The 121,896-nt window shown below is 43.5% G+C and overlaps 3 protein-coding genes across 3 annotated transcripts; 2 read left to right on the top strand and 1 right to left on the bottom strand.

Moving 5' to 3' along the window:
• Positions 1-661: 661 nt before the first annotated feature.
• Positions 662-23,564, top strand: LOC141127017 (transmembrane protein 17B-like). The gene is made up of 4 exons (XM_073613179.1): positions 662-808; positions 4,070-4,173; positions 14,630-14,743; positions 22,346-23,564. The coding sequence occupies exons 1-4, from the start codon at positions 691-693 to the stop codon at positions 22,667-22,669; spliced, it is 660 nt and encodes a 219-aa protein (XP_073469280.1). The 5' UTR covers positions 662-690; the 3' UTR covers positions 22,670-23,564.
• Positions 23,565-32,575: 9,011 nt separating this feature from the next.
• Positions 32,576-60,281, bottom strand: LYRM7 (LYR motif containing 7). The gene is made up of 5 exons (XM_073625146.1): positions 60,111-60,281; positions 42,864-42,936; positions 42,692-42,762; positions 34,496-34,577; positions 32,576-32,833 (listed from the first exon to the last, which is right to left on the bottom strand). The coding sequence occupies exons 1-5, from the start codon at positions 60,114-60,116 to the stop codon at positions 32,769-32,771; spliced, it is 297 nt and encodes a 98-aa protein (XP_073481247.1). The 5' UTR covers positions 60,117-60,281; the 3' UTR covers positions 32,576-32,768.
• Positions 60,282-60,477: 196 nt separating this feature from the next.
• Positions 60,478-87,309, top strand: HINT1 (histidine triad nucleotide binding protein 1). Its single transcript, XM_073625135.1, has 3 exons — positions 60,478-60,694; positions 71,317-71,421; positions 86,978-87,309. Exons 1-3 carry the CDS (start codon positions 60,584-60,586, stop codon positions 87,140-87,142), a joined length of 381 nt encoding a protein of 126 aa, XP_073481236.1. The 5' UTR covers positions 60,478-60,583; the 3' UTR covers positions 87,143-87,309.
• Positions 87,310-121,896: the final 34,587 nt, after the last annotated feature.

The following is a 121,896-nucleotide window of genomic DNA, read 5'->3' as shown; positions in this document are numbered from 1 at the left end:
TTCCTTCATCTGACTACACATGCAAGTCTAAATGTTCTGAGCACCTCTTTGAGAAAGACACTATAGAGACACCTGTCTATTTTTCTTCCTATGTAATTGTAGCTTTACTGGCCTTAGGAAGCAGTGCTTAGACTGCAGGAACCCACTGGAGAATCCCCCAATCATCCAGTTGGTCCATAGCAACTATCCCATTAGCCCTTATTGTTCACAGCTCTGTTCATTGTCTGGTAACTCTATCCACTACTAATCCTAACTTTAAAAATGCATTGAAAATCCACGTCAGCATGCATCAATAACACATATCAAAGAAAAAAAAAGGCACCTCTACTCACATGAATAGATGTAAATGTGCCCTAAAAGATTTTTATTTTTTAAGTCTTTAGAATCTGTGTTTATTCAAACACTCAACAGGGACGTTTCTATTCCATCGGGCTTACAAGAGTGCTTGTAGTGAACGCATTCCTTAAGAATATGGAAATTATACTTTCTTAGTGAATCACCTTTGATATATTTTTATAAACAGCCTTTTTGTTTTACCAGGATTATTTTGACATGGAAGTAGCAGTTGGCTAATCCCTCTAGTGCAGCATGCCCCTGGAAATCCCATTAAGACTTTACAATTAGGAGAGCCTGGTATTAAACCTGCTGTGTGATCAGAACAGAATGACAAGCATGGTGTGAGCAGTGACTATGTCTCTACATACCCCTCTGCCGGGCAATGTTCGCCAGGGCCTTGCCAGTATCAGTGGATCTTTATTTATTCAAAACAAAACCACGGATTGTGGGGAACACAGACCATATCACACAGGTACCAAGTTTATTCTTATGTTTTATTAACTACATATAGGACTGTTATAGTTTACAGCTCTACAAGCTCTCTGCTCACGTTACAATCTGAGGCTAGATTCACACATATGTGGCTGCCGTTTCAGTGCAGTGTGGTTCTGTTCACTGGCTCAGGTGCAAATTTTTACCTGAAATCGCACTTGAACGGGACCCAAATGCACACAGGACCCTTTTTAAAACCGCACCGCAGCTGCCCCCCCACATGTGTGAACTGGCTCCATTGAAAGCCGATCCAATTCACATGTTATGCGAATTGGATGCATTTAAAAACGCATCCAATTCACATATATGTAAACTAAGCTCAATTTTACAATCTCCTTTAAATCTACCAACAAGTATGTAATGCAAGGGCCTGCCTGATTGAATAGTTTCAGTAGGTCCATATATTAGGTTTGGTAGATCTAAGGTTGATTGTACAGAGATTGCATGGTCAGTTTATAATGTTTAAGTTGAGCCTTGCATACAAGAATGAACTAAAAGAATTCTAGTTACCTGGTTGTCATAATGATCCTCTTGTTTCCAAATTCTGAACCATGGAGTGAGAACTAGTATATAGATAAGGAAACCTGACATTTTTTCTGGCTTTCCTGATTTTCATGCTAAGTGACCCAACACACTGAAGCTGATGAGTCAGCACAGCAATTAGGCTTTTTCACAAGGAAGTTAGCAATTGCAGCTCTTTTATTGTCTAATGATAGGTTTACTTTAAAGGACCACTAGAGGGAAAAATATTGTGTTCTTTTAACTGTATTGGGATCATACTTGTAATAATATGAACATGGATATGGAAAGAGTTGCACAGTTGTCAAAATGCCAAAATTACTGAAAGGACTAACATTAACCACTTACAGAATGGAAGATTTTCCTGCTTAATGACCAGGCCATTCTTTGCGATACGGCACTGTGTTGTTTTAACTGACAATTGCACGGTCGTGCAACGCTGTACCCAAACAAAATGGACATCCTTTTTTCCCCACAAATAGAGCTTTCTTTTGGTGGTATTTGATCACCTCTGCGGTTTTTATTTTTTTCGCTATAAACAAAAATTTTTGAATGTTTTTTAAAAAAAAAAAATCTTCATCAGTTTAGGCCAATATATATTCTTCTACATATTTTTGGTTAAAAAAAAAAAAAAAATGCAATAAGCGTATATTGACTGGTTTGTGCAAAAGTTATAGCATCTACAAACTATGGGAAAGATTTATGGCATTTTTATGGCATTTTTATTATTCTTACTAGTAATGGCGGTGATCTGCGACATTGTGGCGTCCAAATTGGACACTTTTGACACATTTTTGGGACCACTGACATTTATACAGTGATCAGTGCTATAAAAATGCACTGATTACTGTGTAAATGTCATTGGTAGGGAAAAGGTTAACACTAGGGGGCAATCAAGGGGTTCCCTCGTGAGTGTTTCTTACTGTGGGGGGATGGGACTGACTGGGGGAGGAGACAGATCACTGTTCCTACTTACTAGGAACAAACAATCTGTCTACTCTTCCCTGACAGAACAGGGATTTCACACACAAATCCCTGTTCTGGATTTCACACACAAATCCCTGTTCTGGCTCTCCTGCCCAGGATCGCAGGTGGCTGGTGTCAATCGCGCCCGCCGACCACACGCATCGGGTCCCCCGTCATGCAGCGGGCGTGCGCCTCCGGCAGCTCTTAAAGGGGACAATGTACCCATATGTTACTTTGCCAACTTATATCAGCGTGAGCCGGTCGGCAAGTGGTTAAATGAAAGCTACAGGGCAGGGACACTGAGAAGGAGATTTACTAAAACTGGTGCACATTGAATCTGGTGCAGCTGTGCATAGAAATCAATCAGTTTGTAATTTCAGCTTGTTCCTGGCCATATGCATATATGGAGGTGGGTCTTTCTTTGTGCTGGGAGCGTGTCACACAGTGCGCTCCCAGCACAGAGACCATACTAAAGATCGAGACCCAGGACTCCTATTTCTGGGTCACCTGATCTCTGTGTATAGCCTCTGATTGGCTATTACAGTGACCAGTCACTGTGAACCTGCCCCTGTGTTTACTTCCTTTTCTGAACGAAGAGTAAGATACATTGTATCTTCCTCTTCTTGCAGGAGTGTGCAATAAAAAAAAAAAAAAAGAAAGAATACAAATTAAGAAAAAAATAACAAGATCAAGGTTTGCCAGTGTTATGGTCAAGGTCAAAGGTTATGGTCAGCATATTTTGGGTAGAATTAAAAAATAAACATTTTTAAAAATTAGTATCAGTGTGTTTTAGGCAGGATAAACAAAATGCAAAGCACTCACCATTTAGCACCAAAAGGAAGTCCAATTTGGCCTAAAAAAAAAAAACAATTCATATTCCACCTGGATACACAAAATAGTTATGATGATATGTACAGATTGACTAACACAAGTCAAAGTAGTCAAAGTTGCAAAATTGTGCTTAGGCATTAACATTTGTTTTACCCTTAGGCGAGAAGGGGTTAAGCTTTGACAGTGAACCTAGAAGCTGATTGGTTACTATGCACAGCTCCTTCCGATTCTGCGCACACAAGTTTTAGTAAATCTCCCCCTAATGCTGTGTACACACGACCGAACTGGTTCGACGGAACAAATCCGTCGGACAATTTAATCATGTGTGGGCTTCATCGGACCTTTTCTGTCGAAAAACCTGTTGGACTTTAGAAATAGAACATGTTTAGAACATGGCTACTGGCTATGAAATTCCTTATTCTAGTCCGGTTGTACGTCATCACGTTCAAAACGATCGGACTTTGGTGTGATCATGTGTAGGCAAGTCCGTTTCGCTGGAACTCCGTCGAAAAGTCCTTCGGAGTTCAGTCCCACGAAAAGTCCGGTGGTGTGTACACAGCATAAGGCTGGGGAGGAAAGCCTTACCAGCACACAGTAAGTATAGGCCTGGCCTGGAATTGTTTACAAGCTGTTGAATGTTGGTGGCCCAAGGAAACTCAAACATGTAATAGGCCTGTGGATACTGTTTGTCTCCATCCAAAAATCCAAAAAGTGCATGCACCTGGCAGACCACTATTCTACAGTATATAGGAATGCCTAGAGCGCACACAGGTCCATGAGAACATAAACATGGTATTTTTTTTTTGGTTTAAATTTTTTTTATAAAAGCAGACTTACCTTTTAAATGAAAAGGGTCATAGGGAAATACAATATCTGACAACAAACTCTTTTTATTACATTTCTTAAATTTTGTGTATTCCTATAGGCCATGAAGTAATGTCAAGTGTTCCCCTCCAGATGGCTTTATATTTCAATGTATTCTTCTTTCCCTTCTGGTTCATATCTGAGATTATCATGTTGGAACTTAAGGTCAGTAGGAAGTGGACATTTGCTTTTTTCCTTGTACACTGTAATAAGCGTACCCCTCTTTTCTTGGGGTGGGGGGTGGAGAAATAGCCTTCCCCAAACAGGATATTGCAGTAGGTAAATAAGAGAACCAGAACCTTTCCTATATGGAAGAGTGGGTTTGATAATAAAGTTGGCATTGCCTCCACTTAGCACAGAGATTCTGTGAACAGAGGGGGTTCCCTTCCTGGGAAATTAATAGGTAATGTAATCAAAGTATCGCTAAAGCAATAAAAAGGTTCACCTACTAATATACAGCAAGTGACCATGTTAGGGAAATAATTCACCGTCTCAGACCGTCCTCGGGCATCAAGGTAATATTTATTGCATATGCAAGAGAAATGAATAGCATTACATGTTCATGCTGTTATCGTCATTTCTAAGGAAAATACTGTGGTACATGTCTTTTTTATAAGCCCTGGACACCCCCCTTTCCTGTCTTAAAACATGCCCAGTCTCATGTATTTTCAACTTTATTCTGGACGTAACAGGAAAGGTGGAAGTGTCTGTTACAGACTTTATCTTCATCTAACAATGGTTACAGGATACTGACTTGAAAACTCCCCAAGTCAACACAAAAATACAGGATATATGCAAAACTGCAGATCTAAGCATTTTATATTACTGAGTCTATATATTGCTGACTCCATATTATCTATAGTTTATTTCTAGGCCATGATAAACAAAATGGCGTCTTTCATAACTGACATTTAAAGTATAATTTTTCTAACATCTCCCCCCTTTTATACTCATAATGTCAATACTTCAAATATCCAGGTTATTTTATTTTACCAGGTATTATCATTTAGACAGATGAGTCCTTAGCGAGAGTTGTAAATTCATCATCAGGTTCCGAGTATAGTTCCGTGTCGCTCTGGAGGAGCATAGTTTTTGTTAAAGATGTGTCAATCAGTCTTTGAAGAATTCCCCTAATACAGGGAATGCAGCAACATCCACACAATGTAAGAACTGTGGCTGCCATGACAATAGAGATAAGCAAACTTTTTGCAAGATCACCCCATTTACCAAACCATTTTTCGAAAAGTCCTGTCAGGGGGTTCTCTACACCAGAGTTCTCAGCTAATTCTTCGGATAGCATTTGTAGGCCTTGTAAGGCTTTGGTGATACTTCCATCAGGTGCCGTATTGTTTGGAATAAAAGTGCAGCAGAAGGTGCCGAACATTTTGCATACCCCGCCCCTTTCTGCCAGCAACATATCCAACGCTATACGGTTCTGCCACGCTATCAAAGAGGTGGCGTCCAATTGTGCTGCTATGCCTTTGATAGCATCTCTGGTGTAATTCACAAACCTCTGCTGGTTGTAGTAGATGTAGTTTATCCAGTCGACGTTCTTGTTGGGCTGGACCCATATGAAGAGTGAGGTGAGTCCTGCTGTTATTTGATTCTGCGCTTTAAATGCATCTGGAACTCCTCGTGGAACACCTATTTTGTCTATATACACTCAGTTGTCAAATGATCCTTGTGGTGTTTCTCGCTTAATTCCTTTAAAAAAGTATTTACCTGGTAGTTTCATTGATTTATCACTCATAGGAACTATATAAAAGGGAAGCAGCAATCGGGTAAGGGCGCAACTACCCTCCCATCTAGGTGGTAGTCTGGGCTTAGTCTCTTATCTCCACACAAACACCAAACATCAGCCAATTGCTGTTTTTGTTCCTGAAACCATTTTAGTTGGTACTTAATGTCTGTAGTAAGGGTTGTAGTTGCACAGTATTCAGGGGATAGGGTGCCAACATTTGTACCATTACTGTCATTGTTAGAGAAACAAGTAAAATTTCCTGGTAATGCTTGTACTGATGGGGGTATACTTTGCATTTTAGTCTTAGGGTAGCTCTTTTTCTTATTTACACATTCTGACCCAGTAATATTTTATGAAAACATTCTTATTATACAAGTCAAGTCTATTTCCTCTTCAGGGAGAGGAACGGTGGCTAGTTGTGGAATATAATAAGGTTTACCATACAGCATTTCATACGGTGTTAGTCCTTTAGCAGTAGGCGTAATTCTTATACTCAACAATGCCATTGGCAAACACTAAACCCATTTATTTTTCCCTGTTTCCTTCAACAATTTTCTTAGTTTACCTTTTAAGGTACCATTGTGTCTCTCCACTGTGCCCACAGATTGTGGGTGGTAGACACAGTGGTTTTTTTAGGTCAATATTGTACCATTTACCAATTTGTTGTATTGTTCGGTTTACAAAATGGGAGCTGTTGTCACTGTAAATCACAGAGGGGATCCCATGAAATGGAATCACCTCTTTAATAAGTACTTTGGCTACTGACTGCCCATTTGGGTGTGTCAGGAAAAGCTTCCGCCCACTTTATAAATAACAATAATCATAAAATCCATGCATATCATGTGAAAGGGATAAGAGGGTTGTGGGAAATGACCTCTTAAGGGTCTTAGGGCCGGTTCACACGGGGGCGACTTGTCAGGCGACCTAGCCGCCTGACAAGTCGCCTCCCGTTCTGTACAATGGAACCGTTCTAATCGGAGCGACGCAAGTCGCTCCGACTTAGAAGAAAGGTTCCTGTACTATTTGGGGGCGACTTGCATAGACTTCTATACAGAAGTCGTCTTGCAAGTCGCCCCGGCAGTCGTGTGCAGGTCGCCTCGGTGAGGCGACCTGCAAGTCGTGCCGCGTCTAGTGTGAACCGGCACTTAGGGCACCTTGAGCATGGTATCTGGTACAAAGCGGACATGTGAGGCAAAAATTTCTAGAGTCGTTCGTAAACCCATATGTTGTGAACACCTTGTTGATCACCTGTACCATCCCTCCTTTTGAGATATGGGCTTGCCCATGGCTCAATAACGCAGCATATCTAAACAGTGATGTAGGTAAGATGAGTTTACCTTCTGTACTTGTATATATACCATTGACCAGCATTGTCCCTTTAGATAACCACTTTTGTTTTTCACCTGCCGGTGATGTTTTCTGCATTTCTGATAACCATGTTTTATCAAAAGCTTTCCGTACCTCACCATTTTCTTGGGGACCTGTATAGTATATGTGTGTTTTTTGCTGTCCTGTAGCAGCTTCCCTTGCATCCTCTGCTTGCACAATCCACTGAATGGAATCTTTTGCAGCCATTAGTGAACCATAGATGAGATCAGAAAGAGGCGCCACCTCCGTAGCATAATTTGCTATCCATGCTCTACAGACATTTGCCATGCCAAGAAATGACATCATTTCTTTTTTGGTATGTGATTTGGGGACTTGAAGGATGGCCTCTTTTCGGATCTCATGCAAAAGTCTACCTTCTTGAGATAAAATGTAACCCAGGTATTTCACCTTTTCTTTCCACAGTTGTAATTTGTCTTTGCTGACCTTTTGACCTTGGTCTGCGAGGAAATGCATTAGAACCATGGTAATTTTACATACATTACTACCAGAATGTCATCCACATACAAGAGAATTTAACTCACACTGGGAGGTACAAACCGAGACAAATTATTGGACATTCTTTGTGAGAAGGTAGTTGGACTTTCGCAATATCCCTGGGATAACCTAGTGTATGTGTACCTCTTTTTTTTTTTTTTTTTCCCGTGTACATAAATGCAACCCAGAACTGACTGTCTTTGTGCAAGGGAATGGAAAAGAAGGATTACTGTTATCGATAACATAAAATACCTTGTTCTCTGGGTAGAGCTCGTTCAGTAGGACATGCATGTCTGGGACCACCGGGGCCCTCGGTAATACGGCCCTATTGACTACCTGTAAATCCTGCACGAGTCTCCACCCATCTTTCTCTCCCTTATGCCTCCTATACCTCTGAATCCCTCTGGATTTTAGTTTCTCATCTGTCAGTTGGACCCAGTTTGTGATAAATTCTCCTAGCTCATGCCATGATACCTTGGGATTCTGGGTGACCGAAAGACAAGGACAGTATCCTGCCTGTATATTTGCAGAATAGGCTATGGTAGGAGACAAGTAGCCACGCTATTTCCTTCCTTATCACAGTACAGACATTTTAAGAGCACTTCAGTGTTAGTGAGACTCATTAACTGTTTCTCATAGGACTTATCGGGCCCAGAGGTCTTTCTGTAGTACATGGTGCAATAGAGGTTTGTCTGGACCTTTATACCTTTTCCTCACAGACTCTTTGTCAATTATTTCTGCCAGGGTTTTGGGTATATTTAATCCCTCAGTTTGCAACTTCCAGGCTGTACCAGTATCAGGGCTCATTATCCACGGCTGTGATTTGTTTTTCACACAGTTGATGGGCTCTGAGACCTCCTTCCACTGGTACGACAGAAATATCAAGAGCGTGCAACATGTCTCTACCCAACAAATTAACAGGACATTTAGTCAAAATGACAATTTTACACTGATCCTTTTTACCTGTCTGTGGATCTTCCACAGTAAGGCCTTCAGACATGACCTCCTGGTGCATCAACCCATTTTGCAGATTTTACATATACTACACCTTTTTCTTTACCTTTTTCATATCCAGCGGGTGTATTAGGGTCCTACAAGCCCCAGTATCACAGAGAAATGTTAGCCATCTACCCTTCACAACCAAGATTATTTCTGACTTGACTTTAGCATGCAAACAAGTTTGAACAGTGCACACATCCAAAATTTCAGATTCTTTCTCATCATTTTCTTCTGTATCTCTCTCTCTGCAGACATACCAACATGTTCTAGTCATGCTTCTTCCTCTCTGTTTGACCTACATTCTTTTGCCAAGTGACCTCTTTTACCTCACAGGAAACACTCCCCTCTCTTTTTTTTTTTTTTTTCATAGTCCTGAATGCGGGGCCTTGTTCAGGTGTTTGCCATCCTTCTGTTCTCCTTCTCAATGACATACACATCATTACCTTCACCTACCATAAACACTTTCCCTTTCTTTAATCTCTTTTTTGATTGGAAGTGCCGCTCAGCATGCCTCGCATACTCAATCAGCTCCTGAAGTCTGCAGATCCTATGGTTGATCATGTGTTTGGTAACAAACTTGATATAGGGGCAAACAGCCCCTTCAAGATTGCATCCTTTAGCTGTTGCTCATATGGGCTATCATTTACTTGATTTACTGGGACTTCTATTCCTGAGTGATTATTGAAAATCTCCCTCATCCTAACAATGAAATTGTCCACTGTTTCCTCTTCTCCCTGCACACACTGATTTATAATGGACCAGTCGGCTCGACATATCCATCTATTCTCTATCCTTGTTATAAGAGCATTTCTCCTGTTTTCAAGTGCTGCATCATCATGAGGCAACACAACTCCCTGATTGTTTAATCCACTCCAATCTTCCACTACATGATGCCAGTCTGGACCCAGGATCTGTCTGATGACCTGCTCTATTTCCCTCCCAATAAGATGATAGTTAGCAATCATTCCTATGATACCATCCCTGATTTGAGCTATGTTGACCTTGGGATGTGGTACCCCTTCAGTAGTTTTTTTAACATCCTCAGGGGTCCAGGGGCGATATACCATCAAAGTGTTGGGGACTACTATACCTCCTACATTTTGTCCTGCCCTAAGTTTGGGAACTTCAGTTAGTGGAAACTCTTCCTCTCCACATTCTGTTTGTTCCCCTGCTGAGGGGGATATCAATTGGTTCACCAGGTCCCCGAAAAATGTTGTAACAGTTGCTGTAAAGGGGGTCCCTTGTGGACTCCTCTGGACAGCAAGTGTCATCTTGAGAGGGGGTTTAGCTGCAGCCATAGGAGAATCGGTTGCATCTGCGGGTGACCCAGGTGACCACGGGGGAACAACAAACAGTGGAGAGTCAGGTTGCATTTGGTTTGTTACGTTTTGTTCAGTCAATACTTGCCGAACTAAACTTCAGAGGATGGTCATATTATTGTCCTCCTCTTTGTTCAAAAACATAGTCTTTTTATGGTTTTCTGAATTTAACCTATGGTTAGCCTCCTCAAGCCATTTCTTTGCCTGGGGAAGGCCTAATTTCTTCTGTTTTCTTATTTTTGTGCTGGCATCATTTTTAAGCTTTCTACACAGTATTACATAACAATCCTTATTTAAAAATGCATCAAAATCATACTTTGTTTTCAAACATTTTAGGAAATGTCACATTCTCTTTGTCTAGACTACACATATACTTAACATCTTCATTCATACCAACAGATTTTCCATGGATCATACCTACTTTGTTTATCGTGCACACGGAGCTCTTTTTTTGTTAATGTCTTCTCACAATGACACAACACATGCACACAGTATCTTATCACTTGCAATCACTCACAGACTTTCTAGTAGTGATATATCACTTCTAGATTACTGATCTTGTGTATTGCTAAAACACTGGTGTCTTAGAGAATTACAGAATTACGAGGAGACAGTTCTCCTGACTGTTCTTTCATCGTTACTTCACTAACTTGTAGAGAGCATTTACAGAATTTCGAGGAGACTGAATTCTCCCGACTGTTCTTTCATCCTATCAAAACATTTAATATTTCAGTCCTTGATCCAAGGGTATTTATGTGCCTGCTCAGGATTAATACAACATATGAGGCTGGCATGAACACTACGGTCCGCCAAATGTCCTCTGTTTGTTACCTGGAAATCTATCAGGCCACACCCTTGTATCAACGGGGGGTTCTTTATCTGGAAGTATTTTTGATCCAAGGGTATTTATATGCCTGGAAAGCTATCAGGCCACACCCTTGTATCAACGGGGGGGGGGTTCTTTATCTGGAAGTATTTTTGATCCAAGGGTATTTATATGCCTGGAAAGCTATCAGGCCACACCCTTGTATCAATGGGAGGTTCTTTAGGTTTTGATCTAGGAGTATTTATGTGTCCCCAAGGGATTTTCTGCAGTTTACAAGGCTGTCTGGATCTAAGATCCAATCGACAAATTTCCTTTATCTGCACCCGGATATTAGTATGGGACCATACCCCTATATCAAATGACAATTAACCAGAAGAAACAAACAAGAACACACAAGAGAGAACACCCGCAGTGCTCGACTGCCGCCAGGTCGCCCTGAGCGCGTCTTCCCAAAACGCGGGCTAGTCACTAGGTCTGCCCATCCAGGATGGCCACAGACGGATCTATACGGGGAATACGTGACCACTTATTTCCCCTCAACAAGAGTAAAGCAGATAGGACAGAAACAGATAAACATTCGATCAATCTCTATATTGTATGTATATATTCAAACCCCTTATTCATCAAATTCCTAATCAAGTCTAACACAAAAGGTTAATAATAAAATAAAAATAAAAATCTTACCTTGTCCCGAGAGCGGTCTCTTGTGCTGATCCGGTAAGTCGCTGCCCGGGAGGCACTAGTTTAGCGGACCGGCCTCTTTTTAACGTCTAATTTAAGACGGAGGACTTACAGTTTTGCCGTACGGTCATCGGTCACTGAGTTGGCCAGTGCTTCTCGGGGGACTCTCGGCTCCTCGAAGGACCAAATTGTTAGGGAAATAATTCACCGTCTCAGCCCGTCCTCGGGCATCAAGGTAATATTTATTGCATATGCAAGAGAAATGAATAGCATTACATGTTCATGCTGTCATCGTCATTTCTAAGGAAAATACTGTGGTACATGTCTTTTTTATAAGCCCTGGACACCCCCCTTTCCTGTCTTAAAACATGCCCAGTCTCATGTATTTTCAACTTTATTCTGGATGTAACAGGAAAGGTGGAAGTGTCTGTTACAGACTTTATCTTCATCTAACAATGGTTACAGGATACTGACTTGAAAACTCCCCAAGTCAACACAAAAATACAGGATATATGCAAAACTGCAGATCTAAGCATTTTATATTACTGAGTCCATATATTGCTGACTCCATATTATCTATAGTTTATTTCTAGGCCATGATAAACAAAATGGCGTCTTTCATAACTGACATTTAAAGTATAATTTCTCTAACAGACCACTACATACATACAGTAGCACAGACCTGGTTATGTGACACTATAGATGTGAAATTATGACAATAGGACAGAGATACTCTGTCTGTCACAAGGATAGTCACACACCCAGCAGCTGCAGTTAAACTAATTGAACATAGGAATACTTGCAAAATAGTCGCTTCTGGCTTGGATAGGACATGTGGCTGAGACTTTCTCTCTCCTTCTACTTCCTCCTCCTTGGATTTTAAAGCCAACAACCCAGGGGCAGGAGGTGCATACATAATATATTTATCGGCCTTTACAAATTCAAACAGTAGAGGGCAGCAGATCCCTACAGAAGTATAGTATAATAAAAAGAACTCTTGTAGTGGAGTAATTGCTGCTTTTTTTATTAAAGCTATAATAAGGCTTACCTATAGGTACAGTACATATCTCCTAAATGTGCCGGCCAGTCAAGTTCCTCCACCCCAAACTCGCTCATCCATGTCTTTTTGGACCATGCTTTGTGCAATGGTGTGCAGTCATAGGCCACAAAGTTGGGAGCAAGAAATTGTCCAAAATGTCTTGGTATGTTGACACCTTAAGAGTTCCCTTCACTGGAACTAAGGGGCCAAGCCCAACCCCTGAAAGTAACCCCATACCATAATCCCCCCCTCCACCAAATGGTTTGGCCTAGTGCACAAAGCACGGTCTATAAAGACATGGATGAGCGAGTTTGGGGTGGAGGAACTTGACTGGCCTGCACAGAATCCTCACCTCAACCCGATAGAACCTTTGGGATGAATTAGAGCAGAGACTGTGAGCCAAGCCTTCTCGTCCAATATCAGTGTCTAACCTCACATATGTTCTTCTGTAAGAATGGTCAAACATTCCCATAGACACACTCCTAAACTTTGTGAACAGCCTTCCCAGAAGAGTTGAAGCTGCAAAGGGTGGGCCAACTCAATATTGAACCCTACGGACTAAGACGGGGATGCCATTAAAGTTCATGTGTGTGTAAAGGCAGGTGTCCCAATATATTTGGTAATATAGCATATATGCCCATTACTAAAGTGGACCTGAACTCAAAAAGTAAAGATTTGCTATACTATAGAGAATGTCTAGCAACAGTAATTGTGCCTAAGCAGTACACTAACATAGTGATGTGACTGAAGCTATAGGAGAAAATAATATGTTTGACAAAATGTCATGTTTAAACTAAGCAAATAGGTATTTCTGCACTCTTTTGAAACAAGAACTATTGTCAGGGCCTAAAAACAGGTCTCATAACCTCTGCTTAATGATTTACAGTAAAGAAAATATAATACAGATAAAGTAAGACTTCATGGTTATGAAAGTTAAAGTGGAGTTGCACCCAAAAGTTCCACTCATTTGTCTCCTCGCCCCCTCTGGTGCTACATTTGGCACTTTTCGAGGGGGGGGGGGGAGCGGATACCTGTGTTTGACAGCGCAGCGGTGCCTCGCTCATGCTCAGTAGGGACCCGACGCAAAGCTGTAATGCTACACTGCAGGGTTCTCTTACCCGCAATGCCGGCGGCAGGACCGGACAGCTGATAGAAACATCAGCTACAGTGCCGACATCACTGGACTCCAGGACAGGTAAGTGTCCTATTATTAAAAGTCAGCAGCTGCAGTATGTGTAGCTGCTGGCTTTTAATTTTTGCAGGGGTGGGCAGACCTTCTCTTTAAGTAGACTTTGGAAATCAGATGTGGTAGTCTTACCACTGGAATCTCAAAATGGTAACAGTTTTGGGTGGACCAACCTTTTAATTTTAAACTCCTATATAACTAGGAATGATCAGGTTTATATTTAGTATATGAATTGTAATTCCACACCCCAGATAAAATCCTGTACTTGACCAAGCAAATGCAGTTGCTATAGACTATGAACATGATGATAACTCCACTGGCTATCAATTAAAAGAGCCTCTTCTTTAAAAATAATAAGTGTTGCAAACTCTAATCCTGCCCTTTCATAGTCCATCACTTGGTGAATTCAGCGCCATCTTAAATCCTTGAGTAACTGTGGCATTAAATTATATGGCCCTGTTCACACAGGGGAATTAGCTGTGTACCACATGCAGGGCTGTCTATTACCATCACGGGATGCACAGGTGTTGCTTGCATCCCTGTGCTGGAATCCCATTGTTGTATGTTTGGACATGCGGCTGCATTGACACAGCCACGGTGTCCCAATATGCCATGCAGGTACGGGTCCGTGAACACACACTGGGTGCGTTCCGGGACCCACACGTCATATTGGGACACAGCAACTGTGTCTGTGCAGCTACATGTCCCAATAGACAACAATGGGATGCTGGCACAGGGATGCACACAACACCTGTGCATCCCCGTGTCAGTAAAAAATGGTCTTGCACATGATGCACAGATAATTGCCCTATGTGAATGGGGCCCATATATGTAAGTCTTCCACCTGAGATGGAACATAGTCTATGTTTTTCCATAAAGTGTTTTTTGTTGTCTAGGTACTCCACTTATTTTTGCAGCAATTTTAAAAAAGAAACAGGTATCTTCTGTCTTCTCTTTCTTTCTGCAGTACTTCTTGCTTCCAGGCTACTATCAATTTCTCTTAGTCACAGCTGTCACAATTATCACAGTAATTGAAATCCTGAGACTTTACTTGGGCTACATTGGAAATTTACATGAGAAGGTAAGCTGAAATCAATTGTATTGCTGTTACTTTAAAGCAGTATTAAACTTAAAAACAAAAATGTAATTTCTTTTTCATACATCATGGGGCACAGAGTTAGGCTAATATTCATTACCTGCTGGGTTATACTTCATCTCCAGGTGAATGGACACTAGTAGACCAAAGGTCTTTAGACAGGAAGTGATCCTTATATAACCCCTCCCATACAGGAAGTACTTCTGTTTTTTACCAGTGCCTGCAAGGTGGATGGCACGGTTGTTTGAGCTCTCTGAGCTCCAGGTTTCTAGTCCCACAAACAGATCCTGCAAAGTGGAATCCTGGACACTACAGGGCTAAGGCATTCCTTCAGGGTGCTGTGCAGGTCCAAGGGAGTGGCCCCTGAACATGAAAAGGGTATCCAGTCCTTGAAGGTCCTCAGGTGACAGGAACTCGCCATGAAGGGTGAAGATTGGGCTCTTAGTTTCTAAGCTGCCCTGCGCTTGGACAGGTAAGTGAAACCCCTTTATTATTATTGTGGGGTGTCCCAGTGATTGTAACAATCAGTCAAGCTAACTAGAGGCTGGACACCTGTGTGTGGTGACTATACAGGGGGGAGTTTTTGGGCTAGCTGTGGGTGTTTGCACCTTTTTTGCTTGTATCTGGCTGTTTACCTGTATGATGGCGCATGACGATGCGCCATTTCGACTCGGTTCGCCATGGTGCATGTGCGCTTGCAAAAGCGCTGCTGGGCTCAGCAGTTTGTTTGGCGACCATAGTGCACGTGGCTTCGCCGCACATTGGCGCACGAAGATTTGCGTCACACGCAAATACGGCCACACCCGTTCGCCGGGGTGTGCACACATGCGCAGAACGTTCCGGCGCACAGCCAGCTTATTTAAGCTGTGTATGCCAAGCATGCAGTGCTTCCAGAAGGTAGTTGTGGGACACAGAGCAGGCTCTGAACCAGGCACTTGCAGTTCATTTCTTCTTACTTGGGTCACATGAGTCACCAGATGTTGCTTGGCAGGCTAAAGGTGCTTAGCAGGATTGTTGCATAGGGGCTTGGTGAGCCCTATTAAAGGGTCTCCCTTCTGAGGTGTTTTAATACTACACCCAGGTACTCCCTTTTTGTGGCTAGTAAATGTCTTCAAAAAAGAGGAGCGGGACTAACACTACAGGGAAGGACACACCTATGTCATCAGTAGTTCCTGATGAACGTAGTCATATCCCTAGTGTTGTATCCCCTGAAGGACCAGAGGCTTCCGGGCAATCTGAGCCGCTGCGCCTATCTGGGATTGTGCCTACAGTCAATGCTGCTGCTTCACCCTTTATCACTAAGGATGAACTGTCCTCAGCCCTAACCCGGTTTAGAGCACAGGATTGCTGGCATGATTGCCTCCATCCCGCAGGGTGGCAAGAAGCATGACAAGGGTGGCAAGAAGCGGGGAGCGTGACCCCCTCCCTGGAGCCTCCTAGTCTGGAGCAGGAATGGGTTGAGGATGGGGAAGAGCTTAAAGCCGGGGATTCTCTGGATGGCCTGGCGGATGAGTCTGCTTCCGAGAAATCTGGACAAGAATATATCCAGTTGGTGTCTGCCTCTCAATCACAGAGGCTTTTGATCCTGACTCTTACCAAAATGGTTTGTTCTGCATTTAGGTTGCCTCTTGCAGAGGTTACTGAGCCTCACTGGTCCCCTTTTGGGATCTCTGAGGCCTCTTCAGGCCACACAGGCTTTCCCCTTACACCCTCTGTTGGAACAGGCCGTGTATGCTGATTAGAAACATCGTGACAGGATTTTTGTTCCTCATAAGAGGTTTTCCCTTTTATATCCCATGGATGAAAAGTTCGCTAAGAAGTAGAGCATGCCAGCCGTAGATGCAGCAGTCTCTTCCTTAAACAAGAACTTGACTTGTCCAGTAGATAGCGCACAGGGCTTGAAAGGCCCTGTTGACAAGAAATTGGAGTCCTTATGAAAGGCTTCCTTTTCTTTGGCCAGTTCAGCTATTCAGCCAGCTGTTGCAGCAATTGGTATCTGCCAGTCCGTAAAGGATCAGTTCAAACGGCCTGATAGGCCTAACCAGGAGGATGATCTGCCTGAAATAAGGCAGATATTCCTCGAGTGCTGTGTTTTGCTGTTGACGCCTTAAAGGATTCAATACAGCAGATTTCTCATTTGGCTCTCTTGTCTGTACAAATGCGCAGACTTTTGTGGTTTAAGAACTGGTCAGCCGAGCTTCCTTATAAGAAGTTATTGGTAGGCGTCCCGCGTTTAAAACCTCAGGGACTGCTTCCTCAAATGTCTCAGCGCCAAGGCAGTTCCACCGCCAACAGGGAGCTAGGGCCAGGGGCTAGAAAAAGCCCTGGGTCCAAAATTCTTCTAAACCCAGCACCAAGCCTTTCTTTTGGTCCGCTCCTACTTCATCGGGTGGGGGAAAGGCTGCTGCACTTTGCGGACATTTGGAGAACAATAGTTCAGGACGAGTGGGTCACCTCAGCTATATCCCACGGTTACAAGCTGGAGTTGCGGGGGGTTCCCCTCAGAGGTTTTTAAGATCCAACGTTCCCTCGGATCCTCCAAGAAGCAGACTTATTGCTTCAGGCACTACATCATTTAGTGCATCAAGGAGTGATTGTAGAGGTTCCTGTACCTGAAAAGGGCATGGGGTTTTACTCATACCTATTTACGGTTCAAAAACCAAATGGGGACACAAGGCCCATTTTGGACCTAAGATCCCTTAACCAGTATCTACTGATCCTTTCGGATGGAGTCTGTCCGCTCAGTAGTAGCCTCACTCCAGATGGGAGACTTTCTAGCCTCCATTGATATAGAGGACGCGTATTTACACGTACCTATCTTTCAGCCTCATCAAGAGGTTCCTGCGATTTGCAGTAGAGGAACGTCATTTTCAGTTTGTGGCTTTACCCTTCGGACTTGCTACAGCTCCCCGGGTGTTCACAAAGGTCCTAGCACCAGTACTGGGTCTTTTAAGGACCCAAGGGATCCTGGTGCTTGGGTATCTGGATGACTTCCTGCTCAGAGATCACTCACTACAGGCTCTAGAACAGAGCATAACAAACACAGTGCGGTATTTTGAAAGCTTAGGCTGTATCATAAATACCGAAAAGTCAACCTTGAGACCAGCACAAAGTCTAAAGTATTTAGGTCTGATCCTAAATACGGTCCAAGCAAGAGTATTCTTGCCACCTGCAAGGATCTGTGCCCTGAAGGATCAGGTGCATCAGATAAGGGGCACCAGACAACCCTTCATTCGGCTCTGTATGAGTCTTCTAGGGAGGATGGTATCCTGCTTCGAGGCGATGCCCTATGCCCAGTTCCATTCCAGGCCTCTACAACAAGACATCTTGTTGGCTTGGAACAGGAGAGGACAAGCCCTGGATTATCCAATGCTCTTATCTCCTCGGGCACACTTAAGCCTAAACTGGTGGTTGCAGGATAAGATAACAACAAAGCCTGGGGAATGACCAGGAAAAAACCAAAGCCTACTTACCACCAGCTCGCAGACAACCAAATAAAGCTGTCTAACAGTATGCATTAAAAACAGGGGTTTAGTCCGCACGCATTTGCAAACGCATGCGTGAGCCACAGAGCCACGTCACAGCACCCTGGTATCTGTGGTCCTAACACTAAAATATGAGTGTCCCCACAGTGGAGGCACATGCATTCTGATAAATAAATGAGGGCAGGTGGACTGAAGGGGAGCCCACCCCTTCTTAAAGGTACAGGAGCACACCAAACACCCAGCAAATAGCACAATGGCCACAAAGATGCTGGTGCATTGCTGGACCAATGCAAACACAAATGTGATAACAAAAAACTTGCCACCACTCTCATCTATAGCTGGCTATCACAGTAAGCGGCATTGGAAGGCTAAAACAGGAAACAAAGCCTGGGGAATGCCCAGGAAAAAACAAAGCCTACTTGCCACCAGCTCGCAGACAACCAAATAAACCTGTCTAACAGTATGCGTTAAAAACAGAGGTTTAGTTTGCACGCATTTGAAAACGCATGCTTGAGCCACGTCACGGCACCCTGGTATCTGTGTCCTAACAATAAAATATGAGTTGGTGGTAAGTAGGCTTTGCTTTTTCCTGGGAATTCCCCAGGCTATGTTGTTACCTGTTTTAGCCTTCCAATGCCGCTTACTGCGATAGCCAGATATAGGTGAGGTTGGTGGCAAGTTTTTTTGTTATCACGTTGCCGGATCAGAACCTGCAAAAGGGAAGATCCTTCCTCCCGGTAACTTTGAGAGTACTGACTAGAGATGCCAGTCTCTCAGGCTAGGGAGCTACCCTAGAAGGGCTCACAGCTCAGGGGAAATGGTGTCAAGGACAGAACAGATCCTGCCCATCAACGTCCTGGAATTAGGGGCAGTACGTCAAGCCCTATGGTCCAGGACGGCGGAGCTTCAGGACTGCCCTATCAGGGTTCAGTCCGACAATACCACTGCAGTGGCCTATATATAAACCACCAAGGCAGTACAAGGAGTCGTTCAGCTCTGAAGGAGGTGAAACACATACTAGCCTGGGCGGAAGGACTTGTGCCAATTCTATCGGCAGTCCATATCCCGGGAGTAGAGAACTGGAAGGCAGATTATCTCAGCCGCCAGCAGATCTGCCCAGGGGTATGGTCTCTACACCCCGGGGTGTTCCAGGAAATTTGCCAATGTTGGGGATGGCCAGGGGCCGGCCTACTGCCATCCAGTTTCAACAACAAGCTTCAACAGTTTGTGTCCCGAACAAGAGATCCTCTGGAAATCGGAGCAGATGCTTTGGTAGTTCCATGGAGCCAGTACCCCCTGATTTATACTTTCCCTCCGATCCCTCTCCTTCCACATTTGTTGCTCAAGATTCGGAGAGAGGGAGTTCCAGTCATTCTGGTGGCACCAGCCTGGCCCAGAAGACCCTAGTTCCTGGAGATTATGAGACTGACAATAGACGGGCCATGGACGCTTCCACGTCGCTCCGATCTACTGTCTCAAGGTCCTATATTCCACCCCAATTTACAATCTCTAAATTTGATGGCATGGTTATTGAAACCAGGGACCAGTGGTGTCTACCCTAGTGAATGCTAGAAAAGCTGTCACTAGGAAGATCTATCATAAGGTCTGGAAGACTTATATTGCTTGGTGTGAAACCAAAAAATGGCATCCTCGGAAATACGTGATTGGGAGAATTCTCTCTTTTCTACAGTCAGATGTGGAAATCAAATTGGCTTTGAGTACAATCAGAGGTCAGTATTCTTCCAAAGACCTTTAGCCTCCCATTCACTGATCCAAACCTTTATGCAGGGGGCAACTCGCTTGTTTCCCTCCATTAGGTCACCTATGTGTCCTTGGGACTTGAACTTGGTACTGTCTGTGTTACAGAAACAACCATTTGAGCCTATCAAGGAAATTCCAGTAAACTTGCTGTCACACAAGCTAGCCTTCCTGATGGCCATCACCTCAGCTAGAAGGGTGTCGGAGTTGGCGGCCCTTTCGTGCAGGGAACCATACTTGATCCTTCACCACGACAGGGTCGTGTTATGACCTGTTCCATCCTTTTTGCCAAAAGTGGTGTCGGCCTTTTATTTAAATCAGGACAATAATTTGCCTTCTATTCTTTTCTCTCAGCCTCGTTTGGCGGAAGAGAGACAACTGCATTCTTTGGACGTTGTCCGGGCAGTCAAGGTTTTTTTGTCTAGATCTGTGGAGATCGGAGGATCAGACTCCTTTTTTGTTTTACCAAAAGGACCCAAGAAGAGGCAGGCAGCTTCCAAAGCTTCCATTGCCAATTGGGTTCATCAATTGGTCATTTAGGCCTAGGTCTGAAACGCAAAGCTCCTCCCTTTAGGGTGAGAGCTCATTCTAATAGGGGTGTAGGAACCTCCTGGACTATTCGCCATCAGGTATCTGTGGCTCAGATTTGTAAGGCTGCTACCTGCCTGTGGGCTGCAGAATAAGGTATGATGGCTATTGTTTGGCATGGTGTCTCCCTCCCCTCAAGGCTACTGCTCTGGGATGTCCCAGCAGGTAATGAATATTAGCCTAACTCTGTGTCCCACGATGTATGAAAAAGAAAATAGGATTTTTTTGTCATACTTACCTGTAAAATCATTTTCTTTGAGTACATCATGGGACACAGTGGTTCTTCCCCTCTTTTTGAGGATTCAGTGCTTGCTACAAAACTGAAGTACTTCCTGTATGGGAGGGGTTATATAGGGGATCACTTCCTGTCTAAAGACCTTTGGTCTACCAGTAAGCAAGAAAAAGTAACCCCCTTAATGGGACTTTGACAGACCACCAACTCAATGATAAAAATATCTTTTAATAATATATAATATAAAAATTCTCCAGTGGAATCAATATTTTTGTAAACACATCCAACTCTCAAACCCTGATGAAGGTATCTGAATATTGACTACTGGAAACGCGTCAGACTTCAGGGACAGCAACCCCTTTGGCGAGTACTGAGGATGATTTGTATTTGTGTATATTTTTTCTTATCTTCCATGTGATGCATTGTATGTATTCATGTTATATGTTAATGGCACATGTTTTTTATATTATATATTATTAAAAGATATTTTTTATCATTGAGTTGGTGGTCTGTCAAAGTCCCATTTAGGGGGTTACTTTTTATTGCTCAATAGTAGGGATGGGACCACCATACTCCACACTTGAAATGGTGGAAGTCTCTCTTTTTTCTTTGGTCTACCAGTGTCCATTCACCTGGAGATGAAGTATAACCCAGCAGGCAATGAATGTTAGCCTAACTCTGTGTCCCATGATGTACTCAAAGAAAAGGATTTTACAGGCAAGTATGATGAAAAAATCCTATTATATTGCAGCTTACCAATCCTTAACTACTTACTACCCACCAACAGTAGTTTGACTGCAGGAGAATGGCACAGGCAGGTTGGACAACATACCTGTATGCTGCCAAATTGCTTCTAGGTTTGGGGCGTGTATGTGTGTGCCCCCTGCTGTCCTGTGCTGTGATTGGACACACTACGAGTTTGGCAGCTGATTGCAGCCAATGATTTTGGCTGAAGGCAGCTGATCAGCTGTGTTCAATCACACAGAGTTCTGTGTTCACAAAAACATAGAACTCTGTGTACTGTGAACAGTGTTCTGGCTGTTTCTTTTCCCAGCAAAGCAGGGATACACAATGCACAATACATCGACTAGGTATCAGCCTCTTGTATTTCCTGTACAGTAGAGCTGGAAAATGAGAGGAAGAAGCAGTACAAGGAGCCAATCAGTTCATGTGCTGACAAGAAGCATGCTGATAGGAAGAGAATGCAGAGAGGCAGGGAAATTAGCTTGTCGGTGTGTTACTTCTCCTTTCACTGCCCAGTCACAGGTTGGGGCAGGTCCAGGATGACCTTGGCTCTGATGCAGTGGGTTGATGCAGGTTATTAAACTAAGGACATCTAGTTGCAGAAAAAAGTATTATGGGGAAAATCTGTAGGTTGAAGATTGCAGCAAAAGCTGGTTTTGTTATTTTATCTTCTAACAAGCTATTCATTTTTATCTTGTTATTTCTGTCTGGATATTTGCTCTAATGACCAATTTTCATATTGTGCATACTACGTAAGACTGTATTCTCTCTTTAAACCAGGTGCCGGAACTGGCTGGATTTTTGCTTCTTACCTTCCTCATTCAGATGCCTCTTTTTTTATTCCTTTTGACTGATGAAAAAATCCTGATACTGCCTCTGGAAGTTGCAGTGCATGCAATCTATGTGTTTTTGCTTAACATGGAGCTACTTGTCTCATTCTTTGTTCTGAAGATCATGACAAGACAGCTGGCCACACAGTTTTACTTGCACCAGACTGATGAGTTAGAGAACAAAAATGTACCTGCCAAGTGTTCCCAAGTGACATTACAGCGCTGCAAAAGGAGCACGATTGAACTGCAAGAGAGAGATGCCCTTCTGTATTAATTATTATTGAACCTTGGTGATGAAAACAAAAACACCCTGATGATATAATGCCAGCAGTCCTCATCATTCCCCTTTTTTTTTTTTTAAATCTGTTTAATTCAATTTTTTCTACAAACATACACAAAAACGAAACATATTTAGTATGCTAAAATCAGAAACAATCATATAAAACTATATAGCTGAATGTGTGGAAGGGGACTGAGGATGACCCCAAATTTGGCGGTGCCAATCATTTTAATTACACAAGGTATCCTCCAACAGACACGATAGTAAAGATGACAACTAGGAAGGGTAGTTAGAATCATCCGAGACAACAGATCTATACAGAGGGATAGTAACTTATTGCATTAGTCAAGCTGTTGAGGGTTCAGTCAACCATGTACGCCATACCTTGTCATATTTCTTGGGACAACCCCTGTTCATGTATGTATCTTTGTATAGGGGAAGACTGTCATACACTAAAGGTTTCCATTGAGACAGAGATGGGGAGAAGGGTTTCTTCCATTGCATAGCTATATTTTTATGGCATAGAAAAGGAGTATCCCGATCAACGTTCTTTTAGCAACAGTCAGCACAATAGTTTCAACCAGTCCCAATAGACATACTTCCATCGAGGGCTGGATTGAAATAGAGGCAACCAGATCAATCAGAGCCAGAACCTCTTGCCAATATGTCTTGATCTTGGGACAATGCCAAAAAAATATGTGCAAAGTCTCTGGGTGAGCTACTACACCGCCAGCACTCCGGCGAGATATCCACATTCATTATGTGAAGCCTGTGGGGTGTAAAATATGCACTGTGAACTATTTTAAATTGCACAAGGCGGTCACATATGGAGACCAAAAATTTAAAAGGGAAATCCCAAACGTCATCCCAGTCATCATTGTCCAGAGCAAGAATGTCACGTTGCCACAGAGATTGGAGCCCATCCAAGCATGATAGTGATGCAAAAATCAGATGAGCATACAGGTGTGAAGCGGGATTCTCACTACACTCTGTTCAGAGCACCCGTTCTAATCCTGACTGAACAACCATGCAGGAGGACCATGGAAATTGAGCTGCAAAGGCATGGGAGAGTTGCAGATACCTAAAGTGATAGTAATTGGGGATATTATATACAGTGGAAAGTTGAGAAAGGAAAATTAATGACTGGTGTGATACTATTTGTGAGATTATTTTAAGGCCATGTTTGGTCCAGGCATAAGGATCCAAGATCCTATGGATCTGAGCCAGGTTGGGGTTCAGCCAAATTGGTGCATTAGGAGAAACAGCTGTTTTTTTATAACTGTCACATTGGAGTCCCGCCCTCCATGCCTGCAGTGTGGTTAGCATGGAAGGGGTCAGAATATAGGGGGCTCGTGGCCCTCTATAGACCAAGAATTGAAGTCCCTCCAAAGATCCAACTACTGCAGCCTCCAACGAGGTGAATGTGTTAAACAAATCAGGGTGTAGCCACCAGGCCGCAGTTACCAATTGACTACCTAGGAAATACTTGTAACAATCAGGGAAAAAAGAAGGGGATATATGCGCTAACTAATCAATATATACAAAAAATATGTGCACAAGTGCTATAACTAAATAAAGCGTAATTAAATGCTGCACCTCTATAGGTCAAATACCAAAACCTAAAACCAATATTAAAAAAGAAAAAGATGCGCAAAGAAACAGCTACAAATAACAATAAATATTGCTGTGAACAAATCTAAAACATGATAATATGAAAAATTGAGTGGTGTATCAAAAAATAAATAGTCCATGTGATATAAACAATAAATGAATAAAACCAAAAGTGAATTTATCAAAAACAGAATATCCCAAAATGATCCTTCAAAATTTAGGAGATGCAAAAGTTCTTCACTTAATCTTGAAAAGCAGGACACATATTCATTCGAATCATCTGGAATACGGAGCATAAAATGCAAATACAAACTGCTTACCAGATCCGTTGGATCTCAAATGATAGAGATCAGAAGCGCTTGTGCAATAGCCTGCCGGCAGGTGAACTTACAGTGATTGAAAGCAGAGAGGAATCCACCTGTTTATCCAGGAATCAGCAAGGACAAAACATCACTCTCCGGGACACTCTCACATGAGAGTGTCCCGGAGAGTGAAGTTTTGTCCTTGCTTCTGATCTCTATCATTTGAGATCCAACGGATCTGGTAAGCAGTTTGTATTTGCATTTTATGCTCCGTATTCCAGATGATTCGAATGGATATGTGTCCTGCTTTTCGAGATTAAGTGAAGAACTTTTGCATCTCCTAAATTTTGAAGGATCATTTTGGGATATTCTGTTTTTTGATAAATTCACTTTTGGTTTTATTCATTTATTTTTTATATCACATGAACTACCGTATTTATCGGCGTATAACACGCACTTTTCCCCCTTAAAATCAGGGGAAAATCGGGGGTGCGTGTTATACGCCGATCCCCTGCGATCCTGAGCTGTCAGATGTAAAAAATCGCCGACCGCGATTTGAAAATGGCGTCGCCGGTGTCTTGCCGAGAAAGTTCCCTCAGCGGATAAGTTCCCCCCCTGTACTACGCAGGCGCAGTACCAACTACTGTCAGCCGCCGGAGATAGCCGAAGCTCAAACGCTTCAATCAGCTGTACACGGCGCCTGCGTCCTGGGTCCAGATTCCTTCCCCACCATCCAAGTGGACCTAGAGGGGGAATCATAAGAGCCGAGCGAAGCGAGGCCGTGCCCGAAGCGTGGCGAGCGAAGCGAGGGGCCCTCTTACAGGCGCCGTGTACAGCTGATTTTCAGCTGTTCCGCTTCGGCTATTTCCGCCGGGGGGGACTTATCCACCGAGCGGAACTTTCTCGGCAGAACACTGGCGGCGAAATACACAGTGCCGGTCCTCGGCTCTTCTCGGTCACTTTCGGCTTCACTCGAGCGCCGCCCGAACCTAGCCGAGTGTACTCGGCTAGGTTCGGATAGCTCCACTCACCGTCACGCCCATCCCGAGTGGAGCCGAAAGTGAACAAGAGTCGCCGAGAAGAGCCGAGGATCGGCTCTGTGTATTTCGGTGCCGGTGGCGCCATTTTCAAATCGCGGTCGGCGATTTTGAAGCTCAGCGAGCTGCAAGGCTGAACTGGGGCAAGGCTGCACTGGACACTGGGGAAGGCTGCACTTACAAGGCTGCACTGACATGGCTGCACTGACATGGCTGCACTGGGGCAAGGCTGCACTGAGAAGGCTGCAATGATGGGCATTTAAATGTAAGTTTTTTTCCCTTCAACTTCCCTCCTAAAAGTTTTTTCTCCTTAAAATTCCCTCCTAAATTGGGGTGCGTGTTATATGCCGGTGTGTCTTATACGCCGATAAATACGGTATTTGTTTTTTGATACACCACTCAATTTTTCATATTATCATGTTTTAGAAAATTTGTTCATAGTAATATTTATTGTTATTTGTATCGCTTTCTTTGCGCTTCTTTTTCTTTTTTTAACAATTAGGGAAGGCCATACCACCCTGTGTAAACGGTCTCATCAATGTGCTCAGCTTCTATCTGGGTGGTCTAGGACCCCAGAGAAAAGATGAGAATATTTGGTTTAGTTTTGTAAAGAAAGACTTAGGTAACCACTGTGAAGAATGTCTAAATATATAGGTGAGTTTGGGGATAACTTTCATTTTTATTAAATTAATGCGTCCCAACAGGGACAATGGTAAGCTCTCCCATGTCTTCAGCTTGGCCCCCACCTCCAATATAACTAGGGATAAATTTAGGGAAAGGAAGTATGATGCCTGGGCAGAAACCTGAACTCCTAGGTATTTAAAGGTCTCAACCCACTATATCGTAAAATCCGGGGGGAGCTGTTGATTTAGCTGCCTAGTCAATCGGAAATAAGAGACTTGGACCAGTTGAGCCTAAGGCCTGTAAATGTGGAAAAGGAGTTCAAAGTCTGTAGGGCCCCCTTCAACGATGGACCTGCGTCATTCAGAAAGAGCAGCATGTCATCAGCATATAGGGCTATCCTCTCCTCCAGCAAGCCAATACGTAGACCTCTGATCAATGGGGAGGTGCGAAGAGCCTCAGCCACTGGTTCAATAGCTAAGGCAAATAATGCTGGAGAGAGGGTATCCCTGTCTAGTTCCCCTGTAGTGTCAGAAAGGGAGAGACAGACCACTGCCTAAGCGCACAGATGAAGTAGGGCAGCTATAAATCACCTGCAGCCATTTAATAAAGACCATAGGGAACCCCATTCTGCGTAATGTTTCCCAAAGAAAGGGCCATTTAATAGTGTCAAAGGCCTTCTCTATATCTAGAGAAGCCACCATACACAAACCAGTGTTGAGATGTTGAGCATGTATGTTGGTGAATAATCTACGGAGATTGACATCTGTGGCTCTGTGGGGCATGAAGCCTGTTTGATCTGAATCTATCCCTGAAGATAACATTGGATATAACCGAAGGGCAAGTAGCATCGTAAGGATTTTAAAATCTTTATTCAACAGGGCAATGGGTCTGCATGATGCACAGGACTTGGGATCTTTAGGGGATTTATATACAAGGTTCAGGTAAGCATGGTACATAGATGCGGGCAACCTCCCCTCCCCAGGCACTGAGTGTATAGAGAGGCCAGCAGTGGTGCCAATAATGGACCCGGAGGGGAAGGACTGAATTGCACTAAGGACCTCTAAAGCCGTAAAGGGCTGCACCAATGCCCCTCGCTCCCCATCCGAGAGCCAACCTAGTGCCAAGCGATCTAGAAGACCATTCAAGGCACCAGGCAGAAAATCCAAGGGTAGAGCGGAGTCATACAGTGCCTCATAAAACTGCTGAAAGGTATCTAGAATATCTGAGGGGGAAGTCACCATCCCGCCATCAGGGGTAGTGAGTTCAGATACAAGCGTGAGTGGGCGGTCGTGCTGGGCCATCGTGGCCAGCAACCGGCCATCCCCACCTCTCTGTTGAAGGCACGATGTTTGTTTTTGTAAATATCAAGTATAGTGACCTCCGTCAGGTGAAGCTGCAGTTGTCTCTGGGCAGCCATGAAAAGGTTGAAACTGCCAGAGGTAGTGACAGAATTATAGTCTGTGGAATGATCTATTAGGAATTGTTGCAAAGCAAGGGTAGTGGCCATCTGTACCTTTTTTTTTTTTTAGCAGCAATGGAAGAAATATATTGCCCTCTAGTGTAGGCCTTAAAGGCATCCCAAGTAGTTTCTGGATAGGATGACCCCGAATTATGCTCCCAAAATTCAGCCAACAATGGGGGGATCTTATCTGCAAGGTCTGGATGGGAGACCCAGTGGGGGCCCAGCCGCCACAGTGCTGCCTTGCGGGAGGCAGGAGAACGGAGAACTACTGCTAGAGGACAGTGGTCCGAGAGGCCACTAGGTATATAGGACGCCTCAACTACATCCGCAAGAAGTGTAGAATGGGAAAATGCTAAATTTATGTGGGAGGCGGTTTTGTATGAGGCTGAAAAGCAGGAGTAGGATCCTGTGTCAGGATGTTTCCACCTCCAAATTTTGGTGATACCCGCTGCCTGAGCCCAGGAAGAAAGGACTGTAGAGAATTTTCTGGAAGGGGTGGGTCTATCTAGCTCAGAGGACAGTGTGGCATTGAAATCTCCCATAAACAGTATTCTTGCAGGGCAGAAGGGGGTAATCCTCTCCAGAACAGTATATAACAATACAGGGGAGAAAGGTGGAGGAACATATATGCTAATCATTACATATCTCTGTAACCATAAAGTAAAGACCAATAATACAAATTTACCCTGGGGGTCAGTACGTATCTCTTTAATCAAACATGGAAAGATTTTGTGTATGAGAATTGAAACCCCCCTGGCAAACGTGGAGTAGGTGGCATGAAATGCCTTTTGTATCCACGTCATGATTTTACTACCCATGAGGTGAGTCTCCTGCAAGAGGACTAGTTGAGGCGAGTGGGATCTTAGATATCGAAACAAAAGGGCTCTTTTTTAAATTTTGAATTTGGGCCCCTGACGTTCCATGAAAGAACAGTAAAGAAGCCATTATCAGCCATGGTAATGATAGATCTGAGGTAATTCAGGATGAAGGGATAAGAATATCGGAGGACAACTCATGAGCAGCACAGCGAAGTAGCACACTATAAAATTTTAGCATGCAAACTGATAGAAAACAAAACCCCTAACTGTACATGAGTGCATACCCTGCTCATATCTATCAACCCTCCAAAAACTAGGAAGGATGTAGATAGGAGCCTCATACCCAAAACAATTAGAACAAAAACTGGTAAAGCAATTAGACTAAGTCCAGTGTGGCACCAGGCAAGGCGCGTGCGACCAAATAACCGGTCGAAACTGACAGTGCCAGGTGGTGTAAAAAAAAAAAAAAAAAAAAAAAGGGGGGGGGGTTCAGGGACTAGGGTAGTCTTGTGAGAACCCAAAAGACCCTGAAAGTCTTGTGTCTAGTGTAGCAAACTTGTGAGGTGTAAGGCAGTCAGAGCTCCACTAGCTGAATACATGGCAGCAAAAGGTGAAAACGTAAAGGAGGAAACTGGAGCAGGCATGATGACACACCATGAGGAATGGAGGAACCCCAGCAATAAGAAAACAGAAAAATGTTCAAAAATAAGTGTTCAAAAATAAGAGGGGGGGGGGGGGTGCAGTAGGGGTCTTCGCATAAAGAACCAGGGAATAAACAGGATATCCACTGGTTCAGGCACCTCAAATGAAAGTTGGTGTACCAGGTTCAACGGGCGTCAAGCCAATCTGCAGCTGCTTCAGGGGTGTCAAAGAAACAGACCTGATCTCCATCCACGACCCATATTCTGCTAGGATACAGTAGACTGAAGCGGATATTCTTGTCAGGGAGCCTCTTACGAGCATCAGCGAAGGATCTGCAACACTGCTGTATTTCTTGTGAGTAGTCGGAAAAGAAGAGGAGATTGGTGTTTTCAAACTTCAGTTCATGGGTTGCTCTTGCAGCAGCCAGTATGCGATCACGGTCCCTGTAATTCAAGAGACGCAGCAGGAAAGGTCTTGGTGAGTTGCCTGGAGCAGGAGGTGTCGGTGGGACCCTGTGTGCCTGTTCGACCACATACGTGGATGGCATATTTCCAGGATTAAACAGGGAAATCATCACTTGCTCGGTGAACTCCGCAGGCTTGTTCCCCTCTGCCCTTTCTGGCAAGCCCAGGATTGGTATTCCCTCCACAGGAGATTCTCAGTATCAATCGCCCGCTTCTTGCAAAGCCTTAACTTGAATCTTAAGAGCCCGCAGCGCCCTGGAATCAGAATGTACCACATCCTCAACTGCCGAGATACGGTTCTCCATCTCAACAACCCGGGAACGAAAATTATCCATGTCATTTCTGATAAGGCTAATTTCAGTAGCCATGCCATCAAACTTAACTCTGAGTCTCTCCGAGCTGGGGGTGATGGCTGCTAGGATCTCTGCTCCAAATGGAGAGTCAGCTGCCTCCTGGCCCGGAGAGGTCTGCCTGCTGACAGACATGATGAAGGGTGAAGGCCGCGTGTGCAAGATGGCAGCTGTGGAGGAGAGAGGGGGAACAGAGGGGTTTGAGCGGGTGTTGTGCTGCTTACTTTGTGCCATCCGGAGTGGGCTTAAAAGGTAGCAGGATAGTCCAGGGAGAAAGCAGAGTATCGCAGGTGGGTGAGTCCTCCAATAGAGCAGGATATTTCGTATGGAAATGTCAGGATCAGGAGCTCGAGTGCCTCACGTCTGTTCGCTTTCACATCCGGCCACACCCACCCTCATCATCCCTTTAGTCCACATTTTCATTGCAGTGTTTGAAATCAAACAATTAGAAATGTGAAAGGTAAGGTAAGGTAGGGTGGACAAAGGCCTGCATTTTTTAAAAGAATGCTTACACAGAATCATTTTAGATATGCATATTTCTTGGTTGTCCTTGCAGGAAAAACATGAACTAGCCTAAGAACAGTGAAAGGAATGCCAGAAATGGAGAAGTGATGGAGGTTGCAGTAATTCCAGTTGAAACTAGGCCCTGATCCAAGAGTGTTCTTAGGCATCCCTTCTATAATAATTACAGCAGGGGAATGAAGCTTTGGTTTTAGCTGACTGCAGCGGGCAGGTGTTACCTGGGTGTGTGGAACAGGACAGGTAGACTTTTCCTGAACGGCCACTGAATGGCTTGGGTTCAGTGGTAGGACTGAAGAACACATAGATATATCATACTGCCTCCCTGAACTGTCGTTTTCCTTGATGGGACCTCACCGTAGTCCTAGAGCAGTGGTTCTCAAATCCTGTCCTCAGGAACCACTAACAAGCCAGATTTTAAGTATTACCTTGGGGAGATGCAGACTAAAATACTGCAATCACTGAGCAGCTAATTATATCATCTGTAATGTATTTCAGTTATTTTGCAAACCTGGCCTGTTAGTGGGCCCTGAGGACAGGGGTTGAGAACCACTGCCCTAGAGGTTTTAGCAGGACAAACTTTTGCTCTTTAGTCTTTATTGTGGAAAACAACACTCAAAATAGAGGGGGCGTTGCTTGGCGCACAGCATGGATGGCTGCTAGATATAAAAGATCCAGCAAACAGAGCCTTGGGACCGAAAAAGGACAGTTTTTTGGCAGTAATTATGTCAAAACTGAACAAGAGGGGGACGCAGAATCTATCCCTCTGCTCTTCGGTCACTCCAGCCAGCAAGGAAATCCCTGCTATCTTCAAAAAATACAGATACAGAGGCAGCGGTGGGGGAGGCAAGATGGCGCTGACACACAGAACAACAGGTGAGGTGGAGGCAGATGACGATGAGATCTCTCTATCGAAATCCTGCTATCGAAACAGTTTGTAGGACAGATAGCTGGTTGTCCCAGCACGCCTTCCTGAGGTACTACTGAGTGGATTCAGTTGCCTAAACAACAGTAGAGCTCGGGAGAAAGAATATCCACTCAGTACTTAACTTCTCTGATTAAAAAGTTAAAGGGGTTGTAAACCCTTGTGTTTTTTCACCTTAATGCATCCTATGCATAAACCCCCCCCGGGATCGTGCTTCTCCTAGGGGGTTATCTGATGCAAGAAAGAGCCGCAAGAGCTGCCGAGGAATACCAGAATAGGACGATCGGTTCTACTCTGTGCAAAACGAGCAGCACAGTGGAGGTAAGTATGACATGTTTGTTATTTTAAATAAAGAAAACGAAGGCTTACAATCACTTTACTTTTCAGTATTATCCCACCTGTGTCAGCTAGTTATTTATCATGGGTATGCTGTCAAGGAGGCATGGAGGAAAACATAAAATCGAATCAAATACTTACCTTAATATTCTTTTTCTGGTGCCTTTTATGCTATTCACTGGTCCTGAGGGAGGGGTCAGAGGTGGAGGGCTATCACTGGTATTTTGTCATGGATAGGCACCAGGAAAGGAACAATTTTGAAAATGGAGTATTTTTGATACAATTTTTAGTTTTTAGTAAGATCGTTCACAGGAGTACATGGGCCTTTAGTAATATAGTGAGCATTCTTGCCAGTCCTCAAAGGACTCTCCAAAATGTAGATGAATATGGCCTCATGTATACAGGCATATGAATTTATGCTCCAAACTTTGCAGAAAAAATGCCTCTAATGTTACGTGTGTGCATGTGTTTATGCGCATTAGGCGTTGAGTATAAATGCATTCTACTGGCCAGAATATTTATTCTGGCCATTGGAATAAATTTACGCTAATACACGTGTATGTGAGAAAATTATGCTTGTAAACTCCTCTTCAAATGCAGTTTTGGTGCGTTTTTATTTTTTAACGTCTCTAAACGATGCTCTTAAAATACTTATCTAAAAGCCTAAAGGGCGTGGCCACACAGGCTAACTTAGGGCTGTGTTTAGAGGCATACAAAAATATGCTGTATGTCTGTAAAAGCACCATTTCTCTGCCAGTGTGCAAGAGGCCTTATAACATACTAAAAATAAAAAAAAAAACAAGGCAAAAACACATGAAGAAAAATAATTTAATCACAAAATAGCATAATTTTACAGGCAAATGGTGACCATAACAATAACTGTCTAAACAAACTGAAATAAAAGGCTGAGGAGCTTAATCAAGATTTGTTTAAACCTCTGTGCAAAAAAAAAAAAAAAAAAAAGAAAAGAAATCAAATTCAAAATGACAAAACAGCAGGACAATTATTTCTTTGGTGTGTCACAAAATGGTGCGTTGTCTAAAAGGACATCAGATCGTGGCCGCAGAACTAAAAATGCAAAGAAAAGTTACCAGCAATATAATTAATAATTAACAAAAAAAAGGCAATTTAGGATAATTTACTATGTAGAATTTTTATAAAGAATGAGCAAAAAAATGTTAAATAGCCTTTGAAATCCCACAGCTAGACAAGCAGCTCAGATCAGTGACTAGCCCTTCTGTGTGCTACATTAATTTTAGCTTATTGCCTGCAGAAACTAATCTAAAAACTACAAATTACAACTAAGGAAGAGTGTAATTGTCTTAAACAGAAACTATAATGGTTTTCGGTTTATTTTTCGTGGAAGTTTAAAAACCGATATCTTCCACCATATTGTTTAAATTCTCATTTTTAAAAACAAACATCTTGTTATCCCCAATGGTCATAGGTTTACTTTTTCTAGCTCGAAAATGAATAGCTCAGAAATGGTTGTCTCCTATCCCATCAACATTTCTTCAATGGCATAATATGGTTCAAAAAACTCTTGAAAGAGAAAAATTAACATAGGGGTTGTGTACAAAAATTCTATAAAATATGGGCCCCTGGCTTGCTTTTTTTCCCATTGCTGGTTTATTCCGTTACATAATTTTATGACATTATATTTGTGTTACTTCTCATGCAGATGTGTTTCTTGAGCTCTTTTTTTCTGTTTATTTTTATGTAATGCTATGATATGCGGCTTGAATTTACGTACTGGCACATTTGGCTGAACTGGCTGAACTGACATACTTTGTTAATTATCTTAGATGCATTGAGATATGTTTATGCAATGTGCTGTTTTTTGAGGTTTATTTTTCTCCTTTTCTTTATTTTCTTTGTTATTTTGTATATTAAACGCTAAAAAAATGAAATAAAAATTGATTGATTAAAAAAACAAAAAGCAAAAAAACAAAAAAAACAAACAAACATCTATTATTGTTGTTTTCAAAAACCTTTCAATAGTTAATCCATTAGTAAAAGAAGACCTAGCATCAGATATTTTATATGCTAACTGTATGGAAGAATGTTAATGTGCAAGTTAACACTTACAGGTATTTATTACCTCTCACAGAGATCACAGTACTTTCCCTGAAAATGTCTTTGCTTACATTTATCTCACTAAGTATAGAGCCATCCCCAAGGGTCAGCATCTAACTCTTGGCCTTGTATGCTGGCTCCGAGATGACACAATCCTGTTAACCCTGACGCCTGTGCAATCCACAGCTGTGTTCACAAATGCCATACATATTAATGGTAACGATGTATTATGCATTTTGCCTGGAGTCCAGCTTTAACATGTCTTTAGACGTAAAAGGATTGCTTGCTTACCTGATCTGAGTTCATAGGCACAGTTGGCTAGGAGAGATTTTATTGAAACTGACTGCAAATGACTCCCACCCCCACAGCTTTTTAGATAAAAAACATTGGTGCTTCCCTTCCCAAGGTTAAAATATTCAAATGCAAATACGTATTTGTACTAAAATCTTTCAGTGACCAGACTGTTCATGCATTGCCAGCTTCCATCTAGTGCCTCTAGGCACCCTTAACAACTGTGCCACATCTTCCTGATCATTGTGCCTCTTTCCACTTTCTGGCCCCTTGCCTCATCCTCATCCGCTGAATATTAATAGTTTAAGCCCACAATCTCCTGTTTGTAATAGGGAAAAAGTGTGACTGGTTTTCTGTTCTTACCTATTCGATCCGAATCTGAGTGAACACCTTGAATAACAGTTGTTCGGAGTAGAAATTCAACATCTTGTCCTATTTTCATTAGCTGTAAAATAAAACAGAAGACAATATTCTAGTCAACATCTCTATACCAGAAAATATAGTTCTGCAATACCAGAAACACCCCCCTGTTCGGTTCGCAGCAGAACTCCTAAACAGGGGAAAAGTTCTGACCTGAACGGCAAACCCCATTAAAGTCTAGGGGAGCTGAACAGGAAAAATCAAAAGTGCCCATATGGAAGGCTTATATGCAGGTAATTGGCCATAAAAGGGGTATGAGGGTCTGTATACTGCCCTGGGGGACATGCATCAATGCAATTTTTTTTTTTCAAAAAAGCAGTGATTTTAATGATGCTTAATTGACTTGCAGTTGCAATTGCCAGCACCTGGCTATTGAAAAAAAAAAACTGTGAGGTCCACCCCAGTCCATACTAGACCTGAAGGGGAACCCCACGCCAAAAAAAAAAAAAGCGTGGTTCAATAAAAATGAGCGAGCGCCCCCCCCCCCCCCCCTTTCTTGACCTGCTAGGCTGCATGCTCAGATAAGAGTCTGGTAGAGATTTTAGGGGGGGGGCCCACGCCGTTTTATTTTTTTAGGCCAATTTTTGATTCAGCTGTGTCAGCGTAGAAGCCTATTGACAGCTGATGACTCATCGGTTGTTAAGGACACTGAGGCCGGCTTCCCGGTCCTTCTTCTTAACCACCAGCTTTTACTGCGCCCTGATTTGCCCAATCATGACGCAGAATGTACTGTGTAGCGCGCAGTGCATTGCAGGGTGTTCGGTGGGGCAAACACCCTGCAAATTTAAGTGTTCCCCGAACGGGCAAACAGCCAGTGCTTGGGCCGAACCGTTCGCCAAACACTACTCATATAGTGATTGAAAAAAGTATTTGATCCCCTTCTGATTTTGTACATTTGCCCATTGACAAAGAAATTATCAGTCTATAACTTTAATGGTAGGTGTATTTTAACAGTGAGAAACTGAATAAAAACAAAAAAAATCCAGAAAAACGCATTTAAAAAAAAGTTATAAATTGATTTGCATTTTAATGAGTGAAATAAGTATTTGATCCCCTACCAATCAGCAAAATTTCTGGTTTCCAGGTAACAAGCTGAGATTAGGAGCACTCTCTTAAATAAAAGACACTTGTCCACAGAAGCAATCAATCAGATTGCAATCTCTCCACCATGGCCAAGACCCAAAGAGCTGTCCAAGGATGTCAGGGACAAGATTATAGACCTACACAAGGCTGGAATGGGACACAAGACCATCGCCAAGCAGCTTGGTGAGAGGGTGACAACAGTTGGTGCGATTATTCGCAAATGGAAAAAACACAAAATAGCTATCAATCTCACTCGGTCTGGGGCTCCATGCAAGATTTCACCTCGTGGAGTTTCAATGATCATGTGAACGGTGAGGAATCAGCCCACGGGAGAATACATGGGAGAATCTTGTCGATGATCTCAAGGCAGCTGAGACCATAGTCACCAAGAAAACAATTGCTAACACACTATGTCGTGAAGGATTGAAATTCAGCAGCGCCCGCACGGTCACCCTGCTCAGGAAAGTGCATGTACAGGCCCGTCTAAAGTTTGCTAATGAAAATCTGAATGATTCAGAGGAGAACTGTGTGAAAGTGTTGTGGTCAGATGTAACCAAAACCGAGCTCTTTGGCATCAACTCAACTCGCCGTGTTTGGAGGAGGAGGAGGAGGAATTCTTTATGACCCCAAGAACACCATTCCCACTGTCAAACATGGAGGCGGTAACATTATGCTTTGGGGTTGTTTTTCTGCTAAGGGGACAGGGCAACCTCACCGCTTCAAAAGGAACAATGGACGGGGCCATGTACCGTCATATCTTGGATGAGAACCTCCTTCCCTCAGCCAGAGCATTGAAAATGGGTCATGGATGGGTATTCCAGCATGATAATGACCCAAAACACATGGCCAAGGCAACAAAGGAGTGGTTTAAGAAGAAGCACATTAAGGTCCTGGTGTGGCCTACCCAGTCTCCAGATCTTAATCCCATAGAAAATATGCGAGGGAGCAGAAGGTTCGAGTTACCAAACGTCAGCCTCGAAACCTTAAAGCAGAGTTCCACCCAAATTTTGAACAATATCTGTATGTATTCTCTTCCTTGCCTAGATGCTGACATGCCGTTTAAAAAAATTTAAATCGCCGTAATTACCTTTTATTTTTCTATTCTTCTTTGCACTTCCTGGTTCTCCTCCCGTGGGAGTAGGCGTGTTTCTAGCCTCTCCCAGACTCCTGGGAGCTAGTTCAGGCTTCCCAGGATGCCACTGAGCATGTGCGGGAACGAGCGGTGAATGCTGGGAGCACAGCATTCACCACATCCAGGAAATAAATGCTTGTGGGCTTCAAATGTCCACAATGAAGATGGAAACCGCCTGCAGTGAATAATATAAGTTATTCTTTCCGACGAAATCTGACACAGGCGGACATATTACACACAATATGTGAGTATGTAATGCTGAGAAGAAAAGTTTGTGAATGAACTAAAAAGAAAAAAACGATAGATAGGTGGACCCCCGCTTTAATCACTTGGAGAGGATCTGCAAAAAGGAGTGGGACCAAATTTCTTCTGAGATGTGTGCAAACCTGATGGTTAACTACAAGAAACGTCTGACCTCTGTGATTGCCAATAAGGGTTTTGCCACCAAGTACTAAGTCATGTTTTGCAAAGGGGTCAAATACTTTTTTCACTCATTAAAATGCAAATCAATTTATAACTTTTTTGAAATGCGTGTTTCTGGATTTTTTTTGTTATTATTCTGTCTCTCAATGTTAAAATAAACCTACCATTACAATTATAGGCTGATCATTTATGTTGTCAGTGGGCAAACATACAAAATCAGCAGGCGATCAAATACTTTTTTTTTCCTCACTGTATTTTCTTTATGCTTGTAAGGTCTCATTCAAACAAGTGTACTGTTTCGTACACCTGTGCAAAGGGCAGTCTTTACCTGCATGGGAGGCACAGGTGTTCAAAATAAAAAGACAGGCCGACAGCTGCACAGCTCTCCAAGCACACCCCCGAGTGTACATTTATGCGGGGCCGATGCATGGATCAGAACATGGCCTGCTGTGTTCTGATCCATGCATTGACACCTCAAGCATTACACCACTTGTTATTGATTGGAACAGGCTGCCTGCAAGCGGCTGCATGGAACACCTGTGCCTCCCATGCAGGTAAAGACGGCCATTTGCAAGGGTGCATAGAACAGTATGCCCATGTGAATGAAGCCATGCAATGTTCCTATATCCAGGAGAAATAAAAAGGCCTAACATTGTTTATCCAAGTGGTTATCTGTACCTGTAAACTACTAATGGACCAAAGCAATCTTTGCATAATGGCTATGGGCCTATTCATTCGATAATGACTGCCACTGAAAATTCATACATAGAACAATTTTTTTTGGAACAAACAATGGCTTCATTAAGCAGTACTGATGTACAATACAATACCAAATTAATTAATTTCTATTTATTCTATAAACAAATTAAAAAATATATTTTCTCAAATCGCCTTTCAGGACAACCTTGAGAGCGCAGCGCCGCCCATTTTCCAGGAAACATATGCAGCTTTTAAATCCCTCCTCTTCCACGATGGCTTTGGTTATTGTGTTTCCTCCGCCATGGTGGAAGCGCATGCTGGAACCAGGGAGCTGCGCTCTCTCCAAGGTGGAAGAGAAGGCTTACCCTTAAGTGTGTCTGCCTGAAAAGCAGTGACCCAGCACCCCCCCCCCAGTATGGGCAGGGGATGTTTCTGAGTCCCCAGCCTCTTCAGTTTAGGGGAAGCAATGGCCTGCAGGAGGTGTCAGCATCTGAGTGCCCAGGGTCCGCAGGTATGGCTCAGGTGGCTGGGCTGGTCAGCGGCGTGCCCTGCATGGCAGTTCCGGGTCCTGGCTGCCAGGTGACGTCACATCCGGTAGCGCGGCTTCCTGTGGGGGCGTGGTGGCTAGTGGTTCCCGTCGCCTGGAATGCAGAGGCCAAAGAGGGCGGGTCTATCAACCGGCGCTTCCGGCCCTCGTTCAGGCTCAGATAGGAGGGGTACCTTAATTCTTCTTCATATGGGCTTATGTTTTGGTTTATTGTGTGATCCTCCCTGCAGGGAGCATGTGACTGCGCGGTCAGAGGTAACTTCGCTCGGACCATGCAGTTTGGACATGGTGGTTGCTGCTATCTGGGGCTTGCACTGCTTGGGGCACCTTTTCCTTTTGTCTGGTGGTGGTCTATTTTTGCACTAAGGACAGGAAAGTGTTCAGGGACCCTTAGGTGAGTTTCATTTTTTCTCATTGCAGGAAAGTGTTAGGAAAAACCAAGCATTCAAACCCACCAAGTCAGAGGAAATGCCCTTCCTGCAAAAACCCCCTCAGAGATTCGTGGCAGAAAGCAATGTGCAGGTCCTGTATTAGGGAGTTGGTTGAAAGGAAACATCCCGGCAATACAAGAACTTGTTCTCTTCAGTACGAGAACTTACGAGCTCATTGAGTTCGATCAAAAATATGCTGGTACAGAGCCTGGCAGGTCAGGTTGAGCCCCAGCATCCACCGTCCAGCCCTAGGGCATCCACCTCTAGAACAGCAGAGGTCATTGACTCAGGGGATGAGGGGACAAGTACTCTTCTCTCCCTCAGGGATTCAGACGAGGAAGAAGATGAAGACGATAGTCGAGCCTCTCAGTAAAAACTATCACTGGAGGAAGTGGATGACCTTATGAGAGCGATCTACACTACCCTTGAGATCCAGGAGCAAAAGGTACAACTGTTGGTTCATGATAAAATGTACCAAGGACTAGATGACACTAAACATAGAGTGTTAACAGTCCATAGAATCCTCTCGGATGCAGTGAAGAAAGAATGGAAGGACCCAGAGAGACGCCCCTTCTTTTCAAAAGACCCTTAGGAGAAGGTTTGCTTTTGAAGATAAGGAGTCAGAGGTATGGAATAAGAAACCTTGTGTAGATGCCACATTCTCACAGGTTTCCCATCGCACAGAACTAGCATTCAAAGACATGGGGGATGCTGAAGGATGCGATGGATAAAACAGCGGACTCCCTTTTGAAAAAGTGTGGGATTCCACATCGGCTAGCCTCAAACCCGCTATGGCTTCCACGGTTGTCGCAAGGAACCTAGAATGCTGGGTAGAGAAGCTGAAGAGCCATGTAGAGACGGGTACGTCTCGGAAAGAACTTCTGGAGTCCTTTCCATTCATACTGAGGGCGGTAAAATACATGGCTGATGCATCAGCAGAATCAGTAAAGATGTGAGCAAGGTCGTCAGTGCTGGTGAACTCAGTAAGACGTGCTGTCTGGCTAAAAACTTGGTCTGGTGACACAGCTTCCAAGATAAAATTATGTGGCCTACCTTTTTCAGGTGATCTTCTTTTTGGTCCAGACCTTGAAACGGTCTTGGACAGGACAGCTGAATTTTTTTGCTGTTCAACAGCCCCACAAAAATAGAGATCAAGACCAGAAGAACCGCTGGGTCTCCCAAAGGGGTAGAGAAGGAGTTCTCTTCAGATCCCCCCCAGACCAGCCCCCTAAGAACAAATGACAATGTTACCCCATTGGGGGGAAGACTGTCTGCTTTTCACCTATAGTGGAACAAAACATCTACAAGCCTGTACGTGAAAAACGTCATCTCCCAGGGATACAGTCTGGAGTTTTCAGAGACCCCCCTGAGCAGATTTTATATCACAGCTCTTCCAAAGGACCAAGAAAAAGCTTCTGCAATGATGAACCTGCTGCAGGATCTGATTCAACAGGAAGTGATTATTAGGGTCCCAAAGCATCAGGAAGGCCGGGGGTTTCTATTCTCACATCTTTTTGGTGAAAAAACCTTCGGGAAAGTAGAGGCTGATTCTGATTAAAAATCTGATTAAAAACCCTGAACAGATCGATCCGTTACAAACATTTCCGGATGGATACGATCTATTCGATAACAAAATTATTGACTCCAGGTTTGCTGTTTGGTTTATACGTGTGTCTTTATTTTAAATAAGCTTACTTTTTCACTTAAATATTTGTTTCTGATTCCTTGGTGCAGCCCAACGATCCGATCACCTGTATTGGATGTCTGTGTATGACATCCCATGACAGAATTCTGAAGCCATATAATCAGATCGGTTGCACCTGGGAATTGGGTCTGAGCACTTGCTAATTACTGAAAGATGAATCTGGAGGATATTCTGTATTTTTCTCTCCTGGCAACAGATGACAGAGACTTTTGTTGTCAGACATTAAGCTAACACACCATCCGTCTAGCTCATTTTTTTATTGATCAAGGCAGTTTTCTGTTTGAAGACGTGCAACCACTGATTCAGATCTGTACAGAGTTGGCCCTGTCAGATGCCTCTAATGGAGGGCAGCTCAATTAGAGTCTTTGGTTTGGCTATTGGAAGATGACTCAGCCTTTTTCTTTGAGCAATACTCAGCTTGTCCTCAACAGCTACTTGCAGAATGTATTGATTCAGTGCAGTCTCTGGGCAGTCGAGCAGTGTGCAAACCTGATTTTGTACAGTCATTATTACAGGCCTGGTCAAGTTTGTTGTAATCAGCCTCTGTCAGCTCCCAACCACCCATTTCTGTGGCTAGATACTAGCCTGCTGGGATGTCTTCCTCTCCTTTACCCCCAACAACCACAGTTGCCGCCCAACCCTGCTACCAATGAAGTACCATTACCCTGTTTCCTCCTGCTGCACCTACCCTGTCTTTAACCCCTCTGCTTCTACTCGGCTGCCTCCATCAGCTCCACCAAATCTCCCTTCAAAAACTGTTCCCTCTGTTTTACCATCCTTCCGCTCTTCGCTTCTACCAGCCGCATCCACTACCTACAGCCCTGTATCCACATGTGTCACTATGCGTTTTACACCAGGGAGGTAGCACACACAGCTCATTCACTGAATACACACACAACACTATATTTGCAATCATCCCCACACATGTGGAAAGTGTTGTGGCGATCGAGTATGCTATGTGGATGTTTTCTTGGCTAGGGCGGGGTTCCTTGCCTCAGCTTCAGAACAGACAACCATTTTGGGGTCCCATCTTCCACGATGCTAGCCAAGCACAGTGCTTTAGATGACCTTTTATCTCTGCACCCAACTCCTGATAAATGGCATATAGCCATGAAACGCGTCGAGTTTCCATGGAGTGCTCAGTCAAGTCTGGCTCATGACCTATTTACTGGCCCATATATACCTTTTATACATTCAAAATTCATTGAGTACTATGTAACTATTAATGTGTATGTGTATCTTTTTTTGTTTTTACAGCACCTCTGTTGCATATGAGAGAGGGGTAGAGAAGGAAGCGCCAACTGAGTGTAGTATTAAAAAATGATGTTTAATGACACCAGGTAAAAACACACTTACAGGATAAAAACATATAAAAGGCTCATCTGTATAGGTATGTGGTCCTTGGTGTTCCCTCTGATCCTGTGGTGGTGACGCCGCAGGGATGCTGGGCTGCAGAAGGTGGATTACCAGCCCGGGGGCTCCTTCTGTGGCCATCAGGAAGAGACTAGGGGACGGCGTGGAGCGCACATGGAGCCACTGCTCCTACAATAGAGGCCTAGAGGCAAGGTTGTCTTGAAAGACAATTTGAGAAAGATTTAGTTTGACTTACCGGTGACTGTATTTCTAAGAGCCTTTCAGGACAACCGTTATGCCCCTCCCTTTTATCTTAGCAGTGGTTTTAAGTATCTGTCATGGTTGTTTGGTGGTTTTCTGTGCTTTGTTTTCCAGTATGTCAGAGACCACAATAACTGAAGTCATGGTGGAAGAGGAGGAATTTAAATGCTGCATGTGTTTCCTGGAAAATGGGCGGAGCTGCGCTCTCTCCAAGGCTGTCCTGAAAGGCTCTTAGAAATACTGTCACCGGTAAGTCTAAGTATTTTCAAGTTTGACCAGTTTTGGCCCTAAAACAGCTGATGTTACAGCAGATAGAAGTAGAAATATGATTCTGTAATTTGTCCCATATAGAACGTACACTATATAGCATGGCAAAAATATTTACAAATTACATGAAAATGGCCTTTAAGAACCTACTGCTTTGCACTACATGAACAAAGCACAGGTTCTCTTTAAGAATTTATTGACTCCATATGCATCCTAGTTTACCAACATTTTTCCCTACCTCCGATATCTTTTCAGGAGAAGTCTCATTTTTGTTTTTCAGAAACTCTGCGTTGATCCTTTGCCTTGCGCCTGAAGTAAAGACAAATTATACTACTTATATATATGCTAAAAACAGTCATATACCAATTATTGTACAACACTGTAGCTGAACCATTCATATATTCACTTACCTTCTAATGCTCTGGTGTCATTCTGGAAAACTTGTTGTCTTGTCCTATGCAATGCTTTGAAAAGCCTCAGAGCCTACAGGTGCACAGAAAAGTAAAAGCACAACATATTGCAGTAGATATCGAACCAAACTGGCATTTCAGACAGAATCATCCAATGACTTAAAATATCTCCAGTGAATCAATAATGTTGGCAAAGAGAGTGAAAGCCCGGCACCGATCCAACTCGAGATAAAATCGCATAGCCTTTATTAGTGATCCATCAAGACAAAAAAAATCTATCAAACAGCATGATTGACACATTACAGCTCTAACCTTTGGGCCTTAGTCATGTCATAATGGGGTTGATTTACTAAAACTGGAGAGTGCAAAATCTGGTGAATAAAGCCCAAACATTAGGGCTAAAATGCATCAATCTTGCTGTTTAATGGATTCTTTTGTGTCTTGATGGATCATTATTAAAAGCTATGTGATTTTTTTTTTCTCAAGTTGAATCAATGCCAAACTTTCTTTCGTGATACTGAAACAGTATGTACAGCGCTCCTATAGGCATACTAGGGATGGGTATGACAAGACTGTATAGGGGTACAGGGGATGGGGATGACGGGACTGTATAGGAGTACAGGGGATGGGGATGACAGGACTGTATAGGGAATGATGGGACTGTATAGGGGATGGGGATGACGGGACTGTGTAGGAGTACAGGGGATGGGGATGATGGGACTGTATAGGAGCACAGGGGATGGGGATGACGGGACTGTATAGGTGTGCAGGAGATGGGGATGATGGGATTGTATGAGTACAGGGGATGGGGATGATGGGATTGTATAAGAGTACAGGGAATGGGGATGACGGGACTGTATAGGAGTGCAGGGGTATGGGATGACAGGACTGTATAGGAGTGCAGGGGATGGGGATGATGGGACTCTATAGGCGTACTGGGGATGACGTGACTGTATAGGAGTACTGGGGATGATGGGACTGTATAGGAGTACTAGGGATGGGGATGATGGGACTGTATAGGAGTACTAGGGATGACGGGACTGTATAGGAGTACAGGGGATGGGGATGACGGGACTGTATAGGAGTACAGGGGATGGGGATGACGGGACTGTACAGGGGATGATGGAACTGTATAGGAGTACTGGGGATGGGGATGATGGAACTGTATAGGTGTACAGGGGATGGGATGAGGGGACTGTATAGGAGTACTGGGGATGGGGGGATAGAGATGACATCAGTGGCAGAGGGATGGTGGGGGGATGAGATCAGTGACAGAGGGATGATTTGTATGTACAATAAAGGAGACTCTGGGGACATATCGGGGGTCACTTTAGATGTGGGGAGTGGTCAGTCTCCCTCTCCTATGTACTGTACACAGGTATGCTCTCTACACATAGCACTGTGAACATTTCAGAGAATATACACGTTGCACAGGTCATTATGCTCCTTACCATGTCTCCTCTTCTGATATAACACAGTGCTATGTGTAGAGAACTCACCAGTGTTCATTTCATGTACATGAGAAGTTTTCAGTGCCTCCCCCCTCCCCTGCATGAGATGCTGACAAGAACTTTGAATGAGTGGGGGGGGGGGGGGGATTCGGAGGACACAGGAAGGAACATGAAAGCCCAGGGGAGAGGTGTTGGAGTCTCGCAGAGAAGAGCTTGCAGATAACAGCCAGCCAAAGGTGAGGACTTCACTGCTTGTATCACACAGTCTCTTTGCTTCCAGGTTTTAGCTGGGGACATGCCATGGAAACAGAGGCACGTGAAGAACGTGCTCGTTATAGATAGCAGCCTGGGTGTCCACTTCTCCAAACACACACACACACGTCCTCCAGAGGGAGGGAGTGAAGGAGTGTCTGGATTGTGGAGCTGTGTCCACCCCCTGGAAACGTTTGAACTGAAAAAGAACCGTTATGACGCGTACACACGATCGGATTTTCCGTCTGAAAAATCTTGGATGGTTTTTCCGACGGAATTCCGCTCAGGCTTGGCTTGCATACACACGGTCACACAAAAGTTCGCTGAACTTTTGACCGACAAGAACGCGGTGACGTACAACACTACGACGAGCCGAGAAAATGAAGTTCAGTGCTTCCGAGCATGCGTCGAATTGTTTCCGAGCATGCGTAGGAGTTTTGCGCGTCGCAATTGCTATAGACGATCGTAATTTCCGAGCGAAACTTTTTCTGACCGAAAAATAGAGAACCGGCTCTCAATCTTTTGCTGGCTGGAATTCCGCCAGCAAAAGTCCGATGGAGCATACACACGGTGGCATTTTCCGGCCAAAAGCTCTCATCGGACTTTTGCTGGCGGAATTTCCGATCGTGTGTACGCGGCATGGGAGGCTGATTCTGGACACTTCAAAAGCCTATTCTGCAAAAACTAAAGGGCTGGGGAAAGAAAGGAATGCATGTATCAAGGTAGCAGGTACTACTTATTTTTGCATTCCTATACTTCTTCTTTAACCACTTCTAGACCAAGTCTATTTGACACTTACAAGAGAACATCAGTATTTTTTGCTAGAAAATTATCTAGAACCCCCAAACATTATCTTACAAAAATTACTAAAGCGCTGATACCGCTGAAAACTCAAAAACTATGTGAATATATAAATATAATGAGAAGCAGCTGCAACTATTCAATTTTGAGATTTAGTGCACTAGTATTTGTTTTTTATGTAACATTATCTTTCACAATATAGAAAAAAATTGGGTTAACTTTACTGTTGTCTTATTTTTTAATTCCAAAAAGTGTATTTTTCACAAGAAAATGCGCTTGTAAGACCGCTACGCAAATACGGTGTGACAGAAAGTATTGCAACAACCGCCATTTTATTCTCTAGGGTGTTAGGAAAAAAAATGTATGTTTGGGAGTTCTAAGTAATTTTCTAGCAAAAAAAAATGTTTTTAGCTTGTAAACAACAAATCTCAAAAAGAGGCCTGGTCCTTAAGTGGTTAAGGTAGAAGAAACTGAGGAAAGCTATAGATTCTGCAATTTTCGGTCCTTAAGTGGTAAAAGACTAAACCTTTTTCTGACACTTGTTGGTTTCAAGTTAAAATAATTATTTTTTGCTAGAAAATTACTTAGAACCCCCAAACATTTTATATATATATATATATATATATATATATATATATATATATATATATATATATATATATATATATATATATATATATATATTTTTTTTTTAGCAGAGACCCTAGAGCAGTGATGGCGAACCTTGGCACCCCAGATGTTTTGGAACTACATTTCCCATGATGCTCATCTACATTGCAGAGTGCATGAGCATCATGGGAAATGTAGTTCCAAAACATCTGGGGTGCCAAGGTTCGCCATCACTGCCCTAGAGAATAAAATGGCGGTTGTTGCCATTGCACTGTATTTGCGCAGCGGTCTTTCAAATGCAATTTTTTTGGAAAAAAAACACATTTCAAAGTGGATGTAAACCCAATTTTTTTTTTTTTTAATGTCATAATGTAGAGTATAAGATTTCCTATCATTTGAGCCCAGTCTTGCCACAAAGAGTTAATCCAGCTCTGAGCAATCCTCTTTTATTGGTCAGTGAGATAAATCTTGACAAACAGAGAAAAACTATGTCAAATCCTCCCCTTGCTGTGAGTGACAGGTGATTTACATATCTCGTGCACTAGCCTAAGACATGCATTATTTTTTAATTCCCTCCCACTCCTTTCTTCAGCAGCTCTGCAAGGATTGGCTGTTCCACACCTCAGCATGATTTGGCATGCTGAAGTCATGTGGTTACTTTCCTGTCTTTTCACTGGATGTTAGAGATCATAGCAGAAGTTCAGTGTTAGAAATACACAGGAGAACATGCATATTGACAAGGAGTGTAGAGGTGGGCGGGGATTCTACTGACATCACGACTCCACCCACCGAGCTCCAGACAACAGACCCACCCACAGAATATACAGTTTTTTGGGTCTCATAACAGACAGAGGGGAGACATTTGACAGGTAAAGATACATGCAGGAGGCATGTATATCCTTATAGATAACCCCTATGGCAGTAGTTTAGAAAGGATGACATTGGGTTTACATCCACTTTAATGAATTAAAAAAAAAAACGAAACGGTTAAGTTAGCCCAATTTTTTTGTATAATGTGAAAGACTTACCTAAAAAAGTGATCCTCTCCATTGACCCTCTCCAGCATTGTGATGCCAGTGCTTCCATTTCCTCCAACCACTTGATTGCCCGGGTAATTTAACTTCTGAGCATGAGCATAAGACATATCTTGGCACACAATCATGCAATACTGTATACTGGGCAGCACATGCTCAGCTCAGTGCACTTTAAAAAAAAAAACAAAAAAAAAGGCTAAGGGTCCTTTCACACTGGGGCGGTTTGCAGGCGCTATTGCACTAATAACAGCGTCTGCAAATCAACCCGAAAGTGCCGCTGCCTTAATTCCAGTGTCAAAGCCCCGAGGGCTTTGACACTGGAGCGGTGCGCTAGCAGGGCGGGAAAAAAAGTCCTGCTAGCAGCATCTTCAGAGCGGTGAAGGAGCGGAGTGTATACTGCTCCTTCACCGCTCCTGCCCATTGAAATCAATGGGACGGCGCGGCTATACCGCCGGCAAAGCGCCTCTGCAGAGGCGCTTTGCGGAGGTTTTAACCCTTTCTCGGCCGCTAGCGGGGGCGGTTTTACAATAGCGGCGCTTTACCGCCGACGCCGCCCCCGCCCCAGTGTGAAAGGGCCCTAACAGACACGGAAAGCCTTTTTAACCACTTACGGACCTCCGCACACCGGTATATGTCCTAACTTTGAAGACGAATATCGTTGTTATGGCAGCAACTAGCTGCCATAACCCCGGTATCCTCTCCTTCGGCCGGCGGTCTGCTTTCCGATAAGAGTGGTCTCTGTGGTGGATCACTTTTATCGGCGGCGGAAGAGGGGGGTCCCCCTCCCGCCACGCTCTGGTGCCCTCCGCAGTAGTTTACCGGAGCCGTTGGTAGCGGCGGAGGCGATCGGATGTTACCCCTTGCTGGGTATGGAGATGAGTGAAGGGAAGATGACCCCACTCGTCTCCATAACATTGCAGGGCGGAAGCAACGTCATAATGTCACTTCTACCCATTGGTCTTAAAGGGGCCATTTTTTTTTTTTTAATGACAAGTTTTTTTTATTGCATTTTAGTGTAAATATGAGATCTGAGGTCTTTTTGACCCCAGATCTTATATTTAAGAGGTCCTGTCATGCTTTTTTTTCTATTACAAGGGATGTTTACATTCCTTTATATTCCACCGCATATGAAAACGGTGGTCAAACCACACATGTGAGGTAATGCCGCGATCGCTAGAGCGAGAGCAATAATTCTAGTCCTAGACCTCCTCTGTAACTCAAAACATGCAACCTGTAGAATTTTTTTAAACGTCGCCTATGAAGATATTTAAGGGTAAAAGTTTGTCCCCATTCCACGAGTGGGCGCAATTTTGAAGCGTGACATGTTGGGTATCAATTTACTCAGCATAACATTATCTTTCACAATATAAAAAAAAAAAAAAAAAAACGGGCTAACTTTAGTATTGTCTTTTTTTTTAATTAAAAAAGTCTACTTTTCCAAAAAAAGTACGCTTGTAAGACCACTGCGCAAATACGGTGTGACAGAAAGTATTGCATCGAACGCCATTTATTCTCTAGGGTGTTAGAAAAAAAAATGTTTGGGGTTATAAGTAATTTTCTAACAAAAAAAACAGTTATTAACATATATAAACAACAAATCTCAAAAAGAGGCTCGGTCCTTAAGTGGTTAAGGTAGAAAAAACTGAGGCAGGCCATAGATTCTGCAAGTTTCTTTCGTGGAAGGAAAGAAAATTGATAGATTACCCCACCAACACTGTTGTGAACTATTATGTTCTGCTGGGAGGGAGCCTTCCCTCCCAGCAGAACACAATGATTAGTGTTCCTGGCTATAGCCGGTGTCACTAATCATTCAAGAAAAACCAGACAAGCTGGTTAACACTAGTCAATTGATAGAGGTTGCCCACATGGTTCAAAATTCAGCCGTTTTTTTTTATAAAACAAAGACTTACTTCAACTTTTACAGTCACCTCTCCGGCAGGCAAATCTTCAGTTCATTCTTAAAGCACTATGGCCTAAAGCAGAATCTTCAGCATGCACTCTTTCTGGGTGTGCTGAATACCTGGCCCTCTGCTGTGGTTCTTCACCTCGGCCATAACATGCAGTGGGAGGTACCCCAATGCACAGCAGAGGGCCGGGCATTGAACACACCCAGGTCTCATCTGCCTCCACAGAGGTATTAAGGCCTGGTTCACAGCTATGCATTTTTTAGTGCGTTTTCAGTTTTGCAGAAACACACTACAGTCCATTTAACATGGTTTCCTATGGGTCACATTTACATCTGTGCATTTTATCTAAAGGGCCATGGACTGTTGTCTGTTTTTGGCTCCATAGACTTCAATGGATCAAAAACGTGTATTGAAAAAAACGCAAAATGTACCTGGAACATGCAAACTGCAACCTGCATAGGTGTGAACTAGGCCTAAAGTGGAACTAAAATCTAAAAAGAAAAAACTACAAGCAGACAAGCTATTTTTTTGCAGAAATCCAGCACCGACCAAACAAGAGGACCGAACACCAGTACCCAGAAGAAGCCAGGGAGAAGAGAATGACCAGGGAACTTACAGACATCAGACTGCTGAGACAGAGGTAAGTATTTTGGAGTTTAGTTATGCTTAAACAATCTTTAATTTGTTTTTTCAAGCAACAGAGTGTCTTTCACCACTTACATACCATAGTACTTATATTAACCACTTCCATACAGGGCATTTTCACCCCCTTCCTGCCCAGGCCAATTATCAGCTTTCAGCACTGTCGCACTTTGAATAACAATTGCGCGGTCATACTACACTGTAACCAAATTAAATTTTTATCATTTTTTCCCCACTAATAGAGCTTTCTTTTGGTGGTATTTGATCACCTCTGCGGTTTTTATTCCTTGTGCTATAAACAAAACAAGAGTGACAAGTTTGAAAAAAACAATATTTTTTACTTTTCGCTATAATAAGTATCCAATTTTTTTTTTTTTTAAACAAATTTTTTTCTCAGTTTAGGCCGATACGTATTCTTCTACATATTTTTGGTAAAAAATATCGCAATAAGCGTATATTTATTGCTTTGCACAAAAGTTATAGTGTCTACAAAATAAGGGGATAGATTTATAGCATTTTTATTATTATTTTTTTTTTTACTAGTAATGGCAGCGATCTGCGATTTTTAACGTGACTGTGATATTGCGGCGGACACATCGGACAATTTTGACACATTTTTGGGACCATTCACATTTATACAGCGATCCGTGCTATAAAAATGCATTAACTACTGTATAAATGTGACTGGCAATGAAGGGGTTAACCAGGAGTGGGCGCTGTAGGGGTTAATGTGTTGCTAGGGAGTGATTCTAACTGTGGGGGGGAGGGGATTCACAAGGGGAGGAGATCGATCGGTGTTCCTCTGTACAAGGAACATACCATCGGTCTCCTCCCATCTGACAGGACGTGGATCTGTGTGTTTACACACACAGATCCACGGTCCTGCTCGGTTACCGGGCAATCGTGGGTGCCCGGCGGACATCGCGGCCGCGGGGCACGCGCACCGGGACCCGAGCGATGCGGCGGGCGCGCGCGTGCCCCCTGGGCTGCCTGGAAGGCTGCGCCGTCATATGACAGCGGCCCAGGATAACAGCTGCACCGTCCCGCCGTCATATGACGGCGGGCGGGCAGCAAGTGGTTAATGGCAGACTGGTGGCCCATTATTTACCTAGTGACGTGTATGAATGACAATGGATAAAACCCAGATAGCTGTGACTGTGACTGAATTTTCATCATTGCTCCCTGCTGTGTGTAAGATTTTTCCTTAACCACCTCCCGTCCGCGCTATAGTCGAAAGTCAATGGACGTCCTCCCGTGCTCGAGCGGCCCTCAATGAGATTCGCTGGATCACAGATCGGAGTAAGGGGTCGATCCCGACCCCTTACCATTTGAACAGCTGTCAGCCAATGACAGCTGATCATGTGATGTAAACAGAGCCAGTAATCTGGTAGCGTGAGGAGAAAAAAAAAAAAGCCGTTCACCGGCGGCTGTGAGAGGGACATCGGTCCCGATCGTGGGGAGCCTCTGCAGAGGCTTCTGTGCCCACCAGCGCCACCTACCAGTGCCCACAGTACCACCCAAAATTGCCCCCACAGTGTCATCTATCAGTGCCCACAGTGCCACCTATAAATGTCACCAATCAGTGCCTCATCACCAGTGCTGCCTATCAATACTACCTACCAGTGCCCATCAGTGACATCTATCAATGTCACCCATCAGGGCCGCCTTATCTGTGCCTATCAGTGTCGCCTTATCTGTGCCCACCAGTGCAGCCCATCAGTGCAGCCCATGAGTGAATATCAATGAGGGAGAAAAATGACCTGTTTGCAAAATTTTATAACAAACTATGAAAAATCTTTTTTTTTTTTTTTTTAAATCTCTGTATTTTTTTGTTTGTCTAGCAAAAAATAAAAACCTAAGTGGTGATTAAATACCACAAAAAGTAAGCTCCATTTGTGTGAAAAAAATGATAAAAATTTCATTTGAGTACAGTGTAGCATGACCGCGCAATTGTCATTCAAAGTGTGACAGCGCTGAAAGCTGAAAATTGGTCTGAGCAAAAGGTTGTAATTAAACTCACTTAGTGCCTTACCTGCATTCAATTAGCCAGAGAACCTGTGTAATTCATATGTGTTCGGGTTTAAAGGGATGAGGTGGCAACTCTAGCTGGGGCACGGTGTGCAATAGAGGTGAGTGGGGTCCATGAGATCTGATATGGAGTTCAGAGAGGTAGAAATCAAGGAGTGACTAACCCTAATATCCCACTGGTGGAACATAATTTGGAATGTTTTATTTTTCCTTGTTTATATGCTAGCAGCTCACCTTAAACAAAGACCACAACAGGTCTAATGGCGCTTTTAGGAGAGGAGAGTGGAGTGGAATGTGATTTTCCATAAAGGATCCATATATTAAAGCCTTGTCAGACCATCTGTGGATTTCAATGTAGGCGAGGAGAGGAGAGTGGAACGTGAACTGCCATTAAGGATTTGCATACCAAAGCACCACTAGACGTGTTGTGGTCTTTGTTTAACCACTTCAGCCCCGGAAAGATTTGCCCGCTGCCTGACCAGGCCATTTTTTGTGATACGGCACTGCATCGCTTTAACTGACAATTGCACGGTCATGCGACGTTGTACCCAAACAAAATTTATGTCCTTTTTTCCCCACAAATAGAGCTTTTTTTTGGTGGTATTTGATCCCCTCTGCGTTTTTTTTTTTTTTTGTGCTATAAACAAAAAAAGAGTGACAATTTAAAAAAAAAAAAAAAAAAAAACAATATTTTGTAGTTTTTGCTATAATAAATATACCAAATTTTAAAAAAAATAAATAAATACATTTTTTCCCCCTCAGTTTAGGCCAATATGTATTCTTCTACATATTTTCGGTAAAAAAAAAAAAAAAAAAAGAAAATCGCAATAAGCGAATATTGATTGGTTTGCGCAAAAGTTATAGCGTCTACAAAATAGGGGATAGCTTTAGGTGATGTTTTTAATTATTATTTTTTTACTAGTAATGGCGCTGATCTGCGATTTTTATCAGGACTGCAATATTGCAGCGGTTAGATCGGGCACTTTTGACACTATTTTGGGACCAGTGACATTTATACATCAGAGCTAAAAATAGCCACTAATTACTGTATAAATGACATTGGCAGGGAAGGGGTTAACACTAGGGAGCGATCAAGGGGTTAACTGTGTTCCCTGGGTGTGTTCTAACTGTGGGTGGGATGGGACTGACTAGGGGAGGAGAGAGATCGGTGTTCATACTTAGTATGTTTACACACACAGATCCCGGTTCTCGCTCTGTCACGAGCGATCGCGAGTGCCCGGCGGTCATCGCGCCCACGCATCATCTCTGGGGGCACGCCCCGGGCGCCTGCTGTCACGTCTTAAAAGGAGTGACGTACAGCTACGGCGATTTGCCCAGCCGAGCCAACCTGCCGCAGCATAACTCCGGCAGCTGGTGGTTAAGGTGAGCTGCTAGGGCACACCCCTGGTGGATGCCTGGATGGTCAGAACAATTCAACTTTCAAGAACAGTTTTTTGAGCACGTGATATTCACATCTCTTCACTTTTTGATGCACATGCACTTTATAATTTGGGACTTATTTTATTGTTTTTTTATGTAAAAATCTGATGAATTCAAGCACTTTTGATTCAAGCACTTTTATCACTGTTCCACGCGTTATTGCATATTATAGTATTTTCTTTCTTTTTTTTTTTTTTTTTTAAATAGGGATAGTCATTTATGCATATTTGTCTATTTTTGCTGCTTAGCTTCTTGAATTAGTGCACTTCATCACTGTTTCACATAGTATCGCATATTACTGCAATTTTTTTTATTTTTATTTTTTTATTGTATCATTTTTATTACAATTAAAATGCAAATTATAAATGTTCTTATTTATGTTTTAGTAAATGTTTACCCTAATAAAAAAAATAACTAAGATTTAATCCAGTGTTATGTATTGATTTTATTAAAATATTTTAATAAATGTTTTTTATAAAGATCAGTTTTGTCTTAATGTACTATTCAGTGAACCGAGGTACATTTTTTAGGGCAATAGTAAAATATGGGCCAAAAAAGCTGAACTAAAAATATTTCAGCATTTTTTTTTTTTTCTTTCCACTTCAGCCACTTTGGTTTAGATTTTTCTGACCATTCACCTCTCTTCACTTATTAGTGAATAGACCCAATTAAAATAGAAACTTGGACAAACAAGAAAAACTAGTGCCAAAGATATTAATGGAAGATTGAGGGATTAAATAAGATTGCTGCCACTTAAGTACCGGTGAATCACCAGCATAGGTGTATGTAGATCAAACACACACGTGTGTGTGATATATATCTATATAACATATACCTACAGACACACACACTCTTATGGTAGAGCTGGTACAGTGAAAGAGAAGTACAGTAGCACTTCATGAATGGCAGAACTGGTCAGAGGGAGATATTTCCCATCTCCATGCCGACACACAGAGTGAAAATGCTAATGCGCTTGGGGTGATTAGGGTGTGCCCAGGCACACCTGGCACACCCCCTGCTCATGCCTATGATCACCAGTTAATTGTCAAGAAAAAAAGAAGCAAGCAAATCTATAATCCCAGAATCTGGTGATAGTGAACCCACTGCTATTACTCTAATCCCTTACTGTACACATGTGAAATACATTCAATCCAACAATCATGTATAATGATAACCATTCAATCCATTGCATAAAATAATTCATCTATCATAATACAAAAATATTTGTTTCTATGAAAACAATTAAAATGCAAATGCTGTTAAAAAAAAGTGCAAAAGAAAAAATGATGTGCTGACACAGTGAACAAAAAGTGCTTTGTGCAAGAAAATATTATTCATTAGTAACGTGCATGCATCAAAAATTCATATGTGTTCAAAATATTTGCAGTCCATTTTGCAATCCCAGTAAAAATCCAAGATTATTATTATCAATTTCTTGGATTTTTCCTGGGATTGCAAAATGGACTTCAAATATTTTGAACACATATGAATTTTTGATGCATGCACTAAACTAATGAATAATATTTTCTTGCACTAAGCACTTTTTGTTCACCGTGTCAGCACACAGTTTTTTCTTTTGCACTTTCTTTTTAACAGCATTTGCACTTGGTTTGTTTCATAGAAACAAATAATTTCTGTATGATAGGTGAATTATTTTATGCAATGACACAGAGTTTATCATTATATACGATTGTTGGATTGAATGTATTTCACATGTGTACAGTAAGGGATTAGGTTAATTGCAGCGGGTTCACTATCACCAGATTGTGGGGTTATAGATTCTTTTTTCTTGACAAAAATGGAGACTTGAATAACTCTGGCTATAGACTTCCGGGGCTTTTGCTATAAACTTGCGGGGCTCTTGCTATAGACTTGCGGGGCTCGTGCTGAGACTTGCGGGGCTCTTGCTATAGACTTGCGGGGCTCGTGCTGAGACTTGCAGGGCTCTTTCTATAGACTTGCGGGGCTCTTGCTATAGACTTGCGGGGCTCGTGCTGAGACTTGCGGGGCTTTTGCTATAAACTTGCGGGGCTCTTGCTATAAACTTGCGGGGCTCTTGCTATAAACTTGCGGGGCTCTTGCTATAAACTTGCGGGGCTCTTGCTATAAACTTGCGGGGCTCTTGCTATGGACTTGCGGGCCTCTTGCTATAGACTTGCGGGCCTCTTGCTATAGACTTGCGGGGCTCGTGCTGAGACTTGCGGGGCTCGTGCTGAGACTTGCGGGGCTCGTGCTGAGACTTGCGGGGCTCTTGCTATAGACTTGCGGGGCTCTTGCTATAGACTTGCGGGGCTCTTGCTATAAACTTGCGGGGCTCTTGCTATAGACTTGCAGGGCTCGTGCTGAGACTTGCGGGGCTCTTGCTATAGACTTGCGGGGCTCGTGCTGAGACTTGCGGGGCTCTTGCTATAGACTTGCGGGGCTCGTGCTGAGACTTGCGGGGCTTTTGCTATAAACTTGCGGGGCTCTTGCTATAAACTTGCGGGGCTCTTGCTATGGACTTGCGGGCCTCTTGCTATAGACTTGTGGGGCTCGTGCGGAGACTTGCGGGGCTCTTGCTATAGACTTGCGGGGCTCTTGCTATAGACTTGCGGGGCTCTTGCTATAGACTTGCGGGGCTCTTGCTATAGACTTGCGGGGCTCTTGCTATAGACTTGCGGGGCTCTTGCTATAGACCTGCGGGGCTCTTGCTATAGACTTGCGGGGCTCGTGCTGGGACTTGCGGGGCTCGTGCTGGGACTTGCGGGGCTCTTGCTATAGACTTGCGGGGCTCTTGCTATAGACTTGCGGGGCTCGTGCTGGGACTTGCGGGGCTCTTGCTATAGACTTGCGGGGCTCTTGCTATAGACTTGCGGGGCTCTTGCTATAGACTTGCGGGGCTCTTGCTATAGACTTGCGGGGCTCGTGCTGAGACTTGCGGGGCTCGTGCTATAGAGTTGCGGGGCTCTGGCTAAGACTTGCAGGGCTCTTGCTGTAGACTTACCACTGCAAAATTTGCTCTTGCTAGAGACTTGCCACGCAAATTTGCTACAAATGGGAAAAGTGTCAACTAGAACTTGTGCTTCAAGTGCTCTGCAAGTGTACAACTTGCCAGTGAAAATGTGCAGGAAGTTCACAAGACTTACAATTCAATACTGCCACAAATGTGTGTCAAGTTATCCTTGCTATTTGGGAAGCGGCCAGGCGATCGCTGTGTAGCTGTCAGGGCTGGGCCCAGCCCTTCCTTCTCTGAGCTGGCCACTTAGCTGTCGGCTAATTGCCAGCTCCCATCTCTCCACAGTTACTCAGCTGTTGTTGATATCCTGCTTGTCAGTCCTGCTTACTTAAGCCATCCAGTCCAGAGAAGCTCTGCCTTCGCCTTGGTCCACATCACAAGAAACATCTCCTGCGTTCCTATTTAAAGATTGGCTTTGCTGACATCCCTTATGGCTCCAGATCCTGCTTCCTGTTCCACTACTTTGATCCCTAACTTCTGGCTTGGCTGACTATCTGTTCTGGTTGGAAGTGAAATGCAGCGCTAATGATGATAACAGATGGTGAAAAACACATCAGTAATAGTAACCATTACAAATATACACATAACTGGAACCCATGAGACATAAAACAAAATGATCAGTGTTGGGTGAGATGTAGTAATGTCCCAATATATAGCTGTAAATAAAACACAAGAAAGTCCCAAACATAGGCTGGGTGTAGATGTTAAACTGGTGTGGGAACCTTCTCCTGTATATCGTGGGTTATACGGTCATGGAATACGCTTACCAGCTGGAGTGGATTCGGATGCCAGTGGCACCGAATCAAGCGGGCTCTGAGATCCTTAATGGACGATGGTTGGTCCTGGAAACCCCGGATCTCAAGGGGGATCTATCTTCTACGGTCCATGTCACGACTGTCGGTTCGAAAGCCCAAGGGGGGAATCTCTGCCACAAGAAAGTCTTACAGTCCTGCTTGTGTTTGTTTCCCTTCCCTTCAAATATTATATCACATGTCGCTTTCTTGGTGCTACACAGTGTCCCCTAGGGCATAGACTTCTATGGAGGCTTTGAAGACACTTTGTAGCACCAAGAAAGCGACATGGGATATAATATTTGAAGGGAAGGGAAACAAACACAAGCAGGACTGTAAGACTTTCCTGTGGCAGAGATTCCCCCCTTGGGCTTTCGGACCGACAGTCGTGACGTGGACCGTAGAAGATAGATCCCCCTTGAGATCCAGGGTTTCCAGGACCAACCATCGTCCATTAAGGATCTCAGAGCCAGCTTGATTCGGTGTCACTGGCATCCGAATCCACTCCTGCTGGTAAGCGTATTCCATCCATTTATATTCCATGACCGTATAACCCACGATATACAGGAGAAGATTCCCACACCAGTTTAACATCTACACCCAGCCTATGTTTGGGACTTTCTTGTGTTTTATTTACAGCTATATATTGGGACATTACTACATCTCACCCAACACTGATCATTTTGTTTTATGTCTCATGGGTTCCAGTTATGTGTATACTTGTAATGGTTACTATTACTGATGTGTTTTTCACCATCTGTTATCATCATTAGCGCTGCATTTCACTTCCATTTCTGTTTACAATATTGGTCATATTTTATGTAGCTGCTTCTTTCATTGGGTTAGCGCAGTGTTATTTACATTTTCGTTGATCTGTTCTGGTTACTGAACTTTGGCTATGTTTTGACTACATTTTTACTTTTATATTTAAGTGTGATTTAACTGTACTTCTGTTCCGGTCTGATTTCATGGTTTCTGTCAGTACCGATTGGTCATCACAGCAATCACATGATACTATTTACAGTGCTGGTCCCTCGCTTTCTCCTTGGAAGGGGAAGGAGAGAGATCCCGTAATTGTGAATGGCCAACAGTTCTGTTGTTGTGACAGGAATGTTTTTAACGCTTTTCTGTCCCCCCCTCCATTCCAACACTTTCTGCAATACTGCCCCTAGTGATCTGTATATTAACTCCTCACCTCCCTTATCCTGCCCATCTGAACATTAACCCCTTCACCTCCATCCTGCTACTGTATGTAACCAGTCAATGAACTCCTTTTCTGCCTCCTCCCTCTGTGTATGACCTGGTCATTATCAAATCTACTGCACCTTTACCAAGCAACATGTTTAACCCCCTCAGTACTAGCATGTTCCTTTATTTCCAAAAAATTGTAATAAAAAATTAGATCACTTTCCAATAAAGGAGTAATTTGGGGGTTTTCATACTATTGTGGCATTTTTTTTAATGTGGTTCTAAAACCTAAATGCATTCCCTGCATTAGGGTACAACATTTTTAGCCAACGGTGATGACACCTCACCCACTCAGTCCAGTGCTGTGCCTGTCTTTAGCGGCTCTCCCTGCTCCTACAGACTTTGTTAAGGCAACAGGAGATTTTGCTTTCTGCTGCTGTCAGTCAAATCCTGTGACAAGGGAGCAGGGGGGAGGAGCTGAGCTATGACATACGGGTCTATGGATGCAGGCAGCGCAACTCGGGATTGAGCCTATTGGCATGGCACACCAAGAAGAGGAAGAACCTGTTTTTTTATTTCTTCTAAATTTTTGCTCTTTAAGAGCCCTTTCACACCGAGCCGCCCATAGCGTCGGTGGTAAAACGCTGCTATTTTTAGCGGCGTTTTACCGTCGGATTAGCGGCGCATTTTGGCCGCTAGCGGGGCGCTTTTACCCCCCGCTAGCGGCCGAGAAAGGGTTAAAACCGCCTGCAATGCGCCGCAATAGCATTGTATCCCAGCGCTGCCCCAATGAGGAGCAGCGGCGAAGGAGCGGTAAACACACCGCTCCTTCACCGCTCCAAAGAAGCTGCTGGACTTTTCCTGACGTCCTGCCAGCGCAGCGCTCCGGTGTGAAAGCCCTCGGGCTTTCACACAGGAGACAATGCTGCAGCTGTTTGAGGGCGGATTGCAGGCGCTATTTTTAACGCTATAGCGCCTGCAAAACACCCTCGGTGTGAAAAGGGTCTTAATATAAAGAAACAGCGGTTATTAAATACCACAAAAAGAAAGCTTTATCTATCTCAAATCAATTATATAAAACTCATTTGGTTACAGTGTAGCATGACTGAGTAATTGTCAGTCAAACTATCATAGCGCTGAAAAATGGCCTGGTAATTAACAGCTTTACCCAAATAGAAGGATAACTTGCCACAGACTTGTGGCAGTGTTGAATTATAAGTCTGTAAACTTCCTGCACATTTTCACTGGCAAGTTGTACACTTGCAGAGCACTTGAAGCACAAGTTCTAGTTGACGCTTTTCCAATTTGTAGCAAATTTGCAAGGCAGGTCTCTAGCAAGAGCAAAGTTGAAGTGGTGAGTCTACAGCAAGAACTCTGCAAGTTTACAGCATGAAAATTCAGCCACAGCGACCGCTATGGTGGGATGACTATAACATAACATAATATAACTGTAACCAGATCTTGCAGCAGACTTGCAGAATGTTGGCAAAGAAAGTTGATCTGGAGTCATGCAATGCAGACTTGCTGCAATTGTGCAACAAACTTATACAGCCTGGCAAGTCTAGCAATAGTTTAGCAAGTCATTTTCAACCTTGCAGCTCAATTGCTTGCTATCTGGGTAATGCCTCCAATGGGTATACCAGTCCTGTTGACAACTAAGAATTAGCTCTGGCATGTTCGCACAGCCCACATGCAGAGCTCGCCAGGAAGTCGGCACTGCGCTACGCTAATCACAGGCAGCACGCAGTAAGACATTTCCTGATCTCTGCAGCCGCGCATCGGGAAATGTCTCACTGCCTGTGATTAGCGCAGCGCAGTGCCAACTTCCTGGCGGGCTCTGCACGTGATCTGTGCAAACACGCCAGAGCACATCCTTATTGACAACCATCTAAAATGGGAACGCCATTTCACTTCCTGTTGTGTCTCTGGGACAGGAAGTGAAATGAAAGCTCCACACCGGGATGCACAAGGCAAAGCATAAACCGAAAGGTGTTTTCTCTCTGCATGACCCATCTAAAACTAAAATACAGATTCAAGCTGTATATATACTTTAAATCACCACGATTCCTCCTCCACAATTGACTTGTCCAGTACAGACAACACACTCACCTTCATAATGCCTTCCAATGCTTGTTTATTCCCAGCAAGGGTCACGTATCATCAGCATGGGGCGTGTCCGGCCAATCACAAAATCAGCTCGCAGCCACACCTCTGCTATTCGCGGACACGCCCACTCAGTAGAAGCCTTTTAGGCCATGATTGGATTGGGCAGACGCCTACCATTGAATTTGTCCAGCGTGGGCGCCGTCAAGGACTTCTTGATACAATATGCAGAAAGCACATTGTTTAATGATTACAACATGACAGATATTTGTACTATTTTTGAAGCTGGTCTTGGAACAAGTTTTGTAGCCAAGAGAAATTGGAAAATCTGCCCATATGCAAAATGGCTGCGGGCGAGCTCTTTGTCCTGACGTCACTAGAAAGCGACTCTCCGTGGATGGTTTGGAGTTTGGTTAGCCTGTGTATGTGCCCCGCCCCCTCCGGTGTGCTTGTCAGTTGTCAGCCGGTGTGCTGCAGCTATGGCGGAAGAGATCAGCAAAGCTCAGAGCGCCCAGCCCGGGGGAGACACTATCTTCGGGAAGATTATCCGTAAAGAGATTCCAGCCAAAGTCTTCTATGAGGATGAGCAAGTAGGTGGATGGAGAACGGGACACGTGGCTCTGGGTGACAGTCATCTGATTGATGGCACTGGGGGAGGGGGGGGGGATTCTGACAGCTGATCAGGTTGCAGGAGCCTACTGATGAATGCTACTGGCAGCCATAGACCCGCACGGTGTCAGGAGCTCAGCTCTGCGATGGCCCACGTGTTTAAATCCGATCATCATCCTCCTACATGGGGGGCTGTGCAATCCGATCATCTTCATCCTCCTCCTACATGGGGAGGGGGAGCTGTACAATCCGATCATCATCCTACATGGGGGGGGGGGGGGGGACTGTACAATCCGATGATCATCATCCTACATGGGGGGGGGGACTGTACAATCCGATGATCATCATCCTACATGGGGGGGGGGGACTGTACAATCCGATGATCATCATCCTACATGGGGGGGGACTGGACAATCCGATGTTCATCATCATCCTACATGGGGGGGGACTGGACAATCCGATGATCATCATCATCCTACATGGGGGGGGGGGGCTGTACAATCTCATCATCATCCTCCTCCTCCTACATGGGGGGGGGGGGGACTGTACACTCCGATCATCGTCGTCATCCTCCTACATGGGGGGGGGACTGTACAATCCGATCATCATCATCCTCCTCCTACATGGGGGAGGGGGGGGGCTGTACAATCCGATCATCATCATCATCCTCCTCCTACATGTGGGGGACTGTACAATCCGATCATCATCCTCCTCCTCCTACATGTGGGGGACTGTACAATCCGATCATCATCCTCCTCCTCCTACATGGGGAGGACTGTACAATCCGATCATCATCCTCCTCCTACTGGGGGGGGGGGGGGCTGTACAATCCGATCATCATCCTACATGGGGGGACTGTACAATCCGATCATCATCATCCTCCTCCTACATGGGGGGTACTGTACAATCCGATCATCATCCTCCTCCTACATGTGGGGGACTGTACAATCTGATCATCATCCTCCTCCTCCTACATGGGGAGGACTGTACAATCCGATCATCATCATCCTCCTCCTACATGGGGGTACTGTACAATCCGATCATCATCATCCTCCTCCTACATGGGGGGTACTGTACAATCCGATCATCATCATCCTCCTCCTACATGGGGGGGGGACTGTACAATCCGATGATCATCATCCTCCTACATGGGGGGGACTGGACAATCCGATCATCATCATCATCATCATCATCATCATCCTACATGGGGGGGGGACTGTACAATCCGATCATCATCATCCTACATGGGGGGGGAACTGTACAATCCGATGATCATCATCCTCCTACATGGGGGGGCTGTACAATCTCATCATCATCCTCCTCCTACATGGGGGGGGGGACTGTACAATCCGATCATCATTATCCTCTTACATGGGGGGGGGGAATTGTACAATCGGATCATCATCCTCCTCCTCCTACATGGGGGGGACTGTACAATCTCATCATCATCATCATCATCCTCCTCCTACATGTGGGGGACTGTACAATCTGATCATCATCATCATCATCCTCCTACATGGGGAGGACTGTACAATCCGATCATCATCCTCCTCCTACATGGGGGGGGGGGGGGGGGCCTGTGCAATCCGATCATCATCCTACATGGGGGGACTATACAATCCGATCATCATCATCATCCTCCTACATGGGGGGTACTGTACAATCCGATCATCATCATCATCCTCCTACATGGGGGGGGGGGCTGTACAATCCGATGATCATCATCCTCCTACATGGGGGGGACTGGACAATCCGATCATCATCATCCTACATGGGGGGGGACTGTACAATCCGATCATCATCATCCTACATGGGGGGGACTGTACAATCCGATCATCATCATCCTACATGGGGGGGGACTGTACAATCCGATCATCATCATCCTACATGGGGGGGGACTGTACAATCCGATCATCATCATCCTACATGGGGGGGGGGCTGTACAATCTCATCATCATCATCATCATCATCATCATCCTCCTCCTACATGGGGGGGGGGGGACTGTACAATCTCATCATCATCATCATCCTCCTCCTACATGGGGGGGGGGGGGACTGTACAATCTGATCATCGTTATCTTCTTACATGGGGGGGACTGTACAATCCGATCATCATCATCCTCCTCCTACATGGGGAGGACTGTACAATCCGATCATCATCCTCCTCCTACATGGGGGGGGGGGGGGGGGGCTGTGCAATCCGATCATCATCCTACATGGGGGGACTGTACAATCCGATCATCATCATCATCATCGTCCTACATGGGGTGTACTGTACAATCCGATCATCATCCTCCTCCTACATGGGGGGGACTACAATCCGATCATCGTCCTACATGGGGGGGGGACTGTACAGTCCGATCATCGTTATCCTCTTACATGGGGGGGGGGGGGAACTGTACAATCCCATCATCATCATCCTCCTCCTCCTACATGGGGGGGACTGTACAATCCGATCATCATCATCATCCTCCTCCTCCTCCTCCTCCTCCTCCTCCTCCTCCTCCTACATGTGGGGGACTGTACAATCTGATCATCATCCTCCTCCTCCTACATGGGGAGGACTGTACAATCCGATCATCATCCTCCTCCTACATGGGGGGGGGCCTGTGCAATCCGATCATCCTCCTACATGGGGGGGACTGTACAATCCGATCATCATCATCCTACATGGGGGGGACTGTACAATCCGATCATCATCATCCTCCTCCTACATGGGGGGGGGGGGGGACTGTACAATCCGATCATCCTCCTCCTCCTCCTACATGGGGGGGACTGTACAATCTGATCATCATCATCCTCCTCCTACATGGGGAGGACTGTACAATCCGATCATCATCCTCCTCCTCCTCCTCCTACATGGGGGGGACTGTACAATCTGATCATCATCATCCTCCTCCTACATGGGGAGGACTGTACAATCCGATCATCATCCTCCTCCTACATGGGGGGGGGGGGCGGCTGTGCAATCCGATCATCATCCTACATGGGGGGACTGTACAATCCGATCATCATCATCGTCCTACATGGGGGGTACTGTACAATCCGATCATCATCCTCCTCCTACATGGGGGGGACTGTACAATCCGATCATCATCCTCCTCCTACATGGGGGGGGGGGGGGGGCTGTACAATCCGATCATCATCCTACATGGGGGGGACTGTACAATCCGATCATCGTCCTACATGGGGGGGTACTGTACAATCCGATCATCATCCTCCTCCTACATGGAGGGGACTGTACAATCCGATCATCATCCTCCTCCTACATGGGGGGGGGGGGGCTGTACAATCCGATCATCATCCTCCTACATGGGGGGGACTGTACAATCCGATCATCATCCTCCTCCTACAAGGGTGGGGACTGTACAATCCGATCATCATCATCATCCTCCTCCTACATGGGGGGGACTGTACAATCCGATCATCATCATCATCCTCCTCCTACATGGGGGGGGAGGGGGGGCTGTACAAGCCGATCTTCATCATCCTCCTCCTACATGGGGGGGGCTTACAATCCGATCATCATCCAATGACTAATCCAGTCCTAGATAGAGTAGTGTAGTAGCTGGCTTGTATTGCTGAGGCTTGTGTTATTTTGAATGATGGTGCTCGTCTCCAGCAATTTATAGTTATATTTAAATTCTGAAAACAATCTGATCAGCAGGGACCCAGTCAGCATTGATAATCTTACAAAAATAAACTAAACTTTAAAACTTGAGGTTCTTACCATTCCAAAACCTAAAAATAAAAATATTTGCCTGGCATTGGGCATTAATTGGTGCATTGCAACTGTAGGGACAAAAGTGGTGTGTGTGTGTGTGTGTGTGTGCAGTAAGTGTAATGTTCACAGAAAATTTGTACTGAGGCTGTCATTGCTGAAATTGCTTCAGTATTCCTTATGTTTACATGGATAAATTACAACAGAAGGAGATGATTTGGACTTGTTGCAGTGCATAGAGTGAGGTGGCTGGAGGAGGAGCCCTGCTTAAAAGTCCTCAATGCTTTCTACTCTGGAACAGAGATCTGTAAACAGAAATACTACAAGTTCCAACTTCTACTGCAGCAAAGGGACTTGTAGATGTCAATGGAGCACAAGTATGTGATGTTATCGCACTTGTAGTCCATTGATGATGTCCCCCAGCCCTGTAACCCAAGGTCCATACCTCAAGTTAATAGTCTGCAGGAGCCTTTGCATTGCATCACGTTTGCTATGCCTTGCAGGCTCAGTGCAAAAAAAAAAATTAATACATGCACGTTTTAATCAATGTAGGTGCATTTATAATTTTTTTTTTTTTTTTGCAAAAGGTGGAATTAGTGTTTAAAGCCAAACTATGCTGGGAGTGGCTGCGGGAGTTCCTGTCATAGTGCGCAACAGGATATGTGAGAAGTGTAGGCTGAGTCACGACCACGAAAAGCCATACCTTGCCCAAAAGAGACACAGAGACTGATTAGGTTGGAAAAGGGTAAGATCACAGCTTTTTTTGAAATTTCAAACTTAACCAATTCCTGACCATGCTATAGCCAAATGAAAGCTATGGCATAGTTGCACATTGCTGGGAGGGTGTCATATGACGTTCTCCCGTGATCGGGCATTCTCTGCGATCGCTGTGTCCTCGGGACAGATTGGGGTAAAAAGCCATTCACAGCAGCTTTTTACCACGTGATCAGCTGTGTCCAGTTACAGCTGATCACAATGTAAACACAAGCCGGTTATCAACATTCCTTTCCTCATGCTGACAGCATGAGGAGAGGAGAGTTGGTAATCGGCTTGTGTGAAAGGGACATATACACTGATAATCAGGACACTGATTATCAGTGCCCGTCAGAGGAAAATGACCGGTTTACAAAATGTCATAGCAAACTATGAAAACGTTTTTTTTTTTTAAAACTTTTCAGTCTTTTTTTTTTTTTTTTTTTTTGTTTATTTAGCAAAAAAATAACCCTAGTAGTGACTAAATACCACTAAAAGAAAGCTCTATTTGTGTGAAATAATACAAATTTCATATGCACAGGGCTGCATGACCACACAATTGTCAGTCAAAGTCTGACCATGTTGAAAGCTGAAAATTAGCCTGGGCAGGAAGGGGGGTAAAAGTGCCCAGTAGGCCAGTGGTTAACTAACCAGTGCTAGTCACTTATACTGTGAGCACACTTAAACCATAACCTGGCATTGAGGCCTGTCCTTATCAGTGCCACACGGGCATTAAATTGACCCAAAATTCAACTTGAGGACACAACCCATTAAAGCAATGTTAATTGCCAACAAGGTCCAACCGCCAAAAAAGCTGTGAGAAATTATCATAGAGCAGGAGGGTGGACAAGCAACTCTTCTGAAAGCTGAATTTCCTGAATTTAGTAGGACGCCTCACCGTAGCCTTTTTCAGGAGTTCAAGCTCTTCCCCTTCACCTCACGTCCTTGGAGCTAACTAACCTCCCTGTGTTAGGTCAACACCCACTGTATAGCTTTCCACCATATGCTTCCATCAGTCAAGCCTCCTTCTCCCTAAAAGATTTCAAGGGGCCTTCATTATGGTGACCTTCCCTCGTGTGTTGGGGATGACAAGGCTGCGCTTTCCACCACCATTTTTCCCAGTTCTTCCAGACTAGCAGCTTCTTGTTTTAGCCATTGGAAGAGCTGGTGATAGTGTAGTTCCTGCACGGGGACGATGGCTATATATTTTTCCAGGTTCACGTTTGGCATTGAGGGTGTATGCTGCACTGTGCAGGCAGTTTGAAAAACAACTTAAAATTGACACAAGGAAGGAGGAGGTTTTGGCAGAAGAGAGATTCAGTATCTTCGACTTAAAAACTTTACCCCCTAAACTTTTTTCACTTTTGATGGCACTCGTGGTTGCAGTATACCCAGATGCCTCTCGTGTTTGAGCACTTTTATGATTGGTTGCTTTGAACTCTCTTTTTTTTTTTTTCTTTGCTCTAAATAATCTTTCATCATGGCATAACATTCTGTTATGTGAGAATCCTCAGAGAAGGTCTGCTCTGCTGAGTTGAAGTCGGAGGCTCCTCTGGGAGACTATATTTAGTTCATGAGAAGCCAGATGGTTGATTCTGAAATAAATAAAACGAGGGATGTGTTGCCCATTGCAACCTGTTAAATTCTAGCGATCGTTTTCTGACCTGCACAGGAAGGATAGCATCTGGCATCTAGATACTGCTGGCAACGAAGACGCCAAACAGCATGAGAAGTCTGCATGTTCATGAGATGAAGTGTTTGTGGATGAAGGTTACACTTGTATCATGAAATCCATCACGGGACATACAGAGGTTTTGCTGGAAAGATGATTATCTCTTGAAATTGTGAATACATGTTTTAGTAACAATGGTTTCACATTTCTGCCAAAAAAAAAAATAGGTGACTTTATGCCAAATTATACTTTTAAAGAATAAATTTGTTTTGAGGCAAAATGGAGCCTTTAAAGAATGGCTGAGCTCTAACGCTTTACATCCAGTTATTGTGAAGAAATGGTCTTGTGCGCTCCCAGCTTGCAGACAAAGCCGCTGCTACTCCTGTCATAAGACAGTAGAGATCATCGGCTAACGCACGCATGCAACACATCACACTTTTCTGATAAGTTGTCATGGCTGCGACAGATTTAAAAAGATGCCCTGTAGGAATTAAGTAAACTTTAAGTAGTGCGAAATTGGTGGAATTTTGGATTCAAGCATGTGTCAGTACCATATATGAATCTGTAGCAAGCACCTCTCCTGCAAAGTGGTGAGTTTTACAGGCAGGGAAGCTATTTGAAAGAGTTGAGAGTAATTTGTCATTTGAGCTCTGAAAGTGCTTAAAGTGTTACTAAACCCACAACAGTAAAATCAGTCTGTATATACAGTAAAGCATGCTTGTTATACTCACTGTGAAACCTAAGGGGTTAATCCTCTGTCTATAAAACGGCTGTTTGATCCTGTCTTCTCTGATTCTCCCCTTCTACTGTCCCCAATCCATCTACTGATAGTACAGAGCCTTGGGGGCACTCTGCACATGCTCAGTTTGGTGTGTAATGCTAGAGGTTTTTTTTTTTTTTTTTTTTTTTTTTTTTTTCTTCTTGGGAGGGTGCATGTGATCAGCACAGGGCCAGTCAGCACTGTCCAGATAGAGGGTCAGGGGTCATGCAGCCTCATAGGACAGACAGAGGAGAATGAAAAAAAGCTTTAACCAGTGTTCTGCTGGACACATAGAATTCACAAGACTTCTCTAACTACTGATGAGAAAAGGTATTTAGCAGTTTATATTTCCTAAAGTAATTGCATTTCCATGTACTGTGGGAGACCAGATATAGTGAATACAGGGTCCTGGGTTTAGTAACACTTCTATTCTTATTTACACTAGTGTTTGAGGTGGGGGTAAAACCATGTGGTTCAGCTGCAATTTTACTGCCCCCCCCCCCCCCCCCCCAGCACTCCACCCTATGCTACAAAGGCAGCGGCCAGGAGTGTATGCATGCCGCAGTCCTAAAATATTCCTTTCATTGAGCAGCACCACCCATTGAAGGCTACCCATTCTACTAAATATGAGCACCCCCCCAATCGTATGCAATGCACCCTGTTAGTGCTAGGTTCAAGGGGTTAAAGCAGGAGCCTGTCAAATTAGAAGAGTGACCCAAACACAGATTGCTCTTCGGTCAGCACAACTAGTGTAAACAAGGCCTAAAGGATCGCAAGCATTCCATAACCCTTCCTTGAACACTGGCAGACAGCACAATTAATAGCTGACAAGATTTTTGACAGGATCAACAGGTTTTTTTTTTTTTTGTTTTTTTTTTTTTTTTTTTGCACAAACATCGGATAAAGCACTTTCAGAAATATATTTAGCAGACTAAGAGTGAGCAAATAAGAGAGATTAATTGTTAGGGTTTACATAGTATAACCCCTTCCTGTCCAACCCCATGGGACAGTAAGGTCTATTCATTCCTGTGACCACTGTGATTGCCTGTCACGGTGGTCACATGATCAGAGCTGGTCCTGCCGTGTTACCCATAATTACTAGAGACCTGGAGCCATTTTGACAGCTTCAGCGTGTGAGCATGCTTTTAGCACAAACGTCTTCTGCCCATGGCAGCATATGTACGACGTGTGGGCATTTAAAGCCCACCCTCTTTGCCACTGCACATACACTATATTGAGTGAAAGAAGCCTTTGCGCTACTACAAATAGTGTCAAAAAACAAAAATAAACACAAATGAACAGTGGTGATCCAGGTGAATAACTAGTGAATAAAAAGTGCTAGTAGTGACCTAAAAAACCTGCTGCAAAACCTAATCGTGTTCACAATACACAAAACAAGCATAAATAAAGCAAATAGTGATCTTGCGCAATGGTATGTTAGCACTCAGCCTTTAACTGCAGCTGACAATAAATCATAAAGTCCCAAAAACTGGTAGAAAACTGGAAAAAAATCATTTCAAAAAGATAAATGGTAAAAGTTGGTGACTTCTCCAATATATATTATCATTAAGTCCCATCCAATAGACAATGTGTATCCGGCAAGAAATGAGCTCACAGAACTCTCACCTCAAATCTGTATATAAACAGCATCCAAATAGCGTAGATAGCCTTTCATATTCCCCAAATTCTATTCCACAATCCCCCACTAGGGCTTCTCCGTGGACGATTGTGGAATAGAATTTGGGGAATATGAAAGGCTATCTACGCTATTTGGATGCTGTTTATATACAGATTTGAGGTGAGAGTTCTGTGAGCTCATTTCTTGCCGGATACACATTGTCTATTTGATGGGATTTAATGATAATATATATTGGAGAAGTCGCCAACTTGTGTCAACATTTGGACTTTTACCATTTATCTTATTGAAATTATTTTTTTCCAGTTTTTGGGATTTTATGATTTATTGTCAGCTGCAGTTAAAGGCTGAGTGCCAACACACCATTGCACAAGATCACTATTTACATACACTATATTAACAAAAGTATTGGGACACCTGCCTTTACACGCACATAAACTTTAATGGCATCCCAGTCTTATGCCCCGTACACGCGTTCGGATTTTCCGACGGAAAATGTGTGATAGGACCTTGTCAGAAATTCCGACCGTGTGTAGGCTCCATCACACATTTTTCATCGGATTTTCCGACGCACAAAATTTTAGAGCAGGATATAAAATTTTCCGACAACAAAATCCGTTGTCGGAAATTCCGATCGTGTGTACACAAATCCGACGGACAAAGTGCCATGCATGCTCAGAATAAAGAGATGAAAGCTATTGGCCACTGCCCCGTTTATAGTCCCGACGTAATTGTTTTACGTCACCGCGTTTAGAACGATTGGATTTTCCGACAGCTTTGTGTGACCGTGTGTATGCAAGACAAGTTTGAGCCAACATCCGTCGGAAAAAATCCTAGGATTTTGTTGTCGGAATGTCCGAACAAAGTCCGACTGTGTGTACAGGGCATTAGTCCGTAGGGTTCAATATTGAGTTGGCCCACCCTTTGGAGCTATAACAGCTTCAACTCTCCTGGGAAGGCTGTCCACAAGGTTTAGGAGTGTGTCTATGGAAATGTTTGACCATTCTTCCAGAAGCGCATTTGTGAGGTCAGGCACTGATGTGGATGAGAAGGCCTGTCTCGCGGTCTCTACTCCTCATTCATCCCAAAAGTGTTTTATCGGGTTGAGTTCAGGACAATATGGACCTTGCTTTGTGCACAGGTCCAAATCATTTGGTGGAGGGGGGATTATAGTGTGGGGTGGTTTTTCAGGGCTTGGCCCCCTAGTTCCAGTGAAGGAAACTCTGAAGACACCAGCATACCAAGACAATTTCCTGCTCCCAACTTTGTGAGAACAGTTTGGGGAACAGTTTGGGGATGGCCCCTTCCTGTTCCAACATGACTGCACACCAGTGCACAAAGCAAGGTCCATAAAGACATGGATGATCAAGTTTGAGGTGGAAAAACTGGTCCGCAGAGTCCTGACCTCAATCCGATAGAACACTTTTGGGATGAGAGATAGCGGAGACTATGAGCCAGGCCTTCTCATCCACATCAGTGCCTGACCTCACAAATTCGTTTCTTGAAGAATGATGAAACATTCCCATAGACACACTCCTAAACCTTGTGGACAGCCTTCCAAGAGGAGTTGAAGCTGTTATAGCTGCAAAGGGTGGGCCAACTCAATATTGAACCCTACGGACTAAGATTGGGATGGCATTAAAGTTAATGTGCGTGTAAAGGCAGGCGTCACAATACCTTTGGTAATCTAGTGTATGCTACATGGGCGGTTGCAGGTTAAGACTACTTTCACACATTTGTATTTTGTGCGGTTATAGTGCAGTACATTTTATACACATATTGTACAAGTTTTGCAGTGTGTTCAATGCATTACTGTTCATTCCCATTGAAGGGGTGTTTTGCTAATAACTAATTTTTTTTTTAAACCTTAATGAAATTAAATGGTTTGCAATAACGCAGGATAACATGTTGCGCATTCCTATACAGTCTATCCCCTCTTTCCTCCTGTTCCTGTACTGTGTAAAGTTTGCTGTTTGTGGCTAAGCCTGACATATCGCTGAGTGCCCTGGGTGAGTTTTCCTATTTTATAATCTTTTTTTTTTTTTTTTTTTTCTTCTGTAGTGTATCGCCTTCCATGATATCTCTCCGCAAGCTCCAGTACATTTCCTAGTGGTGCCTAAGAAGGCTATTAGCCGTTTATCTGAAGCGGATCCTGCTGATGAAGCTGTAAGTGAAAGCTCATTTTTATATTGATGAATAACCAGTCTCTTTCAATCCATTGAGAATACATTGCTTTAGGCCTTGCAGACAGCAGAGGGACTGATTTACTTTGATGTATTCTGTTCAATCCACGGGCATAACAGAAACCAACAGCTAGGAAAACAGTTTGGCTTCTCCTTGAAATAGACACAGATATAAATCATGCTAGTAGTCTGGTGGATACAAATTGGAAAAATGGTCTTATAGGATTACTTCACTTATGCTTTTGTGGCCACCCTCCCCCAGAAGTTCTTTAATGACATATATTTACCTGAAATGCAGATCTTCACTGTTTGTCCTGCCCAGAGACATCTAGCCTGTCTTCCATATTCCTGTCCATCATGTCCTGCACCCCACTGACTTTGTGGGAGGACATGGTGCAGATGGGTTTTTGATTGATTTTGATTTAATTTTGGGACAGGCATGCATGGGTGTTATGATGCAGGACTCAGATCTTCCCAGACCTTAATTTTCAGATAGGCCAAATTCAGAGAGGGGAGGAAGAACTGAAAAGATCATGTGTTAATGTTTAACACCTTGCCCACTGGCGGTAAAATCATGGGTCATGTTGTTACCGCTGGCCGACTGCTTATCAAACTCTAAATTAAAGAGGTAGAGGATGGTGGTGTACACATTGCAGCAATAGCCTAAAACAATACTAGAAAACGCAATGGCAGGTAAATAGAGAAAAAAAAGGTGCTGGCAAAAAAAAAAGTCTGAAAATGTAACAGTGGCGATTGTGTAAATTCCCACGCTAAAATGTGATAATGTACAAGATGACTCAATTAATTAAAATGAAAAATAACATATAAGATATAGAAAAAACACGTGTGTGTGTGTGTGTGTGTGTGTGTGTGTGTGTGTGTATGTATATGTATATATATATATATATATATATATATATATATATATATATATATATATATATATATATATATATATATATATATATATATATATATAATATTTCTTTCTCGGATATCACGGGACACAGAGCCACAGTAATAACTGATGGGTTATGTAGGTACCTTTAGTTATTACTGTGGCTCTGTGTCCCGTGATGTCCATCGAAAGAAAAGGATTTTACAGGTAAGCTGTTATAAATATATATATACTGTATGTATATGTATATATACTGCAGTGACCCTTTGCAGAAAGGGAGCGTTCAATCCACTTTGACAACCACCACGTGAACCTTCACCATCCACAAGCAATGGACTCTTACCGGAACATGAGGACTCCACTACAGAGTCAAATCAGCATAAATATGACAATCTCATCAAGTAGAGCTCCGGTTCATGTTGTTTGGCTGGAGTTCAGCAATATATCTCGCAAATCCAATCGATGGTAACATCAGTGGCGACCATAAATGCACAAAATTTCACATAAAATCAAAATGAAAGAGTCCACATAGTGTAAAACTGTCTAAAGGGTTCAATTGCACTTCAAAGTAATAAATACTACTCACATTAATAAAAACAATATGTGCTTTGTATGCATTACAATCCCAAGATGCATGATCGAGGTTCCAAACGATGCTTCACAAAAATTACGGGTCCAAGTAGGTGTAGCGACATCCCGTGCGTTAGCTCGGCCCAATGTGTTTCATGTGTTTCGTCATATGTGATCTCATTGGGGGCATAAAGCTTCTGCATTAATGCACATTTTTGCGTGGCAATTCACACACCTGTCGCATGGCAGCAATAGCATTGCCTGCTGCCTCAGGGCCAATTCACACTATACCCTACTTGACATCGCAGAGCAGCTGTGTTGCTGCTGCGCTAAGAGGCAGTGTGATGCACAATTATTCACATCGCACCGCTCCTTTTTATTTTGTTTTTTGTACCAGCATTATTTGAAGTGTACAAAGCATGCACTTTATTAACTGCAATGTTGGGCAGGGTGAAGCGCTGCCTGATATTGCAATGCAAAGCATTTTATCTCGGCACACTGCTGCGCAGCTCTAGGCTGCCTTGCAGTGTGCATGGTACACCTAGGAAACAATTGTTTTCTGTGTGTTCCTGTTGCTGTAAAACGTCTGTCACCGCATATAGTGTGAATTGGGCCTCAGAGTTCGGCAGGCACTGACGCTTTGCAACTTCATCCATTCATTTCTATCAATATGCGCCACAAACACTCTGTAAATGTGCTCCAAACACTATTGGCATGCTAAGTGCACTGTTGTGAAGCATCAAAAGTGAACATTAACCACTTCAGCCCCGGAAGGATTTACCCACTTCCTGACCAGGCCCTTTATTGCGATACGGCACTGCGTCACTTTAGCTGACAATTGCGCGGAAATGCAACGTTGTACACAAACAAAATTTATGTCCCTTTTTTTTTTTTCCCCCACAAATAGAGATTTCTTTTGGTGGTATTTGATCACCTCCTGCGGGCTTTATTTGTTGTGCTATAAACAAAAAAAGAGCAACAATTTTGAAAAAGAAACAATATTTCTCAAGTCGTCTTCCAGGAGGGCACCCTGAGAGATGACTGGTCCTCCTGACAGGAAACACAATCAAGATAGTGGTTAAAAACCCCGCCCCTCCCTGTACTCCTCAGTTTTTGATTGTGTTTCCCCACAGCAAAACAGTTTGTTTTTTTCTAATAGACCTAAGGCCGTGGGCTGGAAGTCTCCCCCTGGGCACCAGACTGCAGGTTTTTGGAAAGCCTCTGGGTCTGGTAGGGCTTGCCCTTCCCGGGGGGTTCGTTTCCCCTATTTCTTAGGGGGGCAGTGAAGAGCTCCCCATGAGAACTGGAGGACCCTGGGCACTGTGAGTCTCCAGAACTCCAGGGACCATGTTCCTGCTCCCCCCTCTCCTTACCTGACTGTGTCAGGAGGTGATGTTGCCGCAGATCTGTCTTTCCCCTGCACTGTATGCTGGGGTGTGCTGGGTCTCCTGGCCGCCTCAGCGCCGGCGGCTGTGTGTATTTCTGCTCCATTTTGTGGTGGGTAATTCCTGGGAGGAAATGACGTCACGGCGCCCCGGACGCTAGAGCGCGCTGGGCCCGCAGACCTCGGCAAGATGGCGGCGGCGTTCTGAACGCCATGAGGAGACAGCAGCCTGCACACGGACTACAGGTACCAGCTTTTAAAAGGGGGTAGTGCCGGGTAGCAGAGGCAGCATCGCTGGCAAGGAGCAGGCGTCCACTACTTGCTTGCTGCAATGGAGCAGGAGGAGTCTACAGCCGTTTTGGAGGCCACTGTGGGTGAGTCTACCAGGCTGGAGGAGATAAGGGAGGGGGTGGCCCCTAGCCTTACCCTCACAAGGGATCTCTGGGTCAGTTAATTTTTATTACTAGCTAAACGGGCTTCTTGTTTTTGTAGACACAGAAACCCAGTGTTGCCAGTAGACCAAGACCCAAAAATCCTTCCCGATCCAAAAGGTGTGAGTACTGCAATGACAAATTAGCAGCAGAACACACCAAGCCGTTTTGTTATAAGTGCATTCACAAATTGTCAGGGAAGGAGACTTCAGAAGTTGTGAGAGATTTTCTCTCAGTGCAATCTGAAATGCTGTCCAAACTTAAAGCCTTTCAGGCTAGCCTCAATGCTAGGCAGGATAGCAGAGAAGGCTCATCCTCCCAGGAAAGTGCTTTTTCTAATGTTAGATGGGTGAGCACCACTCCGCAGAAACCGCCATCTTCTCAGGATTCGGAGGAGGCGGAGGAAGTGGAAGACCCCTGTCAGTCTCCTTGAAGAAGGGGAAGACGCAGAGGATAGCCAGAAGGAAGAGGGACACTCCAGACCAGGCCGACATATCTTCTCTACAGATGATATGGAGGGCCTCCTAGGGGCTATTTATGCTTCTGAGGAGATCCAGGAGCCAGAGGCACAGATTTCTGTACAGGATAGGTTGTATCAGGGGTTGTCTAAAGCTCAGTCCAGGGTGTTGCCTATCCACCAGTCTCTGAAAGACATTGTTTTAAGAGAATGGAAGGAGCCAGAAAATAAACTTCAGAAGTTGAAGACCTGGAAGCGCAGGTGTCCGTTTAAGGAAGAGGAGCAGGAGAAGTTTTTTAAACTTCCCAAACTGGACGCATCTCTGGCTCAGGTGTCTAAACAATCTGACCTGTCTTTTGAAGACGCAGGTAACATTCGGGACCAAATGGACCACAGGTCCGAAACCCTTTTACGCAGAGCCTGGGAGGCCAATGCGGCGACATTAAGTCCAGCTTTAGCTTCAGCATGTATAGCTAGAAATACTAATATGTGGCTTAATAAACTGACAGATCATGTAACAAGTACTTCCAAGTCCAAAGATCTTTTGGATTCCCTGGAGGTAATTGGTAAGGCGGTAGCCTTTCTTGCGGATGCTGCAGTGGAGTCCGTGCGGACTTCGGCAAAAATGGCAGCTCTTCTTAATTCAGCCAGAAGAGCCATATGGGTTAAGACCTGGGATGGGAACCACACCTCTAAAACTAGGTTATGCGGCCTACCCTTTGAGGAGCCTCTCCTGTTTGGTACAGGGTTGGACCAAACCCTCTCCAGATCTACGGAGAAAGGAAAGAAATTTCCAGTAAAGCCTAAAAAGGTCAAAAGATTTTTTTCGAGGTCCCCAGGTCAACAACCGGTTTAAGGATCGTAAGGAAGGAAAGAAATGGGGTGTTGGAAAAGCCAAACAGAAAGGAGCTCTCCTTTTCTTCGGCCCAAAGGTCGCAGACAAGGATCCCAAGTGACGCCAGCACCAAGGTGGGAGGGAGGCTGGCACAATTTATCCCACAGTGGGAGCGGGTAGCCTGGAGCTGGTCCTTCGGTGGATAAGAGAGGGCTACAGGCTGGAGTTTGCTTCCAGGCCTCCGCAGTCGTTTCTACTGACCTTTCTACCCAGAGAAAAGCCAAAGGCCATAGGCCTCATGGAAAATATCGGGCAGTTGGCGAATCAGAGAGTCATTCTCCCAGTTCCGGCGGATCAGCAAGGAAGGGGTTTTTATTCCCACGTCTTTGTAGTTCCCAAACCGTCCGGGAAATTCCGGTTAGTCCTGAATTTAAAGAGATTAAACACCTTCCTGCGATACAAGAGATTTCGCATGGAATCGGTGTACACGGTCAGAAAACTTTTGTTAAGGGAAATTTTCATGGCCACCATAGACCTGAAGGATGCATATCTGCATATTCCCATCCTACCGGAACACCAGGCATTCCTTTGTTTTGCTATTCGCACAGATCAGGGTACCCAGCACTGGCAGTTCCAGGCCCTACCCTTCGGGCTGGGGGCCAGCCCAAGGGTATTTACAAAGATCCTTGCAGAGGTCATCTCCTGCCTGCACCTTCAGGGGATCTCTCTGATACCATATTTAGACGACCTGTTGGTCTACAACCTTTCCAGGGAGTCCCTTCTCCTGGATCTGGACAAGGTAATATCCACCTTGGAGTGTCTGGGATGGTTGATAAGTCAAGAGAAATCCTCCCTGACTCCTTCTCAGACTAAGCTCTACCTGGGCCTGTGGGTGGACTCAGTAGGGCAGAAGCTGATCCTCCCGCAGGAGAAAACAGAAGCACTGATTTCTTTAGTGTCTTCAATCTGGCGTCAGGAGGTAGTGCCCAGAAGAGTGATCATGAGGATTCTAGGTCTCATGACTTCATGTATTCCGGCAGTACCTTGGGCCCAGCTCCACTCCAGACCCCTGCAGAACTTCCTGCTATCCTCATGGGATGGAAAGAAGGAATCCCTGGATATTCCGGTTACCATCCCTCAAGAGGTAAGAAAGTCCTTACTTTGGTGGCTCAACCCTCAAAGATTGGGGGCAGGTCATCTTTGGTCCCAGCTCCAGCCTGCCAGATTAAAGACCGATGCGAGCTCATGGGGATGGGGGGCCCATCTAGAGGAACTCCAAGCTCAGGGGGTGTGGGACAGACGACAGAGAACTGTGTCATCCAATTTCAGGGAATTGCTAGCTGTCAGGGAGGCTCTAATAGCCTTCGAGAGCAGGATCAGGGGGAGAGAGTTTGAGATCCTCTCCGACAATTCTACGACAGTGGTTTTCCTGAACCGTCAGGGGGGTACACAGTCGCTTTCTCTAATGAGATTGGCGCAGGAGATTCTGGAATGGGTGGAACAAAGGATACCCTCCATTTCTGCGGTGCACATAAGGGGAGTTTTCAACGTAAAGCGGATTTCCTCAGTCGTCAGACAGTACAACAGGGGGAATGGGAACTGAATCCTGAGTTTTCTCCCTGGTCTGTCAACAGCTAGGCACACTGGAGATAGATCTCTTTGCCCCCAGGGAAAACAGGAGAGTCAAAAGATACTTTTCCCTCTGCAGGGAACAGGGGTCCGAGGGGGTGGACGCATTAGGTCAGGAATGGGATTTCAGTCTAGCTTATGCCTTTCCTCCCTTAGCCCTGATTCCGAGAATCCTTCAAAGACTAAGTCGGGCCAGGGGCAATTTGATCTTGATTGCCCCCTGGTGGCCCAAGAGGTCCTGGTTTCCAATGTTGTGGAACTGGGCGGTTTCTCCTCCGGTTCAGCTTCCAGAGCGTCGGGATCTTCTGCTTCAAGGCCCTCTTTACCACCCGAACCCCGTTTTTTTTCAGATTAACAGCCTGGCTGTTGAGAGGGAGAGCCTGCGCAACAAGGGAAGGGATGTTCAGAGAGAGTGATTGACACCCTGTTGCTGAGTAGAAAGCCTGTAACGAGGCGCATTTATGCTAGGGTCTGGGGTGTCTTCTCCCGTTGGTGTGAAGCGAGAGGGGTTCCCCAGAAAGATTCCAGTAATCTTAGACTTCCTACAGGAGGGAGTAGACCGAGGCTTAGCTACCAAGACTCTAGATCCTTTAAGAGATTCCTGTCGGCTAGAGAGAGACTTTCCCCGGTGCAAATGAAGGAATTTCCACAGAGGGATTTATCTTTAGTCTTGGAAGCCCTGACCAGGGCACCTTTTGAGCCACTGGCTCAATCTTCTGTTAGATTGATTTCTTTTAAAACCGCCTTCCTTCTGGCGGTTACCACTGCCAGAAGGGTGGGCGATTTGCAGGCTCTTTCTATGAAGGAGCCCTTTTTCCGTCTGTTAGAAGACAGAATTATTCTCAGACAAGACCCTTTGTACCTTCCTAAGGTGGCTTCACCCTTCCATAGGTCACAAGAGATTATTTTACCCTCCTTCTGTCTCAATCCACAGAACGAGAAGGAAAGGGCCTTCCATACGTTAGATGTCAGGAGATGTCTGTTGCTTTACCTAGAAAAAGTTAAGGAGTTCAGGAAATCTCAGCATCTTTTAGTCAGTTTTTGTGGCGCTCGAAGAGGCGAACAGGCCTCTAGAACGACTATTGCTAGATGGATTAGACAGGCTATTGCCATAGCTTACGAGCATTCAGGTCAGATGGTTCCAACTAATCTTAAAGCTCACTCTACAAGGTCTCTGGCAACCTCTTGGGCAGAAAGAGCCGGAGCATCGGTAGATCAAATTTGTAAAGCAGCAACTTGGTCAAGTCAGAACACGTTCCTGAAACATTACAGAGTGGAACTTCTGTCACCCCAGCACCTGGCCTTCGGCAGAAAGGTCCTGCAGGCTGTTGTCCCTCCCTAAGGTAGGCCTGAGCTACTTGCTCCTCTCTCAGGGTGCCGTCCTGGAAGACGACTTGAGAAAATGACCAGTTACACTTACCGGTAACGGTGTTTCTGGGAAGTCTTCCAGGATGGCAGGCCTACTTCCCACCCGGTTTGTATTATTATATATTGGTACATTTGGGGTGTTGTTGTTTCACTTGCATGCACTGGTGTGGGTCAATACTTTAGCACAACTGAGGAGTGCAGGGAGGGGCGGGGTTTTTAACCTCTATCTTGATTGTGTTTCCTGTCAGGAGGACCAGTCATCTCTCAGGGTGCTGTCCTGGAAGACTTCCCAGAAACACCGTTACCGGTAAGTGTAACTGGTCATTTTTTTACTTTTTGCTATAATATCCCCCCCAAAAAAATTTAAAATAACAAATTTCTTCATCAGTTTAGGCCAATATGTATTCTACATATTTTTGATAAGAATCACAGTAAGTGTATATTGATTGGTTTACTCAAAAGTTATAGCGTCTACAAACTATGGGATATATTTGTTGCTTTTTTATTATTATTTATTTATTTATATTTTACTAGTGGCTGCGATCAGCGATTTTTAGCGGGACAGATCGGACACTTTTTTTGGGACCATTGGCATTTATACAGCAATTAGTGCTATAAATAGCCACTGATTACTGTATAAATGTCACTGGCAGGAAAGGGGTTAACACTAGGAGGAGATCAAGGGGTTAAAGCCTCGTACACACGCTTCGATTTTCGGACGACCGAACGTCCGTTTTTTGTGGCATGCTAGTCTCGTATCGAAAGTGAAGAGGTTACTCACAATACAAAAATTTTCGTACGACAGAACACGTCAGAAGTGATGTAATGTGTTGAATAGTTTTGTATGTATTCTTTTGTTTTTGAGCATGCGTAGTCTTGCTCTTAAGATTTTTTTTTTTTTTTTTTTTGTGCGAAAACCGTACTAATGAAATAAAAATCGGATGTTTTTAGGAAAGTCCCACAAGCACACCGCCCGAGTGTGAAGACACACTTGAATGAATGGGAGGTGGTTTTCAGGCGCTTAACAGAGGCTATTTCAAAGCACCTGAAAACCGCTCCAGTGTGAAAGGGGTATTAGGCCTTGGACATACTACAGTGTGTACACCCATGCGATGACCGTGTTTGCCAGGGCGGGGTTGCACAGGTCTTCCGCATATTCCTGCACAGGTGGTCCCATTTATGTCAATTGGGACACAGCAGCTGCTCCCAATTTGACATGGGTGCAAGTGCATGGCCCCAAACACAAGACCGCATGCATTTGGAGCCAGGCTTTCACACTGCTTTTAAATTGTGAGCAGCTGCATCCAATCAAAAACAGGCACTAAAAGCAGCGGGTATTCGGGCAGCTTTTGGTGCTGCATGTGTCTTCCCACAAAAGTGGCAATGGAGATTCCTCCATCCAAGCTGTTTAATATGGAAAACAGAATTGATTAGCTTTCCCTATATATTATTATTTATTATTCTTATTATACAGGATTTATATAGCGCCAACAGCTTAAGCAGCGCTTTACAATATAAAAGGGAGACAATACCGTTAAAATACAATAAAAAACAAGAGGATTAAGAGCATCTCAGTTTTTTTTGCCAGTGTCTAAGGTGTTGGTCACGAGCTCTACTGGAGCAATCCTTGCTGGGGCTAGCTATGCAGCCGGATCCATTCAAGGTGTCTTTTAGGCCAAATTGAAGGTAGCGAGTTCTAGAGGATGGGAGAGGCTCTGGAGAAATCCTGGAGACAAGCATGGGAGGAGGAGGAGACGAGAGAGCTTGAGAGTAGGATGTCTTGAGAAGAGCAGAGAGGGCGGTTTGGTTGATATTTGGGGACAAGATTTGTGATGTAGCTCAGGGCAGAGTTGTGAATGGCTTTGTATGTTGTGGTTAGTATTTTGAATTTAATTCGCTGGGTGATTGGGAGCCATTGTAGGGATTGGAGAAAGAGGGTTGGCAGACACTGAGCGGTTGGTAAGGTGGATAAGTCTGGCAGCATTCATGATAGACTGAAGAGGGGATAGCCTGTGGAGAGGCAGGCCAAGGAGAAGGGAGTTGCAAGGCGAGAGATAACAAGGGAGTGAATCAGGAGCTTGGTGGTTTCATTTGTTAAGAAGGGTCGAAATTTTAGAGAGGTTACGGAGGTGAAGTCTACAAACTTTTGACAACGATTGGACTTGAGGCTGAAATGACAAGTCAGTCTAGGATTACACCTAGTACCCTGGCGTGAGGGGAGGGACTGAGGGACTGATGGTTGCATTGTTGATTTTGATAGAAAAGTCATGAAGGGGGGCATGGGAGGGGGGGGGAGGGGAAATGTTAATAGCTCAGTTTTAAAGAGATTTAGTTTTAAGGAAGTGGTGCGACATCCATGCTGATATGTTAGTAATGCAAGAGGAGACTGAAGGAGCGAGGTGAGGAGTAGACAGATTTGGGTGTCATCAGCATATAAGTGGTATTGGAAGCCATGGGAGGTTATCAAGTGACCAAGGGAGGAGGTGTAGATAGAGAAGGGGTCCAAGAACAGAGCCTTGGGGGACCCCCACAGAAAGGGGCAATGGAGAGGAGGAGACAGAGTTGTAGGTGACACTGAAGGAGCGTTGTGATGGATGGGCAGAGAACCAGGATAGAGCAGAATCTTGGAGGCCAAGGGAATGTAGTTTATTGAGAAGGAGCGGGTGGTCAATAGTATCAAAGGCCGCAGAGAGGTCAAGTAGTAGGAGTATGGAGTACTGGCTGTTGGTTTTAGCAGTTAGTAAATAGTTAGTGAGTTTTAGTAAGGCAGTTTCCGTGGAGTGCTGCAAGCGAAAGCCAGACTGTAAGGGGTCAAGAAGGTTATTTTCACTGAGGTAGGAGCTAAGACAGTTGTAGACTAAGCATTCTAGAAGTAGAGGTGAATGGGAGCAATGAGATGGGTCTGAAGTTGTCCAGGTTGGTGGGGTCCAGTGAGGGCTTTTTAAGTATGGGAGTGATCTGCGCATGTTTTAGAGGGGAGGGGAAGGTGCTACTAGAGAGGGAGAGATTGAAGATGTGAGTGAGGGAACATAGGATAGAAGAAGAGGTAGTAGTTGTGAGTGAACAGGATCCAAGGGACAATTGATTAGGTGGGCATCTGAGAAGTTTTGTAACCTCTTCAGTAGTAGAGTGTTGAATGTGCTGTTAGGTTTTACGCCACAGTCGTTCAGGAGCACGGCAATGTCTCTTGAGATTTCTAGTGTTGTCAGTTTGTCAAGGTTGTAATGGTCCGGGTCATTATATACAATGTATACAATATATATAAGTATATATAATAGTATTCGATTTTTAAAATGTTTTTATTATTATTTTCGGCCGCCATTTTCAGCATCTTTTTGTCTATCACTTTGATAACCCAGTTTCGGCCGATAATTTTCGGTAGGGGATATATCGGTGCATCCCTAGTTACCGTTACTGCAAGGTTTTTATTTTAAGGTGTCTTTACCTTGTTTCTGGCAGTAGGTGGCGCTGCTGCATTGCTTCCTGTAGCGTAAAGGACAAAGTACTTTTTTTTTTTTTTTTTTCAACATTTGTTTTAAGCTGCATTCCATTCTCTGGAAAATGAGCCTGGAACAGAAAAATTCATTTAAAGACTGTTGCATCCTGTTTTTTATAACTAGCAAGGAAAACAGTTTTGCAGTTTTAAAACTATTTAAACAATTTCAGATTTAGGATAATTTCCTTAGACCAGAATTAGGACACGTGGCCTTCCTCCATATATAGCATGTCGTCTTTTCAGGTTGTTTCAAACCACCAGGTTGTCCATTAGATATTCACCATACTTTATTTGATCTAAAGTCATTTCCAAAGTGCCAGCTTGGCTAATTACCACCACGCACACAGGCTCTTTGATTTAATTAGAAAATGCTGGTTTATGATGTTTTCACAGATTAATTTCCTGACCACTCATCTGTTTTATGACGGCAAGGAAAAAAAAATCAGTTGTGCAAAACTAATTTGCTGTCATGTAAATGGGATTTAATTCAGGTGTTTTTCTCATTCATCTTTGATACATGTGGCTATGCCTAATGTATTAAGGCAATGTCACATGGGACTTTTACAAATTGAAATAAAGATATGTCATTATTTTCAGTGCTGAGCTGGTCCTTTTTACTCAGCATAGAGTATGGCGACAATCTTTCAATGTGCCATAATGAATTAAATTGCACATTCATCAGTATATAGGTCCTTCTTGCTCATGACCCCTGGTTAATTTTTTTCATCCGCTCAGCATTCAGTTTCTTTGGCTGATCCCTCTTAACCTGTCTTATGACCAAGGAAGAGAGCAGTCAGTTAGAAAGCACAGCACGTGATTTATTGAACTGGAAGTTTGACCTCTATGCCTGGGGATGCACAATGTTAACCACTTGACCACTGGGCACTTAAACCCCCTTCCTAACCAGACCAATTTTCAGCTTTCGGTGCTCTCACATTTTGAATGACAATTACTCAGTCATGCAACACTGTACCTATATGAAATTTTTGTCCTTTTTTTCCCACACATAGAGCTTTCTTTTGGTGGTATTTAATCACCGCTGGGTTTTTAATTTTTTGCGCTATAAAAGAAAAAAGACCGAAAATTCTGTAAAAAGAAATGCATTTTTCTTCGTTTCTGTTATAAAATTTAGCAAATTTAGTAATTTTTCTTCATATATTTTGGCCAAAATTTATACTGCTTACATATCTTTGGTAAAAAATAACCCAAATCGGTGTACATTATTTGGTCTTTGTGAAAGTTATAGATTCCACAAGCTATGATGCCAGTCTCTGAAAATTGATTACACCTGTAGTGCTGATGGCCTATCTCATTTCTTGAGACCCCAACAAGCCAGGAAAGTACAAATACCCCCAAATGACCTCTTTTTGGAAAGTAGACAGTCCAAGGTATTTAGAAAGAGGCATGGTGAGCTTTTGTGAAGCTGTAATTTTTTCCCACAACTCTTTGCAAAATCAAGATTTGTTTTTTTTTTTTTTTTTTCACAAAATTGTTATATTAGCAGGTTATTTCTCACACACAGCATATGCATAGCACAAATTACACCCCAAAAAACATTCTGCTAATCCTGAGTATGGCGATCCCACATGTGTGAGACTTTTACACAGCGTGGCCACATACAGAGGCCCAACATGCAGGGAGCGCCATCAGGCGTTCTTGGAGCATAAATTACACATATAATTTCTTGACTACCTCTTGCACTTTTGAAAACCCTGGAGGACCAGGACAATGGAAATGCCCCAAAAATTACCCCATTTTGGAAAGAAAACAACCCAATGTATAATCTATGAGGCATATCGAGTCTTTTGAACATGTCATTTTTTTCTACAAGTCTTTGGAAAATGTGTAAAGAAAATGAAAACGCATTTTTTTTACACAACGTTGTCCATTTACACAATGTTTCTAACACATAGCATGTACATACCAAAAATTACACCCCAAAATAGATTCTCCTACTCCTCCTGAGTACAGCGATACCACATGTGTGAGACTTTTTCACAGCCTGGTCACATACAGAGGACCAACATACAGGGAGCACCATCAGGTGTTCTAGGGACATAAGTTTCAAATCTAATTTGACTACCTATTACACTTTTTGAGGCACTATAGTGGCATGGATGATAACTGATGTGGCATGGATGAGCATGAATAGGGATGGATGAGCCATGGGTGGGGATGACTGAGCATGAATGAGTACGGATGGGTATGGCTGAGGATGGCTGGGTACGGCTGAGTACAGATGGGTATGGCTGGGTATAGATGGCACGGCTGAGTATGGCTGGGTACAGCTGAATATTGCTGGATACGGCTAATTGTGGATGGGATGGCTGAGCATGGATGGATGAGTATTGCTGAGGATGCATGGATGGATGGGTATGAATGGATGGGTGGATTTGTCACTGAGCAGCGCTGTGGGCACTACATATTCAGCCCACAGCGCTGCTGCCACCGTTCTCTCCCCTCTCTGCTCACACTGGACGGAGAGGGGAAAGAGGAACCGGATATCATGGCGGTTTGTTTACTTGTGATCGCTCTGTCATTTGACGGAGCGATTACATGGTAAACTGCCGCGATGAGCGGATGTGTTTGGGGGTGCGCGAGAGCGGGATTCTGGGAGGACGTCACTGTACGCCCTCCCAGAGTTATGCAACCGCCCTGTAGCCGTCATTCGGCTATAGGCTGGTTGTTAAGTGGTTAAACTGAACAGTGTTTGTTGCATTGTGGATTTTTTTTCAGATCTGCTCATTTATCTGTAATGGAAAAGAGGAATGACCACATACAAGACTTTTTTTTTTTTTTTTTTTTTTTTATCAAGTGAAACTTCTGCTTATCTATCTCCTCCCTCCCCCCTCCGGTGTCACATTTGGCACCTTTCAGGGGAAAGGTGGGGGGACGGGATGGGTACCTGTTTTTGACAGGTCCCCCTTCCCCACTTCCAGAGACAGTGCCGCGGCTGCAACCCTCGGAAGTTTGGCCCACCTCCCCCTTCCTCTGCCACTGGACTAATTAACACAGCACACTTTGGTCATGTGCAGTAAGGAACCGATGAAGCCGAAAGGCTTCACTGTGGATTTCCCTTACCAGGAATGGTAGCGGCGACATCTGTGTGTGTGTGTGTGTGTGTGTGTGTATGTGTATATATATATATATATATATATATATATATAACTATATATATATATATATATATATATATATATATATATATATATCACATACACTCTGTTCTCGGCTACATATGGATCTTAGGGAGCTAGGGGAGGAGAAACAGCAGCACACTGGTCTTCTGTGTCTGTGCAGGGCGGAGAGTGTGAGCACAAGTTTGATCATTGGAGGAAAGCAGGCTGAGTTCCCAGCTCAGCCAGAAAACTGACCACTCTGTGCGCTTATAGGTAAGCAGAGGCACTGGCAGGAACACCAGGGATTTTACACAAAGGAAGCAATACAAAGAGAGCAGGATAATTTTTCATACAAGTACATGGTACAGAAGGCATGAATCAGGAATATAAAGTGTTGGGGTAACACATTCTTTAAAGAAAACCATCTCCTTTGAGTGTTGAGAGGTAAGCTCTTTTTTGAAGGCTTTTTTTTAAAGAACTGTAGTTTTAGTATAGATGTCCTTTTAATTAATCCTCTCCTTTCCCAGTAACCCGGCAGCCTCTTCACTGCACCATTAAAAGTCTAGTCCAGTTTTGTGTCCATGTTTCATGGTAACCCCCTTTTTTAGGATGTAACATGAAATATGGTCACGTTCCCCAGAGCCCCACCCTCAAACCGTCCTTTGTTTGATTTGCAAGATGCTGGAAAGACTACCAAGGCCCACATGCCACTGTAGCAGAGATAATTCTCAGTGGAACACAAGTGATGTCACCACACTTGTAGTTCATTGATTACTTCAGTGGACCTGAGGCTGAAGGAAAAGTTTGCAGAAGCCTGTGCATTGCACCTACCATGCACTGATTGTGGTTCCATTGCTCTGCAGGCTTCAATGCAAACATGTAATAAATTCACATTTTTATATTGTCTGGGTGCATTTTTCATTTTTGCTAAAGGTGTATTATGATTTAAAGGTTAAGTTCAGTCTGAAGAAGCAACCTTGCCTTCCTCCTTTCCTATCGGCATCCCGAAAGAAAAGTGTCTGTCACGGCCACATGATCAAGCTGACCAATGACTGCTCACCATTGTGAACGTAGTGATGCTTACAGGTTGCATTGTCGTCTTTAAAAGTAAACTTACCTTTTTATTGTTCTACTTACCTGTTCTCTGGGTCTGAAGTGATTAAATTCACAGCAACTGCTTTGTCCATACTCGTGTTTCTTATATCTGTAAGGGAAAACTCATGTATAATCCTAGAATTAGCAGCCCTCTGTACAACATTGGCTGTTGTCACTTTTTCATTATTATTTTTACAGTGTAAACATTACAGTGCAGACGTTTTTAACCTTTTTATCATTTTGCTCTCATTCCACAGCTACTAGGACATCTGATGATTGTTGGCAAGAAATGTGCTGCCGATCTGGGCTTGGAAAGAGGCTTTCGGCTGGTTCTCAATGAGGGACCAGATGGTGGTCAGTCTGTGTACCACGTTCACCTGCATGTTCTTGGCGGACGTCAGCTGGGCTGGCCTCCAGGCTAATGGGCCGCAATGCACATGATGAAAACAAAGCGATCTCAATCTGTCCTGTCAGAAGTGCAGTCTAATGTCCACCTTTTGGTACATAATTACTTGTTCGGGCAAGAATACTTCTGACCTGCTTAACGTGGAAGTAGAGCATGGCAAAATAAAATGAGTTGATTACTTCAGTTGTGTGGGTTTTTTTTTTTTCTTTTTACACTGTTTGCTGTGATTGTAACCATTAAGGGACTGCTTTACCTAAAGATTTAATGTAGCCAAGTAGAGTTTACTTTATGTAAAAGACCTGGCAGTGACTGCCATAGAACTACCCATGTCTGTAAAGAAAACAAAACATTTGGAGTTGTCCGTTCAGGATAAAGAAGGTGTGTCAACTCGGACACTTAAAGCAATGCAAACTATGGGGTTGATTTACTTAAACTGGAGAGTGCAAAATCTGGTAAAGCTGTGCATTGTAGCCAATCGGCTTCTTACTTTAGCTTGTTCAATTAAGCTTTGACAAAAAAAGTTGCACCCGATTTTGCACTCTCCAGTTTTAGAACATCAACCCTATTATGAGCAGGCTATCAGGAAATTGCATTTTCCCCCTGAAGCTGGCCATGCACTGATCAATATAAGCAGGGACCCTACATATTTTGATGTGTGTGGCAGTCCCCACTTCATTTGATCGACATGTTGAAGACTTTTTTTGATTAGACACTGACCAGTGTATTTTAAAGGGTGGCAGATGCAGCTGTCAGAATACGGTGTCCCGGCAATGGGAAATTCTTCCATTCATCTTGTTTGTGTGGATGAAGGAATCAGTCTGGTAGGCGGAATAAAAAAAATTGCGTATGACCAGGTTTAAGCTAATGTTAAAGGGGAGGGGGGGGGGGGGGAGAGAAACGGCAGTAAATCTGTCCAATTTATGCACATTTCCCAATCTCATGCCTTTAGGGCCCATTTAGACCTTTCCTGTGTGGTACATGGTGGGAATGAACTTAACGTGCATTAGCATGTTGTGGTGTCATTCACTGTCAATACAGTGACACCCCAGCGCTCAGGGGGGCAGAGCAGGGAGGTGGTGACTGACAGTGTGAAACATGGATCTCTGTCTTTTCTATACAATGAATGCTTTGTAATTGCTATGAAGAGACTTTTTGCAGTTTAGCACTATAGTGCTCTGGACGTAAAAAAAAAAATCTGCCATTACAGGTTATTTTATAATATAAACATATATATAATGAAGATAAAATATTTTACAATTCAGAGTGGTTTAGACCTTTATTGTTCACACCATATCTAGAGACTTAGGATGTTGGCATTAGATATGCTTTTCTAAGGACAGTAGTGTGGTTGCACTTGACCTTTTCTTTCTTTATTGTATAGTTTACTACATGGTTTAAGTGCCCATCTGAAGGTAACGGCGCATTCATAGAAACATTTGTGGTAGTTGATCCCTGGGGTTTTTAAGTAGAGTACTTTATTTGCCTTCTGTCCTCACCTCTCCTGACTTAGCGACTTGCAATTACAACAGTACATATCCTCTGCTCTGGATAAGGTTTCTTTTACAAAGGAGAGCTAGGGATACTAGTGAAAAACTTTGTCCAAGTCAAAACTCTGTCAAGTTTGCTCTTAAAGTACATCCTAACCCAGTTACTAACATTTCATATATGCTTTAACATGTCATTGTAATTTTGGGAGTTGAAGTTCATTACCCGCTTTTGGATCACCCCACGCATACTGGTGACTAGCTCCCGCTGTGATTAGCTCCCACAGTGTCCAATCAGCCGATCATTCCCGAGGCAGACAGAATGGCAGTCTGCCTATGTAAACAAGGCAGATCGTTCTTCTGTGACAGGAAAAGACAGAAATCTTGTGTTTCTGCCAAGTTTACAGTACAAGCCCCCCCAGTTAGAAATCACTCCCTAGGGACACATTTAACCCAGTTACAGTGCATATTATGCATATTATTTAGCACTGATCACTGTATTAGTGTCACTGGTCCCCAAAAAAGTGTCACTTAGTGTTCGATTTGTCAGCCGCATGTCGCAGTCCCGCTATAAGTCGCTGATCACTGCCATTACTAGTAAAAAAAGAAAAATTCCATTCATATTAGCCTAAATTGAAAAATTTGATTTTTTACTTTTTTTTTTTTTTTTTTAATTCGTTGTTTTTTATGGCAGAAAGTAAAGTGTTTTTTTTTTTTTTTTTTGTTTTTTTTTGTTTTATAGCACAAAAAAATACAAAAACGCAGAGGTGATCAAATACCACCGAAGGAAAACTATTTGTGGGAAAGAAGGACATCAGTTTTTTTTGTGTACGGAGTTGCATGAGCTCGCAATAGTCAAAGTAACGCAGTGCCGTTTTGCAAAAATTGTGTAAATCTTCTGGTGCTGAAGAGGTTAAGATTTTGTCTATTTATGTATGTAACAGATAAAACAAAAAAAAATGGCTTCGGGGCCATAAAAGAAAAACTTCAGTCTGCTATCAACAGGGACAGGCAAAAGGGAAATTATCAACTTACAGACGGCAGAATTCTAAGACATTCCGAAAATCAAAGTGAAAAAAAGATGCAGCAGGCTAGTCCATTTTGATGAAATTTCATTGCAGCAACTCAAAATGGTGCTCATTAGTTTTGTATGGCCCCCACGTACTTGTATACATGCCTGACAACATTGGGGCATGCTCCTAATGAGACGACAAATGGTGTCCTGGGGTATTTCCTCCCAGATCTGGACAAGGGCATCGCTGAGCTCAACAGACTGAGGTGCAACCTGGCGGTGTCAGATGGACCGAAACATAATGTCCCAGAGGCAAAAGTCAGTGGCCTTCACCTGTAAAACCATTCCTATTTTTAAGGTTGTCTCTTTGTTGCCCATCTAGTGCACCTGTTGTTAATTTCATTAACACCAAAGCAACTGAAACTGATGAACAAACCCCCTCTGCTACTTAACTGACCAGATCAATATCCCAGTCTAATTGGCTTAATGCTATACTCTTATAACCCTAAAAAAAGTGTTCCTTTAATTTTTTTGAACAGTGTACTTTGGAATATGACAGCAGGTTTTATTTACTGGGGATGGGCAACAGACTAAACAAAAAGACTGTTCTGTTCTTTCCTCTCTCTCCTCTACCCTCTACCTCTCTAGTTCTTTTCAAGGGACCAAGGATTGGTTCTGTAGAATTTGTAATGCACAGAGGGGCTGAAAAGTGAGGTAACCCTAAAACTTGAAATAAATAAAATATTGATGTGACAGCGCGAGACCCTGCCACTGTGTAAATGGTTGTGAAAGGTCACTGGGTTCACACATATGCGAGACTCGAGTATAGATTATGAGTGTAGAAAACAGTTTTACAGCTTTCTCCAGATCTTGGTGTTCCGAGATTGGGCTCCGTAGTTTGGAGATTTCAAAGTGCTATGGGAGGGAAGAAATCTCCAACTCAGTGTCCAGGTCTTCTTGAAGGCCAGCAGGGTGTGTGTGCAGGTGCACACAGCCCTTATATGAACTCTTGAGCATAGTTCAGGGCTCCAGCCAGATAGGAGACGTGCTTCTGTTTGAAGACTGGTGTGTGATCCTGTCTAAAGATCGAGGTGCTCTACTCAAGAGACAGTACTCCAAGTTGGAGAGATTCCATGTATATTGAACTGGGAGAGCTGAGACTAGTAGAGCCCAGGGGACAGAAGGAATTTGGAACTCCTGGAGGTGTGACAGAGCCCGGGATGTCGGGAGAACCCATAATGAGAGGCCAGGAGTGAGCCCATACAGCAGGAAGCTGAGTGAGCCAGGAAAGGCAAGAAAGCTAAGAAAGCTGGGTGTGATGGTCTGAGGGATCAGCGAAAAGAGCAGCATTGCTGCTGAAGAGGGAGCCAAATTGCTCCTAATTTTCTACTACCTATTTTGCTGTGTGAAACTGAAAACTCTACATGGGAAAACCTGATGTAAAGGAACTTGCTTTGACTTATGGGCTGGCAAGCCCTAAAACCACAGTTTGGACTACCACAAGCTCATTAAAAACACATCTATTATTGAGCTGAATTCCACATATCACAATTAATAAAGATCTTTGTGTTGGAAGATCACTCCCAGATAGCAAACAATTGTGCTGCAAGTTTGCAAATGAATTGCTAAGCTATTGCTAGACTTGCCAGGCTTCACAAATTTGTTGCACAATTGCAGCAAGTCCGCATTACATGACTCCATATCGACTTTCTTTGCAAAAATTCTGAAGGCTGCTGCAAGTTCTGGTTCAGTTATGTTGTGCATAGTCCTCCCACCACAGGGGTCACTGTGGCTGAATTTTCATGCTGTAGACTTGCAGACCTCTTGCTGTAGACTCACTATTGCAACTGTTGCTCTTGCTAGACTTGCCATGCAAATTTGCTACAAATTGGAGAAGAGTTAAAGGGGTTGTAAAGGTAAAAATGTTTTCACCTTAATGCATTCTATGCATTAAGGTGAAAAAACTTCTGACAGAACCGCCGCCCCCAGCCCCCCCGTTTTACTTACCTGACGCCTCGAAAGTCAGCTTCGCGTTCCCGACATCTGTTCCTCCGCTCACCCTGGCCGCTGATTGGCTGCAGTGGATGGATTGAAAGCAGCGCAGCCATTGGCTCGCGCTGCTGTCAATCACATCCGATGACGCGGCGCGCCGGGGGGCGGGGCCGAGTGATACAGCGAGCGGCTATAGCCGCCGGCTGTATCACGGGAGCGCGCCCGCAAGCACTCACCACCGTGCGAGGGAGCTCGCATTAAGGTGGTGAATGCTTGCGGGGAGGAGCTGAAACAGCCGCCGAGGGACCCCAGAAGACGAGGTTCGGGGCCACTCTGTGCAGAACGAGCTGCACAGTGAAGGTAAGTATAACATGTTTGTTATTTTAAAAAAAAAAAAAAAACACCTTTACAAACGCTTTAACTAGAACTTGTGCTTCTAGTACTCTGCAAGTGTACAACTTACCAGTGAAAATGTGCAGTAGGTTAACAGACTTACAGTTCAACACTGCCACAAATTTGTGACAAGTTATCATTTGCTATCTGGGCTTATGTTGAGTGATAAGTGAAGGTATTTAACTCCTAGGCGCCGTCAGTACGCAAATATGCGGCCTTTCGGTGGGTGGGCCTTGGCGCCGAGCGGCTTAAGATTTGCGTACCAATTAGCAGACACAGCAGTGCCAAGAGCGTGTGCCCTGCACACTCCCAGGAAAAGTTACCGGCGGCTAACAGAAAGCTCCCAATTGCTTTTTGAGATCAGGAGCCTTCCAATCGTGTGATAACCGTGACAGCCAATCATGGTGGTTACATGATCATAAATCCGTCCCCGCCTCCCAGCATCTGAAACCTCTTAAAAGGGCTGGTAGGTGCTGGTGCAAAGGGGCTAAAGCAGCGGTCCCCAACGTTTTTGGCACCAGGGGCTGGCTACCTAGAGGAAAATTATGCCAAGGCCCAGGGGGCGCTATGCGGGTTTTCGCAGGGAATTTTTTGGGGCAATTGCTGGTGTTGGTGCTTAAGTCATCATGGCACCATGGTTGTTATAGTGTCAGAAGGATTGAAGCACATTATTTCTATTATTACATTGTAATATAGCATGAAATAGTTCATAACTCACCATAATGTAGAATCTGAATCAGAGGAAGCCCTGATCATGTTACTTGCCACTGTCACCTACCAACAGATGCAGTTTGTCACGTCACCTGCCACCAGATGCAACTTGTCACTTGCCATGTCACCTGCCACCAGATGCGGATTGTCCCTTGCCATGTGGCCTGCCACCAGAATCAGCTTGTCACTTGCCACGTCACCTGCCACCAGATTCAGCCTGTCACTTGCCATGTCAACTGCCACCAGATTCAGCTTGTCACTTGCCACCAGATTCAGCTTGTCACTTGCCACGTCACCTGCCACCAGATTCAGCTTGTCACTTGCCATCAGGTTCAGCATGTCATATGCCATGTCACCTGCCACCAGATTCAGCTTGTCACGTGGCCTGCCACCAGATGCAGCTTGTCACTGTTACCTGCCACCAGATGTGGATTGCCATTATAATGCCACCAAATGTGGATTGTCACTGTTACCTGACACCAAACAGCAGCTTGCCACTAATTTATTTAAATGTAAAAATCACGCAGGTAAACTAGCCTTTCCTCCGTGCGGGTAAACTAGCTAGCGGTACTGTCCCAGACTGAGGGCCGGCAGTGAAAGATGACGTCATTCTCGCTCTGCTCGGCTGCTCCTCTGTACAGCAGCCTTCACGGCACTGTAAGTAAGGGCGGAACAGCGGTGCAGACAATGAGAGACAGACAGAGTCTTCTTCGTGGGCCGGCAGCTGAGGCACCACGGTCCGGTGTTGGACCGCGGCCCGGGGGTTGATGACCTCTGGGTTAAAGGATAAGTTCACCTTTCATAACATTCAGGATGTAACATGTTATGAATGCACCCCCCCCATCTTTACTGTGACAGCAATCTTCTCCCTGTGTCTGCTGCCAAAATTCAAAAAAGACTCCGTCCACCCAGCCACGTCACTCATTCACAGTCTTCTGTGAATGCAAAACTACAAGGTCCGGCAGCCTTTGCGGCTGTTGGCTTGTAGTTTTCAATGAACTACCACAGCACTGTGAGCTTTGTGGTAGTTCATTGAGTCTTCCTGTCAGAATGTATCGGCTTGTTAATGCAAGGTACGAACAAGCCGATACACTGACAGATCTGCAGGAGACCTGCATGGCACCAGCAATCTGCTGATTACTGGTGCAATGCTTTACAGGCTCCTGCAACAAAAAATAAGAAATGCACATTTTTTTTATCTGCCAAAAAAATGAGCTCAGCGAAGCTGGCCCCCCTACAATCAGCACAAATAAAAACTCAAGTGTGTTTCTTTAGTGCTACGTTTGTGCTGTTTTGTGCTGTAAAAATTTATATTTGTGCTGCTTTTATTTTTAAGATATTAGCAATTGTTTTTTCCAGACTGTGACATCATCTAGCCCCCCTACAACACCCAAATGACACAAAACTGGTCTCGTTGGTTAGTGCTACGTTTGTGCTGTTTTGTGCTGCTAAAAATTCCGTTCTATCTTTTATCGTTTTTGCGTTATTAATGATTTATTAAAGGTCACCAAAGGTCAGTCAGCCCCCCTACAACGCCCAAATGACACGAAACTGGTCTTGTTGGTTAGTGCTACGTTTGTGCTGTTTTGTGCTGCTAAAAATTCCGTTCTATCTTTTATCGTTTTTGCGTTATTAATGATTTATTAAAGGTCACCAAAGGTCAGTCAGCCCCCCTACAATGCCCAAATGACGCAAAACTGGTCTCGTTGGTTAGTGCTACGTTTGTGCTGTTTTGTGCTGCTAACATTTCCGTTCTATCTTTTATCGTTTTTTCGTTATTAATGATTTATTAAAGGTCACCAAAGGTCAGTCAGCCCCCCTACAACGCCCAAATGACACGAAACTGGTCTCGTTGGTTAGTGCTACGTTTGTGCTGGTTTGTGCTGCTAAAATTTTTATTTGTGCTGTTATGGTTTTTAAGTTATAACAGTTTTTTTTTTTTTTTCAAACCCCACTCACTTTGCCCACCCTACAATCAGCACAAATAAAAACTCAAGTGTGTTTCTTTAGTGCTACATTTGTGCTGTTTTGTGCTGCTAAAATTTCTGTCCTACCTTTTATCGTTTTTGCGTTATTAATGATTTATTAAAGGTCACCGAAGGTCACTCAGCCCCCCCTACAACACCCAAATGACACAAAACCGGTCTCGTTGGTTAGTGCTATGTTTGTGCTCTTTTGTGCTGCTAAAATTTCCGTTCTATCTTTTATCGTTTTCGCGTTATTAATGATTTATTAAAGGTCACCAAAAGTCAGTCAGCCCCCCTACTACACCCAAATGACACAAAACTGGTCTCGTTGGTTAGTGCCTCATTTGTGCTGGTTTGTGCTGCTAAAATTTTTATTTGTGCTGTTATGGTTTTTTAGTTATAACAGCTTGTTTTTATATTTGTGCTTTTTTGTGTCATAATAATAAAAATTCATGCTGCTTTTATTTTTAAGATAATAGCAATTTGTTTTTTTCCAGATGATGACATCACCCCGCTCTCCTGTCACATACCTGGTTAGTGAGCTCCTGGTTAGAAAGCAGCCATGGGAGCACAGTGAGGTATGAATGCCTGTGATCAGTCCAGTAGACTGCGTGGTGGCAGCAGTCAGCAGGTGGATGTGGCGGCAGAACCAGCTGGTGGCAGATGAGCTGGCACTGAGCTTGGCTGGTGGCAGACTGTGGGTAAGCAGCTGGAAGCAGGAGACAGATGAGACCTTGCTGGGCTGAAGAGCTGTAGCAGGCTGGATTAGCAGGATGCAGGGTCAGATGAGCCGGATCCATAATGGTCAGGCAGATCAGGCATAGACGGCACACAACAGGATAATCGGGTCACAAACCAAGTCAGCAACAGGAGGTAGATCAGGCAAGAAGAGAAGGCAGAAGCAGAATCCAGAGACAAGGTCAGGGCTGGTAGCAGTCAAACGGAGGTCAGGAGTAGGGATGAGCCGAACACCCCCCTGTTCGGTTCGCACCAGAACATGCGAACAGGAAGAAAGTTCGCTCGAACACGCGAACACCGTTAAAGTCTATGGGACACGAACATGAATAATCAAAAGTGCTAATTTTAAAGGCTTATATGCAAGTTATTGTCATAAAATGAACTTCAATGAACTTCTATGTGTATTGTCGGCACTCATACCTCACTGTGCTCCCATGGCTGCTTTCTAACCAGGAGCTCACTAACCAGGTACGTGACAGGAGAGCAGGGTGATGTCATCATCTGGAAAAAAACAAATTGCTATTATCTTAAAAAAAAAGCAGCACAAATTTTTATTATGACACAAAAAAGCACAAATATAAAAACAAGCTGTTATAACTAAAAAACCATAACAGCACAAATAAAAATTTTAGTAGCACAAACCAGCACAAATGAGGCACTAACCAACGAGACCAGTTTTGTGTCATTTGGGTGTAGTAGGGGGGCTGAGTGACCTTTGGTGACCTTTAAGAAATCATTAACAACGCAAAAACGATAAAAGGTAGGACAGAAATTTTAGCAGCACAAAACAGCACAAATGTAGCACTAAAGAAACACACTTGAGTTTTTATTTGTGCTGATTGTAGGGTGGGCAAAGTGAGTGGGGTTTGAAAAAAAAAACTGTTATAACTTAAAAACCATAACAGCACAAATAAAAATTTTAGCAGCACAAACCAGCACAAACGTAGCACTAACCAACGAGACCAGTTTCGTGTCATTTGGGCATTGTTGGGGGGCTGACTGACCTTTGGTGACCTTTAATAAATCATTAATAACGAGAAAACGATAAAAGATAGAACGGAAATTTTAGCAGCACAAAACAGCACAAACGTAGCACTAACTAACGAGACCAGTTTTGTGTCATTTGGGTATTATAGGGGGGCTGAGTGACCTTTGGTGACCTTTAATAAATCATTAATAACGCAAAAACGATAATAGATAGAACGGACATGTTAGCAGCACAAAACAGCACAAACGTAGCACTAACCAACGAGACCAGTTTTGTGTCATTTGGGCGTTGTAGGGGGGCTGACTGACCTTTGGTGACCTTTAATAAATCATTAATAACGCAAAAATGATAAAAGGTAGAACGGAAATTTTAGCAGCACAAAACAGCACAAATGTAGCACTAAAGAAACACACTTGAGTTTTTATTTGTGCTGATTGTAGGGTGGGCAAAGTGAGTGGGGTTTGAAAAAAAAAAAAACTGTTATAACTTAAAAACCATAACAGCACAAATAAAAATTTTAGCAGCACAAACCAGCACAAACGTAGCACTAACCAACGAGACCAGTTTCGTGTCATTTGGGTGTTGTAGGGGGGCTGACTGACCTTTGGTGACCTTTAATAAATCATTAATAACGAGAAAACGATAAAAGATAGAACGGAAATTTTAGCAGCACAAAACAGCACAAACGTAGCACTAACCAACGAGACCAGTTTTGTGTCATTTGGGCATTATAGGGTGGCTGAGTGACCTTTGGTGACCTTTAATAAATCATTAATAACGCAAAAACGATAATAGATAGAACGGAAATGTTAGCAGCACAAAACAGCACAAACGTAGCACTAACCAACGAGACCAGTTTTGTGTCATTTGGGCGTTGTAGGGGGGCTGACTGACCTTTGGTGACCTTTAATAAATCATTAATAACGCAAAAATGATAAAAGGTAGAACGGAAATTTTAGCAGCACAAAACAGCACAAACGTAGCACTAATCAACGAGACCAGTTTTGTGTCATTTGGGCGTTGTAGGGGGGCTGACTGACTTTTAGTGACCTTTAATAAATCATTAATAACGCAAAAACGATAACAGATAGAACGGAAATTTTAGCAGCACAAAACAGCACAAATGTAGCACTAAAGAAACACACTTGAGTTTTTATTTGTGCTGATTGTAGGGTGGGCAAAGTGAGTGGGGTTTGAAAAAAAAAAAACTTATAACTTAAAAACCATAACAGCACAAATAAAAATTTTAGCAGCACAAACCAGCACAAACGTAGCACTAACCAACGAGACCAGTTTCGTGTCATTTGGGCGTTGTAGGGGGGCTGACTGACCTTTGGTGACCTTTAATAAATCATTAATAACGCAAAAACGATAAAAGATAGAACGGAATCTTTAGCAGCACAAAACAGCACAAACGTAGCACTAACCAACGAGACCAGTTTTGTGTCATTTGGGCGTTGTAGGGGGGCTGACTGACCTTTGGTGACCTTTAATAAATCATTAATAACGCAAAAACGATAAAAGATAGAACGGAATCTTTAGCAGCACAAAACAGCACAAACGTAGCACTAACCAACGAGACCAGTTTTGTGTCATTTGGGCGTTGTAGGGGGGCTAGGTGATGTCATAGTCTGGAAAAAACAATTGCTAATATCTTAAAAATAAAAGCAGCACAAATGTAAATTTTTACGGCACAAAACAGCACAAACGTAGCACTAAAGAAACACACTTGAGTTTTTATTTGTGCTGATTGTAGGGGGGCCAGCTTCGCTGAGCTAAAAAAATGAGCATTTATCTTTTGTTTTTAAAAAGTGGACATATCCTTCACAATCTATAGATGCTTATACCAACACTGCTGGGTTCCTTTTCCCCATTACTTGGTTATTGTTCATTGTGCAATGTAGGGAGCATTTAGGCCTCATGCACACAGGACTTAAAAAACGTGCATAAAGCCGCATTCTGCATGTGCGTTTATGCACATTCACGCATTTGGTGTTAATGCATTCTATTGCTTAGAATATTAATTCTGGCCATTAGAATGCATTATTGTGAAAACGCACTTAAATGTGTCTAGCATGAAAAGTGCGTGTATACACTTTTGGCTTTTTCCTCCCAAATGCTACACTTCTGAATGATCAAGTGATTTTTTTTTCCTTTTCTGCGTAAACAAAGAGTAGTGTGGTTGTGTGTAACCTTTTCTTTCTTTATCATATAGTTTACTACAAGTGCCCATCTGAAGGTAACAAGGCGTTCATAGAATCATTTGTGGTAGCTGATCCTTAGCTTTTAACCTTCCTGGCGGTATGATTATTTCGGATTTTAGGTGCTGAAAGCGGTACAATTATTTTGCATGGAAATTTGGCGTTTTATATTGTAGGTCTGTAATTCTAAATAATTAAAAAAAAAAAAAATAATAATAATAAAATAAATTTCCCCACGATTCACTATCGCTCAATTCTGCAAGTGTTCTAATTTACTATCGCTGTTTTCTAGCTGATCTAAAGCCACTTTTGACATAAAGGGACACTTTTTGGTTGCTATGGACAATCTCCAGTTTCCAGGCAGAAAGAACAGTATATATAACATAAAACTGCATGCAGGGCATAGGACAAAGCACTGGGGACAAAAGGGATGTGAAATAATTTCATACAGTACTGTAATCTGTAAGATTACAGTACTGTATGTGTTATGTTTTTACAATTTTTTTAATTTGCCGCCAGGCTCCGCCCCTGTGCGTCGCGCCGCTCGCAGGGAACGGAGAGGCTTCGGAGGAGGACGGAGCCCGCAGACACAGCGGGGGACATCGCAGGATCCCGGGGACAAGGTAAGTAAAGCCACACCAGGATCCTGCGATGTAATCCCGAGTGTGGCTTGGGGTTACCGCTAATAGTCCTGAATTTTAACCCCGAGCCACACTCGGGAAAACCGCCAGGGAGGCTACAACTTCTTATTTGCCTTCTTCCCTCACCTCGCTTGACCTAGCGACTTGCCATTATAACAGTAGATATCCTCTGCTCTGGATAAGGTTTCTTCTACTAGGGAAAACTTTTTTGAGAGCTGTAGTGTGGGTAAATACGTAAAAACGTTGTGTTATTGTAATTTTGGGAGTTGAAGTTCATTAACCACTTCAATACCAGGCACTTAGACACCTTCCCGCCCAGGCCAATTTTCAGCGCTGTCGCAATTTGAATGACAATTGCGTGGTCATGCTACACTGTACCCAAACAAATTTTTTATCATTTTGTTCCCACAAATAGAGCTTTCTTTTGGTGGTATTTGACCACCTCTGCGGTTTTTATTTTTTGCGCAACAAATAAAAAAAAGACAGAAAATTTTGAAAAAAAAAACAAGTTTTTCTTTGTTTTTGTTAAAATTTTTTGTATATAAGTACGTTTTCTTCTTCAATGACGGGCACTGATATGGCTGCACCGACGGGCACTGATACGGCACTGATGAGGTGGCACTGATGATGGGCACTGATAGGTGGCACTGGTATGCGGCACCGATGGGCACTCATAGGTGGCTCCGATGGGCACTCTTAGGTGGCATTGATTGCCACTCGTAGGTGGCATTGATGGGTACTTATGGGTGGCACTGATAGTTGGCACAGATGGGCACTGACAGGTGGTACCGATGAACACTGATGGGTGGCACTGATGACACTGGTTGCACTGATGCCCCTAAGGGTGGCATTGCTGGGCATCACTGCAACATAATGGTACCAATCAGTGCCCATTTGTGGGCACTGATTGGCACAGATTGGGCACTGACTGGGAACATGTGGATGGCCATGGGGTACATACCTGGCCATCCACATGTTGCCCCTTCCCTGGTGGTCCTAGTGGCGATCCCTGGTGGTCCAGTGTGGTCATCTGAGGGGGGCTGCGCTAATAAACAATCGGCGCAGACCCCCCCCTGCCAGGAGAGCTGCCGATTGGCTCTCCTCTACTCGCGTCTGTCAGACGCGAGTGAGGAAAAGCCGATCAACGGCTCTTCCTATTGACATTGTGATCAGCCGTGATTGGACACGGCTGATCACGTGGTAAAGAGCCTCCGCCGGAGGCTCTTTACCAAGATCGGTGGAGCGGTGTGTCAGACTGACACATCGCTCCACCGATCGCCGCGATGCGCATGGCGGCATGTTATCCTGCTGGACGTCATATGATGCCCAGCCAGGATAACTGAACCACCGCCCGGCCGTCATCTGCTATGGGCCAGGCGGGAAGTGGTTAAAGCGGAGGTCGGCCCAAAAGAAAAAAAAAAATTAAAAACCAGCAGCTACACATACTGCAGCTGCTGGCTTTTAATAATAGGACACTTGCCTGTCCTGGAGACCAGCGATGTCAGCACTGCAGCTGATGTTTCCTGTTGGGTGCTGCTGCTGCCATTGCGGGTAAGGGAACCCAGCAGTGTAGCCTCCGCTCCTCTCTCCTACTGGCCCGGAGTGAGGAGGAGGGAGCCCCAGCCGTGACGTCAAAAGCTGTGGCTGAGGCTCCCGGAAGTGTCCCCCCCCCCCCGAAAGGTGCCAATTGTGGCACCGGAGGGGGAGGAGGAATCAGATGAGCGGAAGTTCCACTTTTGGGTGGAACTCCGCTTTAAGAATTATGGCATGGACACATAAGCCCACATAGAGGATGGTTTAGAAGCAGAAGAAAAAGTAAAACAACTGTTAAAGCTGCGTTTTTGAAGTCCTGTGTGCATGGGGCCTTAAAGTGTATGTGAATGCTAATGATCACCGATTATTTAGTGCACTACAACTCATCTTTGTATGACATAACGAGTTTGTTTATAATCAAATATTATCACTAAATACCTAATAATTTGACTTTGATAAAGTGGTCACGTGGCTGCTATTCTGTCTTGCTTCCAGGGCTAATGAAGGCAGGGGAAGAAGACTCATTAGGGCTATCTTCCCACGTCACATAATGAAGGAGCTCTTGTACTTCATGGAAATGGCTCAAGTGTCCTCATTCTGTTCCCTGAGCTGTGCAGCAGGCCTGCATGTCACTGTCACTCAATTGGGAAATGTTCTTTAATAATACACTCGTAAGAATTTGGCATTTTGTGAGGACTGGTTTTAGAGGGATTACTTTGACACAGCTAACCATCTTCAACATTTATTGCAATTTATGTGAACCAAAAGTCCCCGTTTTTATGCAAAAGTTTGCTAGAACTATATATGGGTATATAGCAGTGTGCAGTGGGTATTCAGAATTTTCAGTGTTAACATGTGGTTAAACACCCCATCTGTTATGTATAGAAGCTTTTTGAACTTGAACACAGACATCCCTCTATTTCTTTTGCCAAGTGCAGATCAGTGACCATATGTGAATCTGTCACCCTCTTCCAGCTGTGTCTGTCTGCCCTATATTGGCATTATGGGGTTGATTTACTACTGCACTGCAAGTGTCCAGAGCTTAGTAAATGAGCAGAAACTCTGCTGACTTCCATCATCCAATCATGTGGAAGCAAAAATGCTGTTTTTTTTTTTTTTTTTAATGTTCCTTGCATGTGATTGAATATTCTTTGCAAAGTGAAGCCTTACCTCATTTACTAAGCCCTGGAATAACTGCACTTGCAGAGGGCAACTGCACTTTGAAAAGTGCACAGTATATTTGCCTTTAGTAAATCAACCCCTATATGTCCATTAAAGTAGTCTAAAGGCAAGTATTTGGCAATTTGCACAGCCAGAGAGGGAGCATGTTGATGCAATTGGCCAGCTTGAACACGTATTGCAATGTATGTGATCCATATTTAATGCAAATGAATGAATTTTGAAGAGGAATAATAACCCTGGAGACATGTCAGCCAATTGTATCACAAGAGAGCCAAAAACCTTCCCAACTCCTTTCTCACCCTGGATGCTATGTTGCTCTACACATTGCTCTGTCTTTTTTTTATTTTCACATGTTCTGCATAGGCAATAATTGGCATTGACAATAGCAGATACATAAGACAGCCTTCTTGGTATTGCCACAGGCGGATTTGCATACAAAGAGGAACAGAATGCCTGGTTTGACAAATGGTTTGATTAAATTTGACAGATTGACTGGCATTGACACCCTTATAAATGGACATAGGACACCTGGCAAGCTGACTGACTGGCAATCAATTTGTCTTCCTCTAACAGGCCTGGGTGATGGACAGTGGCATCAGGCAGACTGATTGGCATTTGTAAAGACAGAGAGACAAACAAGGATTGACATATAGTATACTGTATAAAATGATTAAACATAGTGGATCAAGCAGCACTGATGAATATTGTGGGCTGGCAGACAAATAATGGTGTTCTAACACAGATATACGTGATAATGGTAATTTGATTGGCAATCATGAACAGACTGGTCTAGAAATGTCCTGATGTTACACAGTTTTGGAAAATCTAGAGTAAATAGCACAGATATTGTACAGTCAGCTTGTAACATGTATTAAGTGCTTTAGAAGGACAAGCTGATTAGAATTTATGAGCAGCATGATCAGCATTGATGGGCATAATCATTGGCAGTTAGGCAGACACCAACGAAGAAAATTGCTTTAGTGTGTGTGTGTGTGTGTGTGTGTGTGTGTGTGTGTGTGTGTGTGTGTGTGTGTGTGTGTGTGTGTGTGTGTGTCTATGTATACCATTTTATTAGTGAGCAGACTGGGAGATATTATGATGGTGTTAGTAGGAAGGATTATTATGTAGCTGCATACTAAAGTTGATTTTGCGTAAAAATGTAGAAGCTTCCACAGTTGTCATATAGATGTTGCTAGTGTTACTCAGCCTTTCAGTGGGATCCTGCTAAAGCTAAGAATCCCAAATCTCATCAAAATGCGCTTCTGCACTGTGCATTGGTGTGTGCATTAGGAGAATGAGTGCATTAGGTCAGATCTCTACAAAGACAGAAGATGAATAAGATGGTACTCAGTGTTAAGGAGAAATCATGTGCTAGAGCTATCACTTGTGCCTTACATTCTAAAACATTTAGCAGCTTTTGTCTTGTTTGTGATCGGGAGGAGAAGATCCCAAAAGAATGTAGTTTAGTAGATTCTGGTCTTGATGAGTGTCACTAACCATAATGTCACCTCTGTTACCTAGCATATGAGTCTCCATGTCTAGGGTATACACATGCCATTGTGCTGTACCTTCATACATATTACCTAGATTTTAGTCCAGTTTAAACCAATTTCATAGATAGAGTAAACTGATTGTGCCAGGTATTCATCAAATATATCCATCAAATAGCATCGTATGGACCTATAGTAAAAAAGCAGGGAAAATTTTCCCAATAAAGGTTATATAACGAATGCAGGCCTAATATATGGCTTCTGTCAGCAGCAGCTGCCCTTTTTGCATGTTCTAGATTTTATATATGAATCATTTATAGCCAACTTTATTTCAGCATATACAGTGCCTTTAAAAAGTATTCATACCCCTTGATATTTTCCACATTTTACCATGTTACAAACAAAAACATAAATGTATTTTATTGGGATTCTATGTGGTAGACCAACACAAAGTGGCACATGAATGTGAAGTGGAAGGAAAATGATAATGGGTTTTATACATTTTTTTACAAATAAGTATCTGAAAAGTGTGGGGTGCATTTCTATTCAGCCCCCCTGACTCAATACTTTGTAGAACCACCTTTCGCTGCAATTACAGCTGCAAGTCTTTTTAGGTATGTCTCTACCAGCTTTGCACATCTAGAGAGTGACATTTTTGCCCATTCTTCTTTGCAAAATAGCTCAAGCCCTGTCAGATTGGATGGAGAGTGTCTGTGAACAGCAATTTTCAAGTCTTGCCACAGATTCTCAATTGGATTTAGGTCTGGACATTGACTGGACCATTTTAACACATTAATATGCTTTGAGCTAAACCATTTTATTGTAGCTGTGGCTGTATGTTTAGAGTCGTTATCCTGCTGCAAGGTGAACCTTCACCCAGTCCTATGTCTTTTGCAGATTCTAACAGGCTTTCTTCTAATGCCACGTACACACGAGTGGACTTTTCGTCAGAAAAAGGTCAGACGGAATCATTCCATCGAACATTCTGATCATGCGTGGGCTTCATCTGACTTTGTCTTTCGAAAATTCTGACGGACCTAGAAAAAGAACATTTTCAAATTTTTTCCAATGGAATCGGTTCCTATCGGGAAAACCGCTTGTCTGTATGCTGTTCCGACGGACCAAAAAAAGAAGCATGCTCTGAAGCAAGTACGAGATGGCAACTATTGGCTACTCGCTATTGAACTTCCTTTTTCTAGTCCCGTCGTATATCACCGCGTTCTAGACGGTCGGACTTTGGTGTGATCGTGTGTAGGCAAGACAGTTTCAGCTGAACTCCGTCGGAACTCTGTCGGAAAGTCCTTCAGCGTTTATTCTGACGGAAAGACCAGTCGTTTGTATGCGGCATAAGATTGCCCTGTATTTGGCTCCATCCATCTTCCCATCAACTCTCACCAGCTTCCCTGTCCCTGCAGAAGAAAAGCATCCCCACAACATGATGCTGCCACCACCATGTTTCATGGTGGGTTCAGGGTGATGTGCAGTGTTAGTTTTCCATCACACATAGCGTTTTGCTTTTAAGCCAAAAAGTTCAATTTTGGTCTCATCTGACCAGAGCACCTTCTTCCACATGAATGCAACACAAAATCACACCGCTCTGGACAGAAAAGCCAAATGATGAGATGGACGGTGGCACACCTAGTCCAGGTGCTCTGGCTCAGGATGTCCCTCCCACATCCAGAAACGAACCACAAATGTACATAGAAGAGCTGGCACCACTGGAAATTCAGTCTACAATTTTATTGTCGTATGACCATGATAAAAAGAACACGCAGATGCGCTTCGGCACGCAGGCCTTGTTCACAGCACATTCTAAAGTGACACACATAGCATATATATATATATATAATGGGTAACATCCCTGTGTGTGTATAATCCCTACACAGTGCAATATATATAATTTTATTAAAACAGACAAAAAAAATATATAAAACAGTTACAATGAAATCTAAAAACGGTGAAACTATTTTATCTGTAGTAAACAAATGCAAAAGCAAATAAATAATAAAGAGAAAAAATTATTCCTTCATAGGGAGTAAATGAATAGAAAATCCTTAAGAGTAGTCCTTATAAGTCAACGTCATATCTGTTGTTCATGCCAAGTGGTAATCTGGTGTGAAGACTAAAGATCCACCATACCTCACGTTCGAGGAGCTTCCGGTGGGTGTCACTGCCCCAAGGTGGATTTTCGACCTTTTGTAAAATGTAAAAAGATGGCATATTGCCTGAATGGTGATATTTAAAGTGTTTTGACACATTTGATATATCTTTATCTGACTCATAAGTAGTAGTGTTCACTTATTCTAGTTCTTAATGACCTTGTAGTGTGCCCTACATATTGTAGAAGGCATAAGTCCCCTTTCACACTTATACAACTTGTCCCACGATTTTGTACTTCAAAATCGCATGACAAGTCATTCTCCATGATTTTCAATGACTACCATTCATATTGGCACGACTTTAAGGCGTGCCGACTTCAAAGTAGTCCCTGGACTACTTTGGTCCAACTTCCATGTGAGTTGATGTCCATAGACCTCAATGTTAAACCCTCAAGTAGCATGCAAATTGTACACGATTTCAGTACGACTTTGTAAGCACAAGCTGGGAATGGTTAATGCCAAAGTTGTGGCAAAGTTGTACAAAGTAGTACTGCTTCCAAATCGCGTCAAAATCTCGGCCGCCAAATCACGGTAAAATCGCGCGACTTTGAAGTCGCACAAGTGTGAAAGGGGCCTAATACACATTCCCCCACATATACCACATTGGTAGTTCCACAATTAATATAATCTCGTAATTTAAAGCTCTTACCTGTGGAACATGAATGTACTACATCTGATTTTTTTAGAATGTTTGGTGCAAAACCTACAGGTATTAACACCACAAGCATAAAAGCCTGTGGTGTGTAACCATGTTTTTATATATGCCTCTGATTGGAACATGCTTGGAAAAAAAAAATCTCCCAACGTGCTGGATCTTCTGCTGGAAAACCTACACCCTGCTTTCAAAATAGAGCTAAGGTCTTTGTGGATAAGATAGGAAGATGTTTACGTATAATGCTAATAATCTGATTAAATTTGCTTGAGTACATAGTGACAAAAGTAATGGGGTGATTTTAAACTGTTTTTTTAGATTTTTTTTAACAAGGTTTGTTCAAAAGAGTTCCCCTGTCTCTATTATTGGCCATAACTATAGCTCTATCTATATCCTGTTTATTATATCCACGTGCTTGCAACCGAGAGGATACCACATTGCATTCATCTGTAAAATGTTCCACAGTTGAACAGTTGTTTTTGGTCCTAATAAATTCTCCTACTGGCACTGCCCATATGCGAGGGGTGACAGCTGGAAGCTAGCAGTAGTGAACTGCCTGCACATGTCTTGCGATAAGTTCTGGTACTTATATCACCTCAAGAGTTACAACCTTGCAAACTAATATCACCAAAATGTATATTATTGCATTGGAACTTATGACTGAATTCCAAATTCAAATGATTAGAATTAACAAAACTGACAAAAGGGGAAACTTCTTCACTGGTACCTTCCCATATCAAGAGCAGGTCATCTATGTAGCGACCATACCACTTGATATGGGCCATAAAAGGGTTAGTTGATGAAAACAGGTATTTTTCCTCCCACCAGCCCATATATAAATTGGCCAACAAGGGGGAAAAATTAGCTTCCATCGAAGCACCTTTGCACTGTAGATATAAGAGGTGTGTAAAACAAACAAATGTGTTTTAATAAAAAAATCTACAGTGAGGACTGTAGCATTAATATTAGGAAACCCTGTAATATGCTCTGTTACAGGATTATATAATGTGCAGTGTGTGTGTGTTTGTGTAAAAGTATTGTGCAAAATACCTTATTTACATCGCCTCCCGCTGTTCTCCACCTCTCCTCCCGGCTGATGTCAGTGGGAAATCTTGGCCCCCTCCGCTGAAGGTCTCAGAGTGGGAAAGGAGAGCAGCGGGAGGTCACGTGAGTGCCCAGCAGCGCTGTAAATAAGGTATTTTGCACAATATTTTTACACAAACACACACACTGCATATTATATAATCCTGTAACAGAGCAGATTACAAGATTTCTTAACCCTTTCCCAGAGGCGGTTCTAGGCTTTGTCAGACCTTAGGCAAAACCTAAACATGAGGCCCAAACACGCCCATAATGGGAAAAATAATTCAAACGATAAAAAAATTAACTGTATAAATTGCATTAATTAAGAAATTTAAAGTGCTGGTGTCAGCGCTCTATCTCGGTGCTGGTGTCAGCGCTCTATCTCGGTGCTGGTGTCAGCGCTCTATCTCGGTGCTGGTGTCAGCGCTCTATCTCGGTGCTGGTGTCAGCGCTCTCTGTCTCGGTGCTGGTGTCAGTGTTCTCTGTCTCAGTGCTGGTGTCAGTGTTCTCTATCTCGGTGCTGGTGTCAGTGTTCTCTATCTCGGTGCTGGTGTCAGTGTTCTCTATCTCGGTGCTGGTGTCAGTGTTCTTTATCTCGGTGCTGGTGTCAGTGTTCTCTGTGTCAGTGTTCTCTATGTCAGTGCTGGTGTCAGTGTTCTCTATGTCAGTGCTGGTTTCAGTGTTCTCTATGTCAGTGCCGGTGTCAGTGTTCTCTATGTCAGTGCTGGTTTCAGTGTTCTCTATGTCAGTGCTGGTGTCAGTGTTCTGTATGTCAGTGCTGGTGTCAGTGTTCTGTATGTCAGTGCTGGTGTCAGTGTTCTGTATGTCAGTGCTGGTGTCAGTGTTCTGTATGTCAGTGCTGGTGTCAGTGTTCTCTATCTCGGTGCTGGTGTCAGTGTTCTCTATCTCGGTGCTGGTGTCAGTGTTCTCTATCTCTGTGCTGGTGTCAGTGTTCTCTATGTCAGTGCTGGTGTCCATGTTTTCTATGTCAGTGTTGGTGTCAGTGCTCTCTATCTTGGTGCTGGTGTCAGCGCTCTCTATATCTTTGCTGGTGTCAGTGCTCTCTATGTCTTTGCTGGTGTCAGTGTTCTTTATGTCGGTGCTGGTGTCAGTGTTCTTTATGTCGGTGCTGGTGTCAGCAGAATTGTCATGCGGTGCTTGAGTTGGTCTGCCTAGGGGACAGGAGCCACAATAGGGCAGAGATTCTGTCAGCTCTGCAGGGGCAGGCTCAGAGGTGGTTGACCCATGCCAGCTTCAGCCAGGAATGGTTGTATGTGACAATGGCACCAACCTTCTCCCCGCCCACTGACAGGGACACTTGACCCATGTTTGGCACACATCCTGAATTTGGTACTGCAGCGTTTCATGACCAGGTCCCCAGGCTTACAAGATCTCCTGAGGCAGGCCAGAAAAGTCTGTGGTAGTTTCCGCCGGTCATACAATGCCAGTGTTTGCCTGGCAGACATTCAAAGGGAATGCAACCTGCCCATCAACTACCTCATTTGTGACATGCCCACCAGGCGGAACTCAACGTTGGCACTTGGCATTGCTGCAGCGGCTGCAAACACAGCAGAGGGCCATCAATGAGTACCTGTGCGATTTATGGCACCAGGACAGGGTCAGGGGAGCTTGGCTTCTTTTTGCCACGCCAGTGGCTACTGATCAATGATGCATGCACTGTCTTGTCCCCATTTGAGGAGGCCACAAGGATGGTGATTAGCGACAATGCATGCATCAGTGACACTGTCCCTCTAGTCTTCCTGTTGGAGCACACACTTCGTGGAATCATGGACAGGGCACTTGAGGCAGAACAGCGGGAGGAAGAGGTGGACTTCATTTCCTCTCAAGGCCCCCTTTATCCAGATAGCATTCCTGCGGGTCCGCCAAACAGGAGGATTGTGTCAGCATGGATGTCGAGGATAACACGCAGCTGTCTTCAAGGGATGGTTTTCAGTCCCCAGAAACCCAAGGAGTTGTTCATGGCTGGGAGGAGGTTGTCACAGATAATGTGATCCTTAGTGACCCAGAGAACTCAGAATCGAATGCCTCTGCAAACTTATGCCCTGTACACATGGTCGGACATTGATCGGGCATTCCGACAACAAAATCCATCTTTTTTTTCCGATGGATGTTGGCTCAAACTTGTCTTGCATACACACGGTCGCACAAAGTTGTCGGAATTTCCGAACGTCAAGAACGTGGTGACATACACCACGTACAACGAGACTATAAAAGGACAGTTCAGTACCAAGCGCGCCACCCTTTGGGCTTGTTTTGCTAATCTCGTGTTAGTAAAAGTTTGGTGAGAGACGATTCGCTCTTTTTCAGACTCGTGGTTTTCAGATCGTATTTCTGGTGTTCAGTTTGTGCTAGTGGGTTTGTATCTGTTCTTCAGTGCGTGCAGTGAGTTCACATTGATTTTTCATTGTGTTCTTGTCCATTCGTTACTGATTTTCAGGTCGCTCTTCACAGGCCTTGCTGTTCTTCAGTGCGTTCTGTTACTTCGTTCTGACCAGCCGACCGTTTTCTAGCCATGTTCGTGTACGTACTCATTGTAGAGTTCGTGCTGTGTGGGGGCTTGGTGTTGGGGTTCTTACTTTGACACAAGCCCAGTCCATGAACAGGGCGAGGAGGAGTTCATGGACCAAGAATTGGTTGCTCCAGCGTGACCAATTTTGTCACATACCTTTGCTCCGTGAGATCCGTGAGAATAATCCTGACGATTTCAGGAATTTTCTCAGGATGACGGACCCAGTTTTTCACCGTTTGGCTTTGCTGACCCCTTATATCAGCAGGCAGGATACCTGCATGAGGCAAGCCATCACTCCGGAGCAGAGGCTAGTCGCCACCCTGCGGTACTTGGCGATGGGGAGAAGCCTGCAGGACCTCAAGTTCTCAACAGGCATCTCCCCCCAGGCTCTGGGGATCATTATCCCAGAGACCTGTTCTGCCATCATCCAGGTCCTGCAGAAGGACTATATTAAGGTAAGATTTTTATCCTTTAACATCACATTTTATTGTATTTAATGTTTGCTAATATATTGCATTTCTTTCCTCATTCCCTAATTACCATGATTGTAATATGCTGTGAATGTCCCCTTTGTCCTCATGCATGCTGGATTTAAAACATTTTTTTTTGTCCTTCATACATATTTGCCTTCACCTACCTCCCCAGCATGCTCCCCTGGGCCTATATCCACCCCGTCTAGTCACTTAACAATGTATTTTGTCAGCTCCATAGTAGTGCTTTACCCTAAATACCCCCTAAAATGTGTAAAAATGTGATTTGTGCTTTAAATTCAGGCAGAGTGCCAGAGGGTTTTTTTGGGTCCCAAAATCATTTGGAACCCCCCCAACTGCTAACTCAGCTGATACCAATCCTCTGTCTGCTGATTTGCCAAACCCATACACACTATACCTACCTCTTTTGTGGTCAGATTTATAGATGAATTCCCCAAAGCATGTAGTGCAAGGGCCTGCCTGAATACTTTCAAATGGTACTGTTTAAAGTTTTTGTATCCAATTATTATCTTGATAGGTAATAGCAGAATGTAAAAATGTGCTAAAATGTGTACAGTGTGTATTTATATCTTTGTATTATGACACTTCTTACCTGTCCAGTGGGCTGCCAGTAGTGTAAGTAAGGAGGTGCTGGCCAAAGTAATACACATTATTTAGGCATTCATCTCTCAATGAAGGAGAGGGTTACCTGTCCAAAACATCTCCCCCCTATCATTTTTAAAATGGCCCATGAGAGGGGGGGAGGAACCTGATAATTGGACCTTATACCTTTTGTCTTTAAATACTCCCTAAAATAAATGTTATACTGATGTTGGCCAAGAATGTTTGTGTCTAATCTGCTTTCCATGTTTTTGTGCAAAATGAATAGTTTTTTTTTCTAGTTTGACTCCACAGTTTCCTTCCAACCCACAGGAATGGCAAACTGTGGCCTCCCACTTTGCCAAGCGGTGGGACTTTCCCAACTGCGTCGGGGCAATTGATGGGAAACACGTCCACATAGTCCCACCCCCCAACTCGGGGTCATACTATTATAATTACAAGTGGTTCAATAGTATTGTGATGTTGGCGGTGGTGTCGGCTACTTACGAGTTCCTGTATGTGGACGTGGGGAAGAATGGCCGGATGTCAGATGGTAGAGTCATCGCCCACACGGAGTTCTACAGGCATCTCCAGAATGGCAGCTTGGACTTGCCACCTCCAGAGGACAATGCGGAAGGACTCCCATTCGTCTTTGTTGCGGATGAAGCGTTTGCGCTGGGGGACCATCTTATGCGGCCATTTCCTATGAGGACCCTCACCCCGGACCAGAGGGTTTTTAATTACCGGCTGGCCAAAGCCAGAAAAGTGGTGGAGAACACGTTTGGAATAATGGCCAGCCGGTTCCGCCTATTACTTACACCGATACACATGGCGGAAAATAAACTCAATCACATCATCCTGGCTTGCTGTGTTCTCCACAATTTTTTAAGGAGAAATTCTGTGAACTATGCTGCCTCAGTTGGGCCTGAGGCCGGAATTCAGAATGAACCAACCCTGACGGTGCTTGAAACTGGCCGTCCTGGCTTGCTCCCCCCAGAGTGCCCGTGAGGTCCATCTAAGATACATGTAATACTTTGCGGTTATGGGGCCATCGATATGCCAGACGATGTCTGAGACATTTTTTAAATAAAAATATATTTTAAACTGAACAAATATTTGCTTTGATTTACTGCTAGGCTTTCTTTTAGCTGACCATGACCAACATTTGGGGAGTCCTGAAAATGGCGTGATTGTGTAAAATTAGAAATCACTGTTGGGTGTTATTTACTAAAGGAAAATAAACTTTGCACTACAAGTGCACTTGAGACTGCACTGAAACTGCACTTGTAGTGCAAAGTGGATTTGCCTTTAGTAAATAACCCCCATTGTCACTGAAAACAACAACTTTATACTCCAAAAAATGCTTTTGAGCATTGAAAGAAGAAGCCACAGATTGTTGATTATCAATCTTTTTAATCAAAGCACAATCACATGTGCGTTTATAAAAGGGTTTTTGAACAAACCAACATGTTTGTTGTATAACAAGATTTGAGGTCACACTAATAATAAGTAGTAATTGCCTTTTAAGGTAAAACAGGCATGTTTTAAACAATAAAAAAATACACAACTCTGGAACTTACAAAGTTCAACTTTTATAGAAAGTGAAGGCAATATCAGACATGAGTATTTATAAACTGTGTTTGATATCGCGTTCAGCAGATGGGGTGATGTCACCCCTGAAAAGCCAAATTTTGAAGATGCACACAAATTGCCTAATGTCAACATGTGCTAGCTGCCATCATGGGAGATCAATGGACGTGTTTTGTGGGTGCAACCCCTTCCTCTCAGCTACTTTATTATTGAGGAAGGGGTTGCACCCACAAAACGCGCACATTGATCTCCTGTGATGGCAGATAGCACATGTTGACACAGTGTGTGCATCTTCAAAATTTGGCTTTTCTATAATATGTCAAAAATTATTCATAAAAACAATAATAAACCTGGAATAAGTTAGGGATTTCTGGGTGTTTTATATTCTCCCTAAAACATCAATGATGTTCTTCATTTTGTTTTGAACATCATTAATGTTTTGCTTAATGTTTTCTAAATCCCTTTTACACCCCATTATCTCCCCGATGAAGATCTGGGCACTTTCATTTGTGAAATTACATTCCTCTTCCACAACATCACGATCACCTGAAAAAAAAAAAAAACGCACCATGTATTATAAATATGCAGGCATCCATCTCTTACCTGAGGCTGTGGTCGCAGACACCTGTTGTGGTGACAATTTCTATAATGTCTCCCTCCTCCTCTGGTTGGGTTTGGGGGATTTCCCCTTCTTCCTGAGGTGGGGGTCTGTGGTCCCCTCTGATGAGTGCTGTCCTCCAAGTCTGTTCTCTCCTATGTGAAAAAAAATAGGTATAATTAGCACAGATATTTGATGGCAGAAATAGGAATATGAAACATTGCTTGGAAGTGGGGTACAATTGTCTGTTTTGGCAGAGTTCCAAGATGAAGAAATATTTTTGTCCTTTGTCAAGCTTGAATACTTACCTGTTTTGTGCAAGTTTCACAGATGGAGACACCCCTATAGTATACACTGGAGCACCTGTGTGGGCCCCCTAATAAAAAGGGTGTTCTTGTGTCCCACACTAGTGCTCCTGTGTCCAGATGTATAAACAGCTGCTGAGTGTCCTCTCCTTATACAGAATCTAGTTTGCATTTCATTCTAGTTACAAACCCATATAGACAGCAAACTTATTTTAAGAGAAGTAGGGCAAAAAATGTATTGAATTGCATCTGGACAAAACATGGTGTTTTAGTGGCCGAACGAACAATGTTTCCTACAAACAAATAATGTGTCCATGAACATAAAAGTTGCCATTTTAAACTGTACAATAGTAAAGAAAAGCACATGGAGCAGCACGAACGTAATAAAAATAAAGAATAGGAACAAAAGCACATGGAGCAGCACGAACGTAATAAAAATAAAGAATAGGAACACAGGACAACTACTTACTTTTTTGCAGCACTCTCCTGATCCTTCTATACTGATCGTGCTCCCTTAATTTGAGGTCCGACCACTGCTTCCTCAGTTGATCCTTGGATTGTCGTACCGCAAAATTCCTGTGCAGACTCTTCACAACTTTCGCCATGATCTTGGCCTTTCTGACATTGGGGTTGGGGTAAGGTCCATACTTCCCATCATAGTCGGCCCTCTTCAATATGTCTACCAGCTCCACCACCTCAACAAAGGCCATATTTGATGCCTTAAATCTTCTCCTCCGGGATCGTGACGTTTCTGGCTCCGGGCTTTCCTCCTCCACCTCGTTGCTGTAATTATCATGCACCTGCTCTGTCTCTGCCACGTGCTCTCCCCCACTGCGCCGAAAGAGAAAGGGCGGGGAATAGACAGGAAAGAACGTCAGGGGCGGGTGGAGTTTCACGCGTGCACAGTGTATATAAAGCGTAACACGCGTGTTTTGTACGTACGATCTATGAGCAGAGGAGGGAGTATTGGAAGCACCGATCGTGATAATGAAGGTAACATTTAAACTTGGGCCTATACTGCTTATAGATTGAGGCCTATATTGGGACAAGATTAGGAGACTTTAGCCTGACATTAGGGTTTGTCTTGTGTATTGCAGATAAAATGGATGGCTTCAATGACCACAACTTCCTCCCCCTGTTCATAGACAAGTACAGGGAGCTGCCCTGTCTGTGGCAGGTCAAACACCCGCATTATAATCATAAACAAAAGAGGCAGTCAGCGCTAGAGAAACTGCTGGAGTTGGTGAAGCGGTTGGTCCCCACGGCAACCATCCCCTATTTAAAAGTCAAAATTGGTGGCCTGAGGAGAACTTATCTTAGGGAACGCAAGAAGGTCCAGGATTCCCAGAGATCAGGAACTGCAGCAGATGACGTTTATGTACCCAGGCTGTGGTACTATGAGAGACTGCGATTTCTGACAGACCAGACTGAAGTCAGGGAATCCCTCTCAACCCTACCTTCCACTCTTCCTTCCACCCTATCTTCCACCCCAGCTGAGGCTTCCGATGTCCATCCTGGGACTTCCAGCCAGGAAGAAGTGGAGCAGCCCAGCTTGAGCCAGGTATAGCATTGTTCTACAGATTTCTTGGCAAAACATAAATGATGTTTACTAGATGTTATTATTGATCACTAATTGCTGATTTAATAAAGTGTTTTACATATCAATAGACAGTAGTGGGCAAAAATAATTGGGACAAGAATGAAAAATGCTGGGCTCAGAATGTTAGTCTGTTATATTTGTTAACATTCAATTTGCAACAGTCATGAGATGAAAATTGTGTGTGATTGATGTATAAAAAACTAAAACTATGTCCCTTTTTCATACACAGGAAGATCTCAGCCAGGAGGAGGCTGTGGAATGTGGCACAAAGGAGGAGGTTGTGGAATGTGGCAGCCAGGAGGAGGCAGGGGTTAGTGGCAGCCAGGAGGAGGCTGGGGTAAGTGGCAGCCAGGAAGTGGCCGGGCCCAGTAGGAGCCTCACAGAATCCCAGGTTCCTCTCCTCCGCCTTCCAAACAAAAGACCCAGGAAGGGGAGTAACGTGGAGCATTCAGCACTCAGGCTGATTCAGGATGCTTCTGCGTCCCTCAGAGCCACCCCTACTCGTAAAGAGGCCTTTGCCTATATGGCTGCCACCAAACTGCAGGATATGCAGGAGGGCCAACGCCTCATGTGTGAGGACATACTTTATAAAACATTAACTAAGGGGGTGAGGGGCGAAATCACACCCAATACCCACCTACGTGAGTTGCATCATCCTTCTCCTCCTCCTGCCACAACTCCAACACCACAGACACAGCGTGGAAGGAAGACAAGAAAGTGATGGCCTGGGTTCAGTCTGGTCTGACAAAAGATGCAGGCTCTTGTATGACCACAGCCTGGGGACATACATGTCATCTGCTGCTGTTCATGATCTCTTGGACTTCTGGACCAGATTGTACTCCTTTATATATGGACTCCTCAGGCCACCAATTTTGCCTTAAAATAATTAATGTGTGCCCTGGGGGCCAAAGGCTTCGACAATTTCTACTGTTTCTCCAGTGTTGCCTTCCCTCTTTCTTTGGTTAGGACCCCTTAATAATTTTTTTTTTTTTTTTTTTTTAACAATACTCGCCTATGTGTGTTTTCCTTCAAAAAGGGCAGTTTGTTTGTGAGGAGGCAGGTACATTTAAAAAATACAATAAGTGAAATTAACAAGAGACACCAACACCAAACAATCTCCTTGAGATTAATACAAGATAATAATCGTGTTGTGGTAACTTGACACACAAAACACACCCAAAACTATTCTGGAGTTAAAAAATAATAAATAAATATATAAATAAAAATAACAGGAGATCAGGATTTAACAAACTAATAAAAAAATCATACAAAATCTAAAAACATAAAAACAAAATTTTTTTTCAGGAGATGTGACTAATCAAAATATTATATTCATGAAATTACGATAAATAATAAAGAAAGACGTTTGTGAGAACTCTGTGTGAATATGAGCATCAAAACAACTTCATTCTTCTAGCATTATAAAGAAGAAGAGAGTGCACTGCATTAAATAATTTAAAACATTGCAGCGTGAAGAAAGTGCTATATCCATTCCGAACACTTATTTTACCAGACCGAGCAGTTCCGTCTCGGAATTTATTCTGAGCATGCGTGGCACTTTGTACGTCGGAATTGTCCACACACGGTCGGAATTTACGCGAACGGATTTTGTTGTCGGAAAATTTTATAGCCTGCTCTCAAACTTTGTGTGTCGGAAATTCCGTTGGAAAAAGTCCGATGGAGCCCACACGCGGTCGGAATTTCCGACAACAAGCTCCGATCACACATTTTCTGTCGGAAAATCCGACCTTTTGTACAGGGCATAACGCTGCATGGCCTCCCTGATTCTGCAAAGCCTGCGAAAGGACCCTAGGATTCGTGGTATTAAAGAGAGGGATCATTACTGGCTGGCAACCCTTCTTGATCCACGTTACAAGGGTAAGGTTGCAGAACTCATCCTGCCTTCGCAGAGGGAGCAGAGGATGAAATATCTTCAGGAAGCCTTGCAGAAAAGTTTGTGTAACTAATTTCCAGACCCTAGGGGATTACCATTTCCTGGTGCTGAACAATGTGTTTCCAAGGCTTCGTTCGTTCAGAGGAAGAGCGGTGGAGAAGGTGGCCGGCTGATCGATGCCTTTAAACAACTTTCCAGTCCTCAGCGCCAAGGTCTGATTCGTTCCAGCAACTATCACCAGCGTCTGCATTATAAATATGTTCTAATTTTATTTGCAATCTGTAAATTATATGTCAAATATACAATGTGATGGACTAAAACAAAAAATTACAAAAAGTGTCCATAAACAGTTATTAAGTGCAACAAGTTCTCCGTGTGGATAAAGTTGAAACTCAATCTTGTAAATAGGTGAATAAACCAGATTGTGATGAAAACCACCACCAAGTGAAGGGGAGGCTTACCAGAGAGTTTGAACACTCAAGAGCATATGCTCCACGTGTAAAACTAGCTTGTATATATTGGAAATGGACTCTGGATCGATGTCCTCAGGCTGGCGTCCCCCAAAGATTAAATTTAGAATCGCATGGGATGTAATCCAGCAAACGAACCGAAACTTAGATGTCCTCAGATATGGAAGGTTATCAAAGAAGAAAGCAGAAAAGGACCATAGCGTATGTAATGGAAATTTGTAAGTTCTGTATATAATTGTATTGTATTTTGTATGTATTGCACACTGCCCTCACTGTGCACACAGCACTAATAATGTTTTTAGTAAATGTTTACATTCTTTCGAGTCCTGATTAGAATTAGCCTGCCTGTGTAATGCCCCTTGTTACCATAAACGTACAATTGTAATATTAATGTGATACCTACGTAATCATGTGCATTAAAAACCTTCAATTGCATCATAATAAAGCAGAACAGTTATTTGGAAAGATGCTGAGCGTATCTTTTGTGTCTGTTCCCTACTGCAGTAGTTATTAATAATTTGGAACCACTAATCAATATGAGGATAGGAATTGCCTATCATCAATTTAACCAAGTCAGCATGGCGAGCTTTGCCTTAGGAGGGGATTCCAATTCCAGGTGACCCTGAGTATCCGAAACGAGGAGCTTGAGACGATCCGGGAATTTCTGATAATCAGCCAGCCAAGGTAAGCCTTTTGCTTACATTTGAGTTATCAGACTTCCTTGATCGGTAAGGCATTTTCGGGACAAAGGGTACCTATTTTACTCCCCTTAATCGAACTGTATTGATTGGTGGTTATATGTTATGTTGTCCCTGTCTATTGTCCATCGGAGTGTTATAGATAAGAAAGGGAAGAATAGTGCTGTTCACAGGTATATGTAGTACATCTGCTAGATAAAGTAGTTTAGAGGCAAGAGGGTATAGGCACATGTAGAGAAGACTGGACAGTCATTATGGGCATTGAATTAAGTAAGGGAATGAAGGGTAAGAGACCCTCAAAAATGTCCAGTGCAAGAGGAGCGCTATATATGAACTGAAGGTGCGGTTCCGCTTATACTGAGCCCCTAGAATAATGGTTAAAGTGGACAGGGATCCACAATGGGTAACTGGATTACCAAGGTCCACAGGGACTAAGAATCATGCAGAGTAAACAGCTAGAGAAACAGCTATCTATGTGAGCAGGATGGATCAAGGGTGACATTAACACTAGACAGAAAGGGACATTTTCATGTTAAGTTGCGGGATGAATTTGGGGTCAGGCACTACAACTATTAAAGTCAGAAACAGAGAAGTTGTTTCTTCTCTGAGAAGAATTAAAACAGAATACTTTATATGTTGTCAGAGAGGGAAGATGGGATGAGCACTGTGGCTGCTCGACTGATCATAGAAGCTAGATATAAAAGATATGTGAACAAAATAAGGAAAGCAGAATTTAGGCAGGGAAATATTAATGAGAGTTAAAAGAAAGAGAGAATGATATGCATGTGTTGTGTACAAATGGGAAAAATGTAAGAGATTTTAGCGAAATATTGGTGTATGTGTGTGCGAATGCTGGGACCTTTAGTTCTATTGCTTGTGTGTGTCATGTACGCAGATGTGACCCCCTCCTTTGTGCTCTCATGAAAGAATGTGGCTGAGATGAGAGGTCAGTGATAAGCTGGAAGGACACCATGCCAATTCCAGTTTTTTAGACAAAACATTTATAACAAAATGTGCCGGGTTTACGAATCTAATGGTAAACAATGTGATCACAATTATTTTGAATCTGTTTTCCAAACATGGTAAAATGAAGGTTACATTTAACCGTGTATTACACAAATTGAATATCCTTTGATAGTGGAAACAGTGCATTTAAAAAAGGGAAATTAAGTAAAATTAAGTAATAATGAGTATTCATTTCTAATATGAGTTTAACAATTTTATTAATAATATAGATATATTGAAACTGGTTTATACAACCTTTGGTTGGAAATTAAATTCAGGTTATTGGGGAAATTTGTAATGAATGAGATTAGTTTAGATTAAGATAACAATTTTGTAATTTTACATTTATACAATAAGGTTGTTATTTGGAATACAGCTGCCATAATATTTAACAAAGCCAAGATGGATGGGATACATAAGAAGTTTTTCTACAAAAATGATATTGTAAGGTTTTTGATGATAACTTGATGTGCGGTCCATGATGTAAGAGTAATAATAAATAAAATTTAAATATAACAGACCCATCACATCAAGTCCACACACCCTGTTAGGATAGATGCTACCTGCAGACAGTTGTTTTTTAGTTTTTGATGCTTTCTGGTCCATCATACAGATTGCTGATCCTTGTGTTTTATTTATCTTTTATTTTTGAAATCCAAAGCAGAATGTGTGGATTGTGAAATGATGCGCCCCTTTTTCTTGTAAGTACAGTGGTATAAGCAGAAGAATATTTTGGATTTATGGGCATCTCTCCATGACCGCAGGGTATTGTTATCATTTATTATAATATTGCCAGGAAGAAGTTGTCTTTTGAAACATGAAACTGGACTTCTTACACAAACAGCATGATAGAAAACAAGCCATTGTAATATATTTATGTAGCTGGACCCAGTAATGAAGGGTTCATCCCGATATATCAGAGCTGCAGCTTTTATGCAAAGGTGCTATTAGACAAAGTTAGATATTGTTTTGGTCAAACATTTAATTTTTAATGGTCCGACATTCTGTACAGCAAATATACAGCTAACTAAATGTTTGTCTAATGAAAGGTTTAAAATATGAGTTTGTTTATGTACAAATCTAACAATGAAAAATGCGTACATTTGAATCCAGCCACCTTATTGCCTCTATTGGAGGAGGCTGGAGACAAAGGAAGACACATGTGTTAAATTGATGGTGTAGGAAGCAGTTGCTGTGAGCCCAGTGGGGGACACATTCCCTGAAGACCCAGATATTAAATTTTTTGTAGATTTGAGTATGCAGTTTATCACCCAGAAGGATACTCTGTATTCAAAGTCATTGGATCCTTTTTCCCCAGCTCAAGAAGCAGAGCTCCATGTTTTAGCAAAGCCTGTGAGCTATAAAAAGAGTGTATAATTATATAGATAGTCGAGATATAGAGAGCTTTTGGTTCCATTTAAAGGACCAGAAGTTTGTTTTTACTTCGGCGGGTAAACCAACCAAGCATGCCAAGTTAATTTGATTGACTGTTTTCAGCCTTCCAGGTTCTTGCTGAGGTAGCCATATTAACTTTCACACATGGAAGCAGACCAGGTGACTAAGGATGCTGCATTCACAGCCCCGGACACTTGATGGGTCTGTGCAACACACAGATTCCACCCTAGTTCTGGCCCAGTATAGCTGGGATTAATAATACAACTTTAAGGACCCCAGAACGAGAAGAACAAGTGGTCCACAGGGGGCAACTTCTTATGAAACAGGACTTTGGAAAAGGTGATCATTTATGTCTGCCAGCCACTCTTTTCCCTCCAGCTTGACACATGGACCGTGTCATCAGTCACAAGCAGTTATGGCTGCCTTAGTAAATGAGCATGGGATAGAGCCAGGGTTCTCCACAGTTGTTTTTATAACATACCACTTCTTGTTTTACCTGTTACCAAAGGTGTTACCAAAAGGTGAACATCCCTTCCAGAGATTACAAAAAAGATATATCCAGATGCCAAAGTCAGGATCTTACAAGTATGCATTTTGTCTGTATGGACATGTTTTTTGGATGTCCAGTGGCAAATGCTACTGCAAAGGCCACAGTAAAAAGTGTTATCAGAAGTAGTTTGTAAGTACAGAGTGCCAGAAAGTACAGAGAGTAACAAAGGAAATCATTTTTATAGGAGAGTCCTTACTAGAAGTTTTGAGGTTTTATTTTTATGCCCCCTACTCTCTACAATGTAGCGGACAAAAGAGAGTAAGAAACTAGAAAACCTTTGCCTGAATGTTTTCTTATATTTTATCAAGCCTCTAAGGAGATGTTGGACTCTCTCCCTATGGGATTTGGTTTGGGAGTGTGTTACTCACTTGCTTATATTTTGTCTCAGCAGCTGAAGTCCTCCATTTGGATCTCACAGAGAACGTTGCTGATCTTTTAAGGTTTTTTGACAAACTCATTTATGTGTTTTCTCCCCAATTCCAGATCCTAAAAGTTTGGAAGGATCTAAAACTAAGGCCAGGTGACTTGTGCATTGTTAAGAGACATTTATAAATAAGGAAATGTTTGGAGACTCAATACAGCATCTATTTCATGTACAGTTTTTGCAAAACTTGAAGGAAAAGTCACCTGGATTTACACCAGACACTGCAAAAATGACTAAATTAAAGAAATCTCTGTGTTTGATTTGTTTCCCTCGATCACAGTCTAGGGTACTTTTTGATTAAATTACTTTAATTGTAAGGGATATATATATTTGAAAAGTAGTTTAGCCATGTTGAAGTCATATTTTGTCTTTTGTACGTTTTCCATTTTATGTAGAATTGTCTGTGTTCACATAT

The sequence above is a fragment of the Aquarana catesbeiana genome, linkage group LG01 (genome assembly GCF_042186555.1).
Source record: "Aquarana catesbeiana isolate 2022-GZ linkage group LG01, ASM4218655v1, whole genome shotgun sequence".
In the NCBI taxonomy this organism is placed as follows: Eukaryota; Metazoa; Chordata; class Amphibia; order Anura; family Ranidae; genus Aquarana; species Aquarana catesbeiana.
Note: the sequence above shows the minus strand (reverse complement) of the source record. Positions and strands in the feature narration are given on the sequence as shown.

Bases quoted from the DNA above. Each gene is read 5' to 3' on its own strand.
- LOC141127017 (XM_073613179.1), top strand. From the start codon at position 691: ATGTCTCTACATACCCCTCTGCCGGGCAATGTTCGCCAGGGCCTTGCC. The intron at 809-4,069 runs GTACCAAGTTTA...GTATTCCTATAG, and splicing joins ACACAGACCATATCACACAG to GCCATGAAGTAATGTCAAGT. The intron at 4,174-14,629 runs GTCAGTAGGAAG...TTCTTTCTGCAG, and splicing joins TTATCATGTTGGAACTTAAG to TACTTCTTGCTTCCAGGCTA.
- LYRM7 (XM_073625146.1), bottom strand. The intron at 42,763-42,863 runs GTAAGTGAATAT...TCTTTACTTCAG, and splicing joins TGACACCAGAGCATTAGAAG to GCGCAAGGCAAAGGATCAAC. The intron at 34,578-42,691 runs GTAGGGAAAAAT...TTTATTTTACAG, and splicing joins CTCCTGAAAAGATATCGGAG to CTAATGAAAATAGGACAAGA.
- HINT1 (XM_073625135.1), top strand. From the start codon at position 60,584: ATGGCGGAAGAGATCAGCAAAGCTCAGAGCGCCCAGCCCGGGGGAGAC. The intron at 60,695-71,316 runs GTAGGTGGATGG...TTTCTTCTGTAG, and splicing joins TCTTCTATGAGGATGAGCAA to TGTATCGCCTTCCATGATAT. The intron at 71,422-86,977 runs GTAAGTGAAAGC...CTCATTCCACAG, and splicing joins CGGATCCTGCTGATGAAGCT to CTACTAGGACATCTGATGAT.